At 47.3% G+C, this 142,997-nt stretch overlaps 2 protein-coding genes across 4 annotated transcripts; both read right to left on the bottom strand.

Annotated features, from left to right (window-relative positions):
- Positions 1–37,278: 37,278 nt before the first annotated feature.
- On the bottom strand, positions 37,279–89,264 carry dhx33 (DEAH (Asp-Glu-Ala-His) box polypeptide 33). 2 transcript variants are annotated; one of them, XM_078204524.1, is made up of 12 exons: positions 88,983–89,264; positions 85,443–85,594; positions 74,724–74,951; positions 67,928–68,098; positions 64,316–64,501; positions 62,430–62,541; positions 58,511–58,670; positions 58,274–58,362; positions 48,806–48,933; positions 42,026–42,229; positions 40,527–40,613; positions 37,279–38,063 (listed from the first exon to the last, which is right to left on the bottom strand). In XM_078204524.1, the coding sequence occupies exons 1-12, from the start codon at positions 89,245–89,247 to the stop codon at positions 37,755–37,757; spliced, it is 2,091 nt and encodes a 696-aa protein (XP_078060650.1). In that variant the 5' UTR covers positions 89,248–89,264; the 3' UTR covers positions 37,279–37,754. The 2 variants fall into 2 exon arrangements, with proteins under 2 accessions (XP_078060650.1, XP_078060649.1); XM_078204523.1 differs by having other exon boundaries at positions 85,443–85,603.
- Positions 89,265–97,706: 8,442 nt separating this feature from the next.
- LOC144486481 (ATP-dependent RNA helicase DHX33-like) lies at positions 97,707–117,167 on the bottom strand. Of its 2 annotated transcripts, none has more exons than XM_078204525.1 (4): positions 116,616–117,167; positions 113,076–113,236; positions 102,357–102,584; positions 97,707–99,714 (listed from the first exon to the last, which is right to left on the bottom strand). In XM_078204525.1, exons 1-4 carry the CDS (start codon positions 116,878–116,880, stop codon positions 99,706–99,708), a joined length of 663 nt encoding a protein of 220 aa, XP_078060651.1. In that variant the 5' UTR covers positions 116,881–117,167; the 3' UTR covers positions 97,707–99,705. The 2 variants fall into 2 exon arrangements, with proteins under 2 accessions (XP_078060651.1, XP_078060652.1); XM_078204526.1 differs by having other exon boundaries at positions 113,076–113,227; positions 116,616–116,896.
- Positions 117,168–142,997: the final 25,830 nt, after the last annotated feature.

Raw genomic sequence — 142,997 nt, forward strand, 5'->3', positions numbered from 1 at the left:
GCATTTAGAAGGATTTAGAACCTTACAGGATACTGCGAGGCCTGGATAGAGTAGACGTGGAGAGGATGTTTCCACTAGTAGGAAAAACTAGAACCAGAGGGCACAACCTCAGGCTAAAGGGACAATCCTATAAAACAGAGATGAGGAGGAATTTCTTCAGCCAGAGTATGGTGAATCTGTGGAACTCTGCCACAGAAGGCTGTGGAGGACAGCTCATTGAGTGTCTTTAAGACAGAGATAGATAGGTTCTTGATTGATAAGGGGGTCAGAGGTTATGGGGAAAAGGAAGGAGAATGGGGATGAGAAAAATATCAGCCATGATTGAATGGCAGAGCAGACTCGAGGGGCCGAGTGGCCTAATTCTGCTATATCTTATGGTCTCCTATCGCTAAGCCAATTATGAATCCATCTTATCAGATCACCCTGTATCCCATGTGCATTTGCCTTCTTAATAAGTCTCCCCTGGGAATTTGTCAAAGGTTTTGCTGAAATCTATGTAAACTACATCAACCGCACTACCCTCATCTACACACTTGGTTACATGCTCAAAAAATTCAATCAAATTTGTTTGGCGTGACCTCCTTCTGACAAAACCATGCGGACTATCCCTGATTAAACCTTGCCTCTCCAAACAGAGATAGATTCTCTCCTTCAGAATCTTCTCCAGTAGATGTGAGAATCATTGACCTGTAGTTCCCTGGCTTGTCTCTACAACCTTTCTTAAATAGTGGGACTACATTAGCTGTTCTCCATTCCTCTGGCACCTATCTCCCTGGTGGCCAGGGAGGAATTAAAAATTTGGGGCAGAGCCCCCGCAATTTCCTTTCTCGTCTCCCACAACAGCCTGGGACACAATTCATCTGGACCTGGAGATTTGTTCACTTTTAAGCACACCAATACCTCCAATACCTTGTCACCCCCTCTGATAATTTCCTTGAGAGCCTCACAGTCTCTCTCCCAGAGTTCCATAACTACCTCTTCATTCTCATGGGTAAAGACTGATGTGAAATATTTGTTTAACACCCTACCAATGTCCTCTGCCTCCACCCACAAATTTCCCCCTTAATAGGCCCTACTTTTTCTCTGGTATTGATGTAGACATTGATATACTTGTATAATATTTTCCAGCCAGAGCTTTCTCATATCCCCTCGGCTTTCCTAATTGATTTCTTCAGCTCCATCCTGCACTTTCTGTCCTCTACTAATGCCTCTGCAGAATTACTCCTCATACTTGTTAAAAGCCTCTCTTTGCCTTCTCATTGTATTCTGAATGACTCTGGTCATCCATGGCTCTCTGCGTTTGTTACACCTTCCTATTATGCTAGAGGGAACATGTTGGGCCTATACCTTCCCCATTTCACCTTTGAACTGCTCTCCTGTTGATTTCCCCACAAGTAACTCGTTCCATTATACCTTGGTCAGATTCTGCCTTATTTTGTTAAGATCTACTCTCCCCCAATCCAAAACGTTTTTCTGCAACTTGCCTCTTTGTCCATAACAAATTTGATTTGAACCATGTTGGGTCGCTATCACCAAAATGCTCCACCACCTGTCCGGCTTCATTCCCTAGAATTAGGCCCAGAACTGTGCCATCCATTGTTGGATCCTCTGCATATTGACCTAAAAGGTTTTCCTGTATACATTTTAAAAACTCTACTCAATCTAAGCCCTTAACATGATGGCTACTTTCTGATATACACTATCCCCATTGACAATATAACGTGTATAGTGTACTCTCTGATATACACTATCCTCATTGAAAGTGTAACGTGTATAGTGCACTCTCTGATATACACCATCTAGCTAGAATTCCCAACTTGAATCACAATCTCTTAGAAATACTGTGGTTTTTTGTGTTGAGAACTCTGTGTTGACCTCCAGATCCCCTCACCTTTGCTCTGCCTGAGCTTTCTCACTTCCACTTTTAATCCTTCCCTTTTTACTCCAAACCACAACGAGCATTTCCATTTATCTTGTCTTTTTTTAAGCTGTCAGGCTACTGCTCAGATTTCTATTTGACCTGCAATTGTAAAGTTCATTGGAGACACAGACCCCACAGAATATCTTTGTTCAGGTAGCAAGGGAAATGTAAAGTATTGTTGCCTGTTCATAGCCATGCTGTTCCAGGATAGTGACCACACTGGCACTATGCTAACATTGTGGAGAATTGCCCCACTATCTCCTGTACACAAAAAGAAGTACAATCTGGCCAATTACTGTACCAGCATTTTACTCTCAATCATCAGCAAAGAGATGGATCATGAAAAAATGATTTACGAGATGTGGGCATTGCTGGCTAGGCCAGCAGTTATTGCCCATCCCTAATTGCCCTTGTGAAGGCAGTGGTGAGCGTTAAAGAACAAAACAAATTACAGCACAGGAACAGGCCCTTCGGCCCTCCAAGCCTGCACCGACCATGCTGCCCGACTGAACTAAAACCCCCTAACCTTCCGGGGACCATATCCCTCTATTCCCATCCTATTTATGTATTTGTCATGTATTTGTTCTTCTTGAAGGCTGCAGTCCCTGAGGTGTAAGTACACCCACAGTGCTGTTAGGGATGGGATTCCAGGATTTTGACCTAGTAACAGTGAAGGAACAGTGATATATTTCCAAATCAGGACAGTGAGTGACTTGGAGGGGAACCTGCAGGTGGTGGTGTTCCTCAGTATCTGCTGCTCTTGTCCTTTTAGATGGAAGTGGTCGTGGGTTTGGAAGATGTTGGAAGGAACCTTGGTGAGTTCCTGCAGTGCATCTTGTGGATGGTACACACGGCTGTCACTGTGCATCAGTGGAGGGAATGAATATTTGTGGATGTGGTGCCAATCAAGTGATTGCTTCGTCCAGAATGGTGTCAAGGGCGGCATGGTGACAGAGTGGTTAGCACTACTGTCTCAGTGCCAGGCACCCGGGTTCGATTTCAGCCTTAGGTGACTGTCTGTGTGGAGTTTGCACGCTCTCCCCTTGTCTGTGTGGGTTTCCTCCGAGTGCTCCGATTTCCTCCCACAGTCCAAAGATGTGTGGGTTAGGTTGATTAGCCATGATAAATTGCCCTTAGTGTCAGGGAGACTAACAGGGTAAATGTATGGGGTTACGGGGATAGGGCCTGGGTGGATTGTTGCTGGTTGCAGGCTCAACAGGCCGAACAGCCTCTTTCTGCACTGTAGGGATTCCATGATTCTCAAGTATTGTTGGAGCTGCACTAATCCAGGCAAGTGGAGAGTATCCATCACACTCGTGTTGTGCCTTATGGATGGTAGACAGGATTTGGGGAGTCAGGAAGTGAGTTACTCACCACAAGATTCCTAGCCTTTGACCTGTGCTGGTAGCCACAGTATTTATATGGCTAGTCCAGTTCAATTTCCGGTCAATGGTAACCCCCAGGAAGTTGATAGTGGGGGATTCAGAGATGGTAATGCTGTTGAATGTCAAGGGCCGATGGTTAGATCCTCTCTTGTTGCGATGGTCATTGCCTGACACCTGTGTGGCATGGATGTTGCTTGCCACTTGTCAGGCCAAGCCTGGATATTGTCCCGGTCTTGCTGTATTTGGACAGACTGCTTCATCATGATGAGGATTTGCGAATGGTGCTGAACATTGTCATTGACAGTGTGGCACGTATTCAGCAATAACCTGCTCATAGAGACTCAGTTTGGGTTTTGCCAGGGTCACTCAGTTCCTGACCTCATTACAGCCTTGATTCAAATATGGACAAAAGAGCTGAATACCAGAAGTGAGGTGAGAGTGACTGCCCTTGACATGAAGGCAGCATTTGACGAGTGTGGCATCAAGAAGTTCTCGCAAAACTGGAATCATTGGGTATCAGGGGGCAAACTCTCTGCTGGTTAGAGTCATACCTGGTACATTGGAAGATGGTTATGGTGGTTGGAGGTCATCTCAGCTCCGGGACATCACTGCAGGAGTCCCTCAGGGTAGTGTCCCAGGCCCAGCCATCTTCAGCTGCTTCATCAATGACCTTCCTTCCATCATAAGGTCAGAAGTGGGGATGTTCGCTGATGATTGCACAATGTTCAGGATCATTCACGATTCCTCAGATATTGAAGCAGTTCATGTCCAAATGCAGCAAGACCTGGACAATATCCAGGTTTGGGCTGACAAGTGGCAAGTAACATTCATGCCACACAAGTGCCAGGCAATGACCGCCACCAACAAAAGAGAACCTAATTATCTCCTCTTTTATGTTCAATGAAATGATCATCACTAAAACAATCATCAACATTCAGGGGTTACCACTGCCCAGGAACTGAACTGGACCAACCAGATAAATACTGAGCAGATCAGAGGCTGGGAATTCTGTAGTGAGTAACTCAGCTCCTTATTCTCCGAAGCTATCGACAATGTACAATTACAAGGTCATAGGATCATAAGAAATAGGAGCAAGAGTATTCAGCACATTGAGGCTGTTCTGCTATTCAATAATATCATGGTTGATTTAATTGTGGCCTTAACTCCACTTTCCTATCTGTTTCCTCTCTACAACCTTTGACTTGCTTGTAAATTAAGAATACTTTGACTTTCCACAGTGGAAAGCTTGAAGCTGCAAGCTTTGAGTGCCTAGCTCTGAATACTGAACACAAAGTGAAGATGATGAGAATATGTGAGCAGTGGCAGATGACAGAGGTAGTGAAGGGTGTCTGTAAGATCGCGGCAATGAAAACTGCGCAACAGTTATCTGGGATCATTGCTGTCCTGCAGTGTGAGAGCAAACTCTGATCTGAGAGAGGTGACTTCAGGATTTCCTTTTAACTTTATGAAAAGAAGCTTTCCTGACTTTGAACTGATCAACCTGACATTGTTGTTGCTGCTGTGTGACTGGTCAAACTCACAAGCCAAATCCATCTAACTCAGCTTTGAATCTATACAATGACCCAGTATTCACTGGGTAAAGGAATTCCCAACTCAGTCTTAAATGGTGCACCTGGTTCTAGATTCCCCCACAAGGGAACATCCTCCCAGCATTTACCCTGTCAACCCCCCTCAGCACATCTTTCATTAAGGTCACCTCACATTTCTCAAAACTCCAATGTGTTTAGGTCCAAACTGCTTAACCTTTCTTGATAGAACTTTTCCTACATCCCAGGAATCAGCTCAGTGAACCTTCTCTGAACTGCTTCCAAAGCAAGTATGTCGAGACCAAAACTGTACTCAATACTCCAGATGCAGTCTCACCAATGCCTTGTATTGCTGGAGCAAGACAATTCTATTTTTACATTCCATCCCCTGCAACAAAGACCACAATTCAATTTGCCATTCAAATGGCTTGCTGTGTCTGTATCCTAATATGAGATTCATGTACAAGTACACCCATAACCCTCTCCACTACAACATTCTGTAATTGCTTTCCATTCATGTAATATTCTGCTTTTCAATTCTTCCCGTCAAAGGAGTGTGGTGGAATACTTTCCACCTGAATGGGTGAATGCAGCTCCAACAACACACAAGCTCGACACCATCCAGGAGAAAGCACTTGATTGGCACCCCATCCACCACTTCAACATTCACTAACCCCACCAGCAGCAAACAGTGACTCCTTCGGCAGCACCTTCCAAACCTGTGACCTCTACCACCTAGAAGGACAAAGGCAGCAGACGCATGGGAACACCATCACCTGGTAGTTCCCCTCCAAGACACACCCCATGCTTTGACGTTCCTTCATTGTCGCCGAGTCAAAATCTTGGAACACTTCCCTAACAGCATTGAGGATGTCCCTACACCAATGGTAAGGAAGATGGCTCACCACCACTCAAGAGCAATCAGGGGTGGGCAATAAATTCTGATCTTGTCCATGACACAGAACCTTGGAATCTAAAGTGCAAACAAAGGCCATTTGGCCCATTGGGTCTGATTCAAATCTCTGAAACAGCATTTTACCTCGGCACACCCCCTAACACCTAGCTCCGTAATTTGGGGATGCAATGGCCTAGTGGTATTATCACTAGACTATTAATTCAGAAACTCAGCTAATGTTCTGGAGGCTCAGGTTTGAATCCTGCCACAGCAGGTGGTGGAATTGAATTAAATAAAAAATATCTGGAATTAAGAATTACTGATAACCATGAAACCATTTTCGATTATTGGAAAATCCCATCTGGTTCACTCATGTCCTTCAGGGAAGGAAAGCTGCCGTCCTTACAGTCTGGCCTATATGTGACTCAAAGGTACAGCAATGTGGTTGCCTCTCAACTGCCCTCGGGCAAGTAGGGGTGGGCAATAAATGCTGGCCAGCCAGCGCTGCCTATGTCCCATGAATGAATAAAAAACCCCTGGGTATTTACCATGGCTAATCCATCTATCCTACACATTTTTGGACATTAAAGGGCAATTTAGCTTGGCCAATCCACCTAACCTGCACATTTTTGGACTGTGGGAGCAAACCGGAGCACCCGGAGGAAACACACGCAGACATGGGGAGAACATGCAAACTGCACACAGACAGTGACCCGAAGCTGGAATTGAACCCGGGTCCCTGGCACTGAGAGGCAGCAGCGCTAACCACTGTGCCATCATGTCAAGCCGTGTGAGAGACAAGAGTGAGTGACAGAAAGAGAGAAACAGGCATGGATTAATTTTTTATGTTTCAGCACAGCAGGTTAATTTAATATTCAATAGAAAACACAAAGAATGGAAACTGCCGAGTTCAACCTGATTCGACAGACCCATCCTCAACTTACCCTCAGAGACGCAATAACTCTCCTCCTCAAAAAAGTGATCAAAGTCCATCCCACGCACTGCTTCCCACCCTGCCATTCTCACCTATATCGCACAGACTGATCTTTCGACTGAGTATTTCTGGGGGACGGAACATGTAGTCTTAGAGAGTTTGATTGGCAGATTCCGGTTCTGTTAACCTCCTCAATGCTGCTAATATCAGTTACAATAATCCAGCTTCAAGATACAGATTCTCAGAGGTATCTGTTCCATCAGCCGCCTGGGTCTTAGTAGGAATGGCCACATACAATAGTTAAGAAGAACATTTGGAATCCAATTCTGAGACCACATTGAAGTACTATATGAATATTTAAAATGCGTACTTTACTGTATTTTAAAATTCCTGGAATTTGCATTTCTATTGCATCCTCAAAAGGGTGTCCCAAACCACTTTCATGCTTTTTCAGTACAGCACATGCTGTAATGTCAGGGATGTGGTGCAGTACAGTTCCACAAACAGCAATGGGATAAATGATGAGGTAATCTGATTTTGTGACACTGGCTGAGGGATAAATATTGGCCAGGACATCAGACAGCACCCTGGAACCTATTACATGAGAGAGCAACTTGAGTCTCAGTTGAATGTCTCAACCGAAAGACAGTGCAGTATTCCTTCAGTATTGCAGGGTGAGGATCAGCTCATAGGCAGGGGTTCTGTCACTGAGCCACAGTGGATTAGCATATTAAAACATTTAGTCGCTGAGTAGACAGCACTGGAATTCCTGGTCAACACTCATTTGCTGACCTCAGCCGGAGTGACAGTGAAAAGGCCACATTTGGCATCAGCACCTTTTCCTCATGATGTGAGAAATCAGCCAAAGCTTCTGCTCCTGCTCAGCATCCAGCAACTTCTGGAGGAGGATGTGTGACATATGTCAACATTGTCCTCAGCTAAGAGCAGACATTGCAGTGAAGCCTACCACAGTCCAATATTCTGCGACACTTGGGGGTTGCTTTGCGGGAAGGGTAAAACACTTGCTCAATGCATTCTATATTTACGAGAGATGCCTTTTTGAAAGTCTAATTTTAACCCACGGTTTTGGTCCTAAGTTGTTGATAATTTGAATTCATTTGAAGGTGTTAGATTTGAATTTTGATGAAAAACGATTTTAATGGCGCAATCTACACGTGTTCCTAACTTTCAGTTCCACGTGAAATGGATATGAGATTTGTTAGCAGACTGACACCTTTTAGAGTACCAAAGTGTGTATTCAGTTGCTCAGCCGTTTCTTTGTCCCCTATTATACATTCCCCCATTTCTGTCTGTAGGGGACCTACATTTGTCTTCACCAACCTCTTTCTCAAGTACCCATAGAAACCCTTAGTGTCAGTCTTTATGTTCCCTGCAAGCTTACTTTCGTACTGTATTTTCCCCTTCTTAATCAATCCCTTGGTCCTTCTTTGCTGAATTCTAAACTGCTCCCAATCCTCAGACCTATTATTTTGCTTGGCCAATCTGTATGCTTCTTCCTTGGATCAGATACTCTCTCTAGTTTTCTTAGTAAGCCATGAATTGGCCTTCTTACCCATTTTGCTTTTGTGCCAGACAGGAATAAACAGTTCCTGCAGTTCCCTCATGCGTTCCTTGAATGTTTGCCTATCCACTGTCATCCCTTTAACTAACTCTCCCCAGTCTATCAAGGCCAACTCACGCCTTATACCTTCATAGTTTCCTTTATTAAGATTCAGTACCTTAGTCTCCGAATCAACTATTTCACTCTCCATCTTGATAAAAAATTCTATCATGTTATGGTTGCTCGTCCCCAAGGGGTCTCGTACAAGTAGATTGGCAATGATTCCCTTCTCATTACATAGTGCTCAGTCTAAGATGGCTTGCTCTCTAGTTGGTTCCTCCACAAATTGGTCAAGAAAACCATCCCGTATACACTCCAGGAATTCCTCCTCTACGGCATTGTGGCTAATTTGATTTGCTTAATCTACGTGCAGATTAAAATCACCCATGATCACCGATATTCCTAAAACCCCCTACTTTTCCGGGGATAATTTCCCTCTATTCATGTATTTGTCAAGAAATATAATCATAGAATCCCTATAGTGCTGAAGGCCATTCAGCCCATCAAACCTGCAAACAATAACCCTCCCACCCAGGCTTTATCCCTGTAACTCTATGTATTTACCCTACTAATCCCCCTGACACAAAAGGACAATTTACCATGGCCAATCCACCTAACCTGCCTAACAGTGGGAAGAAACCGGAGCACCTGGAGGAAACCCACGCAGACACGGGGAGAACGTGCAGACTCTGCACAGACAGTGATCCAAGCCAGCAATCAAATCCAGGTCCCTCGCGCTGTGAGGCAACAGTGCTAACCACTGTGCCACCACGCCACATTGTCAGAGCTAATATCCTTTCTCACTATTTTTAATTTCCTCTTTAACCAGCAGTGCCACTCAACCACCTTTTCCTTTATGCCTGTCCTTCCAAAATACTGACTACCCTGGGACATTCAATTCCCATCCCTGGTCACCCTGCAGCCATGTCTCCGTAATCCCAATGATATTGTACCTGTTTACATCTATCTGCGCTATTAGTTCATCCACTTTATTGCAAATGCTCTGCGCATTGAGGCACAGGGCCTTTAAGCTTGCCTTTTTAACACTGTTTGTCTCGCTCCCAATATTATTCTCTGTAGCCCTGTTTGAACTTTGTCCTTGGTTTCTCTGCCTATCACTTTTCTTATTCCCTTTTCTACCTTTTGTTTTTGTCCTTGCTCCCTCCTTCTCTGACTCCTTACATAGGTGACCATCCTCCTGGCATATTAGTTTAAACCCTCCCCAACCGCTCTAGCAAACAGGCCCTCTAGGACATCAGTCCCAGTCCTGCCCAGGTGTAACCTGTCCAATTCATACAGGTCGCACCTCCCCCAGAACCGGTCCCAAAGTCCCAGGAATCTGAAACCCTTCCCGTCACCATCTCTTCAGCCACGTATTCATCCGATATCTCATGTCATTTCTGCTCTGACTAGCTCGTGGCACCGTTGGTAATCCTGAGATCACTAACTTTGAGGTCCGATTTCTTAACTTTCTTCCTCACTCCTTGTATTCTGCTTTTAGGACTTCATCCCTATTTTTACCTATGTTGTTTGTACTGATGTGTACCACGACCACTGGCGGTTCGCCCACTCCCGCCAGAATGTTCTGTACCCGCTCCGAGACATCCTTGACCCAGCACTAGGTAGGTAACATATCATCCTGGAGTCTCGTTTGCGGCCACAGAGACACCCCCTTACAATTGAATCCCCTATAACTATTGCACTGGCACACTTTTTAACCCTCCCCTCTGCAAAGAAACAACCGTGGTGCAACGAGTTTGGCTGCTGCTGCTTTCTCCGAGAGGACATGCCCCTCAACAATATCCAAAACGGTATATCCATTTTGCAGGGGAATGGCCACAGGAGACTTCTACACTTCCTGCCTATCTCTCTTGCTCTGTCAGGTGGTCACCCACTCCCTTCCTGCCTGTGCAGTCTGAGCCTGCGGTGTGATCCCCTCTCTATCCGTGCTATCCACGATACTCTCTGACTCGCGGATGCTCCACAGTGTCTCCAGCCGCAGCTGGAGACATTTCCTGCACACATGCTGACCGAGGGGACTGGAACTGTCCCCAGCCTGCCACATGGAGCAAGAGGAGCAAATCACGGCTTGGAGCTCTCCTGTCATGTCTTACCGCTTTAAATTAAACTTTTGAACAATGTTTTGTCTCAGATTATATCCAATTCTCTCGGGTCCTTCTTTCCTACTCCTCATTATTACCAAACAACCTTTACAAACTGTAAACCACAGAAATTACACGGAAACACTATTGTAGTGCACAACAACAACTACAATACCAAGAGAAAAAATAAAAGAAAAAACTACTTACCAGTCACCAGCCAATCGCTTACCTGCTGGCTGTGATGGCACGGTTCGATTTCCTTCTACCTCTCACTTGCCCTCGGAGTCCCCCTCGCAGGTCCGCCTCTCCCGAAGATGTGCACCTCTTTTCCTTCAACACCAAATTCCCACTCAGATCCAAATTTCTGATACCCTCACTCTGGCTGAAATCTCGCTCCAGCTGCTCCTGTGCAAGCTCACTGGTCTTGCGCTTGCTAAAACCACTACCTTATGTACAGCTGAGGTGAGCTGGGATGACCCTCACACCAGTCTAAAATTCCTAAGTGTTCACACCTATTGACGCCCTAATCAGGCTTCAATTGATTGACAGATAACTGCCACTTAGCTCAAACCAAAAGAGAAAATGCTGGAAAATCTCAGCAGGTCTGGCAGCATCTGTAAGGAGAGAAAAGAGCTGACGTTTCGAGTCCAGATGACCCTCTGTCAAAGCTAAAAGGCATGGAAAGTGGGAGATATTTATACTGCAGGGGGAGGGAATGAAAGATGAGTCATCGCCATAGAAACCAGGGGAAAAGACTGCTAATAGCTGTCCACAGAGAGAATAAAGGGTGTGAATGGCCAAACGGCAGAGAGGTTGTAAGCTGTGACAGAAAGAGATGTTGGTGGAGGGGGGAAATGGGACAGAGGTAGAATATAGAAAAGAGGAAGCAGGGGGAGGAAAGGTCAGGGAAGGGGGATGAAGTAGGGGGAAGGAAAGAGTGAGGGGGTTGAGGGAAAGAAAAATGAAGAAAGACCATAAAGAAATAAAAGTTAGAGAACAGTAAAAAATTAAATAAAATAGAATGAAAACAAAGGGGTTGAGGTGGGGTAGAGCAAATCATCTGAAGTTGTTGAATTCGATGTTGAGACCGGAAGGCTGTGAAGTACCTAGCCGGAAGATGAGATGCTGTTCCTCCAGTTTGCATTGAGCTTCACTGGAACATTGCAGAAAACAAAGGACAGACATGTGGGCACGGGAGCAGGGTTCTGTGTTAAAATGGCAAGCAACCGGAAGGTCAGGGTCCTGATTGCGCACAGACCGAAGGTGCTCAGCAAAGCGATCACCCGGTCTACGATATAGAGGAGACCACATTGGAAGCAGCGAATGCAATACACCAAATTGAAAGAGGTGCAAGTGAAACGCTGCTTAACCTGGAATGAATGTTTTGGAGCTTGGATGGTGAGCATAGAAGAGGTAAAGGGACAGGTGTTACACCTTCTGCGATTGCATGGGAAGGTGCCATGAGTGTCGGGAGAGGTGTTGGGTTTAGTGGAGGAGTGCACTAGGTTATCCTGGAGGGAACGGTCTCTGTGGAATGCTGTCAGAGGGAGTGAAGGGAAGATGTGTTTGGTGGTGGCATCACGCTGGAGTTGGCGTTTTGGTTTCAGATTCCAGCATCCGCAGTACTTTGCTTTTATTTACTGCCACTTAGCTAACTGGGTCAGTTGGTTATTGACCTTTAAACTAGACTCCTGAATTTTAAAGAGAAAGAAAAAGAGAAACACTTATCAATACAAGGAGGATGAGGAGGCTATTCAACCCCTCAAGCCTGCTTGACCATGTAATTAGATAATGGCTGATTTTCGACCTCAACATTTTTCCACACTATCCCTTTATCCTTTAATGTATTTAATATCTGGAAATCAATTGACCTCTGCATTGAAATACTCAGTGACTGAGGCTCCATGGCCCTCTGAGGTAAAAACATTTCCAAGATTTAACACCTTCTGAAGAAATACCTCATCTCCATCCTAAATGGTCTACCCAGTATCCTGAGACTGTGTCCTCTGGTTCTACATCAAGCACGGTAAGACTTTAACTCAGGTTAAAGTCCAACAGGTTTAGTTGGTAGCAAATACCATAAGCTTTCGGAGCGCTGCTCCTTCGTCAGATGGAGTGGAAATGTGCTCTCAAACAGTGCAAACAGACACAAAATCAAGTTGCAGAATACTGATTAGAATGCGAATCCTACAGCCAGCCAGGTCTTAAAGGTACAGACAATGTGGGTGGAGGGAACATTAAACACAGGTTAAAGAAATGTGTATTGTCTCCTTATCAATACAAGGACAATTAACCTGGTGTTGTGAGACTTCTTACCGTGTTCACCCCAGTCCAACGCCGGCATCTCCACATCATGTCTACATCAAGCAGCCAGGTGAAACATTCTTCCTGCATCTAGTCTGTCGAGCCTTGTTAGTATTTTATACATTTCAATGAAATCATCTCTCATTCTTCTAAATTGCAGTGAATACAGGCCCAGTCTTTTCAATCTGTCATACAACAATCCTATCATCCCAGGAATCTAGTCTGGTGAACCTTTGCTGCACTCCCATAAGTATATCCTTAGATAAGGAGACGGGTAGTACAGTGGTTAGCACTGCTGCCTCACAGCGCCAGGGACTCGGGTTCAATTCCGGCCTCAGGTCACTGTCTGCTGGAAGTTTGTCCGTGCTCCCAGTGTCTGCATGGGTTTCCTCCGGGTGCTCTGGCTTCCTCCCAGTCCAGAGATGTGCAGGTTAGGTGGATTGGCCATGCTAAATTTTCCCTTAGTGTCAGGGGGACTAGCAGGGTAAATATGTGGGGTTACAGGGATTGTTGTCGGTGCAAGCTCGATGGGCTGGGTGGCCGCCTTCTGCACAATAGAACATAGAACATAGAAAGCCACAGCACAAACAGGCCCTTCGGCCCACAAGTTGCGCCGATCACATCCCCACCTCTAGGCCTATCTATAGCCCTCAATCCCATTAAATCCCATGTACTCATCCAGAAGTCTCTTAAAAGACCCCAACGAGTTTGCCTCCACCACCACCGACGTCAGCCGATTCCACTCACCCACCACCCTCTGAGTGAAAAACTTACCCCTGACATCTCCTCTGTACCTACCCCCCAGCACCTTAAACCTGTGTCCTCTCGTAGCAACCATTTCAGCCCTTGGAAATAGCCTCTGAGAGTCTACCCTATCCAGACCTCTCAACATCTTGTAAACCTCTATCAGGTCACCTCTCATCCTTCGTCTCTCCAGGGAGAAGAGACCAAGCTCCCTCAACCTATCCTCATAAGGCATGCCCCCCAATCCAGGCAACATCCTTGTAAATCTCCTCTGCACCCTTTCAATGGCTTCAACATCTTTCCTGTAATGAGGTGACCAGAACTGCGCGCAGTACTCCAAGTGGGGTCTAACCAGGGTCCTATAAAGCTGCAGCATTATCTCCCGACTCCTAAACTCAATCCCTCGAGTAATGAAGGCCAGTACGCCGTACGCCTTCTTGACCGCATCCTCCACCAGCGAGGCCGATTTAAGATTCCTATGGACCCGGACCCCAAGGTCCTTCTGATCCTCTACACTGCTAAGAATGGTACCCTTCATATTATACTGCTGCTTCATCCCATTGGATCTGCCAAAATGGATCACCACACACTTATCCGAGTTGAAGTCCATCTGCCACTTCTCCGCCCAGTCTTGCATTCTATCTATGTCTCGCTGCAACTTCTGACATCCCTCCAAACTATCCACAACACCACCTACCTTGGTGTCGTCAGCAAACTTACCAACCCATCCCTCCACTTCCTCATCCAGGTCATTTATGAAAATGACAAACAGCAAGGGTCCCAGAACAGATCCCTGGGGCACTCCACTGGTCACTGACCTCCACGCAGAGAAAGACCCCTCCACAGCCACTCTCTGCCTTCTGCAGGCAAGCCAGTTCTGGATCCACAAGGCAACAGCCCCTTGGATCCCATGCCCTCTCACTTTCTCAAGAAGTCTTGCATGGGGGACCTTATCGAACGCCTTGCTGAAGTCCATATAGACCACATCCACCGCTCTTCCTTCGTCAATGTGTTTGGTCACATTTTCAAAGAACTCAACCAGGCTCGTAAGGCACGACCTGCCCTTGACAAAGCCGTGCTGACTACTTTTGATCATACTAAACTTCTCTAGATGATCATAAATCCTGTCTCTCAGGATCCTCTCCATCAACTTACCAACCACTGAGGTTAGACTCACCGGTCGGTAATTTCCCGGGCTGTCCCTGTTCCCTTTCTTGAATATAGGGACCACATCTGCAATCCTCCAATCCTCCGGAACCTCTCCCGTCTCCATCGACGATGCAAAGATCATCGCCAAAGGCTCCGCAATCTCCTCCCTCGCCTCCCACAGTAACCTGGGGTACATCCCATCCGGTCCCGGCGACTTACCAACCTTGATGCCATTCAATAGTTCCAACACATCCTCTTTCTTTATGTCCACATGCTCGATCCTTTCTGTCCACCGCAAACCAGCAGTACAACCACCCAGATCCCTTTCCACCGTGAATACCGAGGTAAAGTATTCATTAAGCAGCTCCGCCATTTCTAACGGTTCCGCACAAACTTTTCCCCCTTCACCTTTTAAGGGTCCTATGCCTTCACATCTCATCCTTTTACTCTTGACATATTTGTAGAAAGCCTTGGGATTCTCCTTAATCTTACCCGCCAAGGCCTTCTCATGACCCCTTCTCGCTCTCCTAATTTCCTTCTTAAGCTCCTTCCTACATCCCATATACTCCTCTAAATCCTTAACACCTCCTAGCTCTCTGAACCTTCTGTACGCCTCTCTTTTCTTATTCACCAGGTTCATCACAACCTTCGTGCACCACGGTTCCCGTACCCTACCAACACCCCTCTGTCTCATCGGATTTTATGATTTTATGAAAACTGCACACAATACTCCAGGTATCACCAAGGCCCCGTAAAACATCCTTGCTCCTGTATTCAAGTCCTCTTGCAGTGAAAAACAACATAATATTTGCCTTTTAACTACTTGCTGCAGCTGCACATTAGCTTTCAGTGACTCATGAACAAGGCGGTACGGTAGCACAGTGGTTAGCACTGCTGCTTCACAGCTCCAGGGACCTGGGTTCAATTCCCGGCTTGGGTTACTGTCTGTGTGGAGTTTGCACATTCTCCTCGTGTCTGCGTGGGTTTCCTCCGGGTGCTCCGGTTTCCTCCCACAGTCCAAAGATGTGCGGGTTAGGTTGATTGGCCATGTTAAAAATTGCCCCTTAGAGTCTTGAGATGCGTAGGTTAGAGGGATTAGCGGGTAAATATGTAGGGATATGGGGGTAGGGCCTCGGTGGGATTGTGGTCGGTGCAGACTCGATGGGCCAAATGACCTCTTTCTGCACTGTATGGTTTCTATGAAGGACACCCAGGTCCCTTTGGACTTTAACACTTTCCAATCACTCACCATTTAAGAAACATTCAACAATTCTGTTTTCCTTACCAAAGTGGATAACATCGCATTTTTCCACATTGTATTCCTCCTGTCATGCTTTTTCCCACTCTCCACTTGCCTGGATGGGTGCCGTTCCAACAACACTCAAGAAGCTCAACACCACCCAAGACAAAACAGCACGCATGATTGCTCTCCCTTCCATAAACATTCACTCCCTCCACCACCAAAGAACAGTTGCAGCCGTGTGTACCATCTACAAGATGCACTGCAGGAACTCACCATGGCTCCTTAGACAGTAACTTCCAAACACACAACTGCTACCATCTCAAAGTGTGGAGATGCCGGCGTTGGACTGGGGTAAACTCAGTAAGAGTTTTAACAACAGCAGGTTAAAGTCCAACAGGTTTATTTGGTAGCAAATGCCATTAGCTTTCGGAGCGCTGCTCCTTCGTCAGATGAAGTGGTAAGCCTAGTAATCGCTATGGTAGGGACATGTTCGGCACAACTTTGTGGGCTTAAGGGCCTGTATTGTGCTGTAGTTTTTCTATGTTTCCATGGTGAACAATCACTGAAACAACTATATGATGACATCAACAAGTTCCATCCCACCATCAGACTCACCATGGACTACTCTCCGGAATCGGTTGCATTCTTGGACACACGCATCTCCATCAAGGACGGTCACCTCAGCACTTCACTGTACCACAAGCCCACGGACAACCTCACGATGCTCCACTTCTCCAGCTTCCACCCTAAACACGTTAAAGAAGCCATCCCCTACGGACAAGCCCTCCGTATACACAGGATCTGCTCAGAGGAGGAGGATCGCAACAGACACCTCCAGACACTGAAAGATGCCCTCATAAGAACAGGATATGGCGCTCAATTCATCGATCAACAGTTCCGACGCGCCACAGTGAAAAACCACACCGACCTCCTCAGAAGATAAACACGGGACATGGCAGACAGAGTACCCTTTGTCGTCCCAGTACTTCCCCGGAGCAGAGAAGCTAGGACATCTTCTCTGGAGCCTTCAACATGTCATCGATGAAGACGAACATCTCGCCAAGGCCATCCCCACACCCCCACTTCTTGCCTTCAAACAACTGCACAACCTCAAACACTCCATTGTCTGCAGCAAACTACCCAGCCTTCAGGAGAACAGTGACCACGACACCACACAACCCTGCCACAGCAACCTCTGCAAGACGTGCCGGATCATTGACACGGATGCCATCATCTCACGTGAGAACACCATCCACCAGGTACACTGTACATACTCTTGCAACTCAGCCAACGTTGTCGACCTGATATGCTGCGGGAAAGGATGTCCCGAGGCATGGTACATTGGGGAGACCATGCAGTCTCTACGACAACGGATGAATGGACACTGCTCGACAATCACCAGGCAAGACTATTCTCTTCCTGTTAGGGAACACTTCAGCAGTCACGGGCATTCAGTCTCTGATCTTCGGGTAAGCGTTCTCCAAGGCGGCCTTCACGACACACGACAACGCAGAATCACTGAACAGAAACTGGTAGCCAAGTTCCGCACACGAGGACAGCCTCAACCGGGACCTTGGGTTCATGTCACACTATCTGTAACCCCCACAACTTGCCTGGGCTTGCAAAATCTCACTAACTGTCCTGGCTGGAGACAATACACATCTCTTTAACCCGTGCTTAATGCTCTTTCCACTCACATTGTCTGTACCTTTAAGACTTGATTGCCTGTAAAGACTCGCATTCCAACCATTATTTTGTCAATTGAATTTGTATCTTTATATGTTTCTGAACAGAACTCCCACTCACCTGATGAAGGAGCAGCGTTCTGAAAGCTTGTGGCTTGTGCTACCAAATAAACCTGTTGGACTTTAACCTGGTGTTGAGACTTCTTACTGACCTTACATTAGTCACAGCCTATCAGCCTGAGAATGACACAATTACTTTTTTTTTTGTCCGTTTAACAATTCTCAAAATATGCCAGCTTAGGCCCCCAGTCCCACGTGCTTGGATTTTGTTTACGAACCGCATGTGAAGCCTTATCAGAATCTTTCTGAAAATCCACATCCACTGGTTCCCCCTCATCTATGTTGCCAGTTACATCCTCGAAAAACTCCAAACTGGTTTGTTGATTTCCTTTTCATAAATTTTCTTGATTGGGCCAGTGGGCTGATGAATAGCAGATGGAGTTTAATTTGGATAAATGCGAGGTGATGCATTTTGGTATTTTGAACCAGGGCAGGACTTACTCAGTTAATGAGAGGGCATTGGGGAGAGTTACAGAACAAAGAGATCTAGGGATACTGGTTCTTGGCTCCGTGAAAGTAAAATCGCAGGTGGACAGGATGGTGAAGAAGGCATTTGGCATGCTTGGTTTCACTGGTCAGAACATTGAATACAGGAGTTGGGATGTCTTGTTGAAGTTGTGCAAGACATTAGTAAGTCCACACTTGGAATAATGTGTGCAATTCTGGTCACCCTATTATAGAAAGAATATTAAACTGGAAAGAGTGCAGAAAAGATTTACTAGGATGATACCGGGACTTAATGGTTTGAGTTATAAGGAGAGTCTGGATAGACTGGGACTTTTTTCCCTGGAGCGTAGAAGACTTAGAGGTGACCTTATAGAGGTCTATAAAATGAGGGGGATAGATGAGGTACATAGTCAACTTCTTTTCCCTGAAGAAGGGAGAGGGTTAATGTTTTTTTTGTACTCAATGTATTTTGTGCCTAAAAGGTTGAACTTTGTATCTGGAATGTATCATAAACATATCGTTTACTTGTGGCTAGTCACCCCTTTGTTTATATTGCTCCTGGTAGTAGCATAAGCCATTTGTTCATGTCTTTCATCTTTTACTTTAGTATAAGCCATTTGTTCATGGTTCCCTCGCTTGTTTATATCATTCTGATAAAACGGACAGTTAACTATAGATGTTAGGGGGTAAGTCTTTCTTTCCCGTGGGCTTGTCTATGATTTAAACAGAGGAAGCAGCGACCAAATGGTAGAGTGCGAGAATGGCCGTTTGAAGGAGGACTCCCACTGGGACAGTTGCACTCGTACTCAGTCACCTCAAAGGAAAAGCTGCGGGAAGAGCAGGGGACCAGAGGTGACACCTTGACTGCAACGACCAGAAGAATTGTGCTTTATGACCCAAGGATACCAGATGGTCTCTAACCATGATCCAAAGACTATCAGAAGCTGTTAAAGGAACTATAATTTACGATCAAGAACTGTTAACTGGACTTTGCTTCATGACTTGTATTGGGAACCCTGATGTATAAATATCCATGCTTCTTGTGTTCAGTGAGAACTTTGGCTTCCGCTTTCAAGGGGTCAAGTTCTCCCATAAGCTTGTGAGAATAAAGCCTGACTGTATTTTTGACTCATACCAGCCTATAGAGGTATATTTTCCGACTTCAGTTTTGGTGCCGAAAGCCGGGGAAAAAAAACCCCGGATCTGTTTGTGGGACTCTGTTTGCAGGCCCAGGTTGAATGGCCACAACCTGTGTACTGGAATAGAGTTCTGAACCTAGTAGGGTGAGTCAAACTACAGTGGGCTGAGCATATGTGGTGAGTGTGTGTGAGAGTGAAAGGCATCTGAGCTGAACACATGCGGCAAAGAGGCATTTGTCTGTTATGGATTCTCAAGTGAGTGTAAAGACTGGAGAAAAGTTGCCTGAGATGTGATGTTCAGACATGAGTGAGAAAGAAACTGTTTGTGTGAGAGAGAAACTGTCTGAGTGATCACTGGAGTAGAAGTAAGCTTAATAGTGTAAGCGGTGGTACGGAGGGATTTGATCACCCCTGACAGGTAACACCGGACTCTGATAAGAGCGACCTAGGAGTGGGAGAGCGAGAAGGGAAAATAGAAGGCTCCAAGTGGTGAGTATAAAACTTATCTGTATTATGGTGGGATCACAAGCACAAGGACAGTGGGGACTACCGGAATCCCTGATAAATGAGTGTATGACTGAGAGGAACAAATTCATTAAACAGATGAGAAAAGGGGGGTGGAACTTATCCTACCCTCTGGGCCAACAGCATAAGTGGTTGGGTAAAGAAAAGAGAAACATGACAAAGAAAATAGGAGTATTGTTAATACATCAGTTAGCTGGACTAATTGAACAAGTCGTTGCCTCGACTCAGAAGTGGAGTGAGGATAAAGAAAGGATTAGGGAGTTAGAATGCAGAGTAAGGGAACTGGAGAAACAAAACCAAGTATTAGAAGAAAAGCAATGGAGAGGGGAAACCATTCCTCTACCTCCTTATGAGTCCACACAACAGGAACTAAACGCTCGTCCAGAGGAATGGGATGCCCTAGAACACAACTTAGTGCCAGTAACCCAAGGGGGAACAGATACACAGCCAAAAGTAAATTATGAACCTTTCACCCTGGGTGAGAGGCAGCAGATAATGGTTTCCCTGGGTAAATTACAACCTAGAAGCGCAAACACTAAATTCTGGGAAGAATTAGACACAATTTGGGTAGGACACCTATTACACCTGAGACGTACACCAGCTGGTCAGGGCAGCCTGTCCAGCGGATAAGTGGAGACAGGTAACGGGTGGACCCGCCACTCCTCCAGCACAGGATTATAGTGGGGGACGGTGGACACATGTAGTCGCCCTAACATCAGAGATAGGTGCCCAACAGACACCCTTTGCCCAGATTAAAGTAGAAATTCTGAGAGTATTAGGGAATGCTCCCACTAACTGGAGCAGAATGACCAAAACGAAACAGCTAAAAGGGGCTTCTGAATGTGGGGGATGGTTGTTCCAGGTACATCAGGAGTGCTCTGGACAAGGAAACCCAGGTCGAGGAGATCGAGCGTTCATCCAGGCTTTTAAGGATGAATTCTTTAGTGTTCACCAAAAACTCCTTAAAATGGGAATTCTCAGTACCCCGAACTATGATGAGTTGGTAGAATGGGCTAATGGTATACCTGGAGGTGGATAGGAGAGATCTTAGTTTTTGTATTTCAGTGTGTTTGTGTGATCTGGTTTCTAGTCGAATGTAGGTGGTTGTTGTTGTATTAAATTGAGAGCAAGAACAAAAGAATGAGGTAAATGTACTGTCTGAGTCAGTTTAAAATATTTTAAGTTAAGTGAAATGAATTGTAATTCTGCTTATTTCAAGTTCCAGGAGGAGATTAATCAATTAAATCTTAGTTGCCAATGCAAATTGCCCTTACAAATGTCTGATAGTTTAATATTCTGTAACTGGTTAAAATTATGTACTGCCGTTGGAATTTTATGTGCTATCTATTGTTCAAAGTGTGCCAAATATTGAGCACTGTCAAGCTTAAAATCTAGCCAGTTAAAATCAAACCAAAATGTTTCTGATTAATTAACAAGTGTGTATTGTACCTACTTTAGTTTTGATTTGGCGCCTGTTGTTTTCCTCGAGTGTGGGGGGGGTTTGATCTGGAGCTTGGTTTAAATTGGAAATGGATTGGATTAAAGGGGTTTAGATATCACAGTTATGGTGTGTAAAGTATGATACAACTGCCGCTTGATTATTTTCCATATAGAACAGAGAATAAAATCAAATCCTGAAAAGCTTTCACCAATTTTGTATAATATAGTTATATATTATATGTTGTGTATTGATAAAACATAATTCTGTAGGAGCTTCCTGTTTTTCTCGCCATACAAATAATTAAACTAGAGATAATGTCAGGGTACATTATATAAAGATTGGAGCTGTATGGTATGTGATTTTAATGGGGAATGCGATGTTTTTTGATGAGATTATATACAAATGAATGGATGTCCAACTGTAACCAAAAAAACAGTTTAAAGTGTTATTTAATTCACACTAAGCTTTCTATGGAAGGTGGGTGTGTAGTTAACTGTATAATGTACTAGCTAAAGCCATACAGACATCGGGGAAATTGTGGACAGAGATATTGCCCACTATACTGATGAGATTAAAAATTACCACAAACCGGACAACCGGATTAACCCCTTATGAATTAATGACAGAATGGGTGATGATGTAGGTTCACTAAAAGATGAATTCAGGAGATATGTTTTGGAACTAAGCACCCAACTAAAAGGGATGCACAAATTGGTAAAAGACAATCCGGAACAAAGAGACACAGAGAGAGAGAGAGCTTGAAATGCTCCCTGACGGGCGGGAAGTTGCGTCCAAGTAAAAGCACTACTTGACAAACCTGGGTTCGCCCCTCAATGGGAGGGCCCCTATAAAGTTAAAATTGTGTAGTGTGCTTAATTTACAGATATGCGAGACGGTTGACCTCCAAGCAAGCTGAACGGGTATGCGGGCAGTGGCGCGCGGGCGGTATAGCCTTTGGACCATTGTATAACGGTCGCGCGGGTTATTAGTTAAGTGATCTCCTGGACTCGTTTCGATCGCCTCAGGGGGTCGGAGAGGAATTTCCCAGATTTTTTTCCCCCATATTGGCCCTGGGGTTTTCACTCTGGGTTTTCGCCTCTCCCTGGAGATCACATGGTCTGGAATGGGGGGGTGGGGGTGAGCTAATAGGTTGTGATGAACAAAGCATCGTAGCTGTGAGGGACAGCTCGGTGGATAGGATATTAGTATGTAGATAGGCTGGAAAATTGGGCGGGGATCCTGGATTCAATCCTGGACCGGGGAGCGGCGTGGGCTTGGAGGGCCGAAGGGCCTGTTCCTGTGCTGTATTGTTCTTTGTTCTTGATAGGATGATTTTCTTGCTGCTTCTCACGACCCTTGCCCTGCTAGTTACGGAGGGGAAGTATAGATGGAATTGTGTAGACTTGAGGATAGAGCATCGCAAGCTTCTCTGTAACGATGGCTCTGTCTATTGTAACCTTCTGACACATGGAATAAGTCCTGGGAGGTAACCCGTAGAGACCGCTGCTTGGGATTCCTTAACCATGCCATGTTGCTAACTCTGTTGGAGGGGCGAGGTGATTGGGGTCTCCCATGCATGTAATGTGGTGTAACTGGAATTTTTGGTGTTTAGCTGAGGGACCGGGATGGATCTGTACCCGACGACAGCAGAGGGCTCGGAAGGATGTGTACATCAACACGAGATTTGGTCGATCCAAGCAATCGTTGTACCAATCCTCTAAAATCAGGCCCCATCCTGTGAACACTTTCATCTATCTGTCTCACTTGTATGTATTGCAGTCACAATTTTGAGCAAGTGCTGGATCTGCTCACATATTCCCATGCACGAAGGAAAGGGGGGGAAAGTCCTTTATTCCCTATCCCTTTGTCATCTCCGGGAATAGTAGAGGGGATTTCGAATCAGAATGGAACCCACGATGGGACAAGAAAAGTGACATTTAAAACCCCATCAGGCATGTTGTGAAAAACCAACAAGGGGGGATCTATCTGCTTGGTAAGAAACGGAACCATACTTGTTGGCCGTAGCTACTGTACCCAGCAGATTAATGTCACCAGTGGTGCCTGGGCTTTGGCGCAACAGATTACAATCCATTGCCCCACTGCTGATGTCCTGGTCAGCCTCTCCTCTACTTATATGAGCAGCATGACTGCATATAATGGTACCTGTTGTGTCTGTGGAAACAATGCCGACCCATGGCTTCCTTGGGATTGGGCAGGATCGTGTTATTTAGTATATGTGGTACCCTATATTCACCATTAGTGAGACAGAACGGTTCTTTATGATAGCTTTCCCACTTTATGGGACAGCAAAAGCAGCTCAGGAACTTATGCATATGGCCTCGACCTTGGAAAGAATTGCGAATGAAACTAGAGACGGGTTCGAGGAGGTGAGCACAGCCTTCTCTGAAGTATCAACTGAGGTTGTAGCTATCCGGACTGTTGCTTTACAGAACCGATTGACACTTGATTATGTGTTGGCTGCTCAGGGAGGAACGTGCGCTATAATTGAATCTGAATGTTGCACGTATATCCCAGATGTTTCGGAAAATATAACTCGTTTGGCAGATCATATCAAACGAGTGACGATGACAATACAAGGTGAAGGGAGCCAATATCATAATTATAACCCTCCGGGATGGCTGGGGCAATGGTTCAGGTCGTGGGAATCATATCTGATGCACGGGTTAATTGTATTAATTGTCATTGTTATCGCATGTTGTATTTGTATGCCATTATTGAACGCTTGTTGTAAAACGGTAACAGCCCGAATTATGCCGAGTGCAAGCGTACAGGCAGAAGGGGCAGACTTCCTGATGAAGGAGGTAGGCCCATATGTATTGGTAACATTTGGCTCTGAGTTGGTCATGGGGCCATGTTTGCACTTGGCCTCTGACCAAAAGGGGGGATTGAAGAAGGGAAAGGGTTAATGTTTTTTTTGTACTCAATGTATTTTGTGCCTAAAAGGTTGAACTTTGTATCTGGAATGTATCATAAACATATCGTTTACTTGTGGCTAGTCATCCCTTTTTTATATTGCTCCTGGTAGTAGCATAAGCCATTTGTTCATGTCTTTCATCTTTTACTTTAGTATAAGCCATTTGTTCATGGTTCCCTCGCTTGTTTATATCATTCTGATAAAACGGACAGTTAACTATAGATGTTAGGGGGTAAGTCTTTCTTTCCCGTGGGCTTGTCTATGATTTAAACAGAGGAAGCAGTGACCAAATGGTAGAGTGCGAGAATGGCCGTTTGAAGGAGGACTCCCACTGGGACAGTTGCACTCGTACTCAGTCACCTCAAAGGAAAAGCTGCGGGAAGAGCAGGGGACCAGAGGTGACACCTTGACTGCAACGACCAGAAGAATTGTGCTTTATGACCCAAGGATACCAGATGGTCTCTAACCATGATCCAAAGACTATCAGAAGCTGTTAAAGGAACTATAATTTACGATCAAGGACTGTTAACTGGACTTTGCTTCATGACTTGTATTGGGAACCCTGATGTATAAATATCCATGCTTCTTGTGTTCAGTGAGAACTTTGGCTTCCGCTTTCAAGGGGTCAAGTTCTCCCATAAGCTTGTGAGAATAAAGCCTGACTGTATTTTTGACTCATACCAGCCTCAAGAGGTATATTTTCCGACTTCATCCCAAAAGATAGGGGAGTCTAAAACTAGAGGGCATAGGTTTAAGATGAGAGGGGAGAGATACAAAAGAGTCCAGAGGGGCATTTTTTTTCCACACAGAGGGTGGTGTGTCTGGAATGAGCTGCCAGAGGCAGTAGCAGAGGCAAGTACAATTTTGTCTTTTAAAAAGCATTTAGACAGTTACATGGGTAAGATCAAAATAGAGGGATATGGGCCAAAAGCAGGCAACTGGGACTAGCCTAATGGTAAAAAAAAAGCACGGCATGAACAGATGGGGCCAAAGGGCCTGTTGCCATGCTGTAAACCTCTATGGCTAAATCCATATTGACTCTGGCCAATCTTACCATTATTCTCTCAATTAAACTAAAATTATTGTGCAGCAAATTGGCACAAGTTGGGTCTTGCCGGGAACCTGGACTGCAGCTGTGGTGCCTCCCAATCAATGATTCACATCATTAAAGACCACCCACTCAGTGGAGTGTTCAGAGAGCACCATTTAGCTACTGCCTGGCTTGGTTATGACTGCACACCGTATAAAGAGCTACTTTGTTAGTATCTTTATAATCTCTAATTGATCAGATACAATATTTAACTCCTCCTGTTGGTCATAGTTGGATCACTTCTCCTGTTGGATTTTCCTGTCTCAAAGGACTGTAAATTAATTGTAACCCAATGTATTAATTCTTTAAATGCTAACTCTCCCTCATTTACCAAAGCTTTCCCTGTTTTTCAGTCTACCACAGCCAACTTGTCTCGTAGCTTTGCAATTTCCTTCGCTTTAAGTTCCCAGTTTCTGATTAGATGACATCATTTTCAGATTTAAGATTAACATTTGATCATATTGTGGTCACACTTCTCTGAAGGCTCCTTTACAAAATAATTAATACTTAGTCCTTTCTCATTGCACAAAACCAAACCCAAAATAGCCTGTTCCCTAGCTGATACCTCAACAAACTGTTCTCGAAAACCATTACGCATATATTCATTCATATAAAGCAGAAGAATTAAACAGGAACTCTGTCCCTGTGGAAAGATGTAATGGATTGAGGGCGACTTGGTGTGGCTTGATCAACAAAGGTTTTGTCACCTAAGAATAATATACACAACAAATTCAGACTAAATTCCAATGCAACTACTCTATTCAACTCCCTATTCCAACTGCGAATCCCTCTGTTACACACCCTCTTGCCAATTGGCTTAGCTTCACATCCGGACAAGCCATAGGGTCTTTGCTGATAATGTAGCTCTCAGGAAAACCTCACCCCCTCCCCCCACCTTATAGGGTCATGCTACTACACTCCTTCCCCTTAAATCCAAAAATACACCTCTGGAGGGACAAACAGGATTAGTAAGCTCACAATAGGCTTTAAATGAAAAAGGCAACAGAAAGAACCACTGGAAAATGCAATGGTTTAATCGGTCTGGAGACTCTTTGATGGTAGGCCCATCTACATTTAAAGGGGCAGACAGGACAGGCGAAAAGGCAGACTCAATAATCCAGGATCTAGTGGCTCCAGCAGCTTCTGGTTCCTCAGTCCCCACAATAATCGGTTGCTCCAGTCCCATATTCTCTACCGAAATTCCAGCAGTTAACCTGGCATCCTGAAACAATCTGCAGGGGACGCCCGTAGATCCCGTGTCCATTACTGTCCTCCTCCTCAGGTGGTCCACGTTTTTCCTCAGCTGACAGCCTTGTACCTCCCAGCCGCCCATGCCGGGGCTGCTGCAAAGTTTCTGACCAAGTCTGCGTCCTCCACTTTAACAATGTTTTTTCTTCCTGAATCGTGATTTTCCTTCTGGGAAGCTTGCCGAGTCTCCACCTTCCCTGCCAAATTTGGGAATATCATGTCCAACCACGTTCTTAAACGGCGTCCTATCAATAACTCAGCTCGTGTAACCCCTGTGGTCACGTTTGGAGTGGTGCTATATAATAGAAAATTGACGACTCAAATGTTTGTACCGCACGCTCTGCCAGCCCATTTGATGCTGGGTGTGGTAAGATGCAAACCTCACATGGCAAATGCTTTTGAACCTGAGAAATTTTGGGAACTCTTCTGCCATGAATGCTGATCCATTGTCCAACACCACCACTTGTGGAATGCCATGGATAGCAAATATCTTCCTTGTCAATGGTGGCTATGGCTGTTGTGGATTTCATCAACTGTACATCTAACCACTTGAAGTGTGCGTCAACTCGTATGAGAAACATATGGCCCATAAATGGCCCAGCAAAATCCAAATGCAGCCTCGCCCATGGTCGGTTTGGCCACTCCCATGGGTGCAAATTCGCTAGTGGTGGAAAAGCCTGTTGAGCTTCGCAACTAGGGCATTGACTAACCATTCTTTCTATTTCCTTGTCAATGCCCAGCCACCACACAACTCCTGGCTGGGGCCCGCTCATTCTACTGGATGACAGTGATGCAATTCTTGTAACAGGAGTTGTCTTCCCTGGGGTGGGACTATAAGTCTCGCACCCCGCCCCCCTCCCCCCAAACCAGGGTAACACCCCGTCTTCACAGATTTCTGACCTTCTACTTGGTAGGGTTTTAACAACTCTGACTTCTCATACCGCCACCCTTTCATGACCATCTTTTTTATTTTCACCAATTCAGGGTAACTTTCTGTCCTCAACTTTATGTGTGTTTGCCGCGACTGGAAAGGTCTCCACCTTTAGTGTAGTACCAGTACATCTTGTGGTGATGTTGCTCTCGATCTCGGCACCCTTGCAGAGGCAATTGGCACCAGCGTATCTTCTCTGAATAGACCTAACAATAGCTTGTGGTCTGAGACTATTGCAAATTGTCGGCCATAAACATATTGGCGGAACTTTTTGACCATGTTGATCACAGGCAAGCTTTCCTTGTTTATTTGGGAGTCGTGTCGGACAATGTTCTGGAAGCGAAGGCAATGGGTCTTTCTGCACCATCAGGCATCCGGCGGGACAAAACAGTTCCCACTCCACGCAGTGAAGCATGTACTTTTAAGGGTTTGTTTGGACTGAAATGCACTAACAAGGCAGATGACTGCAGAGCCTGTTTAACTTCTATGAAGGCTTCCTTTTGTTCTTCTCCCCATTTCTATCTTTGGTGTATTTCTAACAGAACTAGACCTAAAATAGTGGATTTAAAAAAAAATCTACCATAGTAGTTGACCATCCCTAGATATTACTTCAGCTCGGGTACATCTTTTGGCTGTTGTAGTCCTTTTGAATCAACCCCCAATCCCAAATAGGTAATTTCTGCCCATTTCTGCCTAACACCAGCTTCTTTAATAATCTTAATACTTCTTCTAAATTGGATCAGTGTTCTTCAGCCGAGGTCCCAATGATCAGTACTTCGTTCAGATATACCACTACATTGGGGTGCCTTGCAAGAGGCTCCCCATCATACACTGGAAAAAGGCATAGGCTGATGAAACTCCAAAAGGCAATCTTGTTTACCGGTACTAACCCTTGTGTGTGTTGTCACCAGCTTTATAATGAGTCATCACCTAACACCAGCTGATGATAAGCATGGCTGATGTCCAATTTAATGTAACACCTTTATCCAAAATGGGAGGGACACAGAAAGCAGAAAACTACAGGCCAGTCACCTATCATAGGGAAATCACGAGAAGCCATAATTAAAGTTATAGCAAGATACTTGGAAAATCTTAACATGATCAGAGTGTCAACGTGGCTTTGTGAAAGGGAAATAGTGTTTAACTAGAGCTTGAGGAAATAAGGAAAATGGATTTAGGGGAACCAGTAGATGCAGTGTACTTGGATTTCCAAAAGACATTCGATAAATTGCCACATGAAGGTTACGACACAAGAGTGAAAGTGTTAACATTGTAATAATATTGTGTCTTTAAGAAATATCATGTTTCTTGTAAAGATGTGAAGGGCTGAATTGTCTTTTCCTGCAACTATGCCCTATGTTCCTATGAGTAGGCAAATACTTTCTGGCATCTTCCTAATTTCTGGTGCAAACCTAAATTGTTAACATGCATATCTAAATTTTCCAGTGTCATGAAGTCACAATCAGGTCCAAATGTGACGTTTCTTGTCATGCTGAAGCTGTATTAGGATCAGCATTGGATTTCAAATGAAGATTTTCAAAAGAAGCCACAAACATGAAGATTTATTCCTGCAAGACCACATTGTGAAGTAATTTCTGACACATAGTCCAAAATGTACAGCTTTCAAAAAACTTTTCACAGAAGTTAAACAAATAAACAAAGGGCGACACGGTAGCACAGTGGTTAGCACTGCTGCTTCACAGCTCCAGGGACCTGGGTTCGATTCCCGGCTTGGGTCACTGTCTGTGTTGAGTTTGCACATTCTCCTCATGTCTGCGTGGGTTTCCTCCGGGTGCTCCGGTTTCCTCCCACAGTCCAAAGATGTGCGGGTTAGGTTGATTGGCCATACTAAAATTGCCCGTTAGTGTCCTGAGATGCGGAGGTTAGAGGGATTAGTGGGTAAATGTGTAGGGATATGGGGGTAGGGTCTGGGTGGGATTGTGGTCGGTGCAGACTCGATGGGCCAGATGGCCTCTTTCTGCACTGTCGGGTTTCTATGACTCTATGATAAATAAGACTGCACAGCATAAATTTACAAAACTTAGTGCATGAAAATCCTAAATGTTTCTCTCTGGGTTAACTGTGTAGGATTTTCAATGCAGTGTTCCTTGTCCCAGAGTACAGCCACTGAGGCAGAGTATTGGCTTTTCTCCTCTTTCTATAAATCAGCCTCCTCCTTTTTCAAAGAACAAAGAACAGTACAGCACAGGAAACAGGCCCTTCGGCCCTCCAAGCCTGTGCCGCTAAGTTCAAATACACAAATAAAAATCACTAATTTACCTGAAAAGTTCACATATTGAAGGCATAATGGCAAGTTACACGCGAGATGTACCTTAAATGTTGCCAACAATGAAAGTGAGCAGCCCACTAGATATCCGATGTATACAACCTCACTCAGTGATAGGAAATACCTGAATCAAGGTGAGCCTTAAAAACATCTGGAAAATTTAAGAGGTTTTACAAAATTGAATCTGTGGTAATGGCATAGTGCCCTGCAAGGTAATGTGTTTTGCAATTATAAAATACTCAGTTATGAAAAGATTTTAAAATAATTGTAATTCAGCATTGGATTTGACTTGGGAGTGTATAGTGTACCAATGTAATTCGCTGATGAGTGCAGGGACTCACATTCACACAGAACCCCCCCCCCCCCCCAACCATGAAAGAGGCATCAATCATTGAAAGCTACAAAGTAGATTAAAACTGCACCCCCTCATCAGTTGGGAACATGTGTGCTTCAGGAGGAAAAAAAACTTGAAAGGGGCTATGTAAAAACCATATTACTGCATATCAAAACCATCTAACATTTGTATCAAATATTTATGAAAATTCAAAGATGTTAAACTTTATCCAAGTCGTCCACTAGACAAAGGCACTTACAGAAAGTCTACCTTGGGTTCCTGCTCCATTTGCAGCTCTCAGTTTAGTGCTTCACCCAGCCTGCTTCACTTACCCGTGGAATGATAGCGACATTGAGCTATAAACAGCAAGTGACAATGGCAGCCCAAACTCTGAACTGAAAATAAGAATCTCACACTTTAAATACTCGGAAATCTGAAACCAATGTCATGAAAAAGTGATCCCAGAAGACATCAGGTGACCCTGGAAGAGATGAAGCAGGTTTGGGACAAAAACATTGAAATGTACACCATTGGGAATATACAGATCAGGACAGCCCTCAGTGCACCAGAAACTAACTACACTAAAACAAAATCTGTTATCTAGAGGTTGAATCTGCGGAAACGTAAATATGCAAAGGATCAAGAGGAGATGCTTGCAGTTTGACAGCCAGGAGAGTTCCAAATGAGACTCAAAATGCTTTTGAATTTTGCTGAAAAGACATATGTTGCTATTTGTCTCCATCTTGCACACTTCTGCACAAACACAAGAATTCCAAATTTCAAACAATCACAACAATTTAAACTACAGGAGAAGTGAGGACTGATGGGTTGGCAAGTTGACTCTGATTGGTCCAGGTGTTGCCATGGAGAAAGCAACAGTGAGCACTGGGCAATTGAACAACGGTAGAAGACAAGGATTGAACTAAGTCCTTTTTGATGGTAGAGAACAAGTTCCTGAATGTGAACACATCACTTCTAGAAAGCCATTCAGGAAGAATGCTCTCCCAAAAGCAGAGGGCAGTGAATATCACAATTTAGATCATTATATTAAGTTAACTCTGAAGATTAGGAAAGATTTACCCTCCTGCCCCACCTTCACACTGACCTGCATTGACTCCCCATAGTACATAAAAACATAATAAGAGCAGGAGTAGGCCAATTCAGCCCTTTGAGCCCACTCCGCCATTCAGCGAGGTCATGGCTGATTGCCTACTTCAACTGCATTTTCCGGCACTATCCACGTATTCTTTGATGTTTTTAAATGTAGAAATCTATCCATCTCAGTCTTGAATTCCAAAGTTTCACCGTCCTCAGAGTGAAGCAAGTCCTAAGTGGCCTATGCTTCGTTCTGAGACTGTCCCCCCTGGGTCCTGGCCTCCCAGCCATGGATGCTACCCCAGTCCAGGTCAGAGCTTGACTCCATTCACCCAGTCACTCACATGAAGAGACACTCCGAGATATTATCAGCACAAACACATTGGCAGACGTGCAAAATGAACAAAATATTCTGGAAAAGTTGAATTTGACACTGAACACTGTAGATGCTTCAGTTTACAGAGACATTTCACTAATGCTTCTCTTCATTAGTAAAGCTTGGTAAAATATGTTAAACAATAAACTAGCGATTAAATTACTGCTCTTTGAGGCTATTAAAAAAGCTGGGCTTTCCACTATGACACTCTGCACTTCAGAAATCCGACATCCACCCCCACCTCATTCAAGATCCTGCATCCCTCTCCCCACTCCCATAAAGTAAGTGAGCAGAAAAATCAAACTCCCGAGTTCAGGAACAGATTCCACCTGGAATCTATCCAAGGCTGCTCAGGGAGACGAGAGATTAAATCGCTGGGCCTCTGATGCAAATCTTTGTCTCGTCACTGGACACAGGTGAGGTCCCAGAGGATTGGAGGATAGCTAATGTGGTCCCGTTATTTAAGAAGGGTAGGAAGGTTAACCCGGGTAATTATGGGCCGGTGAGCTTGATGTCCGTGGTGGGGAAGTTGTTGGAGAAGATTCTTAGAGATAGGATGTATGCGCATTTAGAAAGGAATAAACTCATTAACGATAGTCAGCATGGTTTTGTGAGAGGGAGGTCATGCCTCACTAACCTGGTGGAGTTTTTTGAAGAAGTGACCAGAATGGTTGACGAGGGAAGGGCCGTGGATGTCGTCGAGATGGACTTTGGTAAAGCGTTTGACAAAGTCCCTCATGGTAGGCTGGTGAAAAAGGTTGGATCTCATGGGATAAAGGAGGAGGTGGCTAGATGGGTGGAGAACTGGGTTGGTCACAGAAGACAGAGGGTGGTAGTGGAAGGGTCTTTTTCCGGCTGGAGGCCTGTGACTAGTGGTGTTCCGCAGGGCTCTTTATTGGGACCTCTGCTGTTTGTGATTTATATAAACGATCTGGAAGAAGGTGTAACTGGGGTGATCAGTCAGTTTGCGGACGACACAAAATTGGCAGGACTTGCAGATAGTGAGGAGCATTGTCAGAAGCTACAGAAGGATATAGATAGGCTGGAAATTTGGGCAAAGAAATGGCAGATGGAGTTCAATCCTGATAAATGCGAAGCGATGCATTTTGGTAGAACGATACGATAAATGGCAGAACCATAAAGGGTGTAGATACGCAGAGGGACTGGGTGTGCAAGTCCACAGATCCTTGAAGGTGACGTCACAGGTGAAGGTGGTGAAGGCGGCATATGGCATGCTTGCCTTTATAGGACGGGGCATAGAGTATAAAAGTTGGGGTCTGATGTTGCAGATGTATAGAACGATGGTTCGGCCGCATTTGGAATACTGCATCCAGTTCTGGTCGCCACACTACCAGACGGACGTGGAGGCTTTGGAGAGAGTGCAGAGGAGGTTTACCAGGATGTTGCCTGGTATGGAGGGGCTTAGTTATGAGGAGAGATTGGGTAAACTGGGGTTGTTCTCCCTGGAAAGACGGAGGATGAGGGGAGACTTAATAGAGGTGTATAAAATGATGAAAGGCATAGATAGGGTGAACGGTGGGAAGCTTTTCCCCAGGTCGGTGGTGACGTTCACGAGGGGTCATAGGTTCAAGGTGAAGGGGGGGGGGGGGGGGGGGAGGTTTAACACAGATATCAGAAGGACATATTTTACACAGAGGGTGGTGGGGGCCTGGAATGCGCTGTCAGGCAAGGTGGTGGAGGCGGACACATTGGGAACGTTTAAGACTTATCTAGATAGCCATATGAACGGAGGGGGAATGGAGGGATACAAAAGGATGGTCTAGTTTGGACCAGGGAGCGGCACGGGCTTGGGGTGCCGAAGGGCCTGTTCCTGTGCTGTATTGTTCTTTGGAATCACAAAAAAATGAATCAAATTGGTTAGATGCAAAAAGCACATGATCACATTATTCGGGATAGGCTATAGACCACCAAATGGAGCACGGGGGAAAACGCACGAGCAAGGGCAAGGGACGGTGACCGAGAGCGGAGCGGGGGGGGGGGCAGGGGTGTGTGTGTGTGACCGAGAGCAAGGGGGGGGGGGGGGCAGGGGTGTGTGTGTGTGACCGAGAGCAAGGGGGGGGGGGGGGTGAGGCGGTGACCAAGAGCGAGAGACGGTGACCGAGAGACGGGTGACCGAGAGCGAGAGAGAGAACGGTGACCGAGAGCGAGAGAGAGAACGGTGACCGAGAGCGAGAGAGAGAACGGTGACCGAGAGCGAGAGAGAGAACGGTGACCGAGAGCGAGAGAGAGAACGGTGACCGAGAGCGAGAGAGAGAACGGTGACCGAGAGCGAGAGAGAGAACGGTGACCGAGAGCGAGAGAGAGAACGGTGACCGAGAGCGAGAGAGAGAGAGACGGGTGACCGAGAACGAGAGAGAGAGAGACGGGTGACCGAGAGAGAGAGAGAGAGAGACGGGTGACCGAGAGCGAGAGAGAGAACGGTGACCGAGAGCGAGAGAGAGAACGGTGACCGAGAGCGAGAGAGAGAACGGTGACCGAGAGAGAGAGAGAGAGAGACGGTGACCGAGAGCGAGAGACGGGTGACCGAGAGTGAGAGAGAGAACGGTGACCGAGAGCGAGAACGGTGACCGAGAGCGAGAGAGAGAACGGTGACCGAGAGCGAGAGAGAGAACGGTGACCGAGAGCGAGAGAGAGAACGGTGACCGAGAGCGAGAGCGAGAACGGTGACCGAGAGCGAGAGCGAGAACGGTGACCGAGAGCGAGAGCGAGAACGGTGACCGAGAGCGAGAGCGAGAACGGTGACCGAGAGCGAGAGCGAGAACGGTGACCGAGAGCGAGAGCGAGAACGGTGACCGAGAGCGAGAGCGAGAACGGTGACCGAGAGCGAGAGCGAGAACGGTGACCGAGAGCGAGAGCGAGAACGGTGACCGAGAGCGAGAGAGAGAACGGTGACCGAGAGCGAGAGAGAGAACGGTGACCGAGAGCGAGAGAGAGAACGGTGACCGAGAGCGAGAGAGAGAACGGTGACCGAGAGCGAGAGAGAGAACGGTGACCGAGAGCGAGAGAGAGAACGGTGACCGAGAGCGAGAGAGAGAACGGTGACCGAGAGCGAGAGAGAGAACGGTGACCGAGAGCGAGAGAGAGAACGGTGACCGAGAGCGAGAGAGAGAACGGTGACCGAGAGCGAGAGAGAGAACGGTGACCGAGAGCGAGAGAGAGAACGGTGACCGAGAGCGAGAGAGAGAACGGTGACCGAGAGCGAGAGAGAGAACGGTGACCGAGAGCGAGAGAGAGAACGGTGACCGAGAGCGAGAGAGAGAACGGTGACCGAGAGCGAGAGAGAGAACGGTGACCGAGAGCGAGAGAGAGAACGGTGACCGAGAGCGAGAGAGAGAACGGTGACCGAGAGCGAGAGAGAGAACGGTGACCGAGAGCGAGAGAGAGAACGGTGACCGAGAGCGAGAGAGAGAACGGTGACCGAGAGCGAGAGAGAGAACGGTGACCGAGAGCGAGAGAGAGAACGGTGACCGAGAGCGAGAGAGAGAACGGTGACCGAGAGCGAGAGAGAGAACGGTGACCGAGAGCGAGAGAGAGAACGGTGACCGAGAGCGAGAGAGAGAACGGTGACCGAGAGCGAGAGAGAGAACGGTGACCGAGAGCGAGAGAGAGAACGGTGACCGAGAGCGAGAGAGAGAACGGTGACCGAGAGCGAGAGAGAGAACGGTGACCGAGAGTGAGAGAGAGAACGGTGACCGAGAGAGAGAGAGAGGGTGACCGAGAGAGAGAGACGGGTGACCGAGAGCGAGAGAGAGAGACGGTGACCGAGAGCGAGAGAGAGAGACGGTGACCGAGAGCGAGAGAGAGAGAGACGGTGACCGAGAGCGAGAGAGAGAGACGGTGACCGAGAGCGAGAGAGAGAGACGGTGACCGAGAGCGAGAGAGAGAGAGACGGTGACCGAGAGCGAGAGAGAGAGAGACGGTGAGCGAGAGAGAGAGAGACGGTGAGCGAGAGAGAGACGGTGACCGAGAGCGAGAGCGAGAACGGTGACCGAGAGAGAGAGAGAGAGACGGTGACCGAGAGCGAGAGAGAGAGAGACGGTGACCGAGAGAGAGAGAGACGGTGAGCGAGAGAGAGAGAGACGGTGAGCGAGAACGAGATAGAGAGACGGTGACCGAGTGCGAGAGAGAGAGAGACGGTGACCAAGAGCGAGAGAGAGACGGTGACCGAGAGAGAACGGTGAATAATCAGCGCAGGGTTTTTTGCTGGTGGTGAATTTAAGGAACTCTTTGAAAACTGAGGCAAGCACCTGGAGATGCTCATGCAATCTACTCGGTGAACACTGGAATCCATTGGAAGCTAGGAGCAACAGCTGAACAGTTTGCTACAATAACTAATTCTGTGGAGAGTGCGATGTGTGATAACTAATGAGTGTTCAGTCAATTTTCAAGTCATTTGTTACAGTAAAATGTGAAATCATGTTGCGTCATTGTTTCAGCTGGAAATTTTGAATCTCAAAATTATTGGTCATTAGAGGTCATAACAATGATTGAGTTACGTGTGTGTGTGTGTGTGTGTGTGTGTGTGTGGGGTGTGCATATATATGTATATATATATGTATGAGAGACAGAGTACGAAAATGACTTGGTCATTGGAATATGGAGTAACATTATAAGATTTGTCAATGAAAGCAAACTCTGAAGTTCAGCAACAGAACATAGATAGGCTTGCAGAATGGACAGAGAATTTAGTAGAGACATGAGGCATTTTGGGTGAAGAGTTAGGGAGAGATGGAACAATTCTAAAGAATGTGCAGGGACAGAGAGACCAAGGGTGCAGGTACATAGATCACTGAAAGTGGCAGGCCATATTGAGAGAGTAGTAAACAAAGTATATTTAATCATGGGCTTCATAAAGGCATTGAGTATTAAATGTGGGATTTTATGCTGAAACTCTGTTAGGCCACAACTGGAGTATTGAGTCCAAATCTGGTCACCATGTGCTGCAGTCACCAAACTTTAGGAAAGATGTGAGAGTCCTTGAGAGGGCACAGAGGAGATTTACCAGAATAGTTCCAGAGATGAGGGGATTTTAACCACAAGAGTAGGATTGGAAAAATTGGGATTGTTCTCCTTAGGAGAAAGGAGCTGTGTAAGATGATAACAGGATTAGGGAAGGTAAATAAACATATGTTCTCATTAGCTGGTGGTACAAGGAGTAGAGGCAGAGATTTATGGTTTGGGGCAAGAGATGCAGGGGCAATGTGAGAAAAACATCTTTCCTTTTTTAATGAAGCAAGTGGTAATGACCTGGACCTTGCTACCAAGAGGATAGTGGAAGTGGAACCAAAGTAAATTGATTATGCACTGAGAGAAATAGAATTGCAGAGCTATGTGGCTACAGCAGGGGAAAGGTCCTACCGGACTCTAAGCAGAGTTGACATAGACTCAACTGGCTGTGTGCCCTCCTTCTTGGCTGCAATGATTCTGACCACAGTCTGGTCACACTCCATTTGACTTGTGGAACTGGGAGTCACCTGACTGGACAAGTCACAGTTGACCGGTGCTCCTCGGAAAAATCAGCATTAGGGGGAAAATCTTCTTACAACTGGTAGCATGAATCCTGGTCATTCCTTTCCTTCCTAGTGACAATGAAGTTAATTCCAGCTCATTCTGATATAATCCTATTAAACAAGATGCAAGTTTAAGATCAATGATCTCTGATAGAATTAAACAAAAATATGCCAGCACAAAACACACAAGTCAGATAAAGAAAATCGATGGGCAACTTCAAGTTCAGCGAGTGATCATTTGAAATTTTTGTCTCCAAATTACTAGATTGAGCATGCAAGTGTGTAGATATATATACTCACTCTGAATCGCACTGCGCAGAAACAGAATTGTGAATTTCCCTGAGATCTCACAATTTAAGGAAATGATGATAAAAAGCTAAAACTCGCTATATTCTTTCTGGCTATCCATAAAAATAATTCTAATTCTAAATCTCAATTTCATGACTCCACCATGGATGAAATGACCGCTGCAACATTTAGTTCCAACAAATGATGAATAAGTGCACCCATCAGTGCACTTTCTCACTGATGCTGTAACAGGTTAAAAAGTCCACCCTGTTCATTCATAAAATGATTCACTCTGCAGGAATAGAAAAGTTATAAACAAAGGGGCCGATTTTGCCACGCAGAAGTTTATGGTTACTGGTCTGCTTAAAACCACCAACACTCCACTCTACAGCAGGTATATTGGAAGCAGTCATTGCACTTGGGCTTTCTCAGATGCATTAGCTTTTTACTCCCTTCAACTTTCTGCCAAAGTATTCTGGGGCTGCCTCATACAACCACTCAGCATCCACCACACACAAGTCCCGCATGTAGCACTTGGAAGTGTGCAGTAACTCGTTGTATAAAACGTAGGAAGGTTTGCAGTGGAAGAGGACTGAGGAGGGGTGGATGGCCACATGCTGCCGAGTGTCCAGGGTTGCGTATGTCCCATCTGGCTGCAGCTCTGCAGCATTCAGAAACAAGGCGTGAGCCAAGCACCGCCGGATATTGCCCGTGTCTGAACGAGAAGATTCCAAACGAACTCCAAACTAAAATAAAAACAAATTCAAATCAGATCATCACCAAATGTACTTTTATTCAGAATTCAGAATCAGTGAAACATCTTGGTCTGAAACTGAAAGTTAGGAACTCCCAGGACTGAGTTTGGTAGAGAGATTGTGCCAATTGACAGCAGCAGCCCTGACTGAAAATAATAGAATCAACCAGGTTCTCTGGTCTCCAACTTTGCACAATTAACACACTGTGTGGATGTCAATGACAGCAGGCTCTGTTGTTAATAACCTATCAGAAAGTTAACAGGCACAGAAACTGTGACCTTCCTCTGGCTGAAGGTATCCCACAAACTTTTAGGCTTTAGGAAAGAAGGCCAAAATAAACCATTATTCGTTCATGGGACATGGACGTTGCTGGCTAGGTCAACATTTATTGCGCATCACTAAATGCCCTGAACTGGACATTTAAGAGTTAACCACATTGCTGTGGGTCTGGAGTCACATGTCGGCCAGACCAGATAAAGATGGCAGATTTCCTTCCCTAAAAGGACATTAGTGAACCAGATGGGTTTTTACAACAATTGACAACAGTTTCATGGTCATTTAATTCCAGATTTCTATTTGAATTCAAATTTCACCATCTGCCATGGTGGGGTTCAAACCCGGGCCCCCAGAACATTACCCTGGGTCTCAGAATTACTAGTCCAGCGGCAATACCACTACACTACTGCCTCCCCCTAAACATATGGTAGCAATGCCATGAATGACATAAATCTACTGCATTGAAACAAGCCAGTGTTAGGGACCAGATCAGAAACTCCAAGGTGTATTATGAAGTTAGCCAAGATCCCCAACTATTTTTGATTTTGACATTAGTGTGAGCATAAGGCGCGTATAATTCTATTGACCCACTAGGTAGTTGTTTTATTAAAACAAACTTTATTTAACAAAGCAATTTAACGATTACAAAAAGAATTAGCATAAATTTTATGAGCGGCGATAAATACCAGCTTCCTGAGGAGATGGCTGGGGAATATTATACCACACTATGGTAAAGACTTTATACAAGATATGTTAGTGCAGCTCCGCAATGTGGAATGTGCATCCTATGGACGTGGGAAGTCGCACAGGTACAATGTGCTCTCTGATTACATCTGCAGAAAGTGTCACCAGCTGCAGAAATTTGAATGGCAGCTGGAGTCACTGTGGTGCACCCACAAGGCTGAGGATTATGTGGATAGCAAGTTTAGAGAGGCGATCACACTGCAGCTAAGATGTACATAGACAGAAGGCGAAATGGGTGACCAGAGTATCTACAAGAAACAGGCAGGTAGCACAGCAATCCCTTGAGGCTATTTTGCTCTCTAACCACATTTGCTTTTTGGATACTAGTTAGTTATGATGGTTTCTCAGAGGACTGTAGCAAGAGCCAAGCTCCTGGCTCAGGAGGGAAGGAGGAAGAGTGGAAGTGCTATAGTAGAAGGGGATTCCATAGTTAGGGAGCAGAAAGGCCTTTCTGTGGCCTTTGATGTGATTCCAGGGTGGTGTGTCCGGGTCAAGGATGTCACAGATCGGCTGCAGGACATTCTTTTGGGGAGAACGAACAGCCAGAAGCTGTGGTCCATGTTGGGACCAATGAGATATGTAGGAAAAGGGATGAGGTCCTGAAAGTAGATTTCAGGGAGTTAGGAAGGGAATTAAAAAGCAGGACATCAAGAGCAGTAATCTCAGGATTTATCTCAGGGCCACATGCTAGTGAGCATAAGAATACAAAGATGGAATAGTTCATCACACGGTTAAGAAATGGGGTAGGAGGTAGGCCTTTCTATTTCTGGGGCATTGGGACTGGTTCCGAGGGAGATGGAGCGTGCACCAGGAGGATGGGTCGTACTTTAACAGGACTGGGGCTAATGCCCTCACAGGGATGTTTGCTGGTGCTGTTGGGGAGAGTTTAAATGAGATTGGCAGGGGGATGAGAACCTGAAGGAAAATTCAGAGAGGAGGAGAAAAACTGGCAGTGGGAAGGAGGATATTTCAGAGAATAGTATCATTATAAATAGAACACTTGGATCAGTGTAGTACAGAGACCACCAACCAGTGGAAGAGATGTAGAGAAACAAATCTGCAAAGAAATTACAGAGATGCAAGAACCCATCCCTCTTGAAATAATTCCCAGGGCTTTGTGTTTCCTTTTTAATGATTTGTGTATCTATATCCCTAGATTCATCTTGTTCCTCTATTGAATTTAGATTCTTATTATTATTCCTCCCAACATTCACCAATTCACACTTTGTATTGAAATTAACTTGCCATTTACATGCAAGTTTTTTGTAGCCTCAGCCATGATGAGCCTGGAGAAGCAGGCACTTGCCTTCCCCGTGGGACAGAACTACACTGGGCTCCTGCCCTTTGCCTCGTGTCCCAGATAAAACTGGAATCGACATCAATTCACCCACCCGCCATAGAAAACGTTTCACTTGGTGAGAAATCCACTTTTACCTTTACACAAATTTCTCGCAGTTGCCTTCGAACTTGTGATGCCATTGTCATGTTTCGGCCATTCACAAAGTTCTCCTTATACCATTCCTGAGGAGCAGATATTAGAGAAAACAAAAGTGAAACATTATATAAACATGTGACCGCGTGTTCGTTACATAACTGCCTCTGTAATTTGAGAAATGATAATGTACACTATAACCCAGGGACCACGTCAATTCCCCATCTCATTGCTAGTACTGAGCACCAATTCCCAGAAAACAGGAGCTGATCCAAATACTGTTCCTTCGGGATAAACTCAGACTGTAAGTGCTAGTAACCACTTCATACTTTCAACACGGGAGATCAATATTGCAATCTAAAATCAAGATTTAATATACCTTTTATACTGTTGGCATTGAAAACATATGTATATCGTAGATATCTTTTCCTCGTGTATATATATATATATATATGCGGCATGATGGCACAATGGTTAGCACTGCTGCCTCAGCGCCAGGGACCTGGGTTCAATTCTGGCCTTGGGTGAATGTGTGGAGTCTGCACGTTCTCCCCATGTCTGTGTGGTTTTCCACCCACAGTCCAAAGATGTGCAGGTTCAGTGGATTAACCATGCTAAATTGCCCCTTGGTATCCCAAGAAACCCAGATACAAATCTTCTAGAAATCACTAATTATTAGACAGGTGCCTGAGGATGGGGGAAATGGAAGATGCCGCTCCTAGTTAAGATACCAATAATATCAGCAATGGCAATACCACTGAATAGCAAGGGAAATGGTTAGATTATCTCCTGTTGGAGATGATCACTGCCTGGCATTTGTGTGGTGCGAAAATTAATTGCCTGCATGTTGGCCGGGTCTTGCTGCATTTGGACACAGACTGCTTCAGTATCTGAGGTGTCACAAATGCTGCTGAACATCGTACAGTCATCAGTGAACATTCCCACCTCTGAACTTACAATGGAAGAAAGGTCACTGATGAAGCAGATGGAGGTGGTTGGGCCACTGCTCTGAGGAACGCCTGAGTGATGTCCTGGGACTGAGGTGACTGACCTCCAACCACCACAATAGTCTTACTTTGCAATCAGCATGGAGGTTTTTCAATTCTAATTGGTTCCACGATACCACACTTGGACAAATACTGGTTTGATGTCAATCTAACTTCACTTCTTCAGTTCTGCTTTTTTGTCTATGTTTAGACCAAGGCTGAAATGTGTTCTGGAGCTTAGTGTTCCTGGTTAAACATAAACTGAGTATTGATGAGCAGGTTATCTCTGAGTAAATAGTACTGTCAAGCTTTCCCACCACTGGGGCTTTCCTCAACTCATTCTGCGTCTGTTATGGATTGATTGCGGTGATTAGACAATAACTCCACTGTCATTACTTAATACGACTAACCGGGAGAGTAGAAGGTGATTTCAAAGGGTTGTGCTTGGATATATTTAGCAATTCAAATGTTCTCAAGCTCTCACCGAAATAAAGAATTAAGGGAATGCTTTTTACCTTGTGTGCTCCCACATTTTTAAAGGCTTGATATATGTTCAGTAGGGTCATGTGATCACCCTCGCTGGAGATGAATTTCTTCCTCACAGAGTGCACTTCATCCTGTTTAACGTGTGGATTATAGAGGACACTGTCCACAGAAAGCAGTGAAACAATGGTCAAGATCTCTTCAGCGCAGTGAAACTCTGGGGACAGCAGGAGAGTCTGTTACAGGAAGAAACACAGTCACAGTTATGACAAACTTTAAAATATCTCTTGAAAACATTACAAAGTATATCACAGAATCGTTATGGTGCAGGAGGCGGCCATTTGGCCCATTGTGTCTGCACCAGTTCGCCAGACGAGCATCATGAGTTAGTGCCATTCCCTTGCTTTTTCCCTTACCCCTGCACACTATTTCTGTTCAAATAATCATCTAATACTCTCTTCAATGTTTCAATTGAACCTGCCTCCACCACACTTCTAGGCAGCGCATTCCAGACCCCAACCACTCGTTGCGTGAAGAAGTTTTTTTCTCAGATTTGCCCTTTTTTACAATTCATTTTAAATCTGTGCCCTCTCATTTTTGATCTTTTTACCAGCAGGAACAGTTTCTCTCTATCTACTCTGCCCAGCCCCCTCTTGATGTTGAACATCTCTATCAAATCTCCTTTTAGCCTTCCTCTCTCCAAGAAGTACAGTCCCAACCTCTCCAATCTATCAACAGCCACAGGTGAGGTGCCTGAAGATTGGAGGGTGGCAAATATTGTGCTTTTATTTAAGAAGTGCTGCAGGGAAAAGCCTGGGAACTACAGCCGGTGAGCCTAATGTCTGTAGTGGGTAAGTTGTTAGAAGGTATTCTGAGACACAGGATCTACTGGCATTTAGAGAGGCAAGGACTGACTAGGGACAGTCAGCATGGCTTTGAGAGTGGAAAATCATGTCTCACAAATTTGATTTGAGATTTTTGAAGGGGCAACCAAGAAGGTAGATGAGAGCAGTGAAGTTGATGTTGTCCACATGGATTTTAGCAAGGCCTTTGACAAGGTACTGCATGGTAGGTTGTTGCATGAAGTTAAATCTCATGGGATCCAGGCTGAGGTAGTGAATTTTTTCAAATTGGAGGCCTGTGACCAGCAGTGCGCCTCAGGGTTCTGTGCTGGGTCCACTGTTATTTGTCATTTATATTAATGATTTGGATGAGAATTAAGGAGGCATGGTTATTAAGTTTGCAGGTGACGCCAAGATTGGTGGCATAATGGACAGTGAAGAAGACTATCTAAGATTGCAATGGGATCTTGATCAATTGGGCCATTGGGCTGATGAATGGCAGATGGAGTTTAATTTAGATAAATGCGAGGTGATGCATTTTGGTAGATTGAACCAGGGCAGGACTTACTCAGCTAATGGTAGGATCTGAGGAGAGTTATAGAACAAAGAGGTCTAGGGGTACAGGTTCATAGCTCCTTGAAAGTGGAATCACAGGTGGACAGAATGGTGAAGGCGGCATTCGGCATGTTTGGTTTCATTGGTCAGAACATTGAATATAGGAGTTGGAACTTCTTGTTGAAGTTGTACAAGATATTGGAAAGGCCACACTTGGACATTGTGTACTGTTCTGCTCACCTTATTATAGAAAGGATATTATTAAACTAGAAAGAGTGCAGAAAAGATTTACCAGGATGCTACTGAGACTTGATGGTTTGAGTTATAAGGAGAGACTGAATAGACTGGGACTTGTTTCCCTGGGAATAGGAGACTTAGGGGTGATCTTATAGAGGTCTATAAAATAATGAGGGGCATTGATCAGCTAGATAGTCAACATCTTTTCTCAAAGGGAGGGGAGTCTAAAACTAGAGGGCATAGGTTTAAGGTGAGAGGGAAGAGATACAAAAGGGTCCACAGGGCCAATTTTTTCACAGAGGGTGGTGAGTGTATGGAACAAGCTGCCAGAGGTAGTAGAAGAAGTGGGTACAATTTTGTCTCTTAAAAAGCATTCAGTTTCATGGGTAAGATGGGTATAGAGGGATATGGGCCAAATGCGGGCTATTGGGACTAGCTTAGTGGTTTAAAAAAGGGGCGGCATGAACAAGTTAGGCCAAAGGGCCTGTTCCCGTGCTGTAAACCTCTATGATTCTATCCTCATAACTGAAGTGTCTCATCCGTGGAACCATTCTTGTGCACTCTCTCCAATGCCTTCACATCCTTCCTATAATGTGGCACCCAGAACTGTACACAATATTCAGCTGAGGGCTAACTCGTGCCTTGTATAAGTTCAGCATAATCTCCTCGATCTTGTACTCTATGCCCCTAGTAATAAAGATGTGGAGATGCCGGCGTTGGACTGGGGTAAACACAGTAACAGTTTTAACAACACCAGGTTAAAGTCTATAAAGTCTATATAGGACTTTAACCTGGTGTTGTTAAAACTGTTACCCTATTAATAAAGCCCAGAGTACTCTATGCTTTATTAACTGCTCTCTCTACCTATTCTGGCACCTTCAGTGATCTATGCCAAATACACTCCCATCCTCCTTTATCTATTCCTTTGCGTTTTAATCCAGTTTCTCTTTAAAAGCATCAATGCCTCAATTATTCCCTGGGCGGTGAGTTCTGCATTCAACCCACTGTTGGGGCAAGGTTCACTCAAGTTTCCTTTTGGATATATCAGGACCAATCTTATATTGATGGCGCCAGTTCTGTTCTTCCGGCATGTGATGATATTTCCTCTGTGCCTGCTCTATCAAACATTTCCACATCTTAAAGGCACCAAGCAAGTCAGCCCTCAATGTTCAGGAGAAGGAGAAGATTGGGTACAAACTAGACAAATTGTTATAAGAGGAATCCAAAACTGAAGTTTCCGGGAGTTAGAGAGATTAAAATGATAAAGAAGCTTATGAAAAATATTAGCCAAAAATTACAGTACAGTACAGGAACAGGCCCTTTGGCCCATCAAGTCTGTGCCAACACAAATGCCTCTCGAACCTAATATTTTCTTGCCTCTATGTGGTCCATATCCCTCTATTCCCTGCCTACTCATGTATCTATCCAGATGCCTCTTGAACATTGTCATAGAATCTGCTTCCACCACCTCCTCTGGCAGCGCATTCCAGGCATTCAGCAGTGTGTGTGAGAAAAGCTTGCCCCTTGCCTCTCTTTTAAACTTTCCCCCCACCTCACTCTCAACCTATGCCCCTGAGTAATTATGACCCTTCGACCCTGGGAAAAAGACTCTATCCAAGCCTGTCATAATCTTGTAAACCTCTATCAGGTCCCTCCTCATCCTCCAACGCTCCAATGAAAACAATCCAAGTTTGTTCAACCTTTCTTCATAATCCATATCCTCCAAACCAGCCAACACCCTGGTAAATCTCTTCTGCACCCATTCCAATGCATCCACATCCTTCTGATAGTGTGGTGACCAGAATTGCACACAATACTCCAAATGCAGCCTAACAAAGTGTATACACTGCAACATGATTTTCTAATTCCTATACTCAACGCCCCTACCTATGAAGGACAACATACCATACGCCTTCTTGACCACCTTGTCCGCCGTAGTTGCCATCTTCAGGCAGTGAACTGTGGATCTGCACACCTAGATTCCTCTGTATGCTAATATTTCTGAGGGCTCTACCATTTACTGTATACTTTCCTTCTGCAACCGACCTTCCAAATCGCGTCACCTCACATTTGTCTGGGTTAAATTCCATCTTTCGGCCCAGGTCTCCAGCCAATTTATATCCTCTGACAATCCTCCTTACTATCCGCTACTCCCAATTTTTATATCTGCAAATTTACCAATCAGACTACCGACATTTTCCTCCAAATCATTTATATATATTACAAACAACAAAGGCCCCAGCACTGATCCTTGTTGAACACCACTTGTCACAAACCTCCAGTTAGAAAAGTATCCTTCCACTACTACTTTCTGTTCCCAAGCCAGTTTTGTATCCATCTTACCAGCTCACCTCGGATACCATATGACTTCACCTTCTGTATCAGCCTATGAGGAACCTTATCAAAGGCTTTACTAAAGTCCATGTATACAACATCCACTGCCCTGCCTTGGTCAATTTTACTTGTCACTGCCACAAAAAACTCAATCAAGTTTGTGAGACACGACCTCCCCTTCACAAAACCATGCAGCCTATTCTCTTCTGGATGTGAGTATATCCAATCCCTAAGAATCTTCTCCAGTAATTTCCCTAACAGTCAAGAGAACAAAGTGGAATAAAGTACCGAGGAGACTGGATAATGGAAAGGAACAGAAAAAAGAGAAGGAAAACAATGTTGGCCAAATTTGAATATGTTCTTTGAGTAACAGGAATGGTTAGTGAGGTTGGTATTGCTAATTTGTGTGTGCATTTTTCAAAGTTGTACGAGCTAATAGATTTGTTAACAAAATTATAACCCATGGCATTAAAAGTGCCTTGGCTGCATGGATAAGAAACTGACTAAGGAACAGACAGCGCAGAATAGAAATGGGTGAACTGTTGTTTTCTAAACTGGAGGGAAGTACATCGCAACATCCTCAGGGTCCAACGTCAGGATCACTGTTCTTAAACTAATATATTGTCTGAATATATAGGGTTCAACAGGTTTATTTGGTAGCACAAGCTTTCAGAGCGCTGCTCCTTCATCAGGTGAGTGGGAGTTCTGTTCACAAACATATAAAGACACAAATTCAATTTACAAAATAATGGTTGGAACGCGAGTCTTTACAGGTAATCAAGTCTTAAAGGTACAGACAATGTGAGTGGAGAGAGGGTTAAGCACAGGTTAAAGAGATGTGTATTGTCTCCAGCCAGGACAGTTAGTGAGATTTTGCAAGCCCAGGCAAGTCGTGGGATTTGATTACCTGTAAAGACTCGCATTCCAACCATTATCTTGTAAATTGAGTTGTGTCTTTATATGCCTTGTTTGTGAACACGACTCCCACTCACCTGATGAAGGAGCAGTGCTCTGAAAGCTTGTGGCTTGTGCTACCAAATAAACCTGTTGGACTTTAACCTGGTGTTGTGAGACTTCTTACTGTGCTTACCCCAGTCCAACGCCAACATCTCCACATACAGGGTTCAGCAGGGTTTGTACATTATAGCAAATGCAGAAAATAACAGTGAGGAGCACAGGAAAAGACATCTAGGAGGTCATAGAGAGCCTAGAGGAAGGGGAAGTTTTAAAAATTAAATTTGACGTACGGACGTGTGAAGGAAGATTGAGGATAGGCAATATTAGCTCATTGGTACAATTGTAAAGGAAGTACAGGAGGTACCAGGGCAAGCTGATATGGCTATTAAAAAAGCTTATGTGATCCTTGACATTGTACCCAAAGGCACAGTGAAAAGCAGTGCTAAATCTTTATATATTAGTTAAGTCTCAGCTGAAATATTGTTGAATTCTGGGTGCCATTCTTTCAAAAGCCATGGAGAATGTGCCGAGACTTCAGATATAGAGAAAGATTGTCAAAGCTGGAGTTCTTCTCCTTTGAGCGGAGAAGATTAAAATGAGATTTGATAAATCAAGAGCTTTTATAAAGGGAGAGAGGCGATTTCCACTTTACAAGGGTCAGAACCAAACAGCATAGATTTAGGGTAGTTGTCAAAAGAGCCAGGGAAGGGTTGAAGAGACTGATCTTGATGCGTTATCAGTTGGTGTGAACTGGAATGCATAATCCGAGAGCAGTGGGAGCAGATTCAATAGTAACTTTCAAAGGGAATTGGATAAAGATATGGAGGAAATTTGAAGGACTATGGAAGGCAGAGTGCAGGACTGATGAGATTTCCCTTTCACAGAGCCAGTGCAGAGGTGATGGGCAGAACAGCCTTTATGCTACACGATCTGATTCACTGGGGAATTCAAGATCCAGAGGTAGATTGAACCCAGCCAGTATACTTGAAACTCCTACTAATATTAGAATGGGGGGATATAGCGCATAAGCAGAGATTTCCAGACAATGTTATTTCCTTTCATTTAGCTACTGACACATAATTTCTCTTGCTAGACAAGAATTAACAGAGGAAAGAGTAACCAGATTCTAATCAACCTAACCCACAGAAAAGTCTCAGAACAATAGTAATACAACACAGAGGCATTGGGGAGCGGGGCAGACTTATGGAGAACTCTGCCCGTTGTGTCTGCATCTGTTTTCCAAATTAATAATTCATTTCATGACATTCGCCTGCGTTCTCCCAGAACCCTGACCATTATTTTTTTCCTAATGTTTCAAACTCACATCCTGCTGGCACAGTGGTTAGCACTACCGCCTCACAGCGCCAGGGACCCAGGTTCGATTCCCCGTTTGGGTCAATCTCTGTGGAGTCTGCACTGTCTCCCTGTGTCTGCATGGGTTTCCTCCAGGTGCTCCGGTTTCCTCCCACAGTCCCAAACACGTGCTGGTTAGGTGCATTGGCCATGCTACATTCTCTCTGTGTATCCGAACAGGTGACAGAGTGTGGCGACTAGGGGATTTTCACAGTAACTTCATTGCAGTGTTAATGTAAACCCACTTGTGACTAATAAATAAACTTAAAATGTTTTCCACAATGCTATACAAGGAAAAGCATTCCCCCCAGCACCCTACACCCCCTACCCAGAAACACATCCCGGCCCACTTCCCCTCCCTCTTGGCAGTCTATTCCAGCCCTTTGAATAAATCATGTGAATCTCTCTCTGGAACTAATCACCTCATTTCCAGACCTCTCCCTGGAACTTGCCCCAACGCTGTGCAGCTCCCCATCTATTTCGACAGGGTCAGGGCACTTTGATTTTTTGGCAGCGATGAATTAAACCGTTTACCTTGGAAAACCTGGGTTCCAGAGGGAATGCTGCCATTTTCTTGCCCATTGCTGTCAGGATGATCTGGCTTTCTTTGTGCTCTACCGCACCCAGTAATTCAAGCTGTTCAATGGCTGCTTGCATTGCATCTGTAGACACACAATTTCATGTCAGAGTACCATTAAAGAGCCAGTGTCCACATGGAAGAGCTGACTATATGTTTAGACAACAAGGAAAACCACATTGCAAACTAAACAAGAACGCAAAAACAGGCAGAAAGGGCATGGGTTGTTAGAACGTAACCTGTCACAACTTTGTATTGGATGTAGTGTGACCAATGGGAACAAGATGCAACGGTCAGCTGACCCAGTAAACCATGGAACCAATTACAGAATGATGTAATAGTCAGCTGACTCACGATAAATAAGGAACTATGTAGAATCGTGGGGAGCTTGGTGAGGCCCTTAGTTTGGAGTAATGATATTTCTTTACTAAACCCTTCCTTTGATTTACAAGTTGGAGTAAGTTTTGTTGTATTTTCATTAGCTGCATTTTGAAGAGTTCCTTCCGAAGAAACCCATTGTAATTTGGTGTTTGTTTTTGAAGAAGTGCTACAACCATAGCAGAAGGTAGAAGTAAACCGGTGAGATTTGATTGTCCCCCTGTCTTTTCAGCTGCTGAACCATATCGGCAATGGAAGGCTGAGATTTCAGAATGGATAAGAAGGGCCCTAAGGCATCACATAAGACCATCGGGGTGTACTTTGAGTAAGGGGATAGGGGCTACTATAAAAAGGAGAGCAAAAAAAGAGTGGAAAGTGATAGGAACAGACGGCAAGGTAGTTATAGTACAACATGGTAACCAGACAGTGCGGGTCCACTCTTCGGGAGTAGTGGCACTTGGATATGAATTTGGAGCATCTGAGCAAGATGCAGAAATGCAGGAGGCACTTTGTACCTCACATGCACATACCCTGAGTTATTATGAGGAGCAGTCAACAATAGATGAGAGGGAATCTGACGATCAACAAAGTACCAGTGAAGCAGGAGATGAAGCTGCTACCCAAAATGGACACAGTGATATTATACATACCCGAAGGGTCAAGAGAGTGGAGGGAGGCCACTATAAATCGGGAAAGCAGGAAAGGCCTTGGAAAGTACAAACACTGGCTCAACATACAAGTGAGGGCAAGTAGCCAAAGCTATAGATTGGGAAAATGGGGTGGACAGATGGAAGCAAAAAAAGAGAGACTTAAGTCCCAAGGATAAGACAGTAAGCATTTGTGAACCCAGGGAAAAGTCACGAATCTGTGACCAAAGGTGTGTCAACAGAACAGTGGTCTGAGAGTAGCAGCCCTGACAGAAACAGACATGGCAGTAGAGGCCGGAGCTTAACGAGGAAGGTTAGGAATCAAACCAATGCTATGAACAGGAGCAGAAGCCCCCATGGTAGCTGCAAACAAAACGGAGCTCATGGAAGTAAGAGAGGCCAAACAAAGGGAGCTGGACAGTTGGAAGGAGTTTGGGGTGTACACCAAGGTACCAGATGAAGAGCAGCCTGCTTTGTCCCATAGGTGAGTTTGCACAGAGGAAGTTTTGCAAGGTGGAACTTTTAAAGCTAAAGCCAAATTAGTAGCCCGTGGGTATGAGGAATATTTGGATGGGAGGGACATTAGGGTTGATTCACCCACAGCAGGGAAAGTGACACTGACATTTTTCTTCACTGTTCTAGCATCTCATAATTGGATGTGTAAATCAATTGATATCAAAGCAGCATTTCTGCAGGGCAAAACATTTCAAAGAAGTTTCTTTGAGGCCATCCAAAGAAATAATACACAGGGACATTAGTGGAAATTGAACAAAATGTGTATATGGGTTAAGTGATGCATCAAGGGTTTGGTATTTCTCTGTATGATCTGTATTACTGAAGACTAAATGTGTCCAGTTAAAAGCAAATCCAGCAATGTTTTACTGGAAGGCTAAAGGAAAATTAGCTGGAATTTTTATAATGCATGGGGATGCTTTCCTATGGGTGGCGCAGAAGAGTTTGAAAAAAGGATAATTGAGAAGCTGAAAACAGAATTTAAAGTAGGGAGTCAAGCAGCTGATGCTTTTCGATATCTTGGTCTTGATATCTGACAAAGTACATCTGGTGTAACAATGAGTCGACAGGGATATCTAAACAGTATTGATCCCATTCTCATCACCAGAGAGAGGTCGATGGAAAAAGAGGAATGGGCCAACGAAAGAGTTTTTGAGGAGTATAATAGGACAACTAAATTGGCTATGCACACAGACAAGACCAAATGGGAGCTGTAATGACCTAGAGCTCAGTAATATGTTGAAGCGTGCCACAGTCAGATCTTGCACACTAATAAAACATTAAAGTTAAAATTAGAGGTGTGTGTAATTAAATTCCCAGCACTAGGAGAACCGGAAGATATGAAGTTGGTTGTGTTTAGTGATGCTTCACATGCCAATCTACCAGATGGACATTCAAGCGGTGCCGGATTCATAATATTCCCGGTAAGGAAGGAAAATGTTGCCCGTTAGCCTGGGAAGCAAAGAAAATAAGGGTAGTTAAAAGCACATTGGCGCCTGAAACCCTAGCATTAGTGGAGGCGTTGGATATGGGGATATATTTGTCAGACACATTAACAGAATTATTTTTTATGGGCACATCGGGTAAGAAAGTACCAATTGAGTGTTATGTGGACAATGTTCACTCAACAAAAAGTGTAGCGGAAAAAAGATTAAGAATTGATTTGGCCAGCATTAAGCAAATGCTGGAAGTTTCCAAACTTAACTGGGTCGGTGCAAATCTACAGGTATCTGACTGTTTTACAAAGGGGTGCAGGTACTGGAAAGTTATTAAGAACACTGGAGGATGGTTGTCCTAAATTATTTTGAGAATTAAAAAAGCAAAGGGAATTTGTTAGAATGTAACCAGTGACAACTTTGTATTGGATGTAATGTGACCAATGGGAACAAGATGTAAAGGTCAGCTGACTCACTATAAATAAGGAACTATGTAGAATTGTGGGGAGCTTGGTGAGGCCCCAAGTTTGGAGTAATGATGTTTCTTTATTAAACCTTTTCTTTGATAAGTTGGAGTAAGTTTTGTTGTATTTTCATTAGCTGCATTTGGAAGAGTTCCTTCTGAAGAAACATGGGTGGCCACCAGCAGAATGCAGGAAGGCAGGTAGTGCAGGAGTTCCCTTTGGCCACCCCTGTTTCTAACAGATACTGTTGGGGGACATGACTGTCAGGGAAATCAGTGGCAGCCAACTTCATGACACTGTGGCTGGGTCTGCTGCACAAGCCAGGGGGGGGGGAGGAAGAACAACAGAGGTATAGTGGTAGGGGATTCAATTGTAAAGAGAATAGACAGGCATTTCTGTGGCTGCGAGAGACTCCAGAATGGTATGTTACTTCCCTGCTGCCAGGGTCAGGGATGTCACTGAACGGCTACAGGGTATTCTAAAGGGGGAGGGCAAACAGACAGATTGTGATACATATTGGTACGAACGAGATAGGTAGAGTAAGGGATGAGACCCTGCAGACAGAATTTAGGGAACTAGGGAGTAGATTAAAAACAGGACGCAGAAAATAGTAATCTCTGGATTACTTCCGGTGCTTTGTGCTCGTGAGTTTAGAGATAGGAGAATGGTCCAGATGAATTTGTGGCTAAGATGGTGCAGGAAGGAGTGCTTTAGATTCCTGGAACACTGGGACCGTGTTTGGGGATGGTGGGACCTGTACAAGGCAGACAGGTTGAACCTGAACTGAAATGGGACCAGACCAGCATCCTTGCAAGATTACTTTAGGAACTTTCAAGCGGTTATTGGATAGGCACATGGAGCACACCAGAATGATAGGGAGTGAGATAGCTTGATCTTGGTTTCGGACAAAGCTCGGCACAACATCGAAGGGCCTGTACTGTTCTATGTTTAAGATTTGCTTGTGCTGTGGGGGTGTGTTTAGACTAACTTGCAGGGGAGCAGGATCCTGAGAGAAGGTTCAGCGGGGGGAGATGCATGGCCAAAAATAGAAGTGAAAGAAAGTGAGTCAGGAAAGCATAGAGGTTATAGGCCAGTTAAGGCACAAGGGAGTTTGGCAAGATTGGATGGAATTTATTTTAATGCAGGAAGTTAAGGCAGATGAGTTGAGGCACAAATTGAAAAATGGAGATATGACGTCATTGTTGTCTCTGAGACATGTTTGAGAGAGGAGCAGGACTGGCAGCTCAATATTCTAGGATATAGGATCTTCAGGTGAGACAGGGAAGGAGCTAAAAGAGTGTCACAATTAGGATCAGGGAATCAATTGCAGCAGTAAGGATGAAGCCATAGGGGTGGAACATAAAAAGCAACAAGAAGCAATCACGTTGCTGGAAGTGTTCTTTAGGTTCCCTAACAACCCAAGGCTAATAGAAGAGCAGATACATAGACAAATTTCAGACAAGTGTAAAAGTATTAGGGTAGTGATAGTGCAGGATTTCAACTTCCCCAAAATTAACTGGGGTAGTCAGGAATGATCTCCTTCTGCACTGTAGGAATTTTATGCTTCTGAGGCAGTGGAAGTCACAAAGAGTTGGTGTGGAATCCTGACAGAATCATTGCTAAAGGTGGAGCTGAAGCTGTGGACAACTGGGTCTTTTAAAAACGTGACCCAGATTTTAGAATGCAGATCGTTAAGTGTATGTTTGACTGAGAGAAGATTTTAAAGTCAATTTTGGGGGTTTAGACCCTCATATGACAATAATCTGGGGAAAGGATTCTGAGGAGTAATCTCTAACTATTGACTGTGCACTGATGAGACGATCGTAGCTGCAAATATAATTTGCATCTGTACTGACCTGAAACCGGAGTGTTCAGCTAAAAGTGTAAAGGAGTATTGTATTATAATCCATTTTTAAATATTTAATTTCTCCTTTGTTATAACTAATAAGCAATACTGTGACTTTGTTTCCTCCATTTGATAAAACCAAAAATTAGGATCTCGAGTCAGCGGTCCATTCTGGGATCCTCCTGTCCACTTGTAACACCAACTGGGATTGTAACAGTGTGCATGTACTCTAGTCCCTTAAGGTAGCAGGACAGGTGGATAAAGTGGTTACGTTTTAAATTTATTTAGGCTTACATTAACACTGCAATTAAGTTACTGTGAAAATCCCCTAGTCGCCACACTCCGGTGCCTATTCGGATACACGGAGGGAGAATTTAGCATGGCCAATGCAGCTAACCTGTGCGTCTTTCGGACTGTGGGAGGAAATCAGAGAGAACCCATGCACCACGGGGAGAATGTGCAGATTTCACACAGACAGTGACCCTAGCTGGGAATCGAACCCGGGTCCCTGGCACTGAGGCAGCAGTACTAACCACTGCTGCCCACATTAAGGCATTCACTATCCTTGCCTTTATTAGTCAAGGCATGGAGGTTATGCTGAAACTATATAAAATTTTGGTTAGGCCATAAGCTAGAGTATTGTGTACAGTTCTAGAATCCACGTTATAGGAGGGATGTGATAGCACTGGAAATAGTCCAGAGGAGATTCACCAGGATGTTGCCAGGGCTGGGGAGTTTTAGTGAAGAAGAAAGATTGGATAAACTGGGGTTATTTTCCTTGGAGCAGATGAGACTGAGAGGGGCATTGTGATGTATAAAATTGAGGTGCATAGATAGACAGGAAGAAATCTTTCCCCTTGATGGAGGGATCAATGGCCAGGGGGTATAAATTTCAAGTAAGGGGCAGGAGTTTCAGAGGGGATGAGGAAAAACCTTTTCACCAGAAGGTGGTAGGAGTCTGGAGCTTACTGTCTGAAAGGGTGGTGGAGGCAGAGACCCTCAATATTTAAGTATTTAGATGTGCACTTGCAATGCCAAGGTTATGGGTCAGGTGCTGGAAAATGGGATTAGAATAGTTAGCTGGCATAGATGCAATAGGCCGAAGGGCCTTTTCGTGCTGCAGACCTCTATGACTATTAGAATCCACAACTTTTCAAATTTATGGTAGTGTTCATTGTTTTATTCTTCTTATGTCATTCTTCAAAACACAGGGGTCAAAACATAGTCTTCTATTTGAAAAGTCACAGCTGTTTAAAAATAATACTTGGGCTATTCACAAATGAAGCTCCAATCAACAAACTACAGGGATTTGTCTTGATATTCTACCAATTAAAATTAATTATGGATCATGATGAGGATTTAGCCTTGCGATATGTTCCTGAACAGCAGTCTGCATCATGGTGGCACAGTGGTTAGCACTGCTGCCTCTCAGCACCAGGGACCCGGATTTAATTCCTGCCTTGGGAGACTGTGGATTTTGCACGTTCTCCCCGTGCATCTACGCCAATTAAAAACAACCAGCTAACTATTCTAATCCCATTTTCCAGCACCTGACCCATAGCCTTGGTATCGCAAGTGCATATCTATGTACTTAAATGTTGAGAGGGTCTCTGCCTCCACCACCCTTTCAGGCAGTAAGTTCCAGACTCCTACCATCTTCTGGTGAAAAGGTTTTTCTCCTCATCCCCTCAAACTCCTGCCCCTTACTTGAAATCTATATCGCCTGGCCATTGAGCCCTCCACCAAGGGAAAAGGTTTTTTCCTGTCTATCTATGCACCTCATAATTTTATGCATCACAATGCGCCACCCCCCTCAGTCTCCTCTGCTCCAAGGAAAATAACCGCAGTTTATCCAATCTTTCTTTCTTCATCACAAACTCCCCAGCCCTGGCAATCTCCTCTGTAAGGAGTCTAACAACACCAGGTTAAAGTCCAACAGGTTTATTTGGTAGCAAACGCCACTAGTCTCCTCTGTACCATTTCCAGTGCTATCACATCCCTCCCATAGCCTTGGTATCGCAAGTGCATATCTATGTACTTAAATGTTGAGAGGGTCTCTGCCTCCACCACCCTTTCAGGCAGTAAGTTCCAGACTCCTACCATCTTCTGGTGAAAAGGTTTTTCTCCTCATCCCCTCAAACTCCTGCCCCTTACTTGAAATCTATATCGCCTGGCCATTGAGCCCTCCACCAAGGGAAAAGGTTTTTTCCTGTCTATCTATGCACCTCATAATTTTATGCATCACAATGCCCCACCCCCCTCAGTCTCCTCTGCTCCAAGGAAAATAACCGCAGTTTATCCAATCTTTCTTTCTTCATCACAAACTCCCCAGCCCTGGCAATCTCCTCTGTAAGGAGTCTAACAACACCAGGTTAAAGTCCAACAGGTTTATTTGGTAGCAAACGCCACTAGTCTCCTCTGTACCATTTCCAGTGCTATCACATCCCTCCTATTAGCTGGATTCCAGAACTGTACACAATACTCTAGCTGTGGCCTGACCAACATTTTATATAGTTTCAGCATAACCTCCCTGCTCTCAAATTCCATGCCTTGACTAATAAAGACAAGTATACTGAATGCCTTAATGTGGGCAGCACAGTGGTTAGCACTGCTGCCTCAGTGCCAGGGACCTGGGTTCGATTCCCAGCTAGGGTCACTGTGTGGAGTCTGCACATTCTCCCAGTGTCTGTGGGTTTCCTTCGGGTGCTCCGGTTTCTTCCCACAATCCAAACACAGATTAGGTTGATTCGCCATGGAGAGGGTGCAGAATGCAGTGTTAGTCATTAAAGCATTGTTAGAGTTTAAAGAGTTAGAGTTAAGATTTAAAAGCATAGAACAAGAGTAAAAGATAGAATTAGAGGCTATGCTGGGCACAGCTTGTAAGAAGTCACCACGCTCCAGTGCCATTTGGATTTTCCGCTGGAGAGCCCTGTTGTGGATTGCAACATGATACAATACTAGAACAAATATCTGGAGAGCTCTATTCTTAAAATATCACCTGCCATTCTCTTCAATCCCTTCAGTTTGAATAGTGCGCTCCGCCAAACCATTCAAAGCTGGATGAAACACAGTATGTACTTGGCGTATTCCATTCTTTTGCATGAATTCTTGAAATAACTCACTTGTAAACATAGTGCAGTTATCCAAAACAAGCAAATCTGGTAGACCATGAGTTGCAAAAATTTGACTTAGCTTCTCAATTGTTAAAGGAGCTGTAATATTACTCATGATATGTGCCTCCAGCCATTCTGAATGCACATTTACAACAACCAAAAACATGAAAGGTAGCGCACAGTTCACTTGCAGTCTGGACCATGGCCTATCAGGCCACTCCCAAGAATGAAATGGTAATGTACCCAATTCATTCTCGAATATGTCCAGCTACTTCATAACAGCATTCTCATGCGCAATATGGACTTCCAACACCCCGACCAAAGGCATGGACTCTCCGGTGGACATCCAAAGCCTAATCTCTGCTGGAGTGAGGGCTGGTGCTCCGTTGGAGTCCCACTTCAACTTGCAGATTTCCTCACCAATTACAGATGCAGAGGTTTCTGTATCCACCTCCATCTTGTCAACTGTCGACTACAACGGTGGCAAAAATAGATATTAAATACATTGTAGTATGTTCCTTTGACTGCTCCGTAGTTTCCACATGGTGTGTAACTGATTGAAGCTTCTTTAAATTTGAATTTCCTTGTTCAGCCATCACCTTTCCTCTAATTCTTCGCTAAGTAAATGCTGCATCAGTGACATACATCCATTAATTTGCAATGATTGGCATAGTGTGGCCCTCCACACCTAAAACACTCCACTGCTTTAACTTTTTTTTCTGGAAGCTTCTTTCTGTATTTGGTGCAGCAACCCTGCCTGGGCACTACCATTAGCCTGTTAAATTGCTCTGGCATAGCTGTAGCCATTTCCATGCCGAGAATTTTCTAGAGCCCGCTTAAAAGTGCAACTTCCCTCTACAACTGACACTGAATACTGTTCTTGTTAATGCTGCAGACCAGCCTGCTTCGGAGTATATCTTCGGCACAATGGTTAGCATTGTTGCTTCACAGCGCCAGGGACCCAGATTTGATTCCCGTCTTGGGTCACTGTCTGTGTGGAGTTTGCACGTTCTCCCTGTGTCTGCGTGGGTTTTCTCCCACAGTCCAAAGATGTGCAGGTTAGGTGGATTGGCCATGCAAAATCGCCCAATGTCAGGGAGACTAGCTAGAGTAAATACACAGGGTTATGGGGATAGGGCCTGGGTGGGATTGTGGTGGTGCTGACTCAATGGGCCGAAGGGCCTCTTACTGCGCTGTAGAATTCTATGATTCTATAAAACTGCTCCATGGCCAGTGTTCTGAAGACTGGTGTGATTCTGTGGCAGAATTAGCTATTGATTGACCTGTTTATCAAAACAGGCTATGAAGTTTGAATCTTTGAACAATCACAGGACTTCAGATTATGGTAATTCTGGACTAGAATGACTAAGTCGGCAAATAATCTCCCCATGGTTCTGTGGCATGGCCAGTTACTTGTCAAGGATCGGGAATACTCAATGTCAGATCACATTTAGGCTTTCTACAGAAACTCCAGGTGTGAGGAGCTGGTAAACCAAGTATAATGATGAGAGAAATTTTTATCCCCTTACCTGGCGATGGTTTTGATATGAAGTCAAACGTGAGGATGTTGGGAATCCGAAGGGCCAGGAGGTGAAGCATCACAGTTGCTAGATTACACCTGCACACAGCAAGACAAGGGATGGTTAGAGAACTGGCTGAGGGTCAGCATCAAAACATACTGTATTACGACTAGTCAGAATGAAGGAAAACTTCGATTCAACTATCAACCCAAACAGCTTCTATAAGAGATTATTGACTATAATCACCTTTGTATCTCTGGCACAGTCATATTGAGGAATTTCTCAAATTCATCCTCAGTGTAGAGTCGATAACAGATTCCTGCATGTTCACGTCCTGCTCGCCCTGTTCGTTGCCACGCCTGAGCTTTGGAAACTTGCTGTACAGCAAGGACCTCCAACCCACTCTCTGCAACACAACAATATTGACTACATTTTTCTAGCTCCAGTTTATTTCAGTTGGGTACATAGAACATAGAAAGCCGCAGCACAAACAGGCCCTTCGGCCCACAAGTTGCGCCGATCACATCCCCACCTCTAGTCCTATCTATAGCCCTCAATCCCATTAAATCCCATGTACTCATCCAGAAGTCTCTTAAAAGAGCCCAACGAGTTTGCCTCCACCACCACCGACGTCAGCCGATTCCACTCACCCACCACCCTCTGAGTGAAAAACTTACCCCTGACATCTCCTCTGTACCTACCCCCCAGCACCTTAAACCTGTGTCCTCTCGTAGCAACCATTTCAGCCCTTGGAAATAGCCTCTGAGAGTCTACCCTATCCAGACCTCTCAACATCTTGTAAACCTCTATCAGGTCACCTCTCATCCTTCGTCTCTCCAGGGAGAAGAGACCAAGCTCCCTCAACCTATCCTCATAAGGCATGCCCCCCAATCCAGGCAACATCCTTGTAAATCTCCTCTGCACCCTTTCAATGGCTTCAACATCTTTCCTGTAATGAGGTGACCAGAACTGCGCGCAGTACTCCAAGTGGGGTCTAACCAGGGTCCTATAAAGCTGCAGCATTATCTCCCGACTCCTAAACTCAATCCCTCGATTAATGAAGGCCAGTACGCCGTACGCCTTCTTGACCGCATCCTCCACCTGCGAGGCCGATTTAAGAGTCCTATGGACCCGGACCCCAAGGTCCTTCTGATCCTCTACACTGCTAAGAATGGTACCCTTCATATTATACTGCTGCTTCATCCCATTGGATCTGCCAAAATGGATCACTACACACTTATCCGGGTTGAAGTCCATCTGCCACTTCTCCGCCCAGTCTTGCATTCTATCTATGTCTCGCTGCAACTTCTGACATCCCTCCAAACTATCCACAACACCACCTACCTTGGTGTCGTCAGCAAACTTACCAACCCATCCCTCCACTTCCTCATCCAGGTCATTTATGAAAATGACAAACAGCAAGGGTCCCAGAACAGATCCCTGGGGCACTCCACTGGTCACTGACCTCCATGCAGAGAAAGACCCCTCCACAGCCACTCTTTGCCTTCTGCAGGCAAGCCAGTACATCGGCAAATTTCAGAATAAACCCTTTTTTTATTTATTAATGTCACAAGTAGGCTTACATTAACACTGCAAAGAGGTTATTGTGAAAATCCCCCAGTCGCCACACTACATCGCCTGTTCAGGTACACTGAGGGAGAATTTAGCATGGCCAATGCACCTAATCAGCACGTCTTTTGGATGTAATTTGCAGAGATGCCAGCGTTGGACTGGGGTTGGCACAGTCAGAAGTCTCCCAACACCAGGTTAAAGTCCATGGTTTATTTGGTAGCACGAACTTTCAGAGCGCTGCTCCTTCATCAGGTGAGTGAAGAGTTGGGTTCACAAACAGGGCTTATATAGGCACAGACACAATTTACACGATAATGGTTGGAATGCGAGTCTTAACAGGTGCAGACAATGCGAGTGGGGAGAGGGTTAAGTACAGGTTAAGTTACAGAAAGAGGCACATGACATGCAAAGGCTGCTGGGATCAAGTGAATCTCTTGAAGAGTATAGGGGGTGTAGGAGTAGAGTTAAGAGAGAAATCAGGAGGGCAAAAAAGGGACACAAAATTGTTTTGCCAGATAAGGCAAAGGAGAATCCAAAGAGCTTCTACAAATACATAAAGGGCAAAAGAGTAACAAGGGAGAGAGTAGGGCCTCTTAAGGATCAACAAGGTCATCTATGTGCGGATCCTCAAGAGATGGGCGAGATCCTAAATGAATATTTCTCATCAGTATTTACTGTTGAGAAAAGCATGGATGTTAGGGAACTTGGGGAAATAAATAGTAATGTCTTGAGGAGTGTACATATTACAGAGAAGGAGGTGCTGGAAGTCTTAAAGCGCATCAAGGTAGATAAATCCCTGGGATCTGATAAAGTATATCCCAGGACGTTGTGGGAGGCTAGGAAGGAAATTGCGGGTCCCCTAGCCAAGATATTTGAATCATCAATAGTCACGGGTGAGGTGCCTGAAGATTGGAGAGTGGCAAATGTTGTGCCTTTGTTTAAAAAGGGCTGCAGGGAAAAGCCTGGGAACTAAAGGCCAATGAGCCTCACATCTGTGGTGGGTAAATTGTTGGAAGGTATTTTGAGACAGGATCTATAGGCATTTAGAGATGCAAGGACTGATTAGGGACAGTCAGCATGGCTTTGTGAGTGGAAAATCATGTCTCACAAATTTGATTGAGTTTTTTGAAGGGGTAACCAAGGAGGTAGATGAGGGCAGTTGATGTTGTCTACATGGCCTTTGACAAGGTACCGCATGGTAGGTTGTTGCATAAAGTTAAATCTCACAGGATCCAGGGTGAGGTATCTAAATGGATACAAAATTGGCTTCTTGACAGAAGCCAGAGGGTGGTTGTAGAGAGTTGTTTTTCAAACTGGAGGCCTGTGACCAGCAGTGTGCCTCAGGGATCAGTGCTGGGCATTTGTCATTTATATTAATGATTTGGCTGAGAATATAGGGGGCATGGTTAGTAAGTTTGCAGATGACAACAAGATTGGTGGCATAGTGGACAGTGAAGAAAGCTATCTCCAATTGCAACGGGATCTTGATCAATTGGGCCAGTGGGCTGACGAATGGCAGATGGAGTTTAATTTAGACAAATGCGAGGTGATGCATTTTGGTCGATTGAACCAGGGCAGGACTTACTCAGTTAATGGTAGGGCGTTGGGGAGAGTTACAGAACAAAGAGATCTAGGGGTACATGTTCATAGCTCCTTGAAAGTGGAGTCACCGGTGTACACAGTGGTGAAGGCATACTTGGTTTCATCGGTCAGAACATTGAATACAGGAGTTGGGACGTCTTGTTGAAGTTGTACAAGACATTGGTAAGGCCACACTTGGAATACTGTGTGCAATTCTGGTCACCCTATTATAGAAAGGATATTATTAAACTAGAAAGAGTGCAGCAAAGATTTACTAGGATGCTACCGGGACTTGATGGATTGAGTTATAAGGAGAGGTTGGATAGACTGGGACTTTTTTCTCTGGAGCGTAGGAGGCTGAGGGGTGATCTTATAGAGGTCTATAAAATAATGAGGGGCACAGATCAGCGAGATAGTCAATATGTTTTCCCAAAGGTAGGGGAGTCTAAAACTAGAGGCATAGGTTTAAGGTGAGGGGGGAGAGATACAAAAGTGTCCAGAGGGGCAATTTTTTCACACAGAGGGTGGTGAGTGTCTGGAACAAGCTACCAGAGGTAGTAGTCGAGGCGGGTACAATTTTATCTTTTAAAAAGCATTTAGATAGTTACATGGGTACGATGGGTATAGAGGGATATGGGCCAAATGCGGGCAATTGGGATTAGCTTCGGGGTTTTTAAAACAAAAAAGGACGACATGGACAGGCTGGGCTGAAGGGCCTGTTTCCATGCTGTAAACCTCTGACTCGGAGGCTAAAGAAGTGTGAATTGTCTCAAGCCAGGACAATTAGTAAGATTTTGCAAGCCTAGGCAAGTCGTGCGGATTACAGAGATAGTGTGACATGAACCCAAGATCCCGGTTGAGGCTGTCCTCGTGTGCAGAACTTGGCTATCAGTTTTTGCTCGCAAGAGAAAGAGTAGGGGAATGGAGAACTGAGGGGGTGGGGAAGGAGGGGGAAAAGTGTGGAAAGCAACAAGGGATTGAGGAGATGCAGAGATATAAATATGTCACCTACCAGGGGTGTAGCGCTTGGCTTTAACCATCCCTGTATCTACAACATACTTGATGCCAGGGATTGTGACCGATGTTTCTGCAATGTTTGTGGAAAGAATCACTTTGCGGCAGTCCTACAAGGGATGAAACACAAATCAACACAAGCCACTTCACAATCCTTCATTTTCATATCATTCTCTGCTTCTCAATTTTCACTCAATCTCCTCTGAAAAGGACATGAATCGTTTGAACTCTGTCACCATTTCATGCTGCTGTCTAACCGTGGAACCAGAATTGTTAAAATATTTGTTCAAGGGATTTGGGTGTCACAGCAAAGCCAACGTTTATTCCCCATCACTAACTGATCAGCGGTGGTGAGCCACCGTCTTGAACTGTTCGGATCCATGTGGTTATTTTTTGTAGTGGTTTGATGCAACTGAGTCACATGTCACAGAGAACTTAAGAGTCAAACAAATTGCTGTGCATTTGGAGTCATCGTGGCCAAAATGGGCAAGGGCGTTGGATTTGGTCCTCTGAAGGACATGGGAAAACCATGTCCTTCATTTTTATGGCAATCTGGTCATTTCATGATTACTAATGAGACAGCATTTTATTACAAATTTATTCATTAATTGAGCTTAAACTGTGAGCTGCAATGTGGGAATTTGAACACACATCTCCCCACTTGACCTCTGGATTTGTACTCCAGTAACATAGCCATTATGTTAGCATGGAATAATAGCTATGATGCCTGATTATAAACTGGAGAATTATATAACTCATTTGTTACTGCATACTAAATACACAGACAAGTGCTGTGAGAACAGGGGTGAAATCCAACATTTTCTTTTCCATTTATGGGAGGTGAGCATCACTGGCTCGATCTGCATTTATTGCCCACTTTAGTTGCCCTTGTTCAGAGGGCATTTTGGAATCAGCCATATTGCTGTGGCTCTGGAATCACATGCAAGCCAGATCAGGTAAGGATGGCAGATTTCCTTCCCTAAACGACATTAGTGAACCAGATGGATTTTAAAATCCATCAGCAATGATTTTGTGGTTATCATTAAGATTTTTTAATCACAGAATTTTACTGAATTCAAATTTCAACACCTGCTGTGGCGGGATTTGAATCCGGGTCAGCTAGTCCAGTGACAATACCACTATGCCACCACCAGCCCAGAAGGAAGGAAATGTGTTGTGGCATCAACATAGAACATTACAGCGCAGTACAGGCCCTTCGGCCCTCAATGTTGCGCCGACCTGTGAAACCAATCTGAAGCCCATCTAACCTACACTATTCCAATATCATCCATATGTTTATCCAATGACCCTTTAAATGCCCTTAATGTTGACGAGTCCACTACTGTTGCAGGCAGGGCATTCCACGCCCTTACTACTCTCTGAGTAAAGAACCTACCTCTGACATCTGTCCTATATCTATCACCCCTCAATTTAAAGCTATGTCCCCTCGTGCTAGCCATCACCATCCGAGGAAAAAGGCTCTCACTGTCCACCCTATGTAATCCTCTGATCATCTTGTATGCTTCTATTAAGTCACCTCTTAACCTTCTTCTCTCTAACGAAAACAGCCTCAAGTCCCTCAGCCTTCCCAAAGTAAAATACAAATGATTTTGAGCTTTAAAAGTCATGCAGTAATCTTTTCTAGACTACAAGCTTAAAGGGCTAAAGTTGAACAGATTTTCATACAAGTATGCACCATGAAGAGAACCTAACAGCTAAAGGGAGGTCACAAAATCAGAATTTATCTACAGGCCAAATATTAATGCCCCATAATATGTTCCAACAACTCTGCTTCAACGGTTGATAATTCTACAAAGAATGAACTGAAGGATGTTAATGCTCATTTAATGATCTGATTAACAATTTAGGAATTTTGAGAAATACCTTCTGTCCCAGTTGAAAGATTCGAAGTTGCTGTGGGTGAGGAAGCGACGCATACAAAGGAAGGACTGTCATTTGGGCACAGCCTTGGGGAAGGTGTTTGGCAATTTCCCTGCACGTTCTACTCATGCTCTCAATCTCCTCCTGACCAGTCAGGAAAACTAAAATGTTGTGCCACGGTGGTGCTTCCTGTTGGAAAAATAACAGTTACCATTTATTCACAGAAACATTCTTTCAGGCACTTTCCCCACTCCTCTTACCATCTTTCATTCAATATTCTTTCAAATGGGGATGCACATTTTTATTAGGACACCCAGAATGTCGTAAAAAACAATGCAAGAGATGGTCAGGATACTTTCACAGAACATAACAGAAGAAAGTGAGTAGAACTCCAATATCCAGGATACCTTTCCACAATCTGGGTTTTTCTGTCACAACTAAGTTGATACTCTATCCAGACTGTAAGGTTGGGAATGAAGGGCTGCAAGGTGGTGGGAAAGCAGATTTTAAAAAGGAACCAAGATAAGGATGTAGCTGGCAGAAGTAGTTTGGTAGGAATAACAGCAAAATGGACTATTATTTAAATGGTAAAACATTGCAGCATGCTGCTGTGCAGAGGGACCTGTGCAGGACCTGGTGCAGGAATCACAAGGAGTTGGTTTGGAGGTGCAGCAGGTAATTAAGAAGGCAAATGGAATTTTGTCCTTCATTGCTAGAGGGATGAAGTTTAAAAGCAGTGAGATTATGTTGCAGCTGTATAAGGTGAGGCCACACCTGGACTACTGTGTACAGTTTTGGTCTCCTTACTTGAGAAAGGATATACTGGCATTGGAGGGGGTGCAGAGGAGATTCACTAGATTGATTCCAGAGTTGAGAGGGTTGGCTTATGAGGAGAGACTGAGTAGACTGCGGCTATACTCATTGGAATTCAGAAGAATGAGGGGAGATCTTATAGAAACATATAAGATTATGAAGGGAATAGATAAGATAGAAGCAGGGAAGTTGTTTCCACTGGCGGGTGAAACTAGAACTAGGGGACATAGCCTCAAAATAAGGGGAAGCAGATTTAGGACTGAGTTGAGGAGGAACTTCTTCATACAAAGGGTTGTGAATCTGTGGAATTCCCTGCCCAGTGAAGCAGTTGAGGCTACCTCATTGAATGTTTTTAAGGCAAGGATAGATAAATTTTTGAACAGTAAAGGAATTAACGGTTATGGTGAGCGGGCGGGTAAGTGGAGCTGAGACCACAAAAATATCAGCCATGATCTTATTGAATGGCGGAGCAGGCTCAAGGGGCCAGATGGCCTACTCCTGCTCCTAGTTCTTATGTTAAGTCAATGAGGAAAGACCACTTGGCTCTGGCCATGATGGGGTAGTTTATGAAAAGAGCAATGGCTCAGACTACAATCTTCCAGACATTGAGATGATTATGGCTGCTTCATCAGAAACTGGAGCCAATGTAACAGCACTGTTCAAAGTGAAAAAAAGTAATAAACTAGGTAACTACAGACCTATCAGCCCAACACTTGTCCTGGATAAACCTCGAACACCAAAATACACAATTCATCAAGGTGTAAATTAGGGACAGCTCACATGGACTGATACAGCAGAGGTGGAATCAAACATGTAACTGAGCTCCTTCCCTACATCTCAACAGGAGTCACATCATTGACACTGAAGCACTTTCAGGTATTGCGAGCTAATGGATTGCATGAATAATGGAAATACAGTGGATATTGTGCATATGGGTCTTCACAAAGCTTTAGACAAGTGCTGCACAGGAGCCTAACTCTCAAAATTAAGTCATGTGGGAGCAAAACATGTGTCACATCATGCATAGGAAGATGGTTACAAGATAGAAGTCAAATATTTTTTAAAGAGTAAATGGATGTGAATAGTCAAATTTCTTCAGGGATCAATGCTGTTTATACACATTTTTTTATATTCATTTGTGGGACATGGGTGTCGCTGGCTGGCCAGCATTTATTGCCCATCCCGAGTTACCCTTGGGAAGGTGGTGGTGAGCATTCTTCAACCCTCTAAACTGAAAAGAAGGGGACAAGAACTTGTCCTCATAATGTAGCCCTTGTATTAATCTGGTGAATCAATGCTGCACTCTGCCAAGCCCAATACATGCTTTTAACTTAAGCATCAGAGAGTACACGAACATAAGAACTAGGAGCAGGAGTAGGCCATCTGGCCCCTCGAGTCTGCTCTGCCAGTCAATAAGATCATGGCTGATCTTCTTGTAGACTCAGCTCCACTTACCCGCCCGTTCAACATAACCCTTAATTCCTTTACTGCTCAAAAATTTATCTATCCTTGCCTTAAAAACATTCAATGAGGTAGCCTCAACTGCTTCACTGGGCAGGGAATTCCACAGTTTCACAACCCTTTGTGTGAAGAAGTTCCTCCTCAACTCAGTCCTAAATCTGCTTCCCCTTATTTTGAGGCTATACCCCCTAGTTCTAGTTTCACCCACCAATGGAAACAACTTCCCTGCTTCTATCTTACCTATTCCCTTCATAATCTTATATGTTTCTATACGATCTCCCCTCATTTTTCTGAATTCCAATGAGTATAGCTCCAGTCTACTCAGTCTCTCCTCATAAGCCAACCCTCTCAACTCCAGAATCAACCTAGTGAATCTTCTCTGCACCCTCTCCAGTGCCAGTATATCCTTTCTCAAGTAAGGAGACCAAAACTGTACACAGTACTCCAGGTGTGGCCTCACCAGCACCTTATACAGCTGCAACATAACCTCGCTGTTTTTAAACTCCATCCCTCTAGCAATAAAGGACAAAATTCCATTTGCCTTCTTAATTACCTGCTGCACCTGCAAACCAACTCCTTGAGATTCCTGCACAAGGACACCCAGGTCCCTCTGGACAGCAGCATGCTGCAATTTTTTACCATTAAACAACAGTCCATTTTGCTGTTATTACCACCAAAATGGATGACCTCACATTTACCAACATTGTACTCCATCTGCCAGACCCTCGCCCACTAACTTAAACTATCTATATCCCTTTGCAGACTTTGTGTCCTCTGCACACTTTGCTCTTCCACCCATCTTCGTGTCATCTGCGAATTTTGACACACTACACTTGGTCCCCAACTCCAAATCATCTATGCAAATCGTAAACAATTGCGGTCCCAACACTGATCCCCGAGCACACCACTAGTCACTGATCGCCAACCAGAAAAACACCCATTTACCCCCACTCTTTGCTGTAATTGGTATAATTAGCTCGATGGTCAAGAATAGAGTGACGGTGCAGAAAAGAATCACTCAAATTATACCAGTGACACAGGACAGAATTATGAGGAGATGAGTAGGCTGCAGAAATTCATTCCAGTTGCTCAGAATCTACAACGGATTGGGAATAGTTGATTTGGAGATGTTGACACAAAAGTAACAGGAACTGAGGTTTGTGGAGAAGAAGTGCTCACCCTATGCAAGATTTTTAATATTTCAAAAAATTGATTGTACTGCACCTTTTGAATAATCACCCTGTATTAATAATACTGAAAAAAAATGAAAGCACTCAAAATTCAGACAAATATAAACAGCAACAAGTGACTTGGGCACCAATATTTGGCATGTAGACTCACCTGGTGGATCTGAAAGATCGATACTAAGGAAGCATGGAGGTAGTCACTTTGAGGTTTCTTTGTGTAAAAGATCTGAATAGAATGTTGCCTCCCTTCAAGATACAAAACGGGTGCTCCATTAAAGTACTGAGAGAAGAGATCTACATCCATTGTGGCAGACATGACAATGACCTTTCAGAAAGAAAAAAAAAGAATCATTTAAACTGTTTGACGACTAAGGGACCTTTGTGCCAGTAAAGAAGGGATTAAAATTGCATTCTAATCAAATAAATTAATGTCAAGATAATCAGGAACCCGATTTCTATTCCACACTTGGAATACTCTGTAAAGTTCTGGTCACCCTATTATAGAAAGATTATTATTAAACTAAAAAGTGCAGAAAAGATGTACTAGGATGCATAGTGGACAGTGAAGGTTTTCTAGGATTGGGCCAGTGGGCCGACGAATGGCAGATGGATTTAACTTAGATAAATGTGAGGTGATGCATTTTGGTAGATCAAACCAGGACAGGACTTAGTTAATGGTAAGAGGTTGGGGAGAGTTATAGAACAAAGAGATCTAGGGGTACAGGTTCATAGCTCCTTGAAAGTGGAATCACAGGTGGACAGGATGGTGAAGGCATTCGGCACGCTTGGTTTCATTGGTCAGAACATTGAATACAGGAGTTAGGACGTTGAAATTGTACAAGACATTAGTAAGGCCACACTTGGAATACTGTGTCAGTTCTGGTCACCCTATTATAGAAATGATATTATTAAACTAGGAGTGCAGAAAAGATTTCCTAGGATGCTACCAAGACTTGATGGTTTGAGTTATAATGAGAAGCTGGCTAGACTGGGACTATTTCCCTCTTGAGCATAGGAGACTTAGGGGTGATCTTATAGAGGTCTTTAAAATAGTGAGGGGTATAGATCAGTTAGATAGTCAACATCTTTTCCCAAAGGTAAGGGAGTCTAAAGCAAGAGGACAGAAATTTAAGGTGAGAGGGGAGAGATACAAAAGGGTCTAGAGGGGCAATTTTTTCACAGAGGGTGGTGAGTGTCTGGAACAAGCTGCCAGCAGTAGTAGACATGATGTGGAGATGCCGGCGTTGGACTGGGGTAAACACAGTAAGAAGTTTAACAACACCAGGTTAAAGTCCAACAGGTTTATTTGGTAGCAAAAGCCACACGTGTGGCTTTTGCTACCAAATAAACCTGTTGGACTTTAACCTGGTGTTGTTAAACTTCTTACAGCAGTAGTAGAGGCAGATACAATTTTGTCTTTTAAAAAGCGTTTGGACAGTTACATGGGTAAGATCGGCATGGAGGGATATGGGCCAAATGCAGGCAATTGGGACCAACTTAGTGGTTAAAAAGAGGCGGCAAGGGCAAGTTGGGCCGAAGGGCCTGTTTCCATACTGTAAACCTCTATTACTCTATGCTGTAGATCCTATAATCATAGGAGGAGAAATCTGAAGACAAGGTAGGATAGAGATTGGCAATACCTCTTTAGGACAGAGGATAAATGTGGATTTTTTTGAACTGGTTTGACTATGAGAAACTGGGGAAAGATGCAAGTGCAAGACTACAGCTGAGGGAAGGTTTGGCTTGGTCAGCAAGTGGAAGGGAGCATGCAACGGAATGGAGGTGGCAGAATGGATGGTCTCAATCTTAGACATGATGTGGAGATGCCGACGTTGGACTGGGGTAAACACAGTAAGAAGTTTAACAACACCAGGTTAAAGTCCAACAGGTTTATTTGGTAGCAAAAGCCACAAGCTTTCGGAGCTCTAAGCCCCTTCTTCAGGGGAGTGGAAATTCTGTTCACAAACAGGGCATATAAAGACACAGACTCAATTTACACGAATAATGGTTGGAATGCGAATACTTACAGCTAATCAAGTCTTTAAGAAACAAAACAACGTGAATGGAGAGAGCATCAAGACAGGCTAAAAAGATGTGTATTGTCTCCAGACAAGACAGCCAGTGAAACTCTGCAGGTCCAGGCAACTTTGGGGGTTACAGATAGTGTGACATGAACCCAATATCCCGGTTGAGGCCGTCCTCGTGTGTGCGGAACTTGGCTATCAGTTTCTGCTCAGTGACTCTGCGCCGTTGTGTGTCGCGAAGGCCGCCTTGGAGAACGCTTACCCGAATATCAGAGGCCGAATGCCCGTGACCGCTGAAGTGCTCCCCAACAGGAAGAGAACAGTCTTGCTTGGTGATTGTCGAGCGGTGTTCATTCATCCGTTGTCACAGCGTCTGCATAGTTTCCCCAACGTACCATGCCTCGGGACATCCTTTCCTGCAGCGTATCAGGTAGACAACGTTGGCCGACAAATTCCAGAGGTGAGGTGAGAATGACAGCCCTTGGCATCAAGGCTGCATTTGACCGAGTGTGACATCAAGGAGCCCTAGCAAAACTAGAATTAATGGGTATCAGGGGACAAACACTGTGCTGGTTGGAGTCATACATGTTACATAGGAAGATGGTTGTGGAGGGTCAGTCATCTTAGAGACAAAGCAATTCTTGTTGTGGAGGTGCAAGTGTGTGATTGGGGGGGCGGGGGGTTTGGGAATTATTTTTTAATTCATTCCTGGGACATGGGCGCCGCTGGCTGGCCAGCATTTATTGCCCATTCCTAGTTGCCTTTGAAGGTGGTGGTGAGCTGCCTTCTTGAATCGCTGCAGTCCAGGTTCTGTGGGTTGACTCACAATGCTGTTAGGGAGGGAATTCCAGGACTTTGACCCAGTGACTGCGAAGGAAATGCAATATATTTCCAAGTCAGGACAGAGAGGGGTTTGGAGTGGTGGTGGTGTTCCCAGGCATCTGCTGCCCTTGTCCTTCTAGATGGAAGCGGTCATGGGTTTGGAAAGTGCTGTCGAAGGATCTCCGGTGAATTACTGCAGTGCATTGTAGTACACACTGCTGCAACAGAGCGTCGGTGGTGGAGGGAGTGGATGTTTGTAGCTGTGGTGCCAATCAAGCGGGCTGCTTTGTCCTGGATGGTGTCAAGCTTCTCGAGTGTTGTTGGAGCTGCACTCATCCAGGCAAATGGGGAGTATTCCATCACACTCCTGACTTGTGCCTTGTAGATGGTGAATAGGCTTTGGGTAGTCAGGCGATTTACTCACCGCAGTATTCCGAGCCTCTCACCTGCTCTTGTAGGCACTGTTTATATGGTGAGTCCAGTTGAGTTTCTGGTCAATGGTAACCCCAAGGATATTGACAGTGGGTGTTCAGTGATGGTTACACCAGTGAATGTCAAGGGGCATTGGTAAGAATGTCTCTTATTGGTGATGGTCATTGCCTGGCATTTGTGTGGCTCGAATGTTACTTGCCACTTGTCAGCCCAAGCCTGAATAATATCCAGATCTTATTGCATTTGAACATGGACTGCTTCAGTATCTGGAGAGTCATGAATGGTGCTGAACATTGTGCAATCATCAGTGAACATCCCCACTGCTGAGCTTATGATGGAGGGAAGGTCATTAATGAAGCAGTTGAAGATGTTTTGGCCTAGGACACTACCCTGAGGGACTCCTGCAGCAATGTCCTGGAGCTGAGATGACTGACCCTCCACAACCATCTTCCTATGTAACATGTATGACTCCAAGCAGCACAGTGTTTGTCCCCTGATACCCATTAATTCTAGTTTTGCTAGGGCTCCTTGATGTCACACTCGGTCGAATGCAGCCTTGATGCCAAGGGCTGTCATTCTCACCTCACCTCTGGAATTTAGCTCTTTTGTCCATGTTTGAATCAAGGCTGTAATGAGGTCAGGAGCCAAGTGATCTTGGCGAAACCCAGCTGGGCGTCACTGAGCAGGTGCTGCTTGATAGCCCCTTCCATCACTTTACTGATGATCGAGAGCAGACCGGGTAGTAATTGGCTGGGTTAGATTTGTCTTGCTTTGTGTGTACAGGACATACATCTGGGCAATTTTCCATATTGTTGGGTAGATGCCAGTGTTGTAACTGTACTGGAAAGGCTTGGCTAGGGGAGCGGCACGTTCTGGAGCACAAGTCTTCAGTACTCTTGCCGGAACTTTACCAGGGCCCATTGCCATTGCAGTATCCAATGCCTCCAAACGTTTCTTGATATCACGTGGAGTGAATCGAATTGGCTGGAGACTGGCATCTGAGATGCTGGGAACCACTGGAGGAGGCCTAGATGGATCAAACTGTGTTCTGACAAATTGAGATTTTTGATGAGAGCGCGAATATGTGTTGGTGTGCGTATATGGACTTTCCAAAGGTGTTTGATAAAGTGCCACATGACAAAGTCGACAGGATAAAACAGGGGAACAACAGCTGGAAACAATATGAGCTAACGAAAGACAAGAGATGTGGTGAGTAGCTATTTTGCAGACTGGAGGGAGCTATTCATGTGTTTCCCAGGGTTCAGTACTGGGACCACCAGTGTTTTTGAAAAATATTAGTAACTTGGATGTCAGGGCACCGGAGTCAACCTCAAAATTTGCAGATAACACAACTTGCAAGTGTAGTAAACAGTGAGAAAGATTGGACAGGCACAGAACAGATTAAATTTATGCAAAGAAAGTGAGAGGTGATACATTTTGGTGAAAGAATGAGGCAATACAAGTTAAATTGCCCAATTTAAATGGGGTTCCAGAACAGAGATACCTGGCAGTGTTGGTACATAAATCTTTGACGGTGATAGTATGTCACAGTGGTTAGTGCTGCTGCTTCACAGCACCAGGGACCTGGGTTCAATTCCGGCCTTGGGAGTCTGAGAGGAGTTTGCACGTTCTCCCCATGTCTGTGTGGGTTTCCTCCGGGCGCTCCGGTTTCCTCCCACACTGCAAATATGTTGATTGGTCATGTTAAATTGCCCGTCAAGAGCGATTACCACGATAAATAGTGGGGTTATGGGGATAGGGCCTGGGTGGGCTTGTTGTTGGTGCAGGCTCGATGGACCGAATGGCCTCCTTCTGCACTGTCGGGATTCTTTGAAAGGTTAACAAAGCATTTGGGAGACTGGGTTTTAGGAATTGAAACATACAGTACAAAAGGCAGAAGTTATCCCAAACTTTCTTAAACACTAGTTTAGCCCCAGCTGAAATATCTTGTCCAATTCTGGGCACTGCATTTTTGGAAGCAGCTGGAGACTTTGGAAAAGATCAGAGATTTACTCAAACGGCTCTGGGGGTGATGTTGCAGGAGAATCTGTGGTTCTGCTCCTTAGAGCAGAGAAGATTAAAAGGAGATTTGATAATGGTCTTTAAAATCATGGAAAGCTTCAATGAAGCATATAAAGATAATCTGTTTCCAATTGATGAGGAGATAAGAGAGTGCAGATTTAAGGTGAAAGAACAAGAGGAGGTTTGAGGAAACACTTCTACACAATGAAAACTTGGGATTTCGAACAGACTGACTGATAGGGTGATGGATCCACATTCAGTACAAGACTTTGAGACTTATGTTCTTGGATATAAACTCTGGAGAACGAGCAGGGAGTGGAACAAATTAGATCACTCTTCAACAGAGTCAAACAAAGATTGGACAGGTTAGTAGAACATAGAACAATACAGCACAGGAACAAGCCCTTCGGCCCACGACGTTGTGCCAAACATGATGCCAAATTAAACTAAATCCTTCTGCCTGCCCTTGGTCCATATCCCACTATTTCTTGCATATTCATGTGCTTATCTAAAAGCCCTTTCAATGCCCCTTTCATATCTGCCTCCACCACCACCACCCCGGCAGTGCAATCCAGACATCTACCACTCTGTGTAAAAAAAAAACCTGTCCTTCACTTCTCCTTTGAACTTCTCCCTCTCACCTGGAGTGCATGCCCCCTAGCATTAGACATTTCAACTCTGGGAAATGCCTCTCAATTTTATAGATTTCTATCGATAAAATCTCAGCCTCTGCCACTCCAGAAAAAACAACCCTAGTTTGTCCAGCTTCTCCTTTTAGCTCATACCCTGTATTCCAGGCAGAATCCTGGTAAACTTCTTCTGCACCCTCTCTAAAGCCTTCCTTCCTGTAATGTGGCGACCAGAATTAAACGCATACTCTAAGTGCAGCCCAACCAAAGTTTTACAAAGCTGCAACGTGACATCCTGACTCTTGTATTCAATGCCCTAATCAATAAAGGCAAGCATGCCATACGCCTTCTTTACCACCCTATCTACTTGTGAGGCCACTTTCAGGGAGCTATGGACTTGAACCCCAAGATCCCTCTGTACATCAATGCTATACAGGGTCCTGCCATTAACTGTATATTTGCCCTTAACATTTGATCTCCTAAAGTGCAGCATCTCACACTTGCCTGTATTAAACTCCATCGTAAGAAGTCTCACAACACCAGGTTAAAGTCCAACAGGTTTATTTGGTAGCAAACACCATCAGCTTTCGGAGCGCTGCTCCTTCGTCAGATGGAGTGGATATGTGCTCTCAAACAGTGCACAGAGACACAAAATCAAGTTACAGAATACTAATTAGAATGCGAATCCCTACAGCCAGCCAGGCCTTAAATGTACAGACAATGTGGGTGGAGGGAGCATTAAACACAGGTTAAAGAGATGTGTATTGTCTCCAGACAGAACAGCTAGAGAGATTCTGCAAGACCAGGGGGAAAGCTGTGGGGGTTACTGATAATGTGACATAAATCCAACATCCCGGTTTAGGCCGTCCTCATGTGTGCGGAACTTGGCTATCAGTTTCTGCTCAGCGACTCTGCACTGTCGTGTGTCGTGAAGGCCGCCTTAAAACTCCATCTGCCATTTCTCTGTACCAGCCAGGGGACAGAAACTCTCGAACTTTGCAGCGAGTAAAATGACCCTTACCTTCAGTGGCAACTTATGGAGTTCCTTTCGTTTTCGCTGTGCAGCTTTCACAATGCCAAAGAGAATATCTGTGTGGACAGTCCGTTCATGGGCCTCATCCAAAATCACAACACTGTACCTGCGAAGGAGAGGGTCTCCTATTGCCTCTCGAAGCAGCATCCCATCTGTTAAAAACTTGATTTTACTCTGGTCAGAGGTGAGATCCTCAAACCGCACAGTGTATCCAATCTGAGGCAGAAATTGAGATGAACCATTAACAAACTGGAAATGGGATCAATCAGAAAGAAAACAGAAAATGTTCAGAACACAAATCGAGTCAGTCAGCATTTGTAAACAGCAAAGAAGTTCATGCTGCTCAAGTGCACAATTATCAGAAAATCAAATTAAAAGATAAGCACTTTCAGAAGGTTGGAAAAGGGGAGACATACAAATTAACAATTCCAATTACAAGTTGGAATACACAAATAAATTTTATATTTGATTTTTAAAGTTACTCCATATTGTCCCTCCCTATCTCTAATCTCTTTCAATCCCTTTTGTGTGTGTGCACACGCGCACCTATGAAACTCCCTCGCAACTTCTCCACCTCTCTCTTGTCCTTTAAAATTCTCCTTAAATTTGTCCATCACCTCTGTGCTTCTGTGTCCAATTTTGTTTGATAACCCCCGCTGTGAGCACCCTGGGATGCTTTTGCATGTAAAGGCGCTATTTAAATGCAAGTTGCTGTTGTCATACCATTCATGATGCCCACACAAAGGAAAATGCGCTCAGCGGAAAGGATTCAAAACCATTGCAAATACAAGATATTGGCAATGAAAATATAAACTTTGGGGGTTGAAAAGGAGCCTGCAGTGCCTTTAGATTTTAATTCGGTATTATGGGGATCCCAGTATGTGAAAATCACAAAAACACATGCACATACTTCTAATGCAAAGGGATTTGTGCACGTACGGCCAATGGTGGTTGCCAGTGCATGTAGCAAGCAGATCATCAAATCAGAGTACAACACTGAAATGACAGGGGAGGCAGTGATGTCGTCACTGTCTCTGGATTAGTAATCCAGAGGCCCAGGCTAATGCTCTGAGGATATGGGATCAAACCCCATCAAAGCAGCTGGTTGAATTTAAATTCAGTTTAAAATTCTGGAATATAAAGCCAGTCTCAGTAACACTGACCATGGAACTTTATCAATCATTGTCAAAAACCTACCCAATTCACGAATGCCCTTTTGAGAAGGAAATTGGCCGCACTTTCTGGAAAGTCTGAGAAAAGTGGCCCTGCAAACACCATCGTCGTGAAGCAATTTCCTAATGGGAGCAGCTGATTGGTGAGCAAGTCCTGGTGGCTATTTCCAAACTATATTAAACCGTAAGTCATTGTTTAAGCAAGGGTAGTGAATTATTTGATTTGTTTCTTCTTAAAGAGTCTTCTATAATTTTTAAACTTAAAGGGTTTAGTAATGGCAGGAGAGCTCAAAGCTCTCTGGTTTGCACCTCTTGCTCTCTGTGGGAGGCCGGGCACATTTCCAGTGCCCAGGCCAGCATGTGCAGGAAGTGTACACAGCTGCAGCTCCTGGAAGTGCGAGTTTCTGAGCTGAAACAGCAGCTGGGGACATTGTTGAGCACCGCTAAGTCTGAGAACATTGTGGATAGCACAGTTAGAGAGGTGGTCACACTGCAGCTGAAGGGACACGAGAAGGAAGGGAATGGGTGACCACCAGGCAGTCCAAGGGAAACAGACAGGAGTCCCCTGCAGCCTCTCTTGCAAATCAGTATTCTATTTTGGAGGCTGATCAGGGCGCTGATTCCTCCAGGGTGTGCAGACAGAGCCAAGCCTCTGACACCACAAGCAGCCTGTCTGTACAGCAGAAGAACAGTAATAACGATAGGGGATTCTATAGTCAGGGGAACAGTTAGGCATGACTGTGGCCATCAACGTGACTCCAGGATGGTGTGTTGCCTCCCTGGTGCCAGTGTCAGGGCATCCTGAAGGGGGAGGATGATAAGTCATGGTACATGTTGGGACCAATAAGATGCTGAAAGAGGGAAGAGGTCTTGCATCAAGAATTCAGGTAGCTTGGCAGTAGATTAAAAAGCAGAATTTCTTGATTACTTCCAGTGCTATGTCCTAGCCAGCACAAATATAGGAAAATAGTGCAGAAGAACGTGTGGCTTAAGAATTGATCCAGGAGGGAGAAGGTTTTAGATTCCTGACTCACTGGGACTATTTCTGGGGAAAGTGGGACCTGAAAAGTGGGACGGTCTACATCTGAACCAGCAATTTTTCTTTCAAATTTCCAGCATCTGTAGGAGTTTGCTATTGTTATTTTTTGTGGTGAATATATTAAATCAGTATCCTCTTGTTACTGTCTCTTGTAGTGAGAGAAATTATTTTGCAGTCTCTATTATAATCCAATTAATACTGAATGCTTCAATCTTTTTTTGATTTATTATTGTTACATGTATTAACATAGTGAAAAGTATTGTTTTTTGCGTGCTATACAGACAAAGCATACCGTTCATAGAGGAAGAAATGAAAGAGTGCAGAATGTAGTGTTACAGTCATAGCTAGGGTGTAGAGAAAGATCAACTTAATGCAAGGTAAGTCCATTCAAAAGACTGACAGCAGCAGGGAAGAAGCTGAGTCGGATGGTACGTGACCTCAGACTTTTGTACCTTTTTCCCAAAGGAACTACAAAAGGTCGTAAATGTAGCCCAATCCATCATGCAAATCAGCCTCCCATCCATTGACTTTGTCTACACTTCCCGCTGCCTCGGCAAAGCAGCCAGCATAATTAAGGACTCCACGCATCCCGGACATTCTCTCTCCCACCTTTTTCCCAAAGGAAAAAGTCAATGGATGGGAGGCTGATTTGCATGATGGATTGGGCTACATTTACGACCTTTTGTAGTTCCTTGCGGTCTTGGCCAGAGCAGGAGCCATACCAAGCTGTGAAAGAATGCTCTCCATGGTGCATCGGTAAAAGTTGGTGAGTCGTAGTTGACAGGCCAAATTTCCTAACCATTTCTGCTTCAACAAAGGACAATTCCAGCTTCTCTGGCCTCCAGAAATCTGAACCTACTTATCTCTGCTACAATTATGGGCTGAAGGGCCTTTTTCTGTGTTGTATTCCTCTCAGACTCTAATTTTAGCAAATCTTCTGCCATCATTCCAAACACTTGAAACCCTTCCTGAAGTGCGACATCCAGAATAGAACATTATGCTTCTGCTGAGGCTGGAACAGTGAGTTAGAAAGATCTCAAATAACTTCCTTGCTTTTATCCTTATGCTTCTATTTATGAAGTCAAGGACACCATGTTTCTGAAAAGCTTGATCAACTTGTTCTGTCACTTTGAAATACTGAGAACTAACTCCCTGTTCTTGTCCTTCCTTTAAAACGAGACAAGTTAGTTTATATTCTTTCTGGAAAAGTGCATCACTTGACATTTTCTGTCTATACCTTCCTGAAGCCTCTTACCATCCTTTCAAGTTGGTGCCATCCATCAATGTTGTAATTATGCCTGGGCCCAAGTTCAGGTTGCAAATGTACAATGAGAGGTAGTGGTACCAGAGACACCACAATATATTCCCCTCCAAACTGATAATCAATGATTCACTACTACTTTCACATTCACACTCATTCTCACATCCATACTGCCAATGGCCACTTCAATTGACTTAACAGGGGCGGCATGGTGGCACAGTGGTTAACAGTGCTGCTTCACAGCACCAGGGACCCAGGTTCGATTCCTGGCTTGGGTCATTATCTGTGTGGAGTTTGCACATTCTCCCCATGTCTGCGTGGATTCGCTCCGGGTGCTCCGGTTTCCTCCCACATTCTGAAAGACGTGCTGGTTAGGTGCATTGACCCAAACAGGCGCCGGAATGTGGTGAATCGGGGAATTTCACAGTAACTTCATTGCAGTGTTAATGTAAGCCTTACTTGTGACTAATAAATAAACTTTTATAACCTTTAAAGGTCTATTTTATGGTTCATTATCAAACACCTTTAGAAAGTACACCTACACAACTATACTACCGTATTATTACCAGCACCTCCTCTGCAATTTCAAATCACTCCAATCAGTTGGTTACACACCATTTAGTATTGACATGTTTTTTCAAATGACTATCAACTTGGTCTCCACATGTTTTCAACATCATCAGACAAATTGGCTTATTGCTTTTATCCCACTGCCCCACTGTGAACGGCCTTCGCTCCGTGCCACTCCCCCACTGAACGACCCTCGCTCCGTGCCACTCCCCCACAGTGAACGGCCCTCGCTCCGTGCCACTGCCCACTGTGAACGACCCTCGCTCCGTGCCACTCCCCCACTGAACGACCCTTGCTCTGTGCCACTCCCCAATTTGAACAATCCTCACTCTATGCCACTGCCCCACTGTGAACGACCCTCGCTCCATGCCACTGCCCACTGTGAACAATCCTCATTCTGCCACTCCCCCACTGTGAACAACCGTCACTCTGTACTACGCAATAAGGATAGACAGCAACATCTCCTTTACAATCATCCTCAACACCGGTGCCCCACAAGGTTGTGTTCTCAGCCCCCTGCTATACTCCTTTTACACGTATGACTGTGGGGCCAAATTTCCCTCCAACTCAATTTCCAAGTTTGCTGACGACACCACCGTAGTGAGTTGGATTTCAAACAATGACGAGAGTGTGTACAGGAATGAGATAGCAAATCTGGTGAACTGGTGTGATGACAATAATCTCTCCCTCAATGTCAGCAAAACGAAGGAGATTGTCATTGACTTCAGGAAGCATAGTGGAGGACATGCCCCCCTCTACATCAATGGGGATGAAGTGGAAATGGTCGACAGCTTCACGTTTCTAGGTGCCCATATCACCTGTCCTGGTCACCCCACGCTGACGCTATAGTTAAGAAAGCCCACGAATGCCTCTACTTGCTCAGGAGGCTTAGGAAATTTGGCATGTCCGCTATGGCTCTCACCAACTTTTACAGATGCACCATAGAAAGCATTCTTTCTGGTTGTAGCTCAGCTTGGTATGACTCCTACTCTGCCCAAGACCGCAAGAAACTACAATGGGTCGTGAACGAAGTCCAATCCATCACGCAAACCAGCCTCCCATCCATTGACTCGGTCTACATTTCCCACTGCCTCAAAATAGCAGCCAGAATAATTAAGGACCCCATGCACCCCGGACATTCTCTCTTCCACTTTCTTCTGTCGAGAAAAAGATACAAAAGTCTGAGGTCACGTATCAACGTACTCAAGAACAGCTTATTCCCTGCTGCCGTCAGACTTTTAAAATCGACCTACCATATATTGTTGATCTTTCTCTGTACCTTAGGTATGACAATAACACTACATTCTGCACCCTCTCCTTCTCTGCGTATGGTATGCTTTGTCTTTATAGTGGGCAAGAAACAATACTTTTCACTGTATATTGATGTATGTGACAATAATAAATCAAATCATACTACTCCCCCATTCTGAACAATTACTCCATATCACACCAAATAGATGGAAGATTGTGACGAGAGTCTTCACTACCCTCACTTCTGGAGGCATGCCTTCCTTCCAGAATTGGGCACTTTGATGTTTTTGTTTGAATGTAAAGTTGTAAAGGGCACCAAATTCTTAAAAATTCACTCTACGACTCCTCAAAGCCTTTGCAGCACAAGGCACAAGTCAGGAACGTGCTAGAATACACACAAGTGCTTGGATGAATGCAGTTTCAACACTCAAAATGATCAAGAGTATCCAGTACACAAGAATATGACCAATAGGAGTAAATCACATGGCCTGTCAAGCTGCTCTGCCATTCGATAAGATCACGGCTGATCCTGGACATCAACTCTACTTTCCATCTTCTTCCCATTTCTCTTAATTTCCTGAGACACCAAAAGTCTCTGTCCCTAGCCTTTAACTATATTCGACAATGGAGCGTCCACAACCCTCTGGGGGTGAAGAATTCCAAAGATTCACAACCCTGTGAAGAAATGTATTTTATTTCACGTCCTGGACATAGCAGCCCCTGTTCACCAGCTGAAACAATTTCCCTCCATTACTTCCCCACAGCGGCAGCAGTGTACACCATCTGCAAGGTGCACAGCAAGAACTTGCCAAGCCTCCTTCAGCAGAACCTCCAAATCCACAGAGGGGTGGGACAACAAATGCACAGGAACACCAGCACCATCACAACTTTCATGTCACACACCATCCTGCCCCTTTATGGTTGCTAAGTCAAAATCCTGGAACTCCCTAAGTCACCGAGATCCAACAGCAGACCACAGTTTACATCAGAGAACTAGAGGCAGGTGTAATAACGGTGATCCAGTCAGCATGATTGATTTTAATCAAACAAAAATTTTCAGTAATAGCGTGGAAGATGAGTTCATGGAATGCATTCACGTTGGTTTACCACATCCATGTCAAGGAACTACCTCAGGAAATCCGTTTGATATCTAGTATTGTGCCACACTAATTGTTGACCCCAATCGGCCAGGCGTCAGGCACAGATTTAAGGTCAGGAGCAGGATGCGACAGGGTGTGAGAAAAAGCTTTTTCACCTGAGGGTGATGGGAGTCTGGAACTCACTGCCTGAATGGGTGCTGGAGGCAGAGATCCTCACAACATTGAACAAGTATTTAAATGCTCTGTGGGAGAATCCGTGCAGACTCAATGGGCCGAATGGCCTCCTTCAGCGCTGTAGGGTTCTAAGATGTGGACTTGCGATGCCAAAGTATACAAAGCTATGGGCCAAGTGCTGGAAAATGGGATTAGAATAGTTGGGTGGGTTGTTATGACCAGCACAGACATCATGGGGTGAAGGGCCTTTTACTGTGCCATATCCCTCTATAACTACACCCACATCATTTTGCATCTGCTGTCAAAAGCGCAGGTTCTCCTATCGCTGATGCGTACATATGCCAGCCAGTACTGGAACTCATCACCTTACAGTCACTCTTTCAGATGGCCAATGTGCCTCTGCCTCTCACTACCTACAGTGTAGAGGGATCAAATTTAGCCACTATCCAATAACACAGGCTACAGGGGCAAGTTGGCCAAGGTAATGAGGAACAAGATTAAGAAAGATGGTAGAAAAGCAGCAATAAACATTGAAAGAATAACTCATCACAAATGCACACTCCCTTAAAAACAGAAGTGTGGTTAACAAGAGAAAGTAAAGATGTTAGATTAAGAAAGAGGCTAAGAATGTTATAAAAAGATATGCGGCTGGGTTCTTGGGAGAATTTTAAAACAGAGCAAAGACAGGTGGAAAGGAAGGTCTAGAATACACAAAATTCCACTTTATAGGATTGAGGATAATATATTATCTGAATTAAAGATTGGTTAACAAAATAGTAGAAATAAAAAAATCACTTTGGGATGGTGATGGGGTACCACAGATAAATGCTTGGGCCTCAACAATCGATACTAACGAGAGGACCAAGTATATTGTACACTTTCTGACAATACAAAGCTGCATGGTAAAGTAAGCTCGCGGAAGACACTGAGGCTGTAAAAAGATGAACCAATAAGTGGGCAAGAACATAGCAGGTGGCAGAATATTTTAAATGGTGAGAGACTGGTAAACGCTGGTAGTCAGAGGGATCTGGTACCTCTTGTACACAAATCACAAAGTTAATATGCAGGTACATCCTGAAGACATTACGAAAGGACTGCAGTACAAGAGTAAAGAAATCTGACGTAACTTAAGAAGACGTTAGAGAGAGCACACCGAGAGAATGATGTACAGTTCCAGTCTCCTTATTGAAAGAAGCTCCAATTGCTTTGGAGGGAGTGCTAGGAAAGCTCATTAGACTGATACCTGGTACAATAACATTATACTATCAGGTAAGATTGAGTAAACTTGGCCTCTGTTTCGGAGTAGAATGAGACATGATCCCATTTAAACATAAAATTCTTAAGGAGCTTGACAGAGTAGATACTGGAGGATTTCTCTCTTGGTTGGGAATTGAGATCAAGTGGGTTGCAGTCTCAGAACAAGAGCCAGGCCACTCAGGATTGGAATGAAAAATGTCTTCTTTCAGAGGTTGAGAGTCTGGAATTCTCTACCCCAGAACACTGAGGATGCTCAATTATTGGATATGTCCAAGACAGATTGGTAGATTTTTGAATACTAAAGAGAAGCATGTGATATGTGGGTCACATGGAAGATGTGCACGATGCAGATCAGCAACATTTGTATTAAATGGCAGAACAGACTCAGAGGGCCAAATCAAATTCCTATTTATTTTGTTCTTGGAAGATCCACATCAGGGACAATGGGTGGCATGGTGACAGTGGTTAGCACTGCTGCCTCTCAGCGCCAGGGACACAGATTTAATTCCGGCCTCAGGTCACTGTGCGTGGAACAAAGAACAAAGAACAGTACAGCACAGGAAACAGGCCCTTCGGCCCTCCAAGCCTGTGCCGCTCCATGGTCCAACTAGACCAATCGTTTGTATCCCTCCATTCCCAGGCTGCTCATGTGACTATCCAGGTAAGTCTTAAACGATGTCAGCGTGCCTGCCTCCACCACCCTACTTGGCAGCGCATTCCAGGCCCCCACCACCCTCTGTGTAAAAAACGTCCCTCTGATATCTGAGTTATACTTCACCCCTCTCAGCTTGAGCCCGTGACCCCTCGTGATCGTCACCTCCGACCTGGGAAAAAGCTTCCCACTGTTCACCCTATCTATACCCTTCATAATCTTGTACACCTCTATTAGATCTCCCCTCATTCTCCGTCTTTCCAAGGAGAACAACCCCAGTCTACCCAATCTCTCCTCATAGCTAAGACCCTCCATACCAGGCAACATCCTGGTAAACCTTCTCTGCACTCTCTCTAACGCCTCCACGTCCTTCTGGTAGTGCGGCGACCAGAACTGGACGCAGTACTCCAAATGTGGCCTAACCAGCGTTCTATACAGCTGCATCATCAGACTCCAGCTTTTATACTCTATACCCCGTCCTATAAAGGCAAGCATACCATATGCCTTCTTCACCACCTTCTCCACCTGTGTTGCCACCTTCAAGGATTTGTGGACTTGCACACCTAGGTCCCTCTGTGTTTCTATACTCCTGATGACTCTGCCATTTATTGTATAACTCCTCCCTACATTATTTCTTCCAAAATGCATCACTTCGCATTTATCCGGATTAAACTCCATCTGCCACCTCTCCGCCCAATTTTCCAGCCTATCTATATCCTGCTGTATTGCCCGACAATGCTCTTCGCTATCTGCAAGTCCAGCCATCTTCGTGTCATCCGCAAACTTGCTGATTACACCTTCTTCCAAATCATTTATATATATCACAAATAGCAGAGGTCCCAGTACAGAGCCCTGCGGAACACCACTGGTCACAGACCTCCAGCCGGAAAAAGACCCTTCGACCACTACCCTTTGTCTCCTATGGCCAAGCCAGTTCTCCACCCATTTAGCCACTTCTCCTTGTATCCCATGAGCCTTAACCTTCTTAACCAACCTGCCATGTGGGACTTTGTCAAATGCCTTACTGAAATCCATATAGACGACATCCACGGCCCTTCCTTCATCAACCGTTTTTGTCACTTCCTCAAAAAACTCCACCAAATTTGTAAGGCACGACCTCCCTCTTACAAAACCATGCTGTCTGTCACTAATGAGATTGTTCCGTTCTAAATGCACATACATCCTGTCTCTAAGAATCCTCTCCAACAACTTCCCTACCACAGACGTCAAGCTCACCGGCCTATAATTTCCTGGGTTACCCCTGCTACCCTTCTTAAACAACGGGACCACATTCGCTATCCTCCAATCCTCAGGGACCTCACCCGTGTGCAAAGAAGCGACAAAGATTTCCGTCAGAGGCCCAGCAATTTCATCTCTCGTCTCCCTGAGCAGTCGAGGATAGATGCCATCAGGCCCTGGGGCTTTGTCAGTTTTAATGTTCCCTAAAAAACCTAACACTTCCTCTCTTGTAATGGAGATTTTCTCTAACGGGTCAACACCTCCCTCCGAGACACTCCCGGTTAACACGCCCCTCTCCTTCGTGAATACCGATGCAAAGTATTCATTTAGGATCTCCCCTATTCCCTTGGATTCTAAGCATAATTCCCCTCCTTTGTCCCTGAGAGGTCCAATTTTCTCCCTGACAACTCTTTTGTTCCTAACGTATGAATAGAATGCCTTAGGATTCTCCTTAATCCTGCCTGCCAAGAACATCTCGTGACCTCTTTTTGCCCTTCTAACTCCCCGTTTGAGTTCTTTCCTACTCTCTCTGTATTCCTCCAGAGCTCCATCTGTTTTCAGTTGCCTGGACTTAACGTACGCCTCCCTTTTCATTTTAATCAGATCCTCAATTTCCCTGGTTATCCACGGCTCTCGAATCCTACCTTTCCTATCTTTCCTTTTTACAGGCACATGCCTATCCTGGAGTTTGCACATTCTTCCCGTGTCTGCGTGGGTTTCCTCCAGGTGCTCCGGTTTCCTCCCACAGTCCAAAGGTGTGCGGGTTAGGTTGATTGGCGATGCTAAATTGACCGCGTCAGGAAGATTAGTAGGGTGAATATGTGGGGTTATGGGAATAAGGCCTTAGTGGGACTGTGGTCAGTGCAGACTCGATGGGCCAAATGGCCTCCTTCTTCACTGTAGGGTTTCTATGATTCTAACTGCGGATGGACATTAAATACTGGCCTTGCCATTGACACTAACATCCGAGAACAAATGACAACAAATCTTACCAACTTGCCCAACTCTGTTTTCTTTTCTTCTGCCACCCTGGCTGCAAGTGATATCGCTGCCATGCGCCGGGGCTGTGTGATGGCAATGATACCTTGTCGCCCGATGCCAGCTTCATAGAGATACTGCGGAATCTGTGTTGTCTTTCCAGACCCTGTCTCACCTCAAAATAAAAAAGAAACACAGAATGAGCTGTGTGCCTATCATCTAGGCTTTTGCCCAGTTTGAACTGGACCTGGAGGGGGAACGGGACATGGATTCGTTGGGGGTGGGGATGGTGTTGGGGATGAGGGCCCAGGGGAGGGGGGGATTGGGGTTTTGGTGAAGGTTTGGCGGGGCGGGCAGGGGGGGCGCGGAGGCGCGGAGGGGGGGGGAGGCGCGGAGGGGGGGGGAGGCGCGGAGGGGGGGGGAGGCGCGGAGGGGGGGGGAGGCGCGGAGGGGGGGGGAGGCGCGGAGGGGGGGGGAGGCGCGGAGGGGGGGGGAGGCGCGGAGGGGGGGGGAGGCGCGGAGGGGGGGGGAGGCGCGGAGGGGGGGGGAGGCGCGGAGGGGGGGGGAGGCGCGGAGGGGGGGGGAGGCGCGGAGGGGGGGGGAGGCGCGGAGGGGGGGGGAGGCGCGGAGGGGGGGGGAGGCGCGGAGGGGGGGGGAGGCGCGGAGGGGGGGGGAGGCGCGGAGGGGGGGGGAGGCGCGGAGGGGGGGGGAGGCGCGGAGGGGGGGGGAGGCGCGGAGGGGGGGGGAGGCGCGGAGGGGGGGGGAGGCGCGGAGGGGGGGGGAGGCGCGGAGGGGGGGGGAGGCGCGGAGGGGGGGGGAGGCGCGGAGGGGGGGGGAGGCGCGGAGGGGGGGGGAGGCGCGGAGGGGGGGGGAGGCGCGGAGGGGGGGGAGGCGCGGAGGGGGGGGGAGGCGCGGAGGGGGGGGAGGCGCGGAGGGGGGGGAGGCGCGGAGGGGGGGGGGAGGCGCGGAGGGGGGGGGGAGGCGCGGAGGGGGGGGGAGGCGCGGAGGGGGGGGGAGGCGCGGAGGGGGGGGGAGGCGCGGAGGGGGGGGGAGGCGCGGAGGGGGGGGGAGGCGCGGAGGGGGGGGGGAGGCGCGGAGGGGGGGGGAGGCGCGGAGGGGGGGGGAGGCGCGGAGGGGGGGGGAGGCGCGGAGGGGGGGGGGAGGCGCGGAGGGGGGGGGAGGCGCGGAGGGGGGGGGAGGCGCGGAGGGGGGGGGAGGCGCGGAGGGGGGGGGAGGCGCGGAGGGGGGGGAGGCGCGGAGGGGGGGGGAGGCGCGGAGGGGGGGGGAGGCGCGGAGGGGGGGGGAGGCGCGGAGGGGGGGGGAGGCGCGGAGGGGGGGGGGAGGCGCGGAGGGGGGGGGAGGCGCGGAGGGGGGGGAGGCGCGGAGGGGGGGGGGAGGCGCGGAGGGGGGGGGGAGGCGCGGAGGGGGGGGGGGAGGCGCGGAGGGGGGGGGGGAGGCGCGGAGGGGGGGGGAGGCGCGGAGGGGGGGGGAGGCGCGGAGGGGGGGGGAGGCGCGGAGGGGGGGGGAGGCGCGGAGGGGGGGGGAGGCGCGGAGGGGGGGGGAGGCGCGGAGGGGGGGGGAGGCGCGGAGGGGGGGGGAGGCGCGGAGGGGGGGGGAGGCGCGGAGGGGGGGGGAGGCGCGGAGGGGGGGGGAGGCGCGGAGGGGGGGGGAGGCGCGGAGGGGGGGGGAGGCGCGGAGGGGGGGGGAGGCGCGGAGGGGGGGGGAGGCGCGGAGGGGGGGGGGAGGCGCGGAGGGGGGGGGAGGCGCGGAGGGGGGGGGAGGCGCGGAGGGGGGGGGAGGCGCGGAGGGGGGGGGAGGCGCGGAGGGGGGGGGAGGCGCGGAGGGGGGGGGGAGGCGCGGAGGGGGGGGGAGGCGCGGAGGGGGGGGGAGGCGCGGAGGGGGGGGGAGGCGCGGAGGGGGGGGGAGGCGCGGAGGGGGGGGGAGGCGCGGAGGGGGGGGGAGGCGCGGAGGGGGGGGGAGGCGCGGAGGGGGGGGGAGGCGCGGAGGGGGGGGGAGGCGCGGAGGGGGGGGGAGGCGCGGAGGGGGGGGAGGCGCGGAGGGGGGGGGAGGCGCGGAGGGGGGGGGAGGCGCGGAGGGGGGGGGAGGCGCGGAGGGGGGGGAGGCGCGGAGGGGGGGGGAGGCGCGGAGGGGGGGGAGGCGCGGAGGGGGGGGGAGGCGCGGAGGGGGGGGGGAGGCGCGGAGGGGGGGGGAGGCGCGGAGGGGGGGGAGGCGCGGAGGGGGGGGGAGGCGCGGAGGGGGGGGGAGGCGCGGAGGGGGGGGAGGCGCGGAGGGGGGGGAGGCGCGGAGGGGGGGGGAGGCGCGGAGGGGGGGGGAGGCGCGGAGGGGGGGGAGGCGCGGAGGGGGGGGGAGGCGCGGAGGGGGGGGGAGGCGCGGAGGGGGGGGGAGGCGCGGAGGGGGGGGGAGGCGCGGAGGGGGGGGAGGCGCGGAGGGGGGGGGAGGCGCGGAGGGGGGGGAGGCGCGGAGGGGGGGGGAGGCGCGGAGGGGGGGGGAGGCGCGGAGGGGGGGGGAGGCGCGGAGGGGGGGGAGGCGCGGAGGGGGGGGGAGGCGCGGAGGGGGGGGGAGGCGCGGAGGGGGGGGAGGCGCGGGGGGGGGGAGGCGCGGAGGGGGGGGGAGGCGCGGAGGGGGGGGGAGGCGCGGAGGGGGGGGGAGGCGCGGAGGGGGGGGGAGGCGCGGAGGGGGGGGGAGGCGCGGAGGGGGGGGGAGGCGCGGAGGGGGGGGGAGGCGCGGAGGGGGGGGAGGCGCGGAGGGGGGGGGAGGCGCGGAGGGGGGGGGAGGCGCGGAGGGGGGGGGGAGGCGCGGAGGGGGGGGGAGGCGCGGAGGGGGGGGGAGGCGCGGAGGGGGGGGGAGGCGCGGGGGGGGGGAGGCGCGGGGGGGGGGGAGGCGCGGAGGGGGGGGGAGGCGCGGAGGGGGGGGGAGGCGCGGAGGGGGGGGGGAGGCGCGGAGGGGGGGGAGGCGCGGAGGGGGGGAGGCGCGGAGGGGGGGGCGCAGAGGGAGGGGGCGCAGAGGGAGGGGGCACAGAGAGAGGGGGCGCGGTAGGGGGGGTGGGGACGCGGTGGGGTGGGGGCGGCGTGGAGGGGGGGTGGGGCGGCGTGGAGGGGGGGTGGGGCGGCGCGGAGGTGGGGGTGGGGGGGGGTGGGGGGGCGCGGAGGGGGGGTGGGGGGGCGCGAAGGGGGGGGTGGGGGGGGCGCGAAGGGGGGGGTGGGGGGGCGCGAAGGGGGGGGTGGGGGGGCGCGGAGGGGGGGGTGGGGGGGCGCGGAGGGGGGGGTGGGGGGGCGCGGAGGGGGGGGGGTGGGGGGGCACGGAGGGGGGGGGGTGGGGGGGCACGGAGGGGGGGGGGTGGGGGGGCGCGGAGGGGGGGGTGGGGGGGCGCGGAGGGGGGGTGGGGGGGCGCGGAGGGGGGGTGGGGGGGCGCGGAGGGGGGGGTGGGGGGCGCGGAGGGAGGGGGGGGGTTGGGGGGCGCGAAGGGGGGGGGGGTTGGGGGGGGCGCGGAGACGGGGGGAGGGAGTTGAGGTTAGGAGTTTGGGCTCGGGTACCTATGAGAATGAGTGTCTCCCGCTGCCGCAGGTGTGTGATGAGCTGCCCCCGGGCCCGGCAGATGGGCAGCTCTCTCCGCTGTTGCTGCATTTCCCTCTCTCTCTCATGAGTGAACACATTTTCCCGCTTCTGTCCGCAAAGCGACAACGAGCTCTTGAACTTCTTGGCCGGAGGGGGCCGGTTGTCCATTGGGGACACAGACCGTGCCGGAGCTAAACAAGTCGCCACATGCCGGACACACTCAGTCGCTACACCCCGCGTCATCACCGAGCGACAACACGAGCGGAGCCGGAATCAGCTAATGCCGCGCGTGCGCAGTCAATTCTGTGTTACCTCCAACTTCATCGCCAACCATGGAAATAAAGTAAAATAGCCCATTTACCCTAACTTTCACATCCCCTGACACTGAGGGAGAATTTAGCATAGCCAATCCACCTAACCTGTGCACCTTTGGGACCGTGGAAGGAAACCGGAGCACCCGGAGGAAACCCACAGGGAGAACGTGCAAACTGCACAGTCAACCAAGCCGGGTATTCGATCCCTGGCACTGTGACGGCAGTAAGAGTTTTCACAACACCAGGTTAAAGTCCAACAGGTTTATTTGGTAGCAAATACCAAAGCAAATTACTGCAAAAAAGTGTACCGACAACTGAACAACGAGGAACACTACAGAATGGTATTTGCTACCAAATAAACCTGTTGGACTTTAACCTGGTGTTGTTAAAACTCTTACTGTGTTTACCCCAGTCCAACGCCGGCATCTCCACACCATGACTACCATCGACGCTGTGAAGGCAGCAGTGCCAACCACTCTGTCACCATGAATATCACTGAAATAAGCAAAATACGGCTGATGCTGTAATAGAAACAAGAACAGAGAATGCTGGAAAAACCCAGGAGATCTGATGGCATCTGTAGAGAGAGAAAATAGAGTTAACACTTCCATCCATTTCGCTCTTCATCAGAACTGAATATCGCTGAATGTGATTGAGCCTATGATGAAAGGAGGTGAAGCAGCTGAAGAGAATTGCATTGCTCTCACTTCAGCCCCAGCATTTAGTTCCTTTGTGCACATTTGAATCAAAGGGATATAGATAATCTAAGTGTCTGACAGATGGAGTACAAAGTTGGTAAACGTGAAGTCATCCATTTTGGTAGGAATAACAGCAAAATGGACTATTATTTAAATGATAAAAAAATTGCAGCATGCTGCTGTGTAGAGGGACCTGGGTGTCCTTGTGCATGAATCACAAAAAGTTGGTTTGCAGGTGCAGCAGGTAATTAAGAATTTTGTCCTTCATTGCTAGAGGGATGGAGTTTAAAAACAGTGAAGTTATGTTGCAGCTGTATAAGGTAGTGGTGAGGCCACACCTGAGCACTGTGTACAGGTTTGGTCTCCTTGAGAAAGGATATATAGGCACTGGAGGGGGTGTAAAGGAGATTCACTAGTTTGATTCCGGAGTTGAGAAGGTTGGCTTATGAGGAGAAACTGAGTAGACTGGGGCTATACTCACTGGAATTCAGAAGAATGAGGGGAGATCTTATAGAAACATAAGATTATGAAAGTAACAAATAAGATAGAAGCAGGAAAGTTGTTTCTACTGGCAGGTGAAACTAGAACTAGGGGGCCATGGCCTCAAAATAAGAGCAGATTTAGGACTGAGTTGTGGGGGAACTTCTTCACACAAAGGGTTGTGAATCTGTGGAATTCCCTGCCAGTGAAGCATTGAGGCTACCTCATTGAATGTTTTTAAGGCAAGGATAGATAAATTTTTGAACAGTAAAGGAATTTAGGGTTATGTTGAGCGGGCGGGTAAGTGGAGCTGAGTCCACAAAAAGATCAGCCATTATTAAGTGGCAGAGCAGGCTCAAGGGACCAGATCGCCTACTCCTGCTCCTAATTCTTATGTTCTTACGTTAAAGCTGCTAACTGGTCAGATTCTCACTGTGGGGACCAGATTATCAACAGTCTGTTTCAGCCTCAGGCAGTGTTCAGGGAGGGGTTGGAGTTTGGCAGGAAAACACTGAGGGTGGCAAGGAAGCAAAATGTACTCTGGGTGGGGAACTTCAATGTCCATTACCAAAAGTGGCTCAGCAGAGACTGAACTGGCCAGGTCCTAAAGGACATAGCTGCTAGACTGGATCTGTGACAGGTGGTGAGGGAATTCACAAGAAGGAAAAATATACTTGGCTTCAACCTCACCAACCTGCCTGCTGCAGATGCTTCTGTCCATAATAGTATTGATACCTTCCAGCATGCTAAATGGGATAGACTACCACCAAGCCAGGGATCAAGAGTATAGGACGGCTTGCCAGGAGGAACATGAGACACCTAAAAATGAGTTAAATTTCAGGACTACCTGTGTGCCAAGTAACATAAGCAGCAAGTAATAGACAGAGCTAAACAATCCCACAAGCAACAGATCAGATCTAAGCTCTGCAGTCCTGTCACATCATTGCTATTTCCAGGAATTGCAAACTGGATAAAGACCTTTAAAATTGTCGAATCTATGCTGCTTAAGCAGCAAGTAATGGACAGAGCTAATCAATTCCAGAACCAACAGATCAGATTTAAGCTCTGCAGTCCTGTCACATCCAGTTGAGAATAGTGATGGACAATTAAACAACTCACTGGAGAGGAGGATCCACAAATATTCCCATCCTCAATAATGGAGGAGCCCAGCATATCAGTGCAAAAGATATAGCTGAAGCATTCACAACAATCTTCAGCCAGAAGTGCCGAGTGGATGATCCATCTCGGCCTCCTCCGGAGGTCTCCAACATCACAGATGTCAATCTGCAGCCAATTCGATTCACTCCATGTGATATCATAAAATGTCTGAAGGCATAGATACTGCAAAGGCAATGGGCTCCAGCAATATTCCAGCAATAGTACTGAAGACCTATGCTCCAGAACGTGCTGCGCCCCTAGTCAAGATGTTCCGATACAGTTACAACAATGGCATCTACCCGGCAATGTGGAAAATTGCCTGGATATGTCCTGTACACAAAAAGCAGGACAAATCCAACCGGGTCAATTACACCCAATCAGTCTACTCACCAGTAAAGTGATGGAAGGGGTCATCAACAGCGCTATCAAACAGCACTTAGCAATAACTGGTTCACTGGATAAAAGAGCTGAATTCCATAGGTGACATGAGAGTGACTGACCTTGCTGTCAAGGCAGCATTTGACTGAGTGTGGCATCAAGGAGCCCTAGCAAAACTGGAGTCAATGGGTACCAGGGGAAATCTCTCTACTGGTTGGAATTATCCCTGGCACAAATGAAGATAGTTGTGGTTGTTGGAGGTCAATAAATACAGCTCCAGGACATCTCTGCAGGAGTCCCTCAGAGTAATGTCCTAAACCCAACATCTTCAGCTGCTTCATCATTGACCTTCCCTCCGTCATAAGGTCGGAAGTGGGGATGTTTGCAAATTATTGCACAATGTTCAGCACCATTCACAACTTTCAAATGCAGTTCATGTCCAAATGCAGCAAGACCTGGATAAGTGGCAAATAACATTCTTGCCACACGCCAGGCAATGATCATCTCCAACAAAAGACCATCTAACCATTACTCTTTAACCTTCAATGGCATTACCATCATTAAAAACCTCACTATCAACATCCTTGGGGTTACCATTTTTAGAAACTCAATTGGATTCACCATATAAACAGTGGCGACAAGAACAGGTCAGAGACTAGGAATCCTGTAGGGAGTAACTCACCTCCTGATTCCCTAAAACCTGTCAACCAACTACAAGTTAGGAGTGTGATAAGACTGTAAGACCATAAGAAGTAGGAACAAGAGTAGACCATTTGGCCCCTCAAGCCTGCTCTGCCATTCATGACTGATCCAGCATTTCTCACGTTCACTTTCCTGCTCTTTTCCTGTAACACTTGTGATGGGGGGGTAGTATAGAATTCTTCGTATAAGGCCCTTCATTTTAGTTTTACTATAATAAGTAGACTAAATTAAGGTAATTATGAAGTGAGAATATAGTGAGAATTCATATTATATAGTGAGAATTCACAGTGTGCCTGGAACAATATATGCAACGGTATTATAAACTGTTGTAAGAGGAATTTTTTGAGGTATCCCCTGGGGTGCTCTGTACTTGTTGAACCACACTCATAGACCGAGAAAGACAGTAAAAGAACGAAAAATAATTTATTTGCTAATGTATGCATCAGGAGAGAGACACAGCCAATAAGGGTTGACTGTCCTCTCTGAGCTAATATTGCTAGGTAAAATTATTACATTATTCTGAACATTTCAATATCCCGCCCAGTCTTGTCAATCAGATTGGAGGGCCCAATCACATCACACGTTATTACCTCAGTCAATAACGTTCCATCTGTCAACAGGAATAGGAGATTATTAGCTTATTGCCCATGTAGGTTCCTTCCCCTTTCCCTAGGAAACCTAACCCATGTCATTACTAGTAACCAAGGCCATTATTAATGTCTGTGATTTTTAATTGGTGAAAGGAGTCACTTTCTCGCTGGAACCTGGGTTTCCTTTATCAGCTTGAGAGACTGCTCCAGCGTTGCTACCCATGAATGAATTTACTCCCTTAAATAGCAGACATATGATTAAATTTGTTTTCACGTATCCAAAAACAGATGACAGAAGCTGCCTTTCTATGCTCCATTGTATTAACAGAATTTGGCCTGTCTACCACTGTGTTTCCCATCATGCTGCATTCAGAACAAAGTTGGCCAAGGTGCACAATACATATGTATTGAAATTACAGTTTAAGCTTATAATACTTGGTTAATTTGTGGTTGGACAGTTTATACTACCTTTGCAGTTTATAATAGAATCATAGAAACCCAACAGTGCAGAAAGAGGCCATTTGGCCCATCGAGTCTGCACCGACCACAATCCCACCCAGGCCCTACCTCCATATCCCTACATATTTTACCTGCTAATCTCTCTAATCTATGCAGCTCAGGACACTAAGGGGCAATTTTAGCATGGCCAATCAACCTAACCCGCACATCTTTGGACTGTGGGAGGAAACCGGAGCACCCGGAGAAAACCCACGCAGACACGAGGAGAATGTGCAAACTCCACACAGACAGTGTGTGTATACAAAATACCATTGTATATTTTGTTCCAGGCACATTGTGAATTCTTACTATATATAAGGCACTTTATATAATTGCCTTAACCTAGTCTACTTATAGTAAAACTAAAATGAATACTAGAATTCTATACTACCCCCTATCAACTGTATGACCACAATTTATCCAAGTATTATGAAATTAAATTGCATTCTTAATGCATTCATGAACTTTGGCCAAACAACAATGTAGCTGCTCAGCATGATGGGAAACACAAGCCAAATTATTTAATACAATGTAGTATAGAAAGGCAGTTTCTGTTTGCTTGGGATACGCAAAACCAAGTTTAATCAGAGGCCTGGAATGTATGGCAGTGAATTTGCTCCTGGGTAGCGAGGCTGGTGCAGTCTTTTAAGCTGATAAAGGAGGCCATTCAGGTGAAATAATGGCTCCTTTCACCAATTAAAATTTGCAGATGTTAGCTATAGCCATGGATATACCGGATGTATGTCGGTTAGGTTTCTAAGTAACGGGGTAGGAACCTAGGCGCAATGAGCTAAGGATCTCCTAATCCTGTTGACAGGTGGAAGGTTATTGGCTAAGGTAATACTTTGTAATATTGTAATTGAACTCTCCAGTTTGGGTGACAGACTGGACGGGATATTGAAGTGTTCAGAAGAGTATATCAATCTCACATTTTTATTATTATGGGAGAGAGGATAGTCAACCCTCATTGACTGCTCTTTCTCCTGATGCAGACTTAGCAAATAAATTCCTTTTCATTGTTTAATTACATGCTGACTTTTGTAGTCTATCTATTGGGACACACTCAGAAGGAGTAGACCATTTGGCCCCTCAAGCCCTTGGGGTCAAATGGTCTACTCTTTCTGAGGAGAGCCCTGAGGGGATCCGCCATTCAATAGGATCATGACTGATCTGACATTCCTTCCCTTCACTTTCCTGCTCTTTTCCTGTATCCCTTGATTCCTACTGATCAAAAATCTATCTATCTCAGCCTTAAATGTACACAAGAACTCTACCCCCACAGCTCTCTGTGGCAAGGCATTCCAAAGACTTCCAACTCTCTGAGAGAAGAAATTCCTCCTCATCTCTGTGTTATAATTCAGGTCAGAAACTCTAAAGTGTTTTATGGAGCCTGCCTGGATCATAAATTTTGCACTTTGAATTTGGTTAAGATAAGCATGATATGTTTCACCTCACGTATGATGCAAATGACCCAGTAGGGAGCTTTGATCAAACCAAGTTTATTTAAGAATATAGTTAACATTTATGGAAAGAAAAATAACAACTTTTATCAATTACAAACAAAAACAACCACCATAATATATAACCCTTAACAAATATATATAAAATATTCCAATTAAACAAAACTTCCCTTTTCCACATGATTAACACAGCAAAGACTAATGTCAGGGTTGCAATAAAATTGTAAAAGGTATCTGGGGACTGAGGTTTGACCTTGAATGTGTTGCCTAGACACCGTTCGTGGCGTTTTCCATCAGAATTTATTTGATGCAGACATGCTGTTCACTGCAGCAACTATCCCTGTGAGAAGCGCTAACCCACACCCTCACTTTTCTTGGCACCCATCCTGTTCCCACCTTGCCCAGCAGCGCTGAGTCTTTCCCACCATTAACTGACCAGCCAGTGTTAAATTGCGTTCTGGGGTCGATTGCAGCCAGAAGTGTGTTTCGTACCCACTTCAGGGCCTGCTCAGTGCATGCTCCAATGGGTGAAAAATTCGGGCCCATAATTAATATTAAGTAAAAATTAAGTAAAGTTTATTTATTAATGTCACAAGTAGGCTTACATTAATACTGCAATGAAGTTACTGTGAAAATCCCCTAATCGCCTGTTTGGATACACTGAAGGAGAATTTAGTATGGCCAATACATCTTACCAGCATGTCTTTTGGACTGTGGGAGGAAACTGGAGCACCCAGAGGAAACCCCACGCAGACACTGGGGGAACATGCAAACTCTGCACAGACAGTAACGCAAGCCGGGACTCGAACCCAGGTCTCTGGCACTGCTAATCACTGTGCTGCCCCGAGATCATGTGGAGCAGTGAGTAGCGTCCTTTTCTCTACTCCAGGTTTGAGTTCTACCCCAGACTTGATGGCCAAGGAAGATGCGTTCACAATGTGGTCAAACAGGTTGATTATCAACCTGTAAATCCTTTCAAACACTCCAATGGCTGGCTGTAAGAGTGGGAAAGACTTGATGTGGAGTAGCACCCCTTAACCTATAAGCTCCTGGTGACAGATTAGCGACTTGATGCAGGAATTAATAGCTGCAGAAACAGACAAAAGTGTGCCTTAGTGGACCACCAGGTGTGAGAAGAAAATTCAGATTGGAAAATTGAATTAACAGGTAAACTATTGAATAAACCACAAACTGCATCTTAAATCTCAAACTTTTTTTTGCAACCTACTCAAACATTTGTCATCAGTGTGAGTCACAAAAACTTTAACGTTCTGTGTTTCTCATGAGTAATTTTAACTCAGCTCCTTCAAAGAGCGAGTCTGAATCCCTGTGACAGGAGCTTACTGCACCTCAGTTCACAGGTACAGTCCATACAAGGCAGACTTCAGCTGCGGTCTTTTTTCTGTGAGTTCTCGATGGCAATCACCTCTGCGGACTGTGGGAGGAAACTGGAGCACCCAGAGGAAACCCCACGCAGACACTGGGGGAACATGCAAACATCAGTATATTTATGGCTGACATTTTACAATAGAGTAAGAAATCTCACAACACCAGGTTAAAGTCCAACAGGTTTATTTGGTAGCAAAAGCCACTAGCTTTCGGAGCGCTGCTCCTTTGTCAGGTAAGTGGGAGTTCTGTTCACAAACAGGGCATATAAAGACACAAACTCAATTTATAAAATAATGGTTGGAATGCGAGTCTTTACAGGTAATCAAGTCTTAAAGGTACAGACAATGTGAGTGGATAGAGGCTTAAGCACAGGTTAAAGGGATGTGTATTGTCTCCAGCCAGAACAGTTAGTGAGATTTTGCAAGCCCAGGCAAGTCGTGGGGGTTACAGATAGTGTGACATGAACCCAAAGATCTTGGGTTCCCCAGTCCAACGCCAGCATCTCCACATCATTTTACAATAGAGCCATACACTGGGACAGCATGGTGGCACAATGGTTATCACTGCTGCCTCACAGTGCCACAGACCCGGGTTCAATTCAGCCTTGGGTCACTGTCTGTGAAGTTTGCACGTTCTCCCTGTGTCTGCATGGGTTTCCTCCGGGTGCTCCAGTTTTCGCCCACAGTCTCAAAAAAATGCAGGTTAGGTGCATTGGCTATGCTAAATTCAGTGTACCCGAACAGGTGCCGGAGTGTGGCGATTAGGGGATTTTCATTGCAGTGAAATAAATAAACTTTAATAAAGTAAAAAATGTATAAAACTTTGCCACAAGCAGTAATATCACCACCTGTTCCGAAAGATATTATATTGGTACTGCATGTGGTTGACACCTTGCCAGTCTCGGCAAAACAGGTAAAGTTGTGGACAGAAAGTTACCCTGTGTTGTGGGAAATTCTTTCAGGTGGCCCGATTAATTTAAAGACTAAATCTTTTCATTAAACATTTCATTTCACAAAGGCAAAAAAAAAGTTTATTCAGTTCAATGAAATTCTTCAACTAGTTTTATTGAAACAATTGACATGTTGGAGTCAAAAACATTACAAATTAACAATATTCAGACAAGCATACAATTACAAGACTGGTGGAGTTCTTCGAAAATGTGACTAAACACATTGACGAAGGGAAGGCGGTAGATGTGGTTTATATGGATTTTAGCAAGGCATTCGATAAGGTCCCCCATGCAAGGCTTCTAGAAAAAGTGAGAGGGCATGGGATCCAAAGGGCTGCTGCCCGGTGGATCCAGAACTGGCTTGCCCAAAGGAGGCAGAGAGTGGGTATAGATGGATCTTTTTCTAAATGGAGGTCGGTCACCAGTGGTGTGCCCCAGGGATCTGTTCTGGGACCCTTGCTGTTTGTCATTTTCATAAATGACCTGGATGAGAAGGGGAGGGATGGGTTGGTAAGTTTGCCGACGACACGAAGGTTGGTGGCGTTGTGGATAGTCTGGAGGGATGTCAGAAGTTACAGAGGGACATAGATAGGATGCAAGACTGGGCGGAGAAGTGGCAGATGGACTTCAACCCAGATAAATGCGTTGTGGTCCATTTTGGTAGGACAAATGGGATGAAGGAGTACAATATAAAGGGAAAGACTCTTAGTACTGTAGAGGATCAGAAGACCTTGGGGTCCGGGTCCATAGGACTCTAAAATCGGCCCCGCAGGTGGAGGAGGTGGTTAAGAAGGCGTATGGTGTGCTGGCCTTTATCAATCGAGGGATTGAGTTTCGGAGTCCGGGGATAATGATGCAGCTATATAAGACCTTCGTCAGACCCCACTTGGAGTACTGTGCTCAGTTCTGGTCGCCTCACTATAGGAAGGATGTGGAAAAGATTGAAAGGGTGCAGAGGAGATTTACAAGGATGTTGCCTGGATTGAGTGGCATGCCTTATGAGGATAGGCTGAGGGAGCTCGGTCTTTTCTCCTTGGAGAGACGAAGGATGAGAGGAGACCTAATAGAGGTATATAAGATGTTGAGAGGCATAGATCGGGTGGACTCTCAGAGGCTTTTTCCCAGGGTGGAAATGTCTGCTACGAGAGGACACAGGTTTAAGGTGCTGGGGGGTAGGTACAGGGGAGATGTTAGGGGTAAGTTTTTCACACAGAGGGTGGTGGGCGAGTGGAATCGGCTGCCGTCAGTGGTGGTGGAGACGAACTCAATAGGGGTCTTTTAAGAGACTCCTGGATGAGTACATGGAGCTTAATAGGATGGAGGGTTATAGGTAGGTCTAGAAGGTAGGGATGTGTTCGGCACAACTTGTGGGCCGAAGGGCCTGTTTGTGCTGTAGTTTTTCTGTTTCTAAGACAAGACAAATCTAATTTTGGCCAAAGTGGGAGATCAATGGATCCACCTGCACAGCTAATGAGCTAGCAGGCTTTCACAAAAGATCTCAGATTTCATGCAAAAAGTAGAATAGTTTTTTTTATCAGATTAATCAGCTCAGCATTTAATTAACAGTAATTTTATTCATTGATGCGCATCAATTGGACACGAGGCACGAAGCTTCGGTAAAAGAAGGCTTTTATTAACTAACAATGGAACTAACAGAACTTTAACACTCTATCCCAGACTGAAGAGGTCCCGCCCGAGCAGGGGGTCTTATACCTCTCCCAGGAGGCGGAGCCCGACTGGGATGTGCCACAACAGTAACAACCACAGGTGTATCAACCCCACCCTAGCCCAACAACAACATTAGAACAACCCACAGTGGGAACCAACGATGGTTCACCACATTCACCCCTCCTTTGAAAACAGACTAAAATGTCAACAGATTATAAGTTCAGACGGTCTGGAGGACCGCACCGTCGTTGTGACCTCCTCAATACCGGCGGTGACACCGGAGTAGGTGCTTGCGGTGGCGTTCTCCCCAAAACAGCGTCCAGCTGTTCTCCCACGGACTCACAGGCCGGTTGACCCTGATGAAGCGGTAGTGCAGGGGATCCCGGTACATTCTGCGATGGCGCCGATCTTCGGGGCTCAGGCAAGCTGTGCATTGGAGTAAAACTGTTAAGCACTGGTCCCGGTGCTGTCCGCGCCACGTCCGGGGGAGAAATAAGGGATATGGGATTCGTCACTGGGGGTATGGGAGCGACAGGAGTTGCTACGTCCCCTGCGGGCGCCAGGTCTCGGATCGAGACTGTGTCCTCTCGCCCGTCAGGATATGCCACATAGGCATACTGAGGGTTGGCGTGGAGGAGGTGGACCTGTTCGAACAAGGGGTCGGACTTGTGGGCCCTTACATGTCGCCGCAGAAGGACGGGTCCTGGGTACGTCAACCAGGCTGGTAAAGATATCCCCGAGGACGACTTCCGAGGGAATGAGAACATCCTCTCGTGGGGAGTAGCATTGGTTGCCGTACACAGGAGGGAGCGAATGGAGTGAAGCGCATCAGGGAGGACCTCCTGCCAACGGGAGACTGGAAGGCCTTTGGACTTCAGCGCCAATAGGACAGCCTTCCAGACTGTAGCATTCTCTCTTTCCACCTGTCCATTACCCCTAGGGTTGTAACTCGTGGTCCTACTGGAGGCAATCCCGTATGAGAGCAGGAATTGCCTCAAGTCATTACTCATGAACGACAAGCCCCTGTCGCTATGGATATAGCTGGGGTACCCGAACAGGGTAAAAAGATCACGGAATGCCTTGATCACCGTGGCAGTCGACGTGTCCGCGCAGGGGACAACAAACGGGAACCGGGAGTACTCATCTATTATGTTCAGAAAGTACACGTTCCGATCTGTTGAAGGAAGGGGGCCCTTAAAATCCACACTCAGCCTCTCGAAGGGGCGAGTGGCCTTGACCAAATGTGCCCGGTCAGGTCGGTAAAAGTGCGGTTTGCATTCCGCGCAAATCCGACAGCTCCTTGTCACCGACCTGACGTCCTCCACCGAGTAAGGCAGGTCGCGGGCTTTGACAAAGTGGTAGAGCCGAGTGACCCCAGGATGGCATAGGTCATTATGGAGGGCGTTCAAGCGATCCTCCTGCGTAGTAGCACATGTTCCGCGCGAGAGGGCATCCGAGGGCTCATTGAGTTTCCCTGGACGATACATGATATCGTAGTTATAGGTGGAGAGTTCAATTCTCCACCGCAAGATCTTATCATTCTTGATCTTGCCCCTCTGCGTGTTGTTGAACATGAACGCCACGGACCGCTGGTCCGTGATCAGGGTGAACCGCTTTCCCGCCAGGTAATGGCGCCAGTGTCTGACGGCCTCCACAATGGCCTGGGCCTCCTTTTCCACCGCTGAATGCCGAATTTCGGGGCCTTGGAGGGTGCGGGAAAAAAACGCGACGGGCCTGCCCGCCTGGTTTAGTGTGGCGGCCAGGGCGAAATCAGATGCATCGCTTTCCACCTGAAAAGGGATGGATTCGTCTACCGCGTGCATCGTGGCTTTCGCGATGTCGTGTTTCAATTCCTTGAAGGCCAATTGGGCCTCTGGCGTGAGTGGAAAAGTCGTGGACTTAATAAGCGGACGGGCTTTGTCCGCGTAGTTGGGGACCCACTGCGCATAATAGGAGAAGAAGCCTAGGCATCTTCTCAGTGCTTTTGCGCTAGCAGGCAAGGGAAGTTCAGCAAGGGGGCGCATACGGTCTGGATCAGGGCCAATGACCCCGTTTTCCACCACGTATCCCAGGATGGCTAACCGGCGCATACGGAATACACACTTCTCCCTGTTGTAGGTCAAATTCAGGCGAGATGCAGTGCGTAAAAAGTTCTGGAGATTTGTGTCATGGTCCTGCTGATCACGACCGCAGATGGTGACATTATCCAGGTACGGGAAGGTAGCCCGCAGCCTGTTCTGGTCCACCATTCGGTCCATAGCACGCTGGAAGACCGAGACCCCATTGGTGACACCAAATGGAACTGTAGGCGGGCATAAATTTTGTGGGTAGTAGGATTAGAATATTTCTTAAACTATAACTCGATAAATGAAGCAAAACAGGACAGCATTCAGCCAGAAAGGTGTGAGTAAGGCAAGCAGGCATCTTTTAAACACAGAAACCAGGTTGACAAAGACTCAGGAACTCGCATCAATATGCTATTCAGAAAATATCTTGAGACCTGGAAAACTTCCTGACATCCCATCAAACACCCATTGTCCAAAGGAATTCAGAGACATAAAGCAATTATCACACTCTTAAACCAAACTTTACATATTAAAACTCTAGACCAGAAAACCCATTAACGGGATAACTATAAAAGAAAACCATTTACACATCAAACTCCACACCCACAAACCTATTGAAACAGGATGATTATATCAGGAAACCACTCACAAACCATTTACATATCAAAACAGATCGTTACTATAACTATACTCCGTTTTGGCAGGCAGGCAGAGTACTTTGCGGGACTGTCTTGTCTGTGTCCTGATTGTACCTCCGTCGACGTAAAAAACTATAATAAACTGTGCTGTTATCGATCTTGGCTCTGGGTGCGAGTGGTGTGGTATCTGTTCACTCGCGCTAACAATTGGGGGCTCGTCCGGGATAGTGACCGCCGCTGGAACATCGCCTCTCAAACACTGTCGTGTGTCGTGAAGGCCGCCTTAAAACTCCATCTGCCATTTCTCTGTACCAGCCAGGGGACAGAAACTCTCGAACTTTGCAGCGAGTAAAATGACCCTTACCTTCAGTGGCAACTTATGGAGTTCCTTTCGTTTTCGCTGTGCAGCTTTCACAATGCCAAAGAGAATATCTGTGTGGACAGTCCGTTCATGGGCCTCATCCAAAATCACAACACTGTACCTGCGAAGGAGAGGGTCTCCTATTGCCTCTCGAAGCAGCATCCCATCTGTTAAAAACTTGATTTTACTCTGGTCAGAGGTGAGATCCTCAAACCGCACAGTGTATCCAATCTGAGGCAGAAATTGAGATGAACCATTAACAAACTGGAAATGGGATCAATCAGAAAGAAAACAGAAAATGTTCAGAACACAAATCGAGTCAGTCAGCATTTGTAAACAGCAAAGAAGTTCATGCTGCTCAAGTGCACAATTATCAGAAAATCAAATTAAAAGATAAGCACTTTCAGAAGGTTGGAAAAGGGGAGACATACAAATTAACAATTCCAATTACAAGTTGGAATACACAAATAAATTTTATATTTGATTTTTAAAGTTACTCCATATTGTCCCTCCCTATCTCTAATCTCTTTCAATCCCTTTTGTGTGTGTGCACACGCGCACCTATGAAACTCCCTCGCAACTTCTCCACCTCTCTCTTGTCCTTTAAAATTCTCCTTAAATTTGTCCATCACCTCTGTGCTTCTGTGTCCAATTTTGTTTGATAACCCCCGCTGTGAGCACCCTGGGATGCTTTTGCATGTAAAGGCGCTATTTAAATGCAAGTTGCTGTTGTCATACCATTCATGATGCCCACACAAAGGAAAATGCGCTCAGCGGAAAGGATTCAAAACCATTGCAAATACAAGATATTGGCAATGAAAATATAAACTTTGGGGGTTGAAAAGGAGCCTGCAGTGCCTTTAGATTTTAATTCGGTATTATGGGGATCCCAGTATGTGAAAATCACAAAAACACATGCACATACTTCTAATGCAAAGGGATTTGTGCACGTACGGCCAATGGTGGTTGCCAGTGCATGTAGCAAGCAGATCATCAAATCAGAGTACAACACTGAAATGACAGGGGAGGCAGTGATGTCGTCACTGTCTCTGGATTAGTAATCCAGAGGCCCAGGCTAATGCTCTGAGGATATGGGATCAAACCCCATCAAAGCAGCTGGTTGAATTTAAATTCAGTTTAAAATTCTGGAATATAAAGCCAGTCTCAGTAACACTGACCATGGAACTTTATCAATCATTGTCAAAAACCTACCCAATTCACGAATGCCCTTTTGAGAAGGAAATTGGCCGCACTTTCTGGAAAGTCTGAGAAAAGTGGCCCTGCAAACACCATCGTCGTGAAGCAATTTCCTAATGGGAGCAGCTGATTGGTGAGCAAGTCCTGGTGGCTATTTCCAAACTATATTAAACCGTAAGTCATTGTTTAAGCAAGGGTAGTGAATTATTTGATTTGTTTCTTCTTAAAGAGTCTTCTATAATTTTTAAACTTAAAGGGTTTAGTAATGGCAGGAGAGCTCAAAGCTCTCTGGTTTGCACCTCTTGCTCTCTGTGGGAGGCCGGGCACATTTCCAGTGCCCAGGCCAGCATGTGCAGGAAGTGTACACAGCTGCAGCTCCTGGAAGTGCGAGTTTCTGAGCTGAAACAGCAGCTGGGGACATTGTTGAGCACCGCTAAGTCTGAGAACATTGTGGATAGCACAGTTAGAGAGGTGGTCACACTGCAGCTGAAGGGACACGAGAAGGAAGGGAATGGGTGACCACCAGGCAGTCCAAGGGAAACAGACAGGAGTCCCCTGCAGCCTCTCTTGCAAATCAGTATTCTATTTTGGAGGCTGATCAGGGCGCTGATTCCTCCAGGGTGTGCAGACAGAGCCAAGCCTCTGACACCACAAGCAGCCTGTCTGTACAGCAGAAGAACAGTAATAACGATAGGGGATTCTATAGTCAGGGGAACAGTTAGGCATGACTGTGGCCATCAACGTGACTCCAGGATGGTGTGTTGCCTCCCTGGTGCCAGTGTCAGGGCATCCTGAAGGGGGAGGATGATAAGTCATGGTACATGTTGGGACCAATAAGATGCTGAAAGAGGGAAGAGGTCTTGCATCAAGAATTCAGGTAGCTTGGCAGTAGATTAAAAAGCAGAATTTCTTGATTACTTCCAGTGCTATGTCCTAGCCAGCACAAATATAGGAAAATAGTGCAGAAGAACGTGTGGCTTAAGAATTGATCCAGGAGGGAGAAGGTTTTAGATTCCTGACTCACTGGGACTATTTCTGGGGAAAGTGGGACCTGAAAAGTGGGACGGTCTACATCTGAACCAGCAATTTTTCTTTCAAATTTCCAGCATCTGTAGGAGTTTGCTATTGTTATTTTTTGTGGTGAATATATTAAATCAGTATCCTCTTGTTACTGTCTCTTGTAGTGAGAGAAATTATTTTGCAGTCTCTATTATAATCCAATTAATACTGAATGCTTCAATCTTTTTTTGATTTATTATTGTTACATGTATTAACATAGTGAAAAGTATTGTTTTTTGCGTGCTATACAGACAAAGCATACCGTTCATAGAGGAAGAAATGAAAGAGTGCAGAATGTAGTGTTACAGTCATAGCTAGGGTGTAGAGAAAGATCAACTTAATGCAAGGTAAGTCCATTCAAAAGACTGACAGCAGCAGGGAAGAAGCTGAGTCGGATGGTACGTGACCTCAGACTTTTGTACCTTTTTCCCAAAGGAACTACAAAAGGTCGTAAATGTAGCCCAATCCATCATGCAAATCAGCCTCCCATCCATTGACTTTGTCTACACTTCCCGCTGCCTCGGCAAAGCAGCCAGCATAATTAAGGACTCCACGCATCCCGGACATTCTCTCTCCCACCTTTTTCCCAAAGGAAAAAGTCAATGGATGGGAGGCTGATTTGCATGATGGATTGGGCTACATTTACGACCTTTTGTAGTTCCTTGCGGTCTTGGCCAGAGCAGGAGCCATACCAAGCTGTGAAAGAATGCTCTCCATGGTGCATCGGTAAAAGTTGGTGAGTCGTAGTTGACAGGCCAAATTTCCTAACCATTTCTGCTTCAACAAAGGACAATTCCAGCTTCTCTGGCCTCCAGAAATCTGAACCTACTTATCTCTGCTACAATTATGGGCTGAAGGGCCTTTTTCTGTGTTGTATTCCTCTCAGACTCTAATTTTAGCAAATCTTCTGCCATCATTCCAAACACTTGAAACCCTTCCTGAAGTGCGACATCCAGAATAGAACATTATGCTTCTGCTGAGGCTGGAACAGTGAGTTAGAAAGATCTCAAATAACTTCCTTGCTTTTATCCTTATGCTTCTATTTATGAAGTCAAGGACACCATGTTTCTGAAAAGCTTGATCAACTTGTTCTGTCACTTTGAAATACTGAGAACTAACTCCCTGTTCTTGTCCTTCCTTTAAAACGAGACAAGTTAGTTTATATTCTTTCTGGAAAAGTGCATCACTTGACATTTTCTGTCTATACCTTCCTGAAGCCTCTTACCATCCTTTCAAGTTGGTGCCATCCATCAATGTTGTAATTATGCCTGGGCCCAAGTTCAGGTTGCAAATGTACAATGAGAGGTAGTGGTACCAGAGACACCACAATATATTCCCCTCCAAACTGATAATCAATGATTCACTACTACTTTCACATTCACACTCATTCTCACATCCATACTGCCAATGGCCACTTCAATTGACTTAACAGGGGCGGCATGGTGGCACAGTGGTTAACAGTGCTGCTTCACAGCACCAGGGACCCAGGTTCGATTCCTGGCTTGGGTCATTATCTGTGTGGAGTTTGCACATTCTCCCCATGTCTGCGTGGATTCGCTCCGGGTGCTCCGGTTTCCTCCCACATTCTGAAAGACGTGCTGGTTAGGTGCATTGACCCAAACAGGCGCCGGAATGTGGTGAATCGGGGAATTTCACAGTAACTTCATTGCAGTGTTAATGTAAGCCTTACTTGTGACTAATAAATAAACTTTTATAACCTTTAAAGGTCTATTTTATGGTTCATTATCAAACACCTTTAGAAAGTACACCTACACAACTATACTACCGTATTATTACCAGCACCTCCTCTGCAATTTCAAATCACTCCAATCAGTTGGTTACACACCATTTAGTATTGACATGTTTTTTCAAATGACTATCAACTTGGTCTCCACATGTTTTCAACATCATCAGACAAATTGGCTTATTGCTTTTATCCCACTGCCCCACTGTGAACGGCCTTCGCTCCGTGCCACTCCCCCACTGAACGACCCTCGCTCCGTGCCACTCCCCCACAGTGAACGGCCCTCGCTCCGTGCCACTGCCCACTGTGAACGACCCTCGCTCCGTGCCACTCCCCCACTGAACGACCCTTGCTCTGTGCCACTCCCCAATTTGAACAATCCTCACTCTATGCCACTGCCCCACTGTGAACGACCCTCGCTCCATGCCACTGCCCACTGTGAACAATCCTCATTCTGCCACTCCCCCACTGTGAACAACCGTCACTCTGTACTACGCAATAAGGATAGACAGCAACATCTCCTTTACAATCATCCTCAACACCGGTGCCCCACAAGGTTGTGTTCTCAGCCCCCTGCTATACTCCTTTTACACGTATGACTGTGGGGCCAAATTTCCCTCCAACTCAATTTCCAAGTTTGCTGACGACACCACCGTAGTGAGTTGGATTTCAAACAATGACGAGAGTGTGTACAGGAATGAGATAGCAAATCTGGTGAACTGGTGTGATGACAATAATCTCTCCCTCAATGTCAGCAAAACGAAGGAGATTGTCATTGACTTCAGGAAGCATAGTGGAGGACATGCCCCCCTCTACATCAATGGGGATGAAGTGGAAATGGTCGACAGCTTCACGTTTCTAGGTGCCCATATCACCTGTCCTGGTCACCCCACGCTGACGCTATAGTTAAGAAAGCCCACGAATGCCTCTACTTGCTCAGGAGGCTTAGGAAATTTGGCATGTCCGCTATGGCTCTCACCAACTTTTACAGATGCACCATAGAAAGCATTCTTTCTGGTTGTAGCTCAGCTTGGTATGACTCCTACTCTGCCCAAGACCGCAAGAAACTACAATGGGTCGTGAACGAAGTCCAATCCATCACGCAAACCAGCCTCCCATCCATTGACTCGGTCTACATTTCCCACTGCCTCAAAATAGCAGCCAGAATAATTAAGGACCCCATGCACCCCGGACATTCTCTCTTCCACTTTCTTCTGTCGAGAAAAAGATACAAAAGTCTGAGGTCACGTATCAACGTACTCAAGAACAGCTTATTCCCTGCTGCCGTCAGACTTTTAAAATCGACCTACCATATATTGTTGATCTTTCTCTGTACCTTAGGTATGACAATAACACTACATTCTGCACCCTCTCCTTCTCTGCGTATGGTATGCTTTGTCTTTATAGTGGGCAAGAAACAATACTTTTCACTGTATATTGATGTATGTGACAATAATAAATCAAATCATACTACTCCCCCATTCTGAACAATTACTCCATATCACACCAAATAGATGGAAGATTGTGACGAGAGTCTTCACTACCCTCACTTCTGGAGGCATGCCTTCCTTCCAGAATTGGGCACTTTGATGTTTTTGTTTGAATGTAAAGTTGTAAAGGGCACCAAATTCTTAAAAATTCACTCTACGACTCCTCAAAGCCTTTGCAGCACAAGGCACAAGTCAGGAACGTGCTAGAATACACACAAGTGCTTGGATGAATGCAGTTTCAACACTCAAAATGATCAAGAGTATCCAGTACACAAGAATATGACCAATAGGAGTAAATCACATGGCCTGTCAAGCTGCTCTGCCATTCGATAAGATCACGGCTGATCCTGGACATCAACTCTACTTTCCATCTTCTTCCCATTTCTCTTAATTTCCTGAGACACCAAAAGTCTCTGTCCCTAGCCTTTAACTATATTCGACAATGGAGCGTCCACAACCCTCTGGGGGTGAAGAATTCCAAAGATTCACAACCCTGTGAAGAAATGTATTTTATTTCACGTCCTGGACATAGCAGCCCCTGTTCACCAGCTGAAACAATTTCCCTCCATTACTTCCCCACAGCGGCAGCAGTGTACACCATCTGCAAGGTGCACAGCAAGAACTTGCCAAGCCTCCTTCAGCAGAACCTCCAAATCCACAGAGGGGTGGGACAACAAATGCACAGGAACACCAGCACCATCACAACTTTCATGTCACACACCATCCTGCCCCTTTATGGTTGCTAAGTCAAAATCCTGGAACTCCCTAAGTCACCGAGATCCAACAGCAGACCACAGTTTACATCAGAGAACTAGAGGCAGGTGTAATAACGGTGATCCAGTCAGCATGATTGATTTTAATCAAACAAAAATTTTCAGTAATAGCGTGGAAGATGAGTTCATGGAATGCATTCACGTTGGTTTACCACATCCATGTCAAGGAACTACCTCAGGAAATCCGTTTGATATCTAGTATTGTGCCACACTAATTGTTGACCCCAATCGGCCAGGCGTCAGGCACAGATTTAAGGTCAGGAGCAGGATGCGACAGGGTGTGAGAAAAAGCTTTTTCACCTGAGGGTGATGGGAGTCTGGAACTCACTGCCTGAATGGGTGCTGGAGGCAGAGATCCTCACAACATTGAACAAGTATTTAAATGCTCTGTGGGAGAATCCGTGCAGACTCAATGGGCCGAATGGCCTCCTTCAGCGCTGTAGGGTTCTAAGATGTGGACTTGCGATGCCAAAGTATACAAAGCTATGGGCCAAGTGCTGGAAAATGGGATTAGAATAGTTGGGTGGGTTGTTATGACCAGCACAGACATCATGGGGTGAAGGGCCTTTTACTGTGCCATATCCCTCTATAACTACACCCACATCATTTTGCATCTGCTGTCAAAAGCGCAGGTTCTCCTATCGCTGATGCGTACATATGCCAGCCAGTACTGGAACTCATCACCTTACAGTCACTCTTTCAGATGGCCAATGTGCCTCTGCCTCTCACTACCTACAGTGTAGAGGGATCAAATTTAGCCACTATCCAATAACACAGGCTACAGGGGCAAGTTGGCCAAGGTAATGAGGAACAAGATTAAGAAAGATGGTAGAAAAGCAGCAATAAACATTGAAAGAATAACTCATCACAAATGCACACTCCCTTAAAAACAGAAGTGTGGTTAACAAGAGAAAGTAAAGATGTTAGATTAAGAAAGAGGCTAAGAATGTTATAAAAAGATATGCGGCTGGGTTCTTGGGAGAATTTTAAAACAGAGCAAAGACAGGTGGAAAGGAAGGTCTAGAATACACAAAATTCCACTTTATAGGATTGAGGATAATATATTATCTGAATTAAAGATTGGTTAACAAAATAGTAGAAATAAAAAAATCACTTTGGGATGGTGATGGGGTACCACAGATAAATGCTTGGGCCTCAACAATCGATACTAACGAGAGGACCAAGTATATTGTACACTTTCTGACAATACAAAGCTGCATGGTAAAGTAAGCTCGCGGAAGACACTGAGGCTGTAAAAAGATGAACCAATAAGTGGGCAAGAACATAGCAGGTGGCAGAATATTTTAAATGGTGAGAGACTGGTAAACGCTGGTAGTCAGAGGGATCTGGTACCTCTTGTACACAAATCACAAAGTTAATATGCAGGTACATCCTGAAGACATTACGAAAGGACTGCAGTACAAGAGTAAAGAAATCTGACGTAACTTAAGAAGACGTTAGAGAGAGCACACCGAGAGAATGATGTACAGTTCCAGTCTCCTTATTGAAAGAAGCTCCAATTGCTTTGGAGGGAGTGCTAGGAAAGCTCATTAGACTGATACCTGGTACAATAACATTATACTATCAGGTAAGATTGAGTAAACTTGGCCTCTGTTTCGGAGTAGAATGAGACATGATCCCATTTAAACATAAAATTCTTAAGGAGCTTGACAGAGTAGATACTGGAGGATTTCTCTCTTGGTTGGGAATTGAGATCAAGTGGGTTGCAGTCTCAGAACAAGAGCCAGGCCACTCAGGATTGGAATGAAAAATGTCTTCTTTCAGAGGTTGAGAGTCTGGAATTCTCTACCCCAGAACACTGAGGATGCTCAATTATTGGATATGTCCAAGACAGATTGGTAGATTTTTGAATACTAAAGAGAAGCATGTGATATGTGGGTCACATGGAAGATGTGCACGATGCAGATCAGCAACATTTGTATTAAATGGCAGAACAGACTCAGAGGGCCAAATCAAATTCCTATTTATTTTGTTCTTGGAAGATCCACATCAGGGACAATGGGTGGCATGGTGACAGTGGTTAGCACTGCTGCCTCTCAGCGCCAGGGACACAGATTTAATTCCGGCCTCAGGTCACTGTGCGTGGAACAAAGAACAAAGAACAGTACAGCACAGGAAACAGGCCCTTCGGCCCTCCAAGCCTGTGCCGCTCCATGGTCCAACTAGACCAATCGTTTGTATCCCTCCATTCCCAGGCTGCTCATGTGACTATCCAGGTAAGTCTTAAACGATGTCAGCGTGCCTGCCTCCACCACCCTACTTGGCAGCGCATTCCAGGCCCCCACCACCCTCTGTGTAAAAAACGTCCCTCTGATATCTGAGTTATACTTCACCCCTCTCAGCTTGAGCCCGTGACCCCTCGTGATCGTCACCTCCGACCTGGGAAAAAGCTTCCCACTGTTCACCCTATCTATACCCTTCATAATCTTGTACACCTCTATTAGATCTCCCCTCATTCTCCGTCTTTCCAAGGAGAACAACCCCAGTCTACCCAATCTCTCCTCATAGCTAAGACCCTCCATACCAGGCAACATCCTGGTAAACCTTCTCTGCACTCTCTCTAACGCCTCCACGTCCTTCTGGTAGTGCGGCGACCAGAACTGGACGCAGTACTCCAAATGTGGCCTAACCAGCGTTCTATACAGCTGCATCATCAGACTCCAGCTTTTATACTCTATACCCCGTCCTATAAAGGCAAGCATACCATATGCCTTCTTCACCACCTTCTCCACCTGTGTTGCCACCTTCAAGGATTTGTGGACTTGCACACCTAGGTCCCTCTGTGTTTCTATACTCCTGATGACTCTGCCATTTATTGTATAACTCCTCCCTACATTATTTCTTCCAAAATGCATCACTTCGCATTTATCCGGATTAAACTCCATCTGCCACCTCTCCGCCCAATTTTCCAGCCTATCTATATCCTGCTGTATTGCCCGACAATGCTCTTCGCTATCTGCAAGTCCAGCCATCTTCGTGTCATCCGCAAACTTGCTGATTACACCTTCTTCCAAATCATTTATATATATCACAAATAGCAGAGGTCCCAGTACAGAGCCCTGCGGAACACCACTGGTCACAGACCTCCAGCCGGAAAAAGACCCTTCGACCACTACCCTTTGTCTCCTATGGCCAAGCCAGTTCTCCACCCATTTAGCCACTTCTCCTTGTATCCCATGAGCCTTAACCTTCTTAACCAACCTGCCATGTGGGACTTTGTCAAATGCCTTACTGAAATCCATATAGACGACATCCACGGCCCTTCCTTCATCAACCGTTTTTGTCACTTCCTCAAAAAACTCCACCAAATTTGTAAGGCACGACCTCCCTCTTACAAAACCATGCTGTCTGTCACTAATGAGATTGTTCCGTTCTAAATGCACATACATCCTGTCTCTAAGAATCCTCTCCAACAACTTCCCTACCACAGACGTCAAGCTCACCGGCCTATAATTTCCTGGGTTACCCCTGCTACCCTTCTTAAACAACGGGACCACATTCGCTATCCTCCAATCCTCAGGGACCTCACCCGTGTGCAAAGAAGCGACAAAGATTTCCGTCAGAGGCCCAGCAATTTCATCTCTCGTCTCCCTGAGCAGTCGAGGATAGATGCCATCAGGCCCTGGGGCTTTGTCAGTTTTAATGTTCCCTAAAAAACCTAACACTTCCTCTCTTGTAATGGAGATTTTCTCTAACGGGTCAACACCTCCCTCCGAGACACTCCCGGTTAACACGCCCCTCTCCTTCGTGAATACCGATGCAAAGTATTCATTTAGGATCTCCCCTATTCCCTTGGATTCTAAGCATAATTCCCCTCCTTTGTCCCTGAGAGGTCCAATTTTCTCCCTGACAACTCTTTTGTTCCTAACGTATGAATAGAATGCCTTAGGATTCTCCTTAATCCTGCCTGCCAAGAACATCTCGTGACCTCTTTTTGCCCTTCTAACTCCCCGTTTGAGTTCTTTCCTACTCTCTCTGTATTCCTCCAGAGCTCCATCTGTTTTCAGTTGCCTGGACTTAACGTACGCCTCCCTTTTCATTTTAATCAGATCCTCAATTTCCCTGGTTATCCACGGCTCTCGAATCCTACCTTTCCTATCTTTCCTTTTTACAGGCACATGCCTATCCTGGAGTTTGCACATTCTTCCCGTGTCTGCGTGGGTTTCCTCCAGGTGCTCCGGTTTCCTCCCACAGTCCAAAGGTGTGCGGGTTAGGTTGATTGGCGATGCTAAATTGACCGCGTCAGGAAGATTAGTAGGGTGAATATGTGGGGTTATGGGAATAAGGCCTTAGTGGGACTGTGGTCAGTGCAGACTCGATGGGCCAAATGGCCTCCTTCTTCACTGTAGGGTTTCTATGATTCTAACTGCGGATGGACATTAAATACTGGCCTTGCCATTGACACTAACATCCGAGAACAAATGACAACAAATCTTACCAACTTGCCCAACTCTGTTTTCTTTTCTTCTGCCACCCTGGCTGCAAGTGATATCGCTGCCATGCGCCGGGGCTGTGTGATGGCAATGATACCTTGTCGCCCGATGCCAGCTTCATAGAGATACTGCGGAATCTGTGTTGTCTTTCCAGACCCTGTCTCACCTCAAAATAAAAAAGAAACACAGAATGAGCTGTGTGCCTATCATCTAGGCTTTTGCCCAGTTTGAACTGGACCTGGAGGGGGAACGGGACATGGATTCGTTGGGGGTGGGGATGGTGTTGGGGATGAGGGCCCAGGGGAGGGGGGGATTGGGGTTTTGGTGAAGGTTTGGCGGGGCGGGCAGGGGGGGCGCGGAGGCGCGGAGGGGGGGGGAGGCGCGGAGGGGGGGGGAGGCGCGGAGGGGGGGGGAGGCGCGGAGGGGGGGGGAGGCGCGGAGGGGGGGGGAGGCGCGGAGGGGGGGGGAGGCGCGGAGGGGGGGGGAGGCGCGGAGGGGGGGGGAGGCGCGGAGGGGGGGGGAGGCGCGGAGGGGGGGGGAGGCGCGGAGGGGGGGGGAGGCGCGGAGGGGGGGGGAGGCGCGGAGGGGGGGGGAGGCGCGGAGGGGGGGGGAGGCGCGGAGGGGGGGGGAGGCGCGGAGGGGGGGGGAGGCGCGGAGGGGGGGGGAGGCGCGGAGGGGGGGGGAGGCGCGGAGGGGGGGGGAGGCGCGGAGGGGGGGGGAGGCGCGGAGGGGGGGGGAGGCGCGGAGGGGGGGGGAGGCGCGGAGGGGGGGGGAGGCGCGGAGGGGGGGGGAGGCGCGGAGGGGGGGGGAGGCGCGGAGGGGGGGGGAGGCGCGGAGGGGGGGGGAGGCGCGGAGGGGGGGGGAGGCGCGGAGGGGGGGGAGGCGCGGAGGGGGGGGGAGGCGCGGAGGGGGGGGAGGCGCGGAGGGGGGGGAGGCGCGGAGGGGGGGGGGAGGCGCGGAGGGGGGGGGGAGGCGCGGAGGGGGGGGGAGGCGCGGAGGGGGGGGGAGGCGCGGAGGGGGGGGGAGGCGCGGAGGGGGGGGGAGGCGCGGAGGGGGGGGGAGGCGCGGAGGGGGGGGGGAGGCGCGGAGGGGGGGGGAGGCGCGGAGGGGGGGGGAGGCGCGGAGGGGGGGGGAGGCGCGGAGGGGGGGGGGAGGCGCGGAGGGGGGGGGAGGCGCGGAGGGGGGGGGAGGCGCGGAGGGGGGGGGAGGCGCGGAGGGGGGGGGAGGCGCGGAGGGGGGGGAGGCGCGGAGGGGGGGGGAGGCGCGGAGGGGGGGGGAGGCGCGGAGGGGGGGGGAGGCGCGGAGGGGGGGGGAGGCGCGGAGGGGGGGGGGAGGCGCGGAGGGGGGGGGAGGCGCGGAGGGGGGGGAGGCGCGGAGGGGGGGGGGAGGCGCGGAGGGGGGGGGGAGGCGCGGAGGGGGGGGGGGAGGCGCGGAGGGGGGGGGGGAGGCGCGGAGGGGGGGGGAGGCGCGGAGGGGGGGGGAGGCGCGGAGGGGGGGGGAGGCGCGGAGGGGGGGGGAGGCGCGGAGGGGGGGGGAGGCGCGGAGGGGGGGGGAGGCGCGGAGGGGGGGGGAGGCGCGGAGGGGGGGGGAGGCGCGGAGGGGGGGGGAGGCGCGGAGGGGGGGGGAGGCGCGGAGGGGGGGGGAGGCGCGGAGGGGGGGGGAGGCGCGGAGGGGGGGGGAGGCGCGGAGGGGGGGGGAGGCGCGGAGGGGGGGGGAGGCGCGGAGGGGGGGGGGAGGCGCGGAGGGGGGGGGAGGCGCGGAGGGGGGGGGAGGCGCGGAGGGGGGGGGAGGCGCGGAGGGGGGGGGAGGCGCGGAGGGGGGGGGAGGCGCGGAGGGGGGGGGGAGGCGCGGAGGGGGGGGGAGGCGCGGAGGGGGGGGGAGGCGCGGAGGGGGGGGGAGGCGCGGAGGGGGGGGGAGGCGCGGAGGGGGGGGGAGGCGCGGAGGGGGGGGGAGGCGCGGAGGGGGGGGGAGGCGCGGAGGGGGGGGGAGGCGCGGAGGGGGGGGGAGGCGCGGAGGGGGGGGGAGGCGCGGAGGGGGGGGAGGCGCGGAGGGGGGGGGAGGCGCGGAGGGGGGGGGAGGCGCGGAGGGGGGGGGAGGCGCGGAGGGGGGGGAGGCGCGGAGGGGGGGGGAGGCGCGGAGGGGGGGGAGGCGCGGAGGGGGGGGGAGGCGCGGAGGGGGGGGGGAGGCGCGGAGGGGGGGGGAGGCGCGGAGGGGGGGGAGGCGCGGAGGGGGGGGGAGGCGCGGAGGGGGGGGGAGGCGCGGAGGGGGGGGAGGCGCGGAGGGGGGGGAGGCGCGGAGGGGGGGGGAGGCGCGGAGGGGGGGGGAGGCGCGGAGGGGGGGGAGGCGCGGAGGGGGGGGGAGGCGCGGAGGGGGGGGGAGGCGCGGAGGGGGGGGGAGGCGCGGAGGGGGGGGGAGGCGCGGAGGGGGGGGAGGCGCGGAGGGGGGGGGAGGCGCGGAGGGGGGGGAGGCGCGGAGGGGGGGGGAGGCGCGGAGGGGGGGGGAGGCGCGGAGGGGGGGGGAGGCGCGGAGGGGGGGGAGGCGCGGAGGGGGGGGGAGGCGCGGAGGGGGGGGGAGGCGCGGAGGGGGGGGAGGCGCGGGGGGGGGGAGGCGCGGAGGGGGGGGGAGGCGCGGAGGGGGGGGGAGGCGCGGAGGGGGGGGGAGGCGCGGAGGGGGGGGGAGGCGCGGAGGGGGGGGGAGGCGCGGAGGGGGGGGGAGGCGCGGAGGGGGGGGGAGGCGCGGAGGGGGGGGAGGCGCGGAGGGGGGGGGAGGCGCGGAGGGGGGGGGAGGCGCGGAGGGGGGGGGGAGGCGCGGAGGGGGGGGGAGGCGCGGAGGGGGGGGGAGGCGCGGAGGGGGGGGGAGGCGCGGGGGGGGGGAGGCGCGGGGGGGGGGGAGGCGCGGAGGGGGGGGGAGGCGCGGAGGGGGGGGGAGGCGCGGAGGGGGGGGGGAGGCGCGGAGGGGGGGGAGGCGCGGAGGGGGGGAGGCGCGGAGGGGGGGGCGCAGAGGGAGGGGGCGCAGAGGGAGGGGGCACAGAGAGAGGGGGCGCGGTAGGGGGGGTGGGGACGCGGTGGGGTGGGGGCGGCGTGGAGGGGGGGTGGGGCGGCGTGGAGGGGGGGTGGGGCGGCGCGGAGGTGGGGGTGGGGGGGGGTGGGGGGGCGCGGAGGGGGGGTGGGGGGGCGCGAAGGGGGGGGTGGGGGGGGCGCGAAGGGGGGGGTGGGGGGGCGCGAAGGGGGGGGTGGGGGGGCGCGGAGGGGGGGGTGGGGGGGCGCGGAGGGGGGGGTGGGGGGGCGCGGAGGGGGGGGGGTGGGGGGGCACGGAGGGGGGGGGGTGGGGGGGCACGGAGGGGGGGGGGTGGGGGGGCGCGGAGGGGGGGGTGGGGGGGCGCGGAGGGGGGGTGGGGGGGCGCGGAGGGGGGGTGGGGGGGCGCGGAGGGGGGGGTGGGGGGCGCGGAGGGAGGGGGGGGGTTGGGGGGCGCGAAGGGGGGGGGGGTTGGGGGGGGCGCGGAGACGGGGGGAGGGAGTTGAGGTTAGGAGTTTGGGCTCGGGTACCTATGAGAATGAGTGTCTCCCGCTGCCGCAGGTGTGTGATGAGCTGCCCCCGGGCCCGGCAGATGGGCAGCTCTCTCCGCTGTTGCTGCATTTCCCTCTCTCTCTCATGAGTGAACACATTTTCCCGCTTCTGTCCGCAAAGCGACAACGAGCTCTTGAACTTCTTGGCCGGAGGGGGCCGGTTGTCCATTGGGGACACAGACCGTGCCGGAGCTAAACAAGTCGCCACATGCCGGACACACTCAGTCGCTACACCCCGCGTCATCACCGAGCGACAACACGAGCGGAGCCGGAATCAGCTAATGCCGCGCGTGCGCAGTCAATTCTGTGTTACCTCCAACTTCATCGCCAACCATGGAAATAAAGTAAAATAGCCCATTTACCCTAACTTTCACATCCCCTGACACTGAGGGAGAATTTAGCATAGCCAATCCACCTAACCTGTGCACCTTTGGGACCGTGGAAGGAAACCGGAGCACCCGGAGGAAACCCACAGGGAGAACGTGCAAACTGCACAGTCAACCAAGCCGGGTATTCGATCCCTGGCACTGTGACGGCAGTAAGAGTTTTCACAACACCAGGTTAAAGTCCAACAGGTTTATTTGGTAGCAAATACCAAAGCAAATTACTGCAAAAAAGTGTACCGACAACTGAACAACGAGGAACACTACAGAATGGTATTTGCTACCAAATAAACCTGTTGGACTTTAACCTGGTGTTGTTAAAACTCTTACTGTGTTTACCCCAGTCCAACGCCGGCATCTCCACACCATGACTACCATCGACGCTGTGAAGGCAGCAGTGCCAACCACTCTGTCACCATGAATATCACTGAAATAAGCAAAATACGGCTGATGCTGTAATAGAAACAAGAACAGAGAATGCTGGAAAAACCCAGGAGATCTGATGGCATCTGTAGAGAGAGAAAATAGAGTTAACACTTCCATCCATTTCGCTCTTCATCAGAACTGAATATCGCTGAATGTGATTGAGCCTATGATGAAAGGAGGTGAAGCAGCTGAAGAGAATTGCATTGCTCTCACTTCAGCCCCAGCATTTAGTTCCTTTGTGCACATTTGAATCAAAGGGATATAGATAATCTAAGTGTCTGACAGATGGAGTACAAAGTTGGTAAACGTGAAGTCATCCATTTTGGTAGGAATAACAGCAAAATGGACTATTATTTAAATGATAAAAAAATTGCAGCATGCTGCTGTGTAGAGGGACCTGGGTGTCCTTGTGCATGAATCACAAAAAGTTGGTTTGCAGGTGCAGCAGGTAATTAAGAATTTTGTCCTTCATTGCTAGAGGGATGGAGTTTAAAAACAGTGAAGTTATGTTGCAGCTGTATAAGGTAGTGGTGAGGCCACACCTGAGCACTGTGTACAGGTTTGGTCTCCTTGAGAAAGGATATATAGGCACTGGAGGGGGTGTAAAGGAGATTCACTAGTTTGATTCCGGAGTTGAGAAGGTTGGCTTATGAGGAGAAACTGAGTAGACTGGGGCTATACTCACTGGAATTCAGAAGAATGAGGGGAGATCTTATAGAAACATAAGATTATGAAAGTAACAAATAAGATAGAAGCAGGAAAGTTGTTTCTACTGGCAGGTGAAACTAGAACTAGGGGGCCATGGCCTCAAAATAAGAGCAGATTTAGGACTGAGTTGTGGGGGAACTTCTTCACACAAAGGGTTGTGAATCTGTGGAATTCCCTGCCAGTGAAGCATTGAGGCTACCTCATTGAATGTTTTTAAGGCAAGGATAGATAAATTTTTGAACAGTAAAGGAATTTAGGGTTATGTTGAGCGGGCGGGTAAGTGGAGCTGAGTCCACAAAAAGATCAGCCATTATTAAGTGGCAGAGCAGGCTCAAGGGACCAGATCGCCTACTCCTGCTCCTAATTCTTATGTTCTTACGTTAAAGCTGCTAACTGGTCAGATTCTCACTGTGGGGACCAGATTATCAACAGTCTGTTTCAGCCTCAGGCAGTGTTCAGGGAGGGGTTGGAGTTTGGCAGGAAAACACTGAGGGTGGCAAGGAAGCAAAATGTACTCTGGGTGGGGAACTTCAATGTCCATTACCAAAAGTGGCTCAGCAGAGACTGAACTGGCCAGGTCCTAAAGGACATAGCTGCTAGACTGGATCTGTGACAGGTGGTGAGGGAATTCACAAGAAGGAAAAATATACTTGGCTTCAACCTCACCAACCTGCCTGCTGCAGATGCTTCTGTCCATAATAGTATTGATACCTTCCAGCATGCTAAATGGGATAGACTACCACCAAGCCAGGGATCAAGAGTATAGGACGGCTTGCCAGGAGGAACATGAGACACCTAAAAATGAGTTAAATTTCAGGACTACCTGTGTGCCAAGTAACATAAGCAGCAAGTAATAGACAGAGCTAAACAATCCCACAAGCAACAGATCAGATCTAAGCTCTGCAGTCCTGTCACATCATTGCTATTTCCAGGAATTGCAAACTGGATAAAGACCTTTAAAATTGTCGAATCTATGCTGCTTAAGCAGCAAGTAATGGACAGAGCTAATCAATTCCAGAACCAACAGATCAGATTTAAGCTCTGCAGTCCTGTCACATCCAGTTGAGAATAGTGATGGACAATTAAACAACTCACTGGAGAGGAGGATCCACAAATATTCCCATCCTCAATAATGGAGGAGCCCAGCATATCAGTGCAAAAGATATAGCTGAAGCATTCACAACAATCTTCAGCCAGAAGTGCCGAGTGGATGATCCATCTCGGCCTCCTCCGGAGGTCTCCAACATCACAGATGTCAATCTGCAGCCAATTCGATTCACTCCATGTGATATCATAAAATGTCTGAAGGCATAGATACTGCAAAGGCAATGGGCTCCAGCAATATTCCAGCAATAGTACTGAAGACCTATGCTCCAGAACGTGCTGCGCCCCTAGTCAAGATGTTCCGATACAGTTACAACAATGGCATCTACCCGGCAATGTGGAAAATTGCCTGGATATGTCCTGTACACAAAAAGCAGGACAAATCCAACCGGGTCAATTACACCCAATCAGTCTACTCACCAGTAAAGTGATGGAAGGGGTCATCAACAGCGCTATCAAACAGCACTTAGCAATAACTGGTTCACTGGATAAAAGAGCTGAATTCCATAGGTGACATGAGAGTGACTGACCTTGCTGTCAAGGCAGCATTTGACTGAGTGTGGCATCAAGGAGCCCTAGCAAAACTGGAGTCAATGGGTACCAGGGGAAATCTCTCTACTGGTTGGAATTATCCCTGGCACAAATGAAGATAGTTGTGGTTGTTGGAGGTCAATAAATACAGCTCCAGGACATCTCTGCAGGAGTCCCTCAGAGTAATGTCCTAAACCCAACATCTTCAGCTGCTTCATCATTGACCTTCCCTCCGTCATAAGGTCGGAAGTGGGGATGTTTGCAAATTATTGCACAATGTTCAGCACCATTCACAACTTTCAAATGCAGTTCATGTCCAAATGCAGCAAGACCTGGATAAGTGGCAAATAACATTCTTGCCACACGCCAGGCAATGATCATCTCCAACAAAAGACCATCTAACCATTACTCTTTAACCTTCAATGGCATTACCATCATTAAAAACCTCACTATCAACATCCTTGGGGTTACCATTTTTAGAAACTCAATTGGATTCACCATATAAACAGTGGCGACAAGAACAGGTCAGAGACTAGGAATCCTGTAGGGAGTAACTCACCTCCTGATTCCCTAAAACCTGTCAACCAACTACAAGTTAGGAGTGTGATAAGACTGTAAGACCATAAGAAGTAGGAACAAGAGTAGACCATTTGGCCCCTCAAGCCTGCTCTGCCATTCATGACTGATCCAGCATTTCTCACGTTCACTTTCCTGCTCTTTTCCTGTAACACTTGTGATGGGGGGGTAGTATAGAATTCTTCGTATAAGGCCCTTCATTTTAGTTTTACTATAATAAGTAGACTAAATTAAGGTAATTATGAAGTGAGAATATAGTGAGAATTCATATTATATAGTGAGAATTCACAGTGTGCCTGGAACAATATATGCAACGGTATTATAAACTGTTGTAAGAGGAATTTTTTGAGGTATCCCCTGGGGTGCTCTGTACTTGTTGAACCACACTCATAGACCGAGAAAGACAGTAAAAGAACGAAAAATAATTTATTTGCTAATGTATGCATCAGGAGAGAGACACAGCCAATAAGGGTTGACTGTCCTCTCTGAGCTAATATTGCTAGGTAAAATTATTACATTATTCTGAACATTTCAATATCCCGCCCAGTCTTGTCAATCAGATTGGAGGGCCCAATCACATCACACGTTATTACCTCAGTCAATAACGTTCCATCTGTCAACAGGAATAGGAGATTATTAGCTTATTGCCCATGTAGGTTCCTTCCCCTTTCCCTAGGAAACCTAACCCATGTCATTACTAGTAACCAAGGCCATTATTAATGTCTGTGATTTTTAATTGGTGAAAGGAGTCACTTTCTCGCTGGAACCTGGGTTTCCTTTATCAGCTTGAGAGACTGCTCCAGCGTTGCTACCCATGAATGAATTTACTCCCTTAAATAGCAGACATATGATTAAATTTGTTTTCACGTATCCAAAAACAGATGACAGAAGCTGCCTTTCTATGCTCCATTGTATTAACAGAATTTGGCCTGTCTACCACTGTGTTTCCCATCATGCTGCATTCAGAACAAAGTTGGCCAAGGTGCACAATACATATGTATTGAAATTACAGTTTAAGCTTATAATACTTGGTTAATTTGTGGTTGGACAGTTTATACTACCTTTGCAGTTTATAATAGAATCATAGAAACCCAACAGTGCAGAAAGAGGCCATTTGGCCCATCGAGTCTGCACCGACCACAATCCCACCCAGGCCCTACCTCCATATCCCTACATATTTTACCTGCTAATCTCTCTAATCTATGCAGCTCAGGACACTAAGGGGCAATTTTAGCATGGCCAATCAACCTAACCCGCACATCTTTGGACTGTGGGAGGAAACCGGAGCACCCGGAGAAAACCCACGCAGACACGAGGAGAATGTGCAAACTCCACACAGACAGTGTGTGTATACAAAATACCATTGTATATTTTGTTCCAGGCACATTGTGAATTCTTACTATATATAAGGCACTTTATATAATTGCCTTAACCTAGTCTACTTATAGTAAAACTAAAATGAATACTAGAATTCTATACTACCCCCTATCAACTGTATGACCACAATTTATCCAAGTATTATGAAATTAAATTGCATTCTTAATGCATTCATGAACTTTGGCCAAACAACAATGTAGCTGCTCAGCATGATGGGAAACACAAGCCAAATTATTTAATACAATGTAGTATAGAAAGGCAGTTTCTGTTTGCTTGGGATACGCAAAACCAAGTTTAATCAGAGGCCTGGAATGTATGGCAGTGAATTTGCTCCTGGGTAGCGAGGCTGGTGCAGTCTTTTAAGCTGATAAAGGAGGCCATTCAGGTGAAATAATGGCTCCTTTCACCAATTAAAATTTGCAGATGTTAGCTATAGCCATGGATATACCGGATGTATGTCGGTTAGGTTTCTAAGTAACGGGGTAGGAACCTAGGCGCAATGAGCTAAGGATCTCCTAATCCTGTTGACAGGTGGAAGGTTATTGGCTAAGGTAATACTTTGTAATATTGTAATTGAACTCTCCAGTTTGGGTGACAGACTGGACGGGATATTGAAGTGTTCAGAAGAGTATATCAATCTCACATTTTTATTATTATGGGAGAGAGGATAGTCAACCCTCATTGACTGCTCTTTCTCCTGATGCAGACTTAGCAAATAAATTCCTTTTCATTGTTTAATTACATGCTGACTTTTGTAGTCTATCTATTGGGACACACTCAGAAGGAGTAGACCATTTGGCCCCTCAAGCCCTTGGGGTCAAATGGTCTACTCTTTCTGAGGAGAGCCCTGAGGGGATCCGCCATTCAATAGGATCATGACTGATCTGACATTCCTTCCCTTCACTTTCCTGCTCTTTTCCTGTATCCCTTGATTCCTACTGATCAAAAATCTATCTATCTCAGCCTTAAATGTACACAAGAACTCTACCCCCACAGCTCTCTGTGGCAAGGCATTCCAAAGACTTCCAACTCTCTGAGAGAAGAAATTCCTCCTCATCTCTGTGTTATAATTCAGGTCAGAAACTCTAAAGTGTTTTATGGAGCCTGCCTGGATCATAAATTTTGCACTTTGAATTTGGTTAAGATAAGCATGATATGTTTCACCTCACGTATGATGCAAATGACCCAGTAGGGAGCTTTGATCAAACCAAGTTTATTTAAGAATATAGTTAACATTTATGGAAAGAAAAATAACAACTTTTATCAATTACAAACAAAAACAACCACCATAATATATAACCCTTAACAAATATATATAAAATATTCCAATTAAACAAAACTTCCCTTTTCCACATGATTAACACAGCAAAGACTAATGTCAGGGTTGCAATAAAATTGTAAAAGGTATCTGGGGACTGAGGTTTGACCTTGAATGTGTTGCCTAGACACCGTTCGTGGCGTTTTCCATCAGAATTTATTTGATGCAGACATGCTGTTCACTGCAGCAACTATCCCTGTGAGAAGCGCTAACCCACACCCTCACTTTTCTTGGCACCCATCCTGTTCCCACCTTGCCCAGCAGCGCTGAGTCTTTCCCACCATTAACTGACCAGCCAGTGTTAAATTGCGTTCTGGGGTCGATTGCAGCCAGAAGTGTGTTTCGTACCCACTTCAGGGCCTGCTCAGTGCATGCTCCAATGGGTGAAAAATTCGGGCCCATAATTAATATTAAGTAAAAATTAAGTAAAGTTTATTTATTAATGTCACAAGTAGGCTTACATTAATACTGCAATGAAGTTACTGTGAAAATCCCCTAATCGCCTGTTTGGATACACTGAAGGAGAATTTAGTATGGCCAATACATCTTACCAGCATGTCTTTTGGACTGTGGGAGGAAACTGGAGCACCCAGAGGAAACCCCACGCAGACACTGGGGGAACATGCAAACTCTGCACAGACAGTAACGCAAGCCGGGACTCGAACCCAGGTCTCTGGCACTGCTAATCACTGTGCTGCCCCGAGATCATGTGGAGCAGTGAGTAGCGTCCTTTTCTCTACTCCAGGTTTGAGTTCTACCCCAGACTTGATGGCCAAGGAAGATGCGTTCACAATGTGGTCAAACAGGTTGATTATCAACCTGTAAATCCTTTCAAACACTCCAATGGCTGGCTGTAAGAGTGGGAAAGACTTGATGTGGAGTAGCACCCCTTAACCTATAAGCTCCTGGTGACAGATTAGCGACTTGATGCAGGAATTAATAGCTGCAGAAACAGACAAAAGTGTGCCTTAGTGGACCACCAGGTGTGAGAAGAAAATTCAGATTGGAAAATTGAATTAACAGGTAAACTATTGAATAAACCACAAACTGCATCTTAAATCTCAAACTTTTTTTTGCAACCTACTCAAACATTTGTCATCAGTGTGAGTCACAAAAACTTTAACGTTCTGTGTTTCTCATGAGTAATTTTAACTCAGCTCCTTCAAAGAGCGAGTCTGAATCCCTGTGACAGGAGCTTACTGCACCTCAGTTCACAGGTACAGTCCATACAAGGCAGACTTCAGCTGCGGTCTTTTTTCTGTGAGTTCTCGATGGCAATCACCTCTGCGGACTGTGGGAGGAAACTGGAGCACCCAGAGGAAACCCCACGCAGACACTGGGGGAACATGCAAACATCAGTATATTTATGGCTGACATTTTACAATAGAGTAAGAAATCTCACAACACCAGGTTAAAGTCCAACAGGTTTATTTGGTAGCAAAAGCCACTAGCTTTCGGAGCGCTGCTCCTTTGTCAGGTAAGTGGGAGTTCTGTTCACAAACAGGGCATATAAAGACACAAACTCAATTTATAAAATAATGGTTGGAATGCGAGTCTTTACAGGTAATCAAGTCTTAAAGGTACAGACAATGTGAGTGGATAGAGGCTTAAGCACAGGTTAAAGGGATGTGTATTGTCTCCAGCCAGAACAGTTAGTGAGATTTTGCAAGCCCAGGCAAGTCGTGGGGGTTACAGATAGTGTGACATGAACCCAAAGATCTTGGGTTCCCCAGTCCAACGCCAGCATCTCCACATCATTTTACAATAGAGCCATACACTGGGACAGCATGGTGGCACAATGGTTATCACTGCTGCCTCACAGTGCCACAGACCCGGGTTCAATTCAGCCTTGGGTCACTGTCTGTGAAGTTTGCACGTTCTCCCTGTGTCTGCATGGGTTTCCTCCGGGTGCTCCAGTTTTCGCCCACAGTCTCAAAAAAATGCAGGTTAGGTGCATTGGCTATGCTAAATTCAGTGTACCCGAACAGGTGCCGGAGTGTGGCGATTAGGGGATTTTCATTGCAGTGAAATAAATAAACTTTAATAAAGTAAAAAATGTATAAAACTTTGCCACAAGCAGTAATATCACCACCTGTTCCGAAAGATATTATATTGGTACTGCATGTGGTTGACACCTTGCCAGTCTCGGCAAAACAGGTAAAGTTGTGGACAGAAAGTTACCCTGTGTTGTGGGAAATTCTTTCAGGTGGCCCGATTAATTTAAAGACTAAATCTTTTCATTAAACATTTCATTTCACAAAGGCAAAAAAAAAGTTTATTCAGTTCAATGAAATTCTTCAACTAGTTTTATTGAAACAATTGACATGTTGGAGTCAAAAACATTACAAATTAACAATATTCAGACAAGCATACAATTACAAGACTGGTGGAGTTCTTCGAAAATGTGACTAAACACATTGACGAAGGGAAGGCGGTAGATGTGGTTTATATGGATTTTAGCAAGGCATTCGATAAGGTCCCCCATGCAAGGCTTCTAGAAAAAGTGAGAGGGCATGGGATCCAAAGGGCTGCTGCCCGGTGGATCCAGAACTGGCTTGCCCAAAGGAGGCAGAGAGTGGGTATAGATGGATCTTTTTCTAAATGGAGGTCGGTCACCAGTGGTGTGCCCCAGGGATCTGTTCTGGGACCCTTGCTGTTTGTCATTTTCATAAATGACCTGGATGAGAAGGGGAGGGATGGGTTGGTAAGTTTGCCGACGACACGAAGGTTGGTGGCGTTGTGGATAGTCTGGAGGGATGTCAGAAGTTACAGAGGGACATAGATAGGATGCAAGACTGGGCGGAGAAGTGGCAGATGGACTTCAACCCAGATAAATGCGTTGTGGTCCATTTTGGTAGGACAAATGGGATGAAGGAGTACAATATAAAGGGAAAGACTCTTAGTACTGTAGAGGATCAGAAGACCTTGGGGTCCGGGTCCATAGGACTCTAAAATCGGCCCCGCAGGTGGAGGAGGTGGTTAAGAAGGCGTATGGTGTGCTGGCCTTTATCAATCGAGGGATTGAGTTTCGGAGTCCGGGGATAATGATGCAGCTATATAAGACCTTCGTCAGACCCCACTTGGAGTACTGTGCTCAGTTCTGGTCGCCTCACTATAGGAAGGATGTGGAAAAGATTGAAAGGGTGCAGAGGAGATTTACAAGGATGTTGCCTGGATTGAGTGGCATGCCTTATGAGGATAGGCTGAGGGAGCTCGGTCTTTTCTCCTTGGAGAGACGAAGGATGAGAGGAGACCTAATAGAGGTATATAAGATGTTGAGAGGCATAGATCGGGTGGACTCTCAGAGGCTTTTTCCCAGGGTGGAAATGTCTGCTACGAGAGGACACAGGTTTAAGGTGCTGGGGGGTAGGTACAGGGGAGATGTTAGGGGTAAGTTTTTCACACAGAGGGTGGTGGGCGAGTGGAATCGGCTGCCGTCAGTGGTGGTGGAGACGAACTCAATAGGGGTCTTTTAAGAGACTCCTGGATGAGTACATGGAGCTTAATAGGATGGAGGGTTATAGGTAGGTCTAGAAGGTAGGGATGTGTTCGGCACAACTTGTGGGCCGAAGGGCCTGTTTGTGCTGTAGTTTTTCTGTTTCTAAGACAAGACAAATCTAATTTTGGCCAAAGTGGGAGATCAATGGATCCACCTGCACAGCTAATGAGCTAGCAGGCTTTCACAAAAGATCTCAGATTTCATGCAAAAAGTAGAATAGTTTTTTTTATCAGATTAATCAGCTCAGCATTTAATTAACAGTAATTTTATTCATTGATGCGCATCAATTGGACACGAGGCACGAAGCTTCGGTAAAAGAAGGCTTTTATTAACTAACAATGGAACTAACAGAACTTTAACACTCTATCCCAGACTGAAGAGGTCCCGCCCGAGCAGGGGGTCTTATACCTCTCCCAGGAGGCGGAGCCCGACTGGGATGTGCCACAACAGTAACAACCACAGGTGTATCAACCCCACCCTAGCCCAACAACAACATTAGAACAACCCACAGTGGGAACCAACGATGGTTCACCACATTCACCCCTCCTTTGAAAACAGACTAAAATGTCAACAGATTATAAGTTCAGACGGTCTGGAGGACCGCACCGTCGTTGTGACCTCCTCAATACCGGCGGTGACACCGGAGTAGGTGCTTGCGGTGGCGTTCTCCCCAAAACAGCGTCCAGCTGTTCTCCCACGGACTCACAGGCCGGTTGACCCTGATGAAGCGGTAGTGCAGGGGATCCCGGTACATTCTGCGATGGCGCCGATCTTCGGGGCTCAGGCAAGCTGTGCATTGGAGTAAAACTGTTAAGCACTGGTCCCGGTGCTGTCCGCGCCACGTCCGGGGGAGAAATAAGGGATATGGGATTCGTCACTGGGGGTATGGGAGCGACAGGAGTTGCTACGTCCCCTGCGGGCGCCAGGTCTCGGATCGAGACTGTGTCCTCTCGCCCGTCAGGATATGCCACATAGGCATACTGAGGGTTGGCGTGGAGGAGGTGGACCTGTTCGAACAAGGGGTCGGACTTGTGGGCCCTTACATGTCGCCGCAGAAGGACGGGTCCTGGGTACGTCAACCAGGCTGGTAAAGATATCCCCGAGGACGACTTCCGAGGGAATGAGAACATCCTCTCGTGGGGAGTAGCATTGGTTGCCGTACACAGGAGGGAGCGAATGGAGTGAAGCGCATCAGGGAGGACCTCCTGCCAACGGGAGACTGGAAGGCCTTTGGACTTCAGCGCCAATAGGACAGCCTTCCAGACTGTAGCATTCTCTCTTTCCACCTGTCCATTACCCCTAGGGTTGTAACTCGTGGTCCTACTGGAGGCAATCCCGTATGAGAGCAGGAATTGCCTCAAGTCATTACTCATGAACGACAAGCCCCTGTCGCTATGGATATAGCTGGGGTACCCGAACAGGGTAAAAAGATCACGGAATGCCTTGATCACCGTGGCAGTCGACGTGTCCGCGCAGGGGACAACAAACGGGAACCGGGAGTACTCATCTATTATGTTCAGAAAGTACACGTTCCGATCTGTTGAAGGAAGGGGGCCCTTAAAATCCACACTCAGCCTCTCGAAGGGGCGAGTGGCCTTGACCAAATGTGCCCGGTCAGGTCGGTAAAAGTGCGGTTTGCATTCCGCGCAAATCCGACAGCTCCTTGTCACCGACCTGACGTCCTCCACCGAGTAAGGCAGGTCGCGGGCTTTGACAAAGTGGTAGAGCCGAGTGACCCCAGGATGGCATAGGTCATTATGGAGGGCGTTCAAGCGATCCTCCTGCGTAGTAGCACATGTTCCGCGCGAGAGGGCATCCGAGGGCTCATTGAGTTTCCCTGGACGATACATGATATCGTAGTTATAGGTGGAGAGTTCAATTCTCCACCGCAAGATCTTATCATTCTTGATCTTGCCCCTCTGCGTGTTGTTGAACATGAACGCCACGGACCGCTGGTCCGTGATCAGGGTGAACCGCTTTCCCGCCAGGTAATGGCGCCAGTGTCTGACGGCCTCCACAATGGCCTGGGCCTCCTTTTCCACCGCTGAATGCCGAATTTCGGGGCCTTGGAGGGTGCGGGAAAAAAACGCGACGGGCCTGCCCGCCTGGTTTAGTGTGGCGGCCAGGGCGAAATCAGATGCATCGCTTTCCACCTGAAAAGGGATGGATTCGTCTACCGCGTGCATCGTGGCTTTCGCGATGTCGTGTTTCAATTCCTTGAAGGCCAATTGGGCCTCTGGCGTGAGTGGAAAAGTCGTGGACTTAATAAGCGGACGGGCTTTGTCCGCGTAGTTGGGGACCCACTGCGCATAATAGGAGAAGAAGCCTAGGCATCTTCTCAGTGCTTTTGCGCTAGCAGGCAAGGGAAGTTCAGCAAGGGGGCGCATACGGTCTGGATCAGGGCCAATGACCCCGTTTTCCACCACGTATCCCAGGATGGCTAACCGGCGCATACGGAATACACACTTCTCCCTGTTGTAGGTCAAATTCAGGCGAGATGCAGTGCGTAAAAAGTTCTGGAGATTTGTGTCATGGTCCTGCTGATCACGACCGCAGATGGTGACATTATCCAGGTACGGGAAGGTAGCCCGCAGCCTGTTCTGGTCCACCATTCGGTCCATAGCACGCTGGAAGACCGAGACCCCATTGGTGACACCAAATGGAACTGTAGGCGGGCATAAATTTTGTGGGTAGTAGGATTAGAATATTTCTTAAACTATAACTCGATAAATGAAGCAAAACAGGACAGCATTCAGCCAGAAAGGTGTGAGTAAGGCAAGCAGGCATCTTTTAAACACAGAAACCAGGTTGACAAAGACTCAGGAACTCGCATCAATATGCTATTCAGAAAATATCTTGAGACCTGGAAAACTTCCTGACATCCCATCAAACACCCATTGTCCAAAGGAATTCAGAGACATAAAGCAATTATCACACTCTTAAACCAAACTTTACATATTAAAACTCTAGACCAGAAAACCCATTAACGGGATAACTATAAAAGAAAACCATTTACACATCAAACTCCACACCCACAAACCTATTGAAACAGGATGATTATATCAGGAAACCACTCACAAACCATTTACATATCAAAACAGATCGTTACTATAACTATACTCCGTTTTGGCAGGCAGGCAGAGTACTTTGCGGGACTGTCTTGTCTGTGTCCTGATTGTACCTCCGTCGACGTAAAAAACTATAATAAACTGTGCTGTTATCGATCTTGGCTCTGGGTGCGAGTGGTGTGGTATCTGTTCACTCGCGCTAACAATTGGGGGCTCGTCCGGGATAGTGACCGCCGCTGGAACATCGCCTCTCAAACACTGGGTGAGTATCTTTACTCATTTAAAGTCCGCGGGAATTCCCAGTGCCAGCGGTGTTCCACGGCTGCCGCGATCTGAACTTGTGAACAGAGCCCGATCGAGAGCTGCACAGCGGGGTAGGTTCTTCTTTGGGCGGGTGAGCGGGGTCGCGAATTGTAATTGATTGTGTACTGTTGCATTCCGTGTATCCCTGACAGCGGACCCGACCAGACATTAGCTGACCCAAAAGGTACCTAAGGAAGACAAGGGTTAAGTGGCCGGGAGGCCGTCCAGGGTTAGGGCCAATGAACGCGGACTCACGAAGTTCGGTTTAAGTCCGGGCGCTGCAAGTCGGGTAGGACCTCTGCAGGCGCGAAAGTCTGGGCCACTGGAAACAGATCCGCGAGGAGTCTGCTACATGTCCGGGCGCTACTAAGTCTGGAGCCTCTGTGAGTGCTTCGGGCACTACAAGCAGGAGACCTCTGGTAGCGCGAAAGAACGGCTACACGCCGGGGGAACTCCTACCTGCGGTCAATCCCACGCTTGTCCGCACCCAGGTCAGGGTGATTCCCGGGGAGATAGGGAAACGGCGAGCCTCTGTGGATTGATTTAGCGGTAGGATTTGGTCAGGAAAGAGTGGCCCCCGGCCCCTGTAGTCGTGGTCAGAGCCCCCCCCCCTGTCTCTGTGAGCGGTGATCTCCCCGTTACATGCAGGACGGGCTCTGCGTGTTACTGCTGAAGGTTTAAAGGTACTGACAGTGGAAACACCAAACCAGGAACCCCAGGGATACCTACACAAGTATCTGTGGGAAGCACCAAACCAGGATTAGTACACCACTGATCTTAGCTAAGAGATTCGACATGGATAGCATTGAGACCATTTTTGAATGGGGGCCGGAAGGGTCCCTCACCCGCTATCTAGCAGATAAAAACAAGAACCTAATTAAAAGCATGATTAAAACAGGGTGGAAACCCCAAGACCCCCTTGAGAGCCAACGGGAATGGTGGGCAACGGAAAAGAGGAACAAGGATGATAAGGCTTGGATCCTCATACTGAAGGCACACCTCACCCTAGCAGGGCGAGTCCATAAATACGTTCAGGATAAACAAGAAAAGGCTGAACAGAGCAGGGATATCAGCGGTAGGAACTGAAGGAGGAAATTGCTACAGGTGCGGGGAATTAGGCCATTTCAAAAGGGAATGCCGAGCTATAATCCCGCACCCTCCTAATACATGTAATAAGTGCGGCAGAATCGGACACACCGAATCTACCTGCAAAGACAGAAGGATCCCAAGGAGAAAGGGAGCGCCCCCGAAGAGACTGGAGAAAACCCCGGCAAGCGCCCCAGATATAAGGGAGAATGAGGTGGTTTCGGACCCAGCGCACCTCAGCCACCAGCAGCTGCTGGACATTATACAAACCTTGGCGGCACAAAAATCTGCATGAGTGGCATCGGCCCCCGCCCCGGGAACGGACCCCCGTATCTGGGTGAATGCATCGTTAGGGGGCCGGCGATGCAAAATATTAATAGATACGGGGGCTTCGATATCCCTCACCAACATGGCACTACCCACCACCCACCGTTCCATAGTAGTAGTAGGAATAGGGGGGGATAGGACTATAGCATATCAGAGCGAAGCAGTGTTACTTGAGGTAGAGGGGATCATACTCCCCGTACACTTCTGGGTGGGCCCAAATGAAGAAGGGACAATTTTGGGAATAGACCTCCTGGGAGAGTTAGGAGCAGTGGTGGACGCTTTCAATAAGCGCCTGCTGTGGACGGCAAGGAAAGAACACAAGAGCGGGATCCAAGGATACTGGGTCCCTAATAAGAACGTAGCAGCCATAGGCATGGGGGCTCCGGCTCCGACGGCCCGAGACTGGAAGAAGGAGGGACTAGTGGGACTCTTATGTCAAGCACTACCCCGGGTCTGGGCTACAGGCAAGCAAGACTGCGGTCTCGTCACAATCCTTCCTTTACAAATACAAGGACCAGCCCATGCCCCTCATAAACAATATCCCATAAAACCCGAGGCGTTACAGGCAACCGAAACAATCGTCCAGGCTTTGGTTAAACGGGGCATCCTGAGACCCACCGTGTCCCACACAAATTCCCCGATGTGGCCCGTCCGTAAGCCAGACGGGAACTACCGACTAACCATCGACTATACCGCCCTGAATAAGGTCACCCCAAAGGAACACCCTATCGTTGCGAGCCCGGCCACTATATTTAACGGACTGCGACCTGAATATTGTATCTTCTCCGTGCTAGACATAGCAAACGGATTCTGGTCAATTCCACTCCACCCAGACTCCCAGGAGAAGTTTGCCTTCACCTGTGGAGGTAGACAGTACACCTGGACCCGTCTCCCCCAGGGATTCCACAATAGCCCCAACATATTCCACCGGGTTATGAGCAAAGCCCTCGAAAATTGTAACTTATCCCCCTATGAGAGCGCTTTTCTCCAATATGTGGATGACATCTTGATCGCCTCCACTAACCCGACGGGGCATTTGGGAGCCCTGTCAGTAATCCTGCGGGGCTTACAAACAGCAGGATTTAAGGTTAACCCAACCAAAGCACAACTCGCAAAACCAGAGGTCCGATATCTGGGGCATTACATAAGTCAGGGAAAGAAAACCCTTCCCACGGACCGAAAAACAGCAATTGCCAACATGACCCGTCCGAACACAGTTAGGGGGGTGCGTAGGGTAATGGGACTCTTTAATTACTGTCGGAATTTCATCGATCAGTTTGCATCCATAGCAGAACCTATCCAGCGATTGGTAAAAGAGGGGAGGCCGGGGGCAGAAATCATTGAATGGGGACCCGAACAAGAAACAGCATACTCCCACCTGAAATCAGAATTATTAGCGGCCCCAGCCTTATGCCTGCCCAACATAGCGAAACCGTTCCATCTTTTTTATAATGCGGAGGACGGATTCTATAGCTCCGTTGTGACTCAAGAAAGTGGGGGCACCATGAGACCTGTAGCATATTATTCGGTGCGGCAGTCCCCGATAGCCAAAGGACTACACAAATGTGTGGCAGCCCTGGACTGTGCCGCATGGGCAGTCAGGGTGTGCGAACCCATTACTATGTTAGGACAGATCATCCTGCACACAAAACATACAATAGTAGAATTATTAAACACAGGTCGACTCCGAACTGTTTCAGATGCTCGAAGGGCAACTTGGGAGGCAGTGCTCCTTCCTCAGGACCAATCTATTAAAATCGTACGAGATACCGGAAGAAACCCAGCAGAGGGGTTCCTTCCAGACGGCAGTCCACATCACTGTCCGATTAACCCAGACATGGATACAGAGGATGGGATTAGTGATCAGCCACTGGAGAACCCCGATATAATACTATACGTAGACGGGTCCCGAAGGCAGGTGGAGGGACAGTACCGCACAGGATGGGCAGTGGTAGATCAGGAAGGAACACTAATAGCAAAGGGCACCATGGGGGGGGAGACCTCTGCTCAAGTGGCCGAGCTTATAGCATTAACAAAGGCCCTTAGCGCAGGAAGGGACAAAAGGGTAAACATATACACGGACAGTCAATATGCGTTCGGGGTGGTTCACGACTATATGATAGCATGGAATAGGCGCGGATTCATTACCGCAGCGGGGGGGACACATAAAACATGAAAATATAATTCGAGACCTGGCCACAGCATCCAGACTACCCTCAGAAGCAGCCGTAATTAAAATAAAAGCCCATCAAAAGACAAGGACTGTAGAGCAGAAGGGGAACCAACTAGCAGATGCCGCTGCTAAAGCTGCAGCAGGGGAAGCCCTCCCACAGATAGCTGCCATCACCTCTTCCCCCATGGAAGAGATGGATGTTCATAAACTACAGGGTAGCGCTGACCCAGACGAGGTGGCGCGGTGGAAACAGACCGGGGCGTCCTTAGACGAAGATGGTATATGGAGGAAAGGACATCAAGTAGTCGCCCCCTCATTCATACAGGCGGAACTACTTCGACTCCACCACGAACCAAACCACTCCGGACGGGATGGGACCCTAGCTCGTTTATCAGGAGATTGGTGGTGGCCAGGGATGGGGCGGGATGTAGCTAAGCACTGCCAAAGATGCATCATATGCGCACAGCATAACCCTGGCCGGCCCCTGAAGGTTAAACTAGCAAACCAACCCAGGCCAAAGGGACCTTGGGAAAACCTCCAAATTGACTTCATCGGCCCTCTACCCACCAGTCGTGGGAAGAAGTACTGCCTGGTCCTCATTGACCAGTTCACCCGATGGGTAGAAGCCTTCCCAACCCGGGATTGCGGGGCAACCACTGTAGCCCACATCTTAGCATATGAGATAATACCCAGATGGGGAGTCCCGTTACAACTGGACTCCGACCAGGGGACACACTTCACAGGCAAGGTAATGAAACACGCATGTAAAACCTTAGGGATCCGACAGCGGTTCCATATACCATACCACCCCCAGAGTGCTGGAATGGTAGAGAGAATGAATCGCACCCTCAAGAACACGATAGCAAAAACTATCGCAGAAACAGGTCAGGGGTGGGTAGATGTCCTTCCCTGTATCCTGATGCGCCTACGGGCCACCCCAGGTCGAACCATAGGGCTCACCCCGTTCGAACTAATGACCGGGAGAGCAATGCGACTCCCCGAAAACATCGCCGTGGGAGGGGAAGAAATGACACCCCTCCGGGACAAGCTCAAACGATATGTGCAACACTTAGATTCACAACTCCGAGACCTGCACCACACAGCCAGGGACCAGCAAGCCATTAGAGACCAGGCTAAAAAGGAAAATGTCAGTCATACCCCCACCCTCCCTCGAGTAGGGGATAGGGTTTTGATTCGGATTGCCCCAGACCGACCCGGGTTTGCACCGAAATGGATGGGACCCCACGAGGTTATCCTTACCAGCGATACATGTGCGTGTGTCGATGTGAAAGGAAAAGGCCGATGGAAACATTGGTCGCAATTAAAATCCTATCACCACGGGGAAAGAGGACAGAGCAGACTGACTGAAAGGACAGAGGATGCTCCGTCCACTCCACGTATTGGCCCTTAACCATCTTTGTCCTTACAGCGGAAATCGAAATAACAACCTTTATTTTCCAACACTAAAGGAACTATATGCCAACCGAGGCATGAATGTATATATGTAGATAGAAATAAGAATAAGATAAGTAAGACAAGTTCATCACCTAATATGAACCTAACGACTGGCGGCCACCAGGTTTTATATATCCTCCCCCAACCCCTCTCCAGAACCATGTGGACCACTTGGAGGATGATCCTCGCGGCGACCTTCCTGACGAGTGTGGCACCCGAAGAACACCCCATCTACCCGCGATTCCACGGGATAGCCTTCAACACATCCGAGGCACTATGTGTGCCAGCTGGACCGGACCCTATGAACAGTAGAACTTATCTTAACGCATGGCTACAAGTTTACCCGGGTATCAACGAGATCTGCTTCACTTGCACTTTAGAAGGACTCCGAACATGCATTCAACAGCGGGACCTCCAGAACAGAGACCAGTGCGTTTTTGGGACTCTCTGCGCCCTCCCCGACAACCCACAAGAGGCCCGACCACAGGACACTTTGAATTCAAACATGGACATTTGCGGCTATTACGGACTTGTTGAGGCTCCCGCAGTCTCATTGTATGTATGTTTTGCACCGCTTCCAACGCGGGCCCCCACGACCACAAGGCCCGAAATCTTACCCTGTCCCTTGCAAAGCAGGGGACCGGAGGGAGGACTGGTGTTGTGGAACGAGGGGGAAATTGTGTACGACAACGTAAAACATGAGGTGGTACCTGTCCTGATCGACATTTCAGGAATCCAGGTACCCAGGCATTGCTCAGAACAGGTACAGAACTTGTATCAGATGTTAGAGAGAGAGACCATAAAACGGGCCATTGACGCAATGGGGGCCACACACTACAGGGGAAACATAAACACCAACACATACCGAAGCAAACGGGGTATTATCAATGATATGCTCACAGGGCTGAATACAGGAGACACAATGATTAACTCCATTGACATCCAGGGCCTCAACAGTAAAATTGAACAGCTGAAAGGAGTAATGAAAAACATATTACAGCGGTCATTAGACCAGCAGGCGGAACAAGCATTCTTAGGGGAAGCGGGCGCCCATATCCAACTAGATGGGATTGCAGTGTTAGAAGCACATGCCCGAACTATCAATCGCCTCATAGACAGGGAAAGGGAAGACACTGCCCGGGTACAACAGGGACAGTATGCCATGCATATGGTCAGTGGATGGTGGCACAAATACGACACAATTTGGACCAGGTACACAGGGGGGAAGTGCCCGATTGGATCGACAGCGCCCAACTAGCGCAACTCGCAGATCAGAAGGGGGTGCTGGATGACCGGACCCTGAAGGGGATGACACGAGTATATCCAGTAATCCCCGACTGCGAGGTGAGTGAGGGCACCGGGATAGGAATGGTTCTGCTAATTCCAACGGTCACACAGGACGCTGGACCATTCCCCATCTTCCGAATTGAAAATATTGGTGTTGTTAGGGGCAATGCTTCCCTCCGCTACCACATAACCGAAAACATGGCCATCTCCAAACATGGCATAATGTCCAGTGTTTCTCTCGCAGGGTGCAAGCAGAGGGGAGAGGTCACCATCTGTCCTCACCCACTGAGACAAGGAGAGGCAGCAGAATGTGGGTTTAACCGAACACAGGACTGCACCTTAGAGATTATACCCGTAGACCCACATTTCGCCCGGGCAGGATACGGGGGGCGGGGTAGATACTGTGTAGCCACCACACGTACATCATTCACATATAACGGATTAACATGCCCAATCCCCGACCCTAACTTCTGTTTTACCCCTCGCAAGCCAGTCACTATAGGTCAAGCTCACATCACCAATATTCAAAATAGGCAGACCATAGCCTTTAATGCCACAGACCCCCTAAAAGACAACCTAAGAGACTACCAAGAACCCGAGCAAGCCCCCATCCCACACCTGACCGAAGTCCTAAGGGAGCTCCGACTTAAAGTAGGACACTCCGTCCGATTATACCACCGGTTACAGTCACACATCAAAACCTTGGAACAAGATACCGAGACGGCGTTACGAAGTCAAACATGGGTACAGAAGGTGTGGGACTGGGGTCTAAATGTAAACATCCACCCCTGGGTCCGAATTACATCGCACACACTGGTGGTCATCCAACTCATCTTAGCCCTTTCCTGGGGATTGGCTACATGTTATACCTACCGCCAGCGGAAGAGAATGAAAGCACATAAGAACTTAGTTAGAACAATTGGTATGATGGGGCAGGTAGCCAAGCGGGATGATTACTCCCGCCTACACATGATTTGACAAACTCCGGGACTCCCCTAAACTGTACGACTGCAGCGTACGGAGGCAGGAAGCACCGGACACAAAATATAATAAAGGGGAGAAAGATCGGTTAGAAAAGTGAAAAGGAAATAAACAACAAAAATTCACTTTTGACCGACAGGGGGGACTGTAGGCGGGCATAAATTTTGTGGGTATTAGGATTAGAATATTTCTTAAACTATAACTCGATAAATGAAGCAAAACAGGATAGCATTCAGCCAGAAAGGTGTGAGTAAGGCAAGCAGGCATCTTTTAAACACAGAAACCAGGTTGACAAAGACTCAGGAACTCGCATCAATATGCTATTCAGAAAATATCTTGAGACCTGGAAAACTTCCTGACATCCCATCAAACACCCATTGTCCAAAGGAATTCAGAGACATAAAGCAATTATCACACTCTTAAACCAAACTTTACATATTAAAACTCTAGACCAGAAAACCCATTAACGGGATAACTATAAAAGAAAACCATTTACACATCAAACTCCACACCCACAAACCTATTGAAACAGGATGATTATATCAGGAAACCACTCACAAACCATTTACATATCAAAACAGATCGTTACTATAACTATACTCCGTTTTGGCAGGCAGGCAGAGTACTTTGCGGGACTGTCTTGTCTGTGTCCTGATTGTACCTCCGTCGACGTAAAAAACTATAATAAACTGTGCTGTTATCGATCTTGGCTCTGGGTGCGAGTGGTGTGGTATCTGTTCACTCGCGCTAACAGAACCCTAAGAAACTGATACAGACGACCATCCGCCTCAAAGGCCGTGTAGTGTCGGTCCTCTGGGCGAATGGGGAGTTGGTGGTAGGCGGACTTAAGGTCTATGGTGGAGAACACCCGGTACTGCGCAATCTGATTGACCATATCAGATAGCGCGGGAGGGGATACGCATCCAGCTGCGTATATCGATTAATGGTCTGACTGTAATCAATGACCATCCGGGGTTTGTTCCCGCTCTTGACCACCACAACCTGTGCTCTCCACGGACTAACACTGGGCTGTATGATCCCTTCTTTGAGGAGTCGCTGAACCTCAGATCTGATGAAGATCCGATCTTCAGTGCTGTAACGCCTACTTTTAGTAGCGATGGGCTTGCAGCCTGGTACCAGATTCTTGAATAAAGAGGGTGTGGTGATCTTTAATGTAGAAAGATTGCAGGCGGGGCGCTTTGGACAATTTGGAGACTGCAGCTGTTCCCCTACTGTCAGCGAAGGGAGTGGCCCACCGTACTGTAGGATCACACTCTTCATGTGGACCATAAAGTTTAGTCCGAGGAGAATTGGTGCGCAAAGATGCGGCAACACAAGGAGCCTGAATCGCTCGTAAATTGTGCCTTGCACTTTCAAAGTTACCACACAACATCCTAGCACAGGGACAGACCGGGACCTTGATGCCATAGAGATTGTCTGTTTGGCAGGTTGAATCTGGAGTCCACACCTCTTTACAGTGTCAGGGTGAATAAAGCTCTCAGTGCCCCCGCTGTCAAACAGACAATAAATTGCACGACCATTTACCTGTATATCCATCATCGAACAGTCAAGCCTGTGGTGCTTAGCCTGGTTCAGGGTGATCGACGCCACCGTTGGTCCGTGAACGTCACTGCAGGCAGCTGAGGTCGATGCTGAGGACCCCTGCTGGTCGCTCATGGTCATCGTCGACCAAAATGGCCGCCCCCATGAATCGCACATGGGTGAGGGCGCCAAACGTAGCGACTCCTGGTGGTCATCCTCCTCCGACTCCGTCGACCGCAATGGCGTCGTCCTGGACTCGCACGTGGACGAACCCCGTGAGTACTTCGACGACGATGGTGATGATCCCCGTTCCGAAGGGTCACAGGCCGCACTGCCGTTCTTGGGCTTTGATCTGCACACCTTCGCATAATGCCCCTTTTTACCGCATAGGTTACAGACTACCGCTTTAGCGGGACACTTTTGTCATGGATGCTTGGCTCCTCCGCAGAAGTAGCACCGCGGGCCGCAGCCGTCGTCTGGTCCACATGGGAGCACGCCATAACACTGCACTTCGAGCCCGTGGGGCGAGGAGGGATTTGCGACTGCTCCTGCCACGTTGTCTCCACGTGGTCCTCCGGATACAGGACCAAGCTCTTCGAAGCTGCCTCAAGCATTTCAGCTAATTCCATAGCTTGGGTCAGGTTGAGATTTCCCTTTTCTAGCAGCTTGAGACGGATGTATGAAGACCCGACCCCGGCCACAAACGCATCTCGGGCGAGGTCATACATGTACTGCTCAGCCGACACAGCTTTGCAGTCACAGCCCCTGGTTAGCTGCAAGAGCTCATTGGCGTAATCCTCCATGGTTTCGCCCGACTGCCAACGTCGTGTAGCGAGGAGGTAACGAGCGTGGATCTCGTTGGGAGGTTTCGTATAGCGCTTTTTAAAAAGCTCGAGGGCCCTCGGGTAAGTGGTGGCCGCACGGGTCGCGAGGTAGACTGTGTCGTTTACCCTCGCATGGAGGACCCGGAGTCTGTCATCATCTGTGGTGACCGCTGCGGAGGCTGCCAGGTAATCTTCAAAACACTTCAGCCAGTGGTCGAAGGTGTTAGAAGCGCCCATCACACGTGGATCTAGCGTCAGACGTTCTGGCTTTAGGATTTGCTCCATACTCTCCTTTCTTTTTTTCTTCCGTCGAGAGTTTAATGTTAGTTAATAAAATTGATGCGCATCAATTGGACACGAGGCACGAAGCTTCGGTAAAAGAAGGCTTTTATTAACTAACAATGGAATTAACAGAACTTTAACACTCTATCCCAGACTGAAGAGGTCCCGCCCGAGCAGGGGGTCTTATACCTCCCAGGAGGCGGAGCCCGACTGGGATGTGCCACAACAGTAACAACCACAGGTGTATCAACCCCACCCTAGCCCAACAACAACATTAGAACAACCCACAGTGGGAACCAACGATGGTTCACCACATTCATTCACTGATCTGTCAATCTACTGATGACATGTCTTTCAATCAATAATTCTATGGCACCTTCAAATATAACTCTGTTACTAGTCAGTCTGTTTTACGGAAGTTTCCTCTCAAAAAATAGCTTCTTATGATTCAGCATTTTCTCTAACCAGTTTAAACTGGTTCTATTGAAGGCAGCTTTATCTATTGGACTTATTTTCTCCGGTTTAGATATGCATTGGTAATTTACATTGTTGCATTATTTGTGCCTGACTTGTGCTGATACCTGTCATGAATACATCTTTCATTTTACTGGCATGTTACAAATTCATTTCTTGGAGACATTATTAAGATGTTAATTAAATATTTTGTATTATTCTCAAACCACATATTAAAACATTAGCTGCTAATTATCCTCATTTTGGGTATTTAGAATTAATCTCAACTACACCCTGTATTATTGATGAAAGTAAAAAAGATGGTCATGAATGGGTGGCGGTGTGAGAAGTCAGAGTTGTTAAAACTCTACCAAAGTAGAAGATTGGAAATAATCTGTGAGAACAGGGTGTTAAGACTTTGAGGGGGGAGGGGGGAATCTCACCTCAGGGAAGACAATTCCTGTTACAAGAATTGCGAATTGCATGACTGTCAGCAGATCAAAGTAGAATGAGGGCCCGAGCCAGGAGTTATGTGTGCTGGCTGGGAATTGACAAGGAAATAGAAAGGATGGTTCGTCAATGCCCTAGTTGCGAAACTCAACAGACTTTTCCACCACTGGCGAATTTGCATCCATGGGAGTGGCCAGGTTGACCATGGGCGAGGCTGCATTTGGATTTTGCTGGGCCATTTATGGGCCATATGTTTCTCATACGAGTTGACGCACGCTTCAAGTGGTTAGATGTACAGTTGATGAAATCCACAGCAGCCATAGCCACCATTGACAAGGAAGATATTTGCTCTCCATGGTATTCCACAAGTGGTGGTGTTGGACAATGGATCATCATTCATGGCAGAAGCATTCCCAAAATTTCTCAAGTTCAAAGGCATTTGCCACCTTCCCACCCAGCATCAAATGGGCTGGCAGAGCGTGTGGTACAAACGTTTGAGTCATCAATAAAAAAACAGCCAGATGAACAAACCTCTTCCTTTACTGACAGTTAGTTTTCTATGATATAACACTGCCCCAAACGTGACCACAGGGGTTACATCAGCTGAGTTACTGACAGGACACCGTTTAAGAACATGATATTCCCAAATTTGGCGGTGAAGGTGGAGACTCGGCAAGCCTCCCAGAAGGAAAATCACGATTCAGGAAGAAAAAAGATTGTTAAAGTGGAGGATGCTGACTTGGTCAGAAACTTTGCAGCAGCCCTGGCATGGAGGCTGGTAAAATAGTGGGGAGAACAGGACCAGGCTCCTACATTGTGGAGGTACAAGGCTGTCAGCTGAGAAAAGACGTGGACACCTGAGGAGGAGGACAGTAATGGACACAGGGGATCCACAGGTGACCCCTGCAGATAGTTTAAGATTGCCAGGTTGGCTACTGAAATTTTGGTGGACAAAGTGGGACTGGAGCAACCAACGCGTGTGGAAACTGAGGAACCAGAAGCTGCCAAAGAGCCACTCGATCCTGGATTAACGAATCTGCCTTTATGTCTGTCCTGTCTGCCCCTTTAAATGTAGAAGAGCCTACCATCAAACTGAGGCGCTGTATCAAAGCTAGAAGTATCCAGGGTTCGAGTAGAGCAGTCGCAATGTAATTTAGTCTGAATGTGTACATATTATGCTTCTTTTGGCAATAAAGCCTTTTATTGTTTAAATCCACATTGAGTTGCGCTCATCCTATTAGTTACAATCTCCAGTAAATCAAGGGTCACTTTCACAGGTGCTAGCTTACAAAAACACACAAAGAAAGCAAATCCAATTGTTTTCGTCAGTGTCTCATCTTCTACAATCAGTGGACACAAATATTTCAATGCCTACCATGTCAAGCCCTTCAGAATCTTTCAGCACCTTTCCAGGCAAGTGCAGGAGATGCAACATCTGTTCTTTCACCATCTCAACATTCCAGGCTTCAAATACTCCTTCAAGGTGAAACAGCGATTTACTTGTGTTGTGAAGTTGGTGTTTGTTAAATTATCTGCTTAAAGGGTGGTTTTGCTTTTTCTGTACTTAAGAGTTAAAAAAAAAGATGGCAGGTGCAAATGCAAGGACACAAGCAGTCGTGTTGCCAAGTCAACAGGCTGTTTTTGAATTTTAAGCAATCAATTTAAAATAGGTATTTGAATAACAGCAGCCTATCAGATTTGAATTTGGTAACCTGAGAACCAATCCAATTTTGGGGATGTTGGTATGTCATCAGGGGTACAACAGCCAGCTCTAGAGAGCCAGTCAGAATCTGCCTCAGCTCTAGAGACACACACAGCCAGCAACTGTCTCTGCCACAGCTAATAGCTTTTAGCTCAAAGCCTCATCTGAATAGAAAAAGGACCAAAAAGACAGAGGTTCCAGACAGAAGAAATCAGCAAAAACAGAAGATAAAACCTGGTTGTATTTTGAGAATGACTAAAAATTCTATTTTTTGTTAATAAGTGGGAATTGTATTTATCTAAACAGCATTCTATAAGAATGTTTTATTCAAGTTTGTTAATAGTTTAGTTAACCTGTTCACTGTTAGATAAATAAAGTCTTACTTGTTGATTTTACATAGTGTCTCAGGTAGTTATTTTGATTTAACCACTAAAATTTGCTGAAGAGCAGATTGTACTACTTCTCTCTCAATTTTAACAGATTCTGAGGGAAGTACTGCTTTTTGG

Source organism: Mustelus asterias, unplaced genomic scaffold (assembly GCF_964213995.1).
Source record: "Mustelus asterias unplaced genomic scaffold, sMusAst1.hap1.1 HAP1_SCAFFOLD_361, whole genome shotgun sequence".
Classification (NCBI taxonomy): domain Eukaryota; kingdom Metazoa; phylum Chordata; class Chondrichthyes; order Carcharhiniformes; family Triakidae; genus Mustelus; species Mustelus asterias.

Coding starts and splice junctions, on each gene's coding strand:
- dhx33 (XM_078204523.1), bottom strand. CDS start 89,247: ATGACGCGGGGTGTAGCGACTGAGTGTGTCCGGCATGTGGCGACTTGT. Junction 58,363..58,510: donor ACTGTGCCAGAGATACAAAG/GTGATTATAGTC, acceptor TGCTGTGTGCAG/GTGTAATCTAGCAACTGTGA. Junction 42,230..48,805: donor TGGAACCCAGGTTTTCCAAG/GTAAACGGTTTA, acceptor TTCCTGTAACAG/ACTCTCCTGCTGTCCCCAGA.
- LOC144486481 (XM_078204525.1), bottom strand. CDS start 116,880: ATGACGCGGGGTGTAGCGACTGAGTGTGTCCGGCATGTGGCGACTTGT. Junction 113,237..116,615: donor GGAGACACTCATTCTCATAG/GTACCCGAGCCC, acceptor TTTTATTTTGAG/GTGAGACAGGGTCTGGAAAG. Junction 102,585..113,075: donor AAACAGAGTTGGGCAAGTTG/GTAAGATTTGTT, acceptor TTTCTGCCTCAG/ATTGGATACACTGTGCGGTT.